This window comes from Euleptes europaea, chromosome 2 (assembly GCF_029931775.1).
Source record: "Euleptes europaea isolate rEulEur1 chromosome 2, rEulEur1.hap1, whole genome shotgun sequence".
Lineage (NCBI taxonomy): Eukaryota > Metazoa > Chordata > Lepidosauria > Squamata > Sphaerodactylidae > Euleptes > Euleptes europaea.
Genome location: NC_079313.1, coordinates 103249021 through 103358807, shown reverse-complemented (window position 1 = coordinate 103358807; position 109787 = coordinate 103249021). Strand labels below are relative to the sequence as shown.

Sequence of the window (109787 nt, the reverse complement as noted above, 5' to 3'; positions counted from 1 at the left end):
ATAATTTACACAGTGTCCTATGCTCTATGGGGTGCTCCCAGTGGCAGTGGATGGATTGCATGAAAGTTTGTACCATGTTTGCCTGGTCAGTAAATGGAAAAACTGCTGCCATTCAGGATTTAATCTGACACATATTACAGAGACCTGACACGTATTACAGAGACCTGGCTGGATGAGGCTGGGGGTGTAAATCTGACCCATATCTGTCCTCTCGATCTCTATATACAGCAGCAGATTAGGCCAGGCTGGTGCTGGTGCTGGTCAGGGTGGTCAACCATAATTCCATCCATCTATCAAGGTGCCACGTCCAGCAATCTACCAGTATTGAGTGTGTGCTGCTGAAGGTGGGTGACCGAGACAGGGTAGGGGTTTTGCTGGTATACCATCCACCCCGCTGCCCAGCTGTCTCTCTTCCTGAGCTAGCTGATCTGGTTTCGGACGTGCTAATGGAGACCCTGAGACTGGTGGTCCTGGGTGACTTTAACATCCATGCCAAGGCCAGGCTGTCAGGACTGGCACGAGATTTCATGGCCTCCATGATGATCATGGACCTGTCCCAAGTGATTATTGGTCCCAGACATTTAGCAGGGCACACACTGAATTTGGTCTATTACACTTCTGAGGTGGGTGATCCGGAGGTGGGGGAGTTAAAATTTATTCGCTTGTCCGGGACAGTTCATTTTACCTGATAGAGTTCAGATTTCCTGCTTCCTCTTTTTTTTGACATCATAGCCCCAAGGATTTGGACTCTGACCACACAATTGCCTGCTGTGATCAATTTGCCACCTATGTTGTAGACAAAATCGCTCAGATCCACTGTGGGTTGAATGAATGTCCTGAGTGGATGAATGTCCAAATGATCTACCTTTGGCATCTACTTGTCTGATTTATATTGATGCTGTACAGCTTGTAGATCCTGAGAATGTGGACAAGATCCTTGGACAGGTGAGACCTACCACCTGTGTTCTCAACCCTTCCTGGCTGATAAAAATTACCAGAGGGGGACTGGCTGAGTGGGTAAATGGAATGGTGAATATTTTCTTGAGAGTGGGAGTTGTGCTTCTCATGCTCAAGGAGGGCAGTGATTAGATTTGTTTGGGGGGAGAGGGGAGTCTTTAAGCCCTACTATGTTAGAAAATTTCTGGCCAGTCTCAAATCTTCCATTCTTGGGCAAGATGGAAGAGCAGATTGTTCCCTTCCAGCTCCAGGGGTTCTGGAAAGAGACTGCTTTCTGGAACCGTTTCAGCCTAGCTTCAGGCCAGGATTTGGAATGGAAACTGCTTTGATCACCTTGGTTGATGACCTCTATCAGGAACTAGACAGGGGAAAGTGAAATGCTAGTTCTGCTGGATCTCTCAGCAGCCTTTGATACTACCAACCATAGTATCCTACTGAGCTGCCTTCAGCACTGGGACTAAGGGGCACCATTTTATGGTGGGTTGAGTCCTATCTGGGGGATAGGTCTCAGAAGATACTGTTGGGGATTTCTGCTCTACCCCATGGCCACAGGGTTCCATCTTATCCCTCATGCTATTTAATACCTATATGAAGCCAATATGCCTATGATACCCAGCTCTACCTTTCTTTCCCACCTAATTCCAAGGATGCTGTTGATGTTCTGAACCAGTGCTTGGAGTCAGTAATGGGTTAGATGAAGGTGAACAAGCTGAAACTTAATCCTGGCAAAACACAAGTTCTCTGGGTTAGTAGAAAGGCAGACCAGGGACTTCAGATCTCCCCTGTCTTTGATGGGTTTATACTCCCCTTAAAAAGCCAGGTTCACAGCTTGGGAGTGCTGCTTGACACAGCAGTCACTTTAGAAAACCAGGTGGCTGCTGCGGCTCAGAGTGCATTTGCCCAGCTCTGGCTGGTGCGTCAACTGCATTCATTCCTAGTTCAGTCAGATCTAGCCACTGACATCCATGCCTTAGTCACATCTAGTCTGCACTAATGCAATGCGCTCTATACTTGGGGCTACCCTTGAGTGTTCGGAAGCTGCAGCTAGTGCGGAATGCTGCAGCTCAACTGCTGGTTGGGGCCAGCTACCAGGAGCATATGTCGCCGACACGAGAGCAATTCCTCTGGTTACTTATCCAATCCCAAGCAAATTCAAGGTGTTGGTTTTGTCCTTTAAAGCTCCGCATGGCTTGGGACCAGGGTATCTGAAGGCCCATCTTCTCCCATACATCCTTTCTGGGAATTAAGATCATGGGGAGATACCCCCCTGACTCATTTGGTGGGTACATACGAGGGCCTTTTCCGTGGCAGCCCCACAGTTATGGAACAACCTCTCCAGGAGGTGAACCTGCCACCCTCATTGTCAGTCTCTAGGAGGCAGCTGAAGACAGTTTTATTTAGGATTGATTGATTTAGCTTTTATTATCAGCCGTCCTAATTGGAGTTTGTAACCTGTGAGTTTTATGATAGCGTTTTTATTTTGTTTTGTTTATATTGTAAGCCGCCTTGAGTTCTGCAAGGGAGAAACACAGCTAATAAATAAAAGAAGACATAAATACTTTTAGATGGTTGGCTTCAACAGAAATCTCACATTGGCCTTCTTCCTGATCATTGCTCCTCCACTTTCATTATTGGTGAATTTCTTTTTTTTAAAATGCTGAATTTGCACTGGCGCACCTGTTCATGCAGACATTTGGTAATTTCATATTTTAATAGAAGCTGGATTATGTCGATTTCCCCCACCTTTTCTTTTAATCAAATAAATTAAGGATATATGGGTATGCAGGTGCAGGCTTAGGAAACGAATTAAAATTGAAGGCAGCAATTTCAAATTTATTAATTTTATTTAGAAAATTTTATGCCGCCTCTCCAGGCACTTGCTTGAGGCTGCTTACAATTAAGACAAAAAAAGCCATTAAAAACAAGGCAATGCCATTAAAGCGACCCAACATCTCCAGATAAAGGGAAGTATGCATGCATCAGAAATGTATGAAGTACAAAGACAGTGAAGGAGATCCCCAACATAATGAAATGTGGCAAGGCTTAGCCTTTGCTCTAGGAGCAGCTACCAGTCAATTTTCTTTGTACAAAAAAAATCAATTTGTTAGTGTTTTCCAAAATAAACTTCCTCAGTTTAACTTGTTATAAAATGAGTCATATAAAGAAACCTTATATGTGTTGAGGTATACTCCACTTCTATGAAAACATTACAAACCAAACAGTTTTTTCTCAGTTTATTTAAGATGCTTTTGTTGCAAGCTGAGCTAAAGAGAAAAACCTCTTATGTGTGAAGTATTATGCAGTGTGTGTGTGAGAGATAATAACACCTTGTAATTCATTACAGCTGTGTTATATTTACATAAAAGCAGGCTCCGCTGTGTAGGAATTTGCTGATTAATTTATTTTTAATGGGAGTGAAGTATACCCAGGACCAAAATAAACTTTACTATGTGTATCTTGCTGCTCCTGGAATAGATGGAAAAAGTAATGGTAGATATTTTGGCACAAAGCTACATGCATTAATTCATATTCACAATGCTCATTTAAACATTAACACACACACGTATCCAGCACTGCCTCATCACCCTGCAGTGTCAGAGAGACAGCCCTGTTGATCAACCAAGAGTAGGCCTGGGATAAACCAGTACAAAAAGTCTCTGGGCATTAGACACGTGAAACCTGCCGTCTAGAGTCCTTGAAGTCTCTCTGCTATGCCAGGGGACCATGTGGAGCCCAGAGGACCCTGATCGCTGCATTTTAAATACTATCCAGTTTTGAATGTCTGTACAAATTGCAGCACCTTCCTTAATAAACAAAGTAGGAAGCTCTGGATCCGTTAAAAAAACAAACCATAATCTGCCCCCAGAATGAACTAGATTACAAACAGTCTAGAAGAGAATTACTTACTGGATTATATCTTTTATCTCAGTGTAGTTAGGGTCAAAAACAGGAGATTACATGTTGGAATGGTGATAGAACTGGATGGATTTTAAGGTGAGCCTCAAACCTGTCGCTGATAGTGCCCTGTGGCTGAAGTAAGAGTGCGTTCACGGTTGCAATAATCGAACCAATGTAGAGTTCCTGCTGGACTGCAAGCACATGGAATTTTCCCAGTGTAGAAAGTGTGTGGCAGTGGTCAGGCAAGAACCCACATGAAGCTGCCTTATACAGAATCCAGCAAGGTCATTTTAAATTTAATTTTTTTCTTCTAAGATCTGTTGCATTCTATCCCGGCTTCCTGAGTGGTTATTAAAATGCTCTAATGGTCTCTGACTTGGCCTCATCAGGTTTGTTCTGCATGTGGAAAACTGGATGTTTTCCCAGTGTATGGTACACATAGAGAACACCCAAGGACAAAATAGTCTTTCCATAGAACCCAGTTGTTTCCCCCCTGCCAAGGCCCCATACCCTTAGATCCAGGATCTACATAATGAAGCCTGTCATATCCTCTTTCTGACTGGCTGAGACTTATCCCCTACCCCACCACTTATCCCCTATCCCACCACCTGCCCCCAGCCTCTCTGCAGCTTCAGAATGGTGTATGATACTATCTGGTGGCCGGGGGGACCTGGCAACCCTAGATATGGCATGGGAGACAGTGTGGGTTGGATCCAGCACAACATTTTCACTTGCATTAGAGATCTTGCACAAGCGGAAATGCTTGAAGATGACTGTAGTAGCCACTTGCACTTCGAATCCCCACTCTGCCATGGAAACTTGCTGGGGGACCTTGGGCCAGTCACACACTCTCAGCCTTGGCCCTGGCAAGTATTTGAATGGGAGACTTCTAAGGAATACCAGGGTTGTGACTCAGAGGCAGCCAATGGCAAACCACCTCTGAACGTCTACTGTCTTGAAAACCCTATGGGGTCACCATAAGTCAGCTGTGACTTGGCAGCCAAAAAAAGCCACTCGCATTAAGTCAAACTTACGGTAATCCCCACTTTGCATTTCTGCTTGCACAAGATCTTATGCAACCCAATTCTAGACGCTATAATAAATAGGGAGGGTTTGTGTGGTTGTGGTTTTAGATTTCAGAACTAGATATATGTGATAATTTTATTATCTGCAAATAGTATTTTACTGGTAGGTGTATCTTTGGAGATCTCTGATTTACATTTTACTGTCTGTATTGTATATAATTTAATTTCTGCATTGGGTGAACAACTGCGAAAGTGTAACAAGCTGTGGGGCTTTACGGACTTTTTATTGAGAAAGGAAGACTGGATAGGGAGGAAAGTGCTAGGTGTTGCATGAGATCTTGCACAAGCAGAACTGTGCTTATGTTTCTGCCAGCCGGATCCCAGCCTGTGGCTTCAGAAGTGAACCAATGACACACTTGTGTGAGAGAGGACCCCGCTGCTTCTTGTGAACAGGATCTTTGCATCAAAGCTCAAATTTTAAAAGATGCTTGTCTCCTCCTCAAACCACAGAGGAGTAGATGACTGCACCACAGCGTGTGCTAGTTCTGGCTCTTCAGCCCTTGAGGGCAAGTCCCAGCTCAGCTGTGAATTTGTTCAGGCGAACCTCTGTGCCAGTTTGAATAGAGAATAGAACGGTCTCGGTAGAATAAATTAATGGGAGGAGTTCACAGAAAGGACAAGGGAAGTAGAAGTCATAAACAATATCTTCAACGAGCTATATGTGTTATAAATGATTAACAACTCCCTTCCTTCTGCACAACAGTTATGATCTAGTATGAAAAGATATCTGTTGAAACATGCCTTCAGAGTGAACATGGTGTTAACTATAGTGTTCAGGAGAGAGTAAGTTCAACAGCACCTCCCATTCTGATCGTAGAAGTACGTTCCGTTAAACTTTTCAGGTATGTGAAACCTGAGTGAACAGCTTCTGCATAAAGCATTTCTTCCTGGGATTATACAGTCTCTGTACTTTTGGAAATGTGAACTAGACCTGGGTGGGGAATACCTACATGTCACAATTACTACAAGTTCCTTGCTGTTGTGGGAGAAATAGTGAATGTTTTTAGTCAGCAGTTGTGTATCTGTAGCATGTTTGTAGCATATTTACCAAACAGCAGTACTTTTCATAGTGAATCAGAGGGTGTTTGAATTTTGTTCACAAAGCTCTTATGAAGCGCTTACCAGAAATTTAATAACCTTGACTCATGGGATGGATCCTACTGGCTTTTCTGCTGATAAAAAAGGGAGGATGGGTCCCCTTTGACCAGCCAAAAGGCTATGCTGAGGATTATGGGTCTTATTACAGCTCCCGCCCCGCATAGAAGAAGAAGAGTTGGTTTTTATATGCCGACTTTCTCTACCACTTAAGGGAGACTCAAACCGGCTTACAATCACCTTCCCTTCCCCTCCCCACAACAGACACCCTCTGAGGTAGATGGGGCGGAGAGAGCTCTTAAAAGAACTGTAACTTGCCCAAGGTCACCCAGCTGGCTTTGTGTGTAGGAGTGGGGAAACAAACCCAGTTCTCCAGATTAGAGTCCCCCGCTCAAAGCCACAGCTCTTAACCGCTACACCACTGGATCCGACTACTTAATGGGTACTTCATGATCTTTACTGTTACAAAGGTACACCCGTTTGAGGTAGATTGTTTGCAGGTAGGGGCTGAAAATTAATTCAGCTGAGACGTGAAAAGTTAATGTGTAGCAAGCATCCCTATGATTATGGTTGCCAACCTCCAGGTATTAGCTGGAGATCTCCTGCTATTACCACTGATCTTCAGCCAATAGAGATCCGTTCGCCTGGAGAAAATGGCTGCTTTGGCAATTGGACTCTCTGGCATTGAAGTCCCTCCCTAAACCCCGCCCTCCTCAGGCTCTGCCCCGAAAACCTCCTGCTGATGGCGAAGAGGGACCTGGCAACCCTACTATGGATCTTCCTGACCCATAAAGCATGACCGTAACTACAGTTGCCACCTCCTGATAGCTGTTAATGTGAAACTGAAAACTTTCCCCCACCACCACGCTTGTACAAATCACCATTTGTACTAGCACTACCCCATAATCCTGGGCTACTCATTGTGAGTGTTCAAAAGTCTGAGCGTGTTAGCGGTGGCTTGCCCAAGGCTGCACGAAGAGTCCATGTCAGGTCCAGCAAGACTGGACCGTGTTTTCCCTCATATCAAGGAACATAACTTTTTTTGGAAATCTACAGAATAGCAGCAAGATGCATTCACCAACTGACCCGCACTAGACGTTAGAAGCCTGAGGAGATGGTCAGTTTAGTAAGGCTCAGTCTCCTCAACCTTAATTGGCACACGAACACTTGTTGCTATACCATCAAATACCTCAGAAGCAAAGGAAGAAGCTATGGGGGCTTTCAGGAAAGGGAAAGAGAAAATAGCGGGGTAGGGGGAAATTAGATGCCTCCTGGAAGTCCTTGTGGGTTCCCACTTGTATAATCTAATTGCGAAGTCAGCCAAATCTGAGGATACTTAAATCCTGTGATTGGAGCTGTGAACGAACAAGGCAGATCTTTCTACAAACCTGAAAAACGCCCCAGGGTTACAGGAAAACCTGAAGCCTAAAAAACAAACGAACATTGGGAGTTTAAAAAAACCCAAATCAACAAAAGGAGTGCCTGTGTATATTTTTTTAAAGAAAGCACCCAATGGGAGTTGCTAGGTAACCACAGCATTCTACACCTAATTTCTGTCAGTAAAAGGCAGGGGGAGGGGGCAGAGTTCTTTCCAGGGCTGTTTTGGCCTTTGAAGGAGGACTCATTCGGGCCAGGGGCCAGGCCTGGCAGCAGCCACTGGGGGGCTTAATACCACCCAATGGCAAGACTCACCTAGGCCTTACTGCTTCCTACCCTTCAACAGCAGCCACCCTATGAAAGCTATTAGAGCTTCAGAGTAGGGTCTGGGAGACCCAGGTTTAAATCACCAGTCAGCCATGGAAGTTCACTAGGTGACGTTGGGCCAGTTCATACTTGCAGCCTAACTTACCTCACGGGGTTGATGTGAGGATAAAAAGGAGTAGAGAGAAATAAAATAAGCTGAAGTAAATAAATAATTAATATAGCTGAAGATGCAAGGCAGGCAAAAAGGTAAGTTGGTGAATGGCTGGGAAGGAGAGAATAAGGCAGGGGAAGGGGAGAGGATATGGGGGTTGCCAGGAGGAGGGAAAGAAATAGTGGGGGGTAGAGGGAAATGTGAGGTGCCCCCCACAAGTCCTTGAAGGTTCCCTACCATGCAAATAGGCCTGGCTCGGTGGATCGCATCACACAGCTGAGCCACAGTTTTCCTAGGTAGAGGCTGATGGCAGGGACAGAGGGAAATTTGAAGACAAAGGAGTAGCTAAATGTAGGTCTGGTGAGAAGGAGAGAAGCAAGCAGGAAAAAGAGAGAGGCTATGGGGGCTTTCAAGAAAGGGAAAGAAGAAATAGTGGGGGAGAGGGAAATAAGATGCCTCCCACAAGTATTCGCAGGTTCCATCTTGTTCTAAAATAATCTGGAAATCGCAGCTGGACACACGCTGGTACATGTAGATCTGGCCTGCAGAATTTATTACCCATAACACTAAAGCACTCCCTACCGGTGCATAGTGTAGCCTTCTGGCTGTTTGGCAACCTTCCTGTTTTTATAGGCGTAAAAGGCTGTATTTGCAGAAGGTTCATTGCGCCACTGTTGGGCCACCACATGTGGCTGCTGGACTACATTCAACTTGGTGGGTCATAAAGTATGAGGATTCCAAGTAATAGAGCCTGCCCAGTAACAGGGCTGGTAGGACAAAGTAACATATGTCTGAAGCTACCAGAAACAAACTGAGGCTAGCTAAATTTGACAAAATACAAAATTAAAGAAACAGGCTCTTTGGTATTCAAAAAGCAGTTTCAAAGCTAAATCTTGGAGAAAATGCACCTGTAGAGCATTTGCAAATAATCCTAGGACTACAGGAATAGGACAATCTCACCTTGTTTTGAACAAATAGGCCTTTGCTCAGTGGGAATAGTGTTCAAATAGGCAGTTTATTTGTCTGTTTGATTTTTAACCCACCCTTTCCTAACCACGTTCGGGCTCAGGGTGGCTTACATCAGAATAAAATTCAGTACCTTCGCAATAAATATCATTAAAACCAATAAATATATCCACACAATTAACAACTAAACCAAGAGTACAATGATGCCATTTAAAATTGGTACTGGTAGTGTCCCAGCCAGGTGGAAGGTAGAGGTTGATCGATGCAAGGTGCAGAAAATGGCTGGCGGCACAGCAGGCACAGGGAGGCCGGTCATGATGGAACTGTTGCTGCCCTCAACCATGAGCCTGGCAGGACAACTCTGTCTTACAAGCCCTGCGGAATTAAGTCCTGCAGGGCCCAGGTGTCACTCGACAGAGGGTTCCACCAGGCCGGGGCCAGACCCAAAAAAGCCCTGGTCCTGGTTGAGGACAGCCAGATTTCTCTTGGGCTGGGGATCTCCAGTAGGTTATTTGAAGAGCATAGTGCTCTTTGAGCGGTATAACAGGAGAAGCAGTCTTGTAGGTATGAAGGTCCCAGATCTTTAGGACCTTAAAGGTCAATACCAGAACCTTATACCTGACCCAGTATTCAACCTGGAGCCAGTGCAGCTGGCAGAGCACTGGTTGGATACGGGGTCTCCATTAGGATCCTCGCAGCTGCATTCTGGACCAGTTGGAGTTTCCAGAGCAGTCTCAAGGGTAGCTCTATGTAGAGCGAATTGCAGTAATCCAGCCTGGAGGTGACCATTGCATGAATCACTGTGGCTAGGTTGGGGCAGGACAAGTAGGTCATCAGCTGTTTAGCCTGGCAGAGATGGAAGAATGCCGCCCTGGCTATATGAGCCACCTGGACTTCCAGCGACACGAAGGCATCCAGCATCACACCTAGACTCTTAACGGTCGGTGCAATGCTAGTTGTACCTCGTCAAGAGCTGGGAGCAGATGTCCCACTTCTGACGCTCCCCAGCCCAGCCACAGAACCTCCATCTTCAATGGATTTAGTTTCAGCTAACTTTGCTTTAACTATATCGCCACAGCCTCCAGTCATCTGGCTAATGTATCTGGTACGGTATCAGGCCATCCATCCATCAACAGATACAGCTGGGTGTCATCAGCATACTGGTGACAGCCCAGCCTGAAACTCCAGACAAGCTGGGCAAGAGGACGCATGTAGATGTTAAACAGCATCGGGGAGAGAATTGCCCCCTGAAGAACCCCACACACCAATGGTTGTATTGGTGAAACTCTCTCCCCTAGCACCACCTTCTGTCCCCGATCTTGGAGAAATGAGTGCAACTATTGAAGGGCAGTCTCATGTATTTCAATATCAGCGAGGCAGTGGGTCAACAGATCATAATCAACCGTGTCAAACTTTGATGTAAGATCTAACAATAACAGCAGCGTCAATACGCCTTGATCCAGCTGCCTGCGGAGATCATCTGTGAGGGCAACCAAAGCCATATCTGCCCCATGGCCAGGCCAGTAGTAGGAATGAAATGGGTCCAGAGCCAATGTGTCCTCCAGGAAAGCCTGGACCTGCTCCACTACTGCTCTCTCAACTACCTTCCCCAGAAATGACAAGTTGGACACTGGGTGGTAGCTGATCATTGGGATCCAAAGACGTTTTTTTCAAGAGCTGTCTCACCACTGCCTCCTTAAACCTCCCTGGGAAGACCCCTGTACTTAGGGACAGATTGGTAATTTCCATCGGGCAGCCCACACTGCATCACCGCAAGCTTTAACCAGCCATGAAGGGCACGGGTCTAAGTGGCAAGTAGTGGGGTTCACAGCACCCAGGATCCTGTCAACATCGGTCCAGGAAGGTCGGCTGAATTGGTCCAGCACCGGACCAGAAGACGGCCAAAGGGCCTCCAGTTAATTAACTGCATCAACATTGGCAGGGAGGCCTTGTCAGAGCGACAAGATTTTATCCGCAAAATAGCTCGCAAAAGCCTCACAGCTGATGGATGAATTAGTAACATTTTGGGATCCCTCCAAAAGGGATGTAAGCTACCTAATTACCCTAAATAATTGTGCTGGGCATGAGCTAGCAGACTCAATGGAGGTTGCATAGAAACTCTTCTTTGCAGCCTTTACTGCCATCTCATAGGGTTTCATAAACGTCCTCTAGGATATTGTCGAAGGCTTTCACGGTCAGAGTTCATTGGTTCTTGTAGGTTATCTGGGCTCTGTGACCGTGGTCTTGGTATTTTCTTTCCTGACGTTTCGCCAGCAGCTGTGGCAGGCATATTCAGAGGAGTAACACTGAAGTCAGGAAAGAAAATACCAAGATCACGGTCATACAGCCCGGATAACCGACAAGAACCAATGTCCTCTAGGATGTTCTTGCAGCTTTGTCCCAAGTTCGATGCCAAACCTGCTCTAGCTGTCTAAGCTCCCGCTTTTATTGCCGCAGCTCCACAGCATACTGCGCAGCTTGGTTTGAGCAGGGGCGAAGAGAGTGTTGAGGAGTGATTTCATTGATGGCTTTGGACAGACGGCCATGCCAATTGTCCACCAGCTCATCTAATTAATCACCAAGGGGTATCATATCCCGCAGAGCATTCTGGAAATCAATTGAATCCATAAGTCTGCGTGGGCAAGCATAAATCCACTCGCTGCCTAAGCAGGAAGGGGTTGGGATACCCAGCCTAGCCTTCAAGGCAAAATGATCTGACCATGGCACTTTATCAACAGACATCAGACTCACATCTATCCTCATATGAAAGATCAGATCTAGTGTGTGGCCTGCTTGATGTGTGGGACCTGATACAATCTGGGAAAGTCCCAGTGTTGCCATGGAAGATACTAGGTCTGTAGCCTGAGATGAGGAGGCCACATCGGCATGGACATTGAAATCCTCCAAGACTGTCAGTCTGGGGAACTCCAAGACCCAACCCAATATCACCTCCAACAGGCTTGGCAGGGTATCTGTTGGTGTGCTAGGCAGCCAGTACACCAGGCAGATAGCCAGACTCTCCTCAGAATAGCACAATCTAAGCCAGACATCTTTGGGATAGGGAGTGCCCTGAAGGAGAAAAACTCCCAGATGAGCATCGCGAGCCCCACCCACTGTCCAGGACTGATGAAGGACCAAAAAACCTGGGGGAGGCAGTTCTTTCAGGGCAACCATTTCGCCCTCTCTTGCCCAGGTTTTGGTCATACATACCAAGTTCATGTCATGCATTGCAAAATAATTTTGCAGCATGGCAGTCTTATTATTAATGGGCCTGGCATTACGCAACATCAGTTTTGGAGGTGGGTTTGAATTCCTAACCCCATCACTTTCATGCCTCGGGATGGGATGCAGGTTGGAAGGGGACCAAGCATGTCCATATCTCTGTCTCCTTCCCCTGTAATACCTGCCCCCACTGCCATACATCCCATGCCCCTCAATCACCAGGATCTTACATTATCAGACCTCTAATAATTGTAGATTAAAACTTTTGCTTTCTCAGTCTAAATAAATTGGGGAAAGGGGGGGTCAATTTCTTTTCTGTAAATGGACATTATGACTTTTGCTGACTTCTGCAATATTAGTGAATTGAGGTGGTTGGGCAGGAAGGAAAGTCAGGAAAAGAGGAGTGAAGCTGGAGTGGAAGTAGGGGGAAGGGAAGCAGGGAAAGGGGAGAAAGTACAAATGGGAGGAAGGGAAGGAAGGGCTTGAAAGTTAAAGAGTCAGATGGGGGGAGTGGAGGAGGCCCCCAACCTGTCACTATACCAAATAGTGGCTAAAAGCAGGAGGGCCCATATCAATAATGCAAGCAGCACACCTAGGCCACATGTAGGCAAAGCTGCTGTCTTTGCATACTCATGGAAGTCCCAGGTATATACAAAAACCTTTGTATATTCACTAAAGTAAAAAAAGACCCTTCTGGGGCGTAAGTGGCTCCATGAGGAGTGAATGTTGAAGTATAACATGCTGAGAGCATTTGAGTCAAAGGGAGAAAGGGAACGAGAATTTGCCTGCCCCAGACCCTGAAAGCTTATAGAATCCTGCAAGGGGGATCTTGAGGTGGGTAAATGAGGGAGTGGCATATCTGAATCGTTCCCCATATTAGTCCAGGGTTGGATGGTTGTGTGTGTGTGTTTTTTTTTCTATTGCATTTTCTGTCATCTATTCCAGAACATTTAATGTATTGTAATCTTAAAGGACTGACTGGCAGGATAAAAGATGTTTAGCATATTTAAATGAATAGTCTAATAAGGAAATCATTATGACTTTGTTCAGGGCCACCCAGAGAGTTATGTGATGCAAGAGTGATTTGGATGTCATAAATAATTGCTAATTGCTATTATTATAGTTATTATCATTATTATTTTCTAACGTGCAACCAGAGAAACAACTACACACTCCCAGTTGTTTGTGGGCAATGTCTAATAACATTATGTATAATGTACGTTTGTGATTCACATTGGGCACTGCATATGCAGGAATTGAGGAAAACCTGCAGTTCACACATGACTGTTACACAGGATACAAGATGGGGACCTCCGGACCCAACCTGCGTACTCCAATAATGCGTAAATGGCCAAACTGGATGTTACTTCTTTTAACAAGTTGGGGTTTCTGCAACCCGATTCTCATTCTAATGGAAGCTGCTGGGAACTAATTTCCCAAGTGCCACAGGGGCCCTATTTGGATTGGGCTTTCAGCCTTCCTCCCCGCACCATTTCTCTGACCTGAAACAGCCCAGGGAGGGAAGCATTTTTCCTGTTGTGGGAATGCATGCCTCAGAGCCCTCCTTTCTGTCTATGGCCTGTTGATGAAGGCTATAGCTGGAATGAAGTGCTGAAGGATCAGAAGGTGGAGGGATGGACCCTGCCAGTATCCCCATTCTGCTGTCTTTCTTCCTGCAGGTCACACCTGTCTCCATGACTGAGGTGACGGGCATGGGTGGCGCTGGCTCGCAAACCTTGGTGTCGTGTCATCCTAATTTGTAAGCCTGCTGTCAGAGCCAGCTATTGGAGTGGGAAGACTGTGAATGGGAAATTAAGGGGAGAACATTTCTCGTAACTTCCCTCCCAGCAGTTCTTTATCTTCAAAGTTATTTGCTGTGGCTCACCCAGAGTAGATCTGGGAGGGTTACAGAGAATGACTGTAATCTTGGCAGCAGTCATCTGAAGAAATTTCTCTCCCCAGTATGTCGACATGTGCCAATTAAGGCCCTAAGGGTTGCCAGCCTCCAGGTGGGGGCTGGAGATCTCCCAGAACTATAACTGATCTCCAGACCACAGAGATCAGTTCCCCTGGGGGGAAAAAGGCTGCTTTGGAAGGTAGTGTGGCGCGAAAACCTTAGTTCCAAACTCATTTAATATAAACTAATATATTTAATATGAACTAATGTTCAATACAAAAAAATTATCGCGACAGGTAGACTCTAGCAGGGGTGTCAAACATAAGGCCCGTGGGCCGGATCCAGCCCTTTGAGAGCTCTTATCTGGCCTGCGAGCCAATCGAGGCAGCCACTCCACCCCACCCTCACTCTCGATCTGGGCTGGTGAGGCATGGCCCGGCTCAACCAAGTGATATTTATGTCATATCCAGCCCTCATAACAATGGAGTTTGACACCCCTGCTCTACGCCCATTGAATTGCAGACTGAATAATGCATAAGTCTAAATCTCTAACCATTATCAGGATGTATAAATTCCTGCATCTCCAATGATTGTCTGCAACTAGTACAACCTTTGCAATTGAAATGGCCCCTTCTTCTGGACTGGATGGTACTTACCGGTACTTGGGAGTCAGTATGAAATAAAGTTTTGCAGCTCCGGCCTACACAAAAACCACACGTTTCTGGTGTGATGGGACATTTGTAACTTATTGTTATCTACAAAGATACACTGAGCTTGGAATCTTCACTGGAAAAAGGGCTGAAGTTGAGAGATCTGAGATTAAGAATTTCGTTACAAGCTCCACTCTATTGCAGTAGTATAAAGTTAAATCAAGTCCTCATCTTTCACCTTTTTTATTTAATGATCAGCAGCATTATATTTTTTCATTAAATAATTGAAATATCTGAATCACTAGTAAATTAGATATGCAAATGTTCAACAGATGCTGAACAGTGAGGAAACTGCATGTAATTTGGTGGTGGAAAGCGCTGTCAAGTCACAGCTGACTTACGGCAACCCTGTAGGGGTTTCAAGGCAAGAAATGTTCGGAAGTGGTCTCTGCCATTGCCTGCCTCTGCCTGGGCTGAGAGAGTTCTGACAGAACTGTGACTGGCCCAAGGTTACCCAGCAGGCTTCATGTGGAAGAGTGGGGAACTGAACTCGGTTCTCCAGATTAGAGTCCGCTGCTCTTAACCACTACACCATGCTGGCTCTTAACATGTAATTTAGGGGGACTAAAAAACCCCACTTTTAAATGTTTCAAATAAGGCAAGTAGCTATTGCCTTATGGAGAAGCAAACTGGTTTACAACCAAAAACCACTTTTGAATCTCTAATCAGTGACAATCATATCTCTAGTGGAATCATATCTCTAGTGAGTGCCTGCAAACAGCCAGCTCCAAATGGATTGCCACTGGCTGACGGGAAGCCGTGAACAGTCTTGCCCTGCTCCAGGCGATATGCCCGCTTCCTCCCTTAAGCTCTCCTGAAAGCATTTGGACTAAAAGCTGAAAGAATGCTCGTCTGCTGACATAATTCACACCAAAGCATACGCTTTGTCCCTACTTGCATTCCAACGACATGCTGTGGTATGTTTTTTTTCTTTCAAATTCTGATCTTTCTTTGTCATGCTGGTACTCCTCCTTCCAACTTAGCTAATTGGAGGAAATTTGGAAATGTATGCCCATGAGGCGCAATATTGAAGCATAGAAAAATACATGTTAAAATCATACAATTTTGGAGAAGGGCTGTAGCTCAGTGGTAAAGCATCTGCTTGGTGTGCAGAAGGTCCCAGGTTCAATTCCCGGCATCTCCAGTTAAAGGGACTAGGCAAGTAGGTGATGTGAGAGATCTCTGCCTGAGACCCTGGAGAGCCGCTGCTGGTCTGAGTAGACAATACTGACTTTGATGGATCAAGAGTCTGAGTCAATGTAAGGCAGCTTCATGTGGAATGATATCCCAGGTTTAGCTGCAGTACTGCAGTCAAAAGCTGTGCTCACGACCTGAGTTCGATCCTGACGGAAGTTGGTTTCAGGTAGCCGGCTCAAGGTTGACTCAGCCTTCCATCCTTCCGAGGTCAGTAAAATGAGTACCCAGCTTGCTGGGGGTAAAGGGAAGATGACTGGGGAAGGCACTGGCAAACCACCCCGTAAACAAAGTCTGCCTAGTAAATGTCGAGATGTGACGTCACCCCATGGGTCAGGAATGACCCGGTGCTTGCACAGGGGACCTTTACCTTTACCTTTTTACCACCTCTTTAATCTACTTGAAGAAATGGGAGAAAGATTTATTAATTGTTTTGGGTTTTCAGGAATGGAACTGGATTGGCAAAAATGTCACCTTGAAAATAATCTTAATGTGTTAGAAAGAAAAAAATGTAAATACTTTTGCAGTAGTATCTTACACAGTTAAGAAATTAGTTATTGTGTACAGACATTTATGATATTGATGTTTGGAGATGTAGAGGGCATACAGATTTGACACACGTGTTTGGTAAAGTGATTCATTTTGTTAATGATATGTTATACAATAATATCTCACTGGATCCCCAGGTAATTCTCTTATATAAAAAGGTTGGTACCTTCTTCAGACATTTTGTAGTCTGTTTACTGCTGCTACAATGGTTATAGTGGCCTATTATTTTAAAAAAAGAATACTCTTCTTTAAACAATTGGTCTAGTCATATTAAGTAAATTAACATGCTACCAAAGGATGCAAAGAAATAGTTTAGTAAATGCTTGACAATGTTTATTATGCAATGGAATGAAAAGGTTACAGATAAAGCATACCTTTTGCTTTTTATGAATTGTTGTAAAAACCCTTTTCTCTTTCCCTCCCGCTTTTATTATATTAAGGGTGTGAGTGTGTAAAGTGCCATCAAGTCACAGTCAACTTATGACGACCCCATAGGGTTTTTCAAGGCAAGTGATTAAGCAGAGGTGGTTTGCCACTGCCTTCCTTTGCAATATTATGTTACTGTGTAGTATAATGTATGCAATAATTCCAATAAAAACAATTTTTAAAAATGTGCAAAATGTCTTAATGCAATCTTTTCACAAGTTCTGTAAATTAGTAACATTTATGTAAATGCTGAAACAAATATTAAATGTCTATTTTATTAACAGGGTACCAATGGGGTGTAATGGTTAGAATGTCAGATTGAGATCAGGGGGACCTTGGTTCAAATACACACTTTGCCATAGGGATTGAATCCAACAGTCCTTAAAAAAAGGAGAAGAGTCTCTTTTGACCTACAAAAAGTGAAAGTCGTGTTTGATGGGGTGAAAGTCATGCGTGATAGGGGCTGTGGTAAGGGAGGGGGATTAGGTAAGGCTGCGTGAAAAGGTAACTGGATCCAACCTAGGGTGAGTCACTGGGTTGGCTCCTACCAACTTTTCCACTGACTCAGGAAGGAGGAAGGACAATAAAAAAATTAATGAGAGAAAAGTCATCTCAATTGTACCAACTGCTTTCCTCGTATACAAAAGTAATAGCTTTAAAAATACCCTAAAGTAATATTTATTTATTCAAATGTGTTTAATGTTATGCTTTACATTTTATACTCAGCTCTGTATCTTAGTGGAAGGACAGGATAGCAATATAGTAAATAAATTGTAAAAAAAACTAAATAGAAACAAAATAAGTCTGGAGCAAAACAATCCAAAATGAAGTCTGAAGATGACTTACCGGTAATACAAAATTGTAATAAAATGAGGAACTCAAAACCAAAAGAAGGTGGATTGATAGAAAGAAACTAGATAAAACTACAGTGCAAGCAACCTGCTTATGAGTTATAACTGCCTTAAGAAAAATTAAAAACCTATCTACAAGACAGCTGTAAGAAATTGATATTACAGAAGCATGAGCCATCTAAGTGGCAACCATTGTATAAGCATGATTTCTCTATAGTTGTACAACAGAAAACATAAAAGCCATACCCACTCACCCTTACATTAAATATATGACCAACAGATCTATAGCGACTTAGGACCAATTAACGTAATAAATAGTCTTTGCGACCGCCACAAGGACTGTGCATTACATATGTGCTGGGAGCTCCATACTTCGTAGCAGCATGGGGGGGTCTTTTCTCATTCGCACCATGACGTGCATCGAGAAGGGGTTTCAGCCTTTCCCCCTGAGCTGCTTTCCCAATCAAAAACAGCCCTGGGGAGCCACTGTCTACTCCACTGGGAAACTTACATACATGTGTATGTGGGGGAAAGGATTAAGCTCCTTCTCCATACCTACTATGGTCCCATTATTGGGGCCCTCACGCACCTGGAAAGTATGGAACTCCCAGTGCACAAGCGATTCAAAGTCCTCGTGGCTGCTGCAAGGACTTGGTATTGTGAGAATCAGCCCTTAAGGCAAGACCCAGTGAAAATCAAGAACTTGTATGTCCCGTTTGCTTCAATGGGAATGTTTTAAGCATATACTTAACTCATAGAATCATAGAGTTGGCAGAGACTACCAGGGTCATCTAGTCCAAACCCCTGCAAAATGCAGGAAATTCACAACTACCTCCCTCACACACCCCCAGTAACCCCTACTCCATGCTCAGAAGATGGCCAAGATGCCTTCCCTCTCATCATCTGCATAAGGTCATAGAATCACCATTGTTCACAACTCCTTTGTTGAAATTAGCGGGGCTTTAAAGAATGCATCTTTGCCCTTACATTTTATTTGAAAGCTATTCCTGCTCCCCCTCCAGTAGAAGTAGCGCCAAATTTATAGACACTGTTATATATACCAGGGGTCTCGAACCTTGTTGAGTCTGAGCGCACTGTTGGAAATCGAGAATCAGTGGTGGGTGCCACCACAAAATGACTGCCATGAGTACAACATATAGCTGCCCAGTGTGAGTGAGTGTGTGTGTGGGGGGGGGGGCTGGGACAAATCATAGCATGTTGGAAGGTTACACCTAAAATAACCTAAAATGAAATCAGCTGTTTCTGAATGGATGTTCCTTGTAGACAAAAAGGCAATAAATGCCTCTTGGGTTTTCTGAAAAACTTCCTATTCCAACAAGGTAGAGAAAACCCATAGTGGCTCTTTGCTTTGGGGAAAGAATATTTTGGAGAAAAAAGAGATGACACCAGGAAACACATTGGCAGGCTGTATGGTTCCCTCAGCTACCACTATTAGGGTTGCCAACCTCCAGGTGATAGCTGGAGATCACCTGTTATTACAACTGATCTGCAGCCAATAGAGATCAGTACACCTGGAGAAAATGGCCACTTTGGCAACTGGACTCCATGGCATGGGAGTCCCTCCCCTCCCCAAACCCTGCCTTCCTCAGGCTCCGTCCCCAAAATCTCCAGGTATTTTCCAACCCAGAGCTGGCAACCCTAGCCATTGTGGGGATCGCTGATATACATGTAGGGTTGCCAGGTCCCTCTTCGCCACTGGCGGGAGGTTTTTGGGGCGGCGCCTGAGGAGGATGGGTTTGGGGAGGGGGAGGGACTTCAATGCCATAGAGTGCAACTGCCAAAGTGGCCATTTTCTCCTGGTAAACTGATCTCTATTGGCTGGAGATCAGTTGTAGTAGCAGGAGATCTCCAGCTAGTACCTGGCGGTTGGCAACCCTATATACATGGGTGGTCTTAGTCATTCTGGAACCCCAGAATCTCTTGCGTGGCAGGAGGGAGATCAGCTGTAGGGCAGTCAGATGCCCCCCAACTGCCCTGTGGTACGGTTTGCTCCCTGCATGCTGTCTGAGTCTCAGGCAGTGCAGGAGATCTCTGGCACTGGGAGCTTCAGGGCAGCAGCTGGAGCAGCTGGCAGCAGGGTGAAGGGGCTACCAGTATGGGGCCTGGGGCAGATGCCCCATGGCTAACACTGCCTCCACTAATATTAATTATTTTTGAATAGATAAATTCTATTCTGTATTGGTAGTTACACCAGCAGGATGAATGGATCATGAGGAAATATGAAGTGAAAGTAGCAGCTTTTAACGTTTCCCCCTCCTTAATACAACCTAGACATGGCCAAATATTGACAATGTTGCCTGAAAGCTAATAATCCAGGTTAATTTAAGCACTGTGTAGAAAATAAATTAGGAGCACCGTGGTGCAGAGTGGTAAGCTCCAGTACTGCAGTCCAAGCTCTGCTCACGACCTGAGTTCGATCTCAACGGAAGTTGGTTTCAGGTAGCCGGCTCAAGGTTGACTCAGCCTTCCATCCTTCCGAGGTCGGTAAAATGAGTACCCAGCTTGCTGGGGGTAAAGGGAAAATGACTGGGGAGACACTGGCAAACCACCCTGTAAAATAAAGTCTGCTTAGTAAACGTTGGGATGTGACGTCACCCCATGGGTCAGGAATGACCCGGTGCTTGCACAGGGGACCTTTACCTTTAGAAAATAAGTGCCCAGTATTTAGCATTTCTTTTGCAGCTCAAACAAAATGAGCGCACTAGAGAGCATTAATAGACACTGCCTTGCACTAAATTTCAGCAATTTAAACAACACCTGAGAAAAAAAATGTGTGCCAAGGAATTACAGGCAGACTCCCTCCCCATTTCTAGACTGGCTCAGTGTTATTACAGTGTTGTATCATTTGTGCAGAGTTATAATTATGACATAAATCCACATTGGCCTTAGAACAGGTTTCAACATTCATATCTCCTCTCCAGGCACAAGAACTGACAGAACAGGTTCCAGTGCTTTGACTGTAAGAGAGAAATTTGTTTAGGGTTAGTTAGGGCGGGAACTTAACTGGGTCGCATTGCTGAAGGAAGTATGTCTAAAAGCAGCTACAGAAAACCCTTCTCCTCATTTCCATGAGGAAGGAAACATCGAGATAGGCCCTGAAACCCAGAATTTTCAGCAACCATTCCTACTTCCGCAGAAAAATTGAGAACAGACTTTTCCAGAAACCACTTTTGCCCTGGAATGCCCATATGTTTAGAAGAGACTGAAGACCAAGGAAACATCAGACAAGCAGCTCAAAACGCTGTCTCCTGGGGATCAAACCTGTGGGAGAGCTTGGATAAAAGTCACAGCAAAAAGAACAGTCTTTTACGGGAAAAAAAGAGAGAACACAGGGTGAGAATTTCCCTCAGCAGGGGTAACAGCAACGGTTATCATGTTTGGGTATCCATCAGCAGAGTCAAAGAGCTGGCTCCCCAGGAGCTACGGGAATCCTCAAGGGGCCATCGGACAGCTGAAGAGTCGTTTGGAGGATCTGAAAAAGCCATGGCGGACAGAAATCACTCCTTCAACATTACAGCACAGTGAGACGGCTAGACTGGCTGTGGATGCCTTTCTGGAACAGGGTGAATCTGGCTACCTGCAAGCCATTGTTCAGGAAAAGGAGCTGCCATTTCTTTCCACGTTAGACATGGATTACATACACCAACACAGCCAAAGCATCACAGGTTCTCCCATTAACGGGCATGAGGCAGGGCTCACAAGAGAAGATAGTGCAGACAGGGATTCTCTCCTTTCTGGAGTTACATCTGGGACCTACTTTCCATTTATGTCGGACATCGATCCCCCAGAGTTGGAGCTGGGTTGGCCAGTGGTACCACCCGTCTCATGGTTTGAGAAAACAGAAGTCAATTTGTATTTCCAAAGAGACAAGGCAAACAACATTAAGGAATTATTTCGATCTCTAATAAGCAAGGCCAAGAGAGTAAGTACAGCACTTATTAAAAATCTAAATGGGGAAGATTCTCATTTCAGTGGGACTCTTGAGTAAACACTGGAAGTATATAGATATTGAATTTTTAAAAAACTTTCTAGGCAATTTGTATGTGTGGTATTTTATTAGTGTCAGATTGTTGTATTGTTTTGTATTTTTGTAACTTCTGGAGGCCATATTTTCATCACAAGAAGGCCAGTTTCTGTACTTTTGGGGGCCACTGGATTATCCAGAAAGATGTCTCTGGACCAGAAATATATTTTGCTGCACAGACTAATTCCTTCACATGTAGTAGGCTCTATAATAAAACCAGTGTGACATTCACAGTTATGGAGATGATGCTTGAGCATGTCCTGGGCATTATATACAAAACTAGTTCCATTTTCCAATAGGATCTGCCCTTGTGGGTCTGGCAGTATAGGTACAATAAGTTACTTGTTTGTTCATTGTCCATTATCCGCTTGTATTTTGGATCCAAAATGCATTTTGTTGAAAATAACTCCTCTTAATTTCAATAATTGTCTATGGAATACTTAAAAGGGAGGGAAGCTAGCTCTTCACTCTAACCTATTGCCAAATATCTGGTCATGAAGGGTATTGTCAGAACAAAATGAGATCTTTACTGTACACTTATTGTGAGCATGCCATCTAAAAATAGAATTATGAATGACGTGACAAACCCTCTCTTTTACTTGGAAGGCAAGCGTGTCTCAGTTCTTCTCTGCAAATGCCTCTCTTCGCTGCTGTTAAACATTTCCTCTCTAAGTGGGCTTCCTAATCCATAAGTAAGTCTGGATGAGGGAAAATGAAAGGGGGAACTATTTGCAGGGGAAAATCAGTAGGCACAGCAGGGATTAAGCGCCCTTCTCTCAAGCCCATTGATTTCCACCTATAAATGTCTCTCTCTGCTCACATGAACTCACCAAGGTCCGATTTGGAAACAGTACTCTAGTTCCTTCCCAACAAACTGTTAAACTGATAAAGAAGCCTATCAGAATAGTTGCTTATGCTGAAATAAGTGAACTTGCCAGCTCAAGGCTGCATCAGTCTGTGCTGACACAAGAATTCTGCAAAGAGAGGCCAGTTCCTGTTTAATTGCCTGAGTCCGGCCTCCCTTACAGGAAGGGAAGGAGAGAGCATTCTTGAGTTTGCATGTAAGATATGCCTGTCCATAATGGCAGCATAAAAACTGGTAAGGAAGGAAAGCTCTTTGTTTGCCTGAGAAGGAATTGTGAAGGGTGAAATAGGTACAAAGTCTTGTACAAAGGCTCATCCCTAACTGACATTTATCATTAAGATCAGTAACTTGATTGCTTTGGGGAATGTTGACTTTACTAAATCATCTCAGAAACAGAAGGTTAAATTGAACAGAAGGTGTAGTGCGAAGCATTAAAAAAATTTCCATACGTAAAGGATTACAATATGATGCAACACGGTAACATGTTTAAAACATGACAACGAGAAACAATACGAATTTTTATGCTTCATGCTTTACCATCCTTGGATAGTCCAATAATAATAATAATAAATGTATTTAATACAGTCCAAGACCAATTATAAAATCCATATAATAATTCAGACTTCCGAGACCAATAAAATAAAATCCATATAATAATTCAGACTTCTGGTATCAAATAACTTTTGGGAAAAGAAACATTTTAAAATTATAAATTCACAGAATTATACAATATATTTATAAAAAATATAGCTTAATAGCCTATATATGGCTTACCCAAGGTTTCCTAATCTTATAGGCTATCCATCCAAATCTGGCGACTTTGAAAGTGATCTCTTTATTCTTATCTGCTAGCATAACTGAGAGAAGAATCCTTCTATTTTACCGGGATGGCGGGAAATTATGGTGGTATCCTTGGGTAGTCTGTATGTTTCTCTATTTTCTATGGCTATAAATAGCCTTTACCTACTATTAATAGGGTTTTTTTTAATTATATGTTCTGTATCTGCACCCAAGAGGGCTGAAACCTCTGACTTTCTCATCATTCATTATGTGTAACTTGATTGCCAAAATGACCTTGGAAAAGGGCCCCTCCCTTTCCCTGTCACCCCCCTCCACTGCCACCCCCCATGGAGGGAGGTCTGGCTGTGCTGGTAGCTGTGGGTGACCATCTCCCAGGGTGCAGAGCTGTCGCATGTGCAACTCAGATGGGGCAGGGAGATATGCCCCCCACAGGCCATTAGCCCACTAGGACTTTCCCTTGTGGCATAATGGCCAGTCTGCTTGTTAGTCTTTAAGGTGCCACTTCTGTTTTATTTTGCTGCAACAGACTAACACGGAAAACCCTCTGGGATAGTTTCTGAACAAGGAACAAGATGGTTTACATGCTTCTTTGTTATTGTTAGCTAGTAATTTTTTTTCACCTTCTGGGGGAACTTGTTAATTTATGAGAAAGAAGTACTGGGAAACAATAGGTTTGATGCAACCAGCATTTCTGCTTTAGGAGGATTTATCCCCTGTAAGCCTTGTTTACCATTTTTATCTCAACCCTGTTTTGAATCAGCATATGGTGATGCTTGGTCACACACATCTACACAGTGCACACAAATACTCACAAATTGCTATGGAGTGTGTGTGTGGGGGGTCAAAGCCACTTGGGTGGATTTTAGACCTTGGGCAACAGCAAGTGCATGCACATGTGCCCAGTCAGTCACTGCCTATGTATTTGAATGTGTGTGTTAAGTGCCGCCAAGTCGCTTCCAACTCATGGCAACCCTATGAATCAATGTCCACTAAAACGTCCTATCTTTCACAGCGTTGCTCAGGTCTTGCAAACTGAGGTCTGTGGCTTCCTTTATAGAGTCAATCCATCCCTTGTTGGGTCTTCCTCTTTTTCTGCTGCCTTCAGCTTTTCCTAGCATTATTGTCTTTTCCAGTGACTCTTGTCTTCTCATGACGTGACCAAAATACAATAGCCTCAGTTTAGTCATTTTAGCTTCTAGGGTCAGTTCAGGCTTGATTTGATTTAGAACCCACTGGTTTGTTTGTTTTTTGGCAGTCCACGGAATCCGTAACACTCTCCTCCAACACCACATTTCAAAGGAATCTACTTTCTTCCTATCAGCTTTCTTCATTGTCCAGCTTTCACACCCATACATAGTAATAGGGAATATGATAGCATGAATTAACTTAATCTTGGTGGCCAGTGACACATCCTTACACTTCAGAATCTTTTCTAGCTCCTTCATGGCTGCCCTTCCCAGTCTCAATCGCCTTCTGATTTCTTGGCTGCAGTCTCCCTTTTGGTTGATGATGGAACCAAGGAACAGAAAATATTGAACAATTTCAGTTTTCTAATTGTCAGCCTTAAAATTGAATAATTCTCCTGTAGTCATTACTTTTGTCTTCTTGATGTTCAGCTTTGGCGCTTTCTCTTTTAACTTTCAGCAGTAGTTTCAAGTCTTCGCTATTCTGCCAGTAATGTAGTATCATCGGCATATTTCAAAATGTTAATGTTCCTCCCCCCAATTTTCACTCCACCTTTATCTAAATCTAATCCAGCTTTCCTAATGATATGTTCTGCATACAGATTGAAGAGATAGGGAGATAAAATACATTGTATTTGAATAGTGGAAATGAAAGCAACCAGTCTGAGCCAAGTCCAATAAAAGATTTTTGGACTCAACCATCAGATTCTAAATCAGAAGCCAGTATTTTTCACAGATTTTATGGGCCAAAAAAGTAAATCTAAATAGAATATTTTAACCTACTAGATATCCTAAGTTAGTCAATTATTCTTCAGTTAGCCAGGGTTTTAAAATCATTTTATTATGGAAAATCTGAAAACCACACATTGCAACAATAGTAGTATCTAGTCACAGAATGATCACAGAAAAGATGAAGAGCAATTGTTGATGATGGTGCCTTTCCATCCAATCCAATATAGATAGCCTCCAGCTGAAAAGCTGCACCTTTTCTTTGGACTATCAAATGACCAGAAACCCCCCACCTATGGCCTAACTTCCTGACATGCTTTAATATCGGATTGAGGTGCAGAAATCAGCATGTGAATTTTTCATGGCATGGAGATCTGCATTATTGTTAATTGGCAATGATTGCAAATTGACCTGCTGGAAAGGTGTGGTAAACTGGGCCCCACAGGCCCCTCATTCTATCACTGGGATGTAGATGTTACTCCACCAGCCCATGTCTCAAGCTGCTAGAATTCTTCAGGTTTATCCAACCACCTCCCAAGTACATTTACAGCCCATTCCTGAAAGGTGCAGCAGGGCCTCCAACGAGGTTTCACGGCCGCTGCAAGGGCAAAAAAGGGTTTTTTATTTTTTAAAAATCCGAAAATGTGGGGAAAGGCCCCATAGCGAACAGTGATGCTGTGCCACCAAAAAGGTGGCACGGTAATATCATTGCGTTGGGGGGGGGGGTCCCCAGGCCGAAAGGGGTCAGGAAGCTGCCTAATGGCAGCTCTGCCCCCCAAAACACCCCAGAAATGCCTCCCGGGATGCCGATGTGGAAACATGCACTGGGAGAATGCTGGTGAGAGGCCCCGCCAGTGTCCGAGCCCTGTGCTGCCGCTGTGGTCCAGGGGGGCCGGCATAAGTGGCACTATACTGGCTTCCATGCCAGTTTGCTTGGCACAAGCGGCACGGACACCAGCATAGGGGTCATGCTGCCTCCTCATAAGACCATTAGGCCTCCCCCCTTCAGTAATGCACTGATAGGATTCCTTCTTGCTGCCATCAGGGAAACTCTGGGGAGCAGGGCATAGGAAAAAGGATGTTATTGATGTGTCGACATCCCTTGCTGCTAAAACCCGTAAGTGACATCACAGGTACTCTAAGATTCACCAATGTCTATGGCAAAAAACCTTAGAGATTTGTGAAATCCTAGAGCACCTGGGATTCCAGGTTTTAGCTGCAAGTGATGTTAACACATCAACAACACACTCACACCATTTTCTCCCACCACTCATTTGAGCACCAGTGGGAAACAGGGATGCTTCAGTAAGGGTTTGCCCACTGAAAGCAGGCAAATGGCACTTCTCTTGGCACCACCAGGTTGTGAGTTATGGGTATATTTCCCTTGTAATCTGGACCTCAGATCCTTTTAAGAGGCTCCTTCCTAAATAAATTTTTTTTCTTCTACTTGAAACCACCATGGAGATAGCAAAAACCTTGGAGTTCTCATTTGTTAAGGTTATTCACACCCAGGCAAACATCTCCCTATCTTCTCTTGGTATTTTGATTAGCATGCGTGTATGTGGGCACAGAGACCAATCATAACACCAGTTTCAGGGTGGGGGAATTATCTTTAGTTGTATAAACAGTCATTGGTTACAAAAAGAAAATGCATACAAGTGAGTAACAACACCTGAGCAAAGAAAAATAAAATATGCTATCCTCTCTCATTCTATCTAAACCTTACTCCTATGATAGTAAAAGTTCTGGTACTACTCTCAGGCAAGAAACAAGAATATTGTTTTCTGGCTACTTCTATTAATGTATGAATTCCATTCTCCTACCTTGGCAGGTAGGAAGATGACAGGAATTTGCTGGGGGGGGGGAAGGGGGAAACAGGTTCTCCAACCTTCTGGCTACCTGAGAGTAGTTTTAGCTTAGCCTCCAAACATTCACAGAGTGCAAATTCAACATTAACTGTACAGAACTGTAAATGTTTACCAAGATCTCAGGTGAACTGTCATTTCGCCACAAAAGGCACAGTAGAAAAGTTTCTAGCCCTACATTTTCTGTTTATGATTGTCTGTTGTCATTAAAAAGAGATCAGGGTGGTTTTATTAACGGCTAAAATGCAGTCAGGTCTCTAGTTGACAGATGATGCAGAAAGTAAGTTATCCAATGTAGTACTATTTCTACTTTGATTCAGCTTCATCAATCTCTTAATTATTATTCTATTAGCTTAAAAACGTTTCTGCATCTGAAATTTTACTCACATGAAAAGGCCCTAATAATAATAAATTATAACCAAACCACAATTTTCACCTTCTTTACAAATATAAATATAGGGCACAATCCAGGTGAAGGAAGTTCTGTTGTTGAGTCTTCCATGCACCCAGAGAGATCTGAATTCAGATATGTTATCCTTGAGCTTGTGCCCCTTGGCAACACCATGCCAAGGCTAAGTTCTGGAAACCGTGATGAAGAATTATGAAGTGAGGGGCGCTGAGCATGTGCGGAGTGCTTTTTCCTCACAGCCTGCTCCCATGTATCTGTGATTAGGAAAGAAAATTCACAAATTTTCACAAATTTGCTAAAGCGCTCTTGTATTGTTTCATTTAAACAATGTATTTAACTCAGTTGCTATAGTTTGGAAATTGTGTTGTAACAATCTACTGCCAGTTCTTTAAAAATGTCTCTTGTGTTTTTTCCATCTACTCCACACAGGTGATTGCGATTGTGATGGACATCTTCACAGATATGGAGATACTCAGTGACCTGATGGAAGCTTCAGGCAAACGACACATCCCTGTTTACTTGATCCTTGACGAAAAGAACTTGGATCACTTTGCAGAGATGTGCAGTAAAATGGATCTCGCCATGGATGACTTCCCAGTATACTACCGTTTATTTTAATTTAAGGCAATGTTAAAAGAACATGGGATGAAACATGAGAAATGAAGGGAGGAAGGAAAAAAATATTTACATATATTTTCTTACACTTCCTCTTCCCATGCTGATGTGTTGAAAAGCCATCTCAGCTAATGGTCACCATCACATCTTGAAAAATGAATTGCACAAGTCAGTTATGCATTTGTGAAACAGTATTGTCCTAGTCTCTTTGGGTCCCCACTGGGAAGAAAGGCAGGATAATAATAATAATAATAAATGTATTGCAGTCATAGACCAGGAAATATCAAGGTACAAATTCTGTGCTACTAATGTAATTACCTAAAACCTTATGTTTTCAAAAATTACTAGCAAATAGATAAAATTATATATAAAACAATATAAAACCATATAAAGCATAGATCTGTAGTTGCTATGAATCTTTATCATTACCAGAAACCCTTTTCTTGTTTCAAGCTTTGACCACATAAGCACAAAATTTGGCTACTTGCTTCGAAATAATGGGATCTTCATCAATTAATAGCTTTTCTAACCATACCCGCTCTGAGTATTCTGAGAGTTTAGCTAGTAAAGGGGAAACAAACTTAGCCCTCAATCCACTGTAGTACGGACATCGAAAAAAGACATGTACCATCGTCTCCACCTCACCCATTGTACATGGGCAGAGTCTCTCTAAGTATGTTTTTTTTAATATTTGCCTTCAAGTACAGCTGAGGGCATAGCCTCACATCTGGCCAGAGTGAGAGCTTTTCTAGTTTGATGGGCATCAAACTGTGAGAGATAACGAGCTGGGGCCATGATATATAGGGTTGCCAGGTCCCTCTTTGCCAATGGCGGGAGGTTTTTGGGGCGGAGCCTGAGGAGGGTGGGGTTTGGGGAGGGGAGGGACTTCAATGCCATAGAGTCCATTTGCCAAAGTGGCCATTTTCTCCAGGTGAACTGATCTCTATTGGCTGGAGATCAGTTGTAATAGCAGGATATCTCCAGCTAGTCCCTGGAGGTTGGCAACCCTAATGATATACCTGTATTTCCTAGGAGACCTAAAACATGGTGACTTGTTAAGATCATGTTGTCGCTCTACATCCACTATCCTCTAACTAAGCCTTTTGCCTGTTCATAAACCAGCTTTAGGAGAGCACTCGGAGAAAGATCCACTCTCCCTATGTTATTCCTAACCACCTGTATCTACTTGGGCTAACAGCTGAAGTAGGCCTCTTCCATTTATATTTATCCTAAGCCATTGATAGCCAGATAGACGAAAAACCCTAGCCTCAATTGGCATAATGCCCAACTCAAGTCAAATTAGAGTGTTAGATATACAAGGGGGCACCTGCAAAATAGCACAAAGGAATTTAGACTGTACCTTTTCTAGAGAAGATAGGCAGGAATAGAAGGACCTAGATAGATACCATAGAGCAATTGGGGCAAGATTTTAATTTGATACAGCTTTAAGGCCTCTGGCACAAAGAAACCTCCCTTGCAGTGATAAAACTTTAAAATAGAGTGTACTGATCTTTCCGCTCGTTCATACAAGAAATTACAGTGTGCTGTAGTTGACCTTGTGTCCTGAATAACTATACCCAGATATTTATATTTATTAACTTGCTCTATTCCCTCATTACCCAATTTCTAATTTTTGGATACGAGCCAAAAGCCAATACTTTGGTTTTATCAAAATTAATTACAAGATGTTCTTTTTTGCAAAACGTTTCAAAGGTATCCAGTGTTCTTCGCAGCCTAAACAGTGTTCTGGATAACAGTACAGCATCATCTGCATACAGCAGTATTGGTAAAGGACGGCCTGCCAATTTGGGTGGGTGTAAGTTAGCCTCTCTCATGATCTTTACTGTGTAATTGATGTAATAGTTAAATAACAAGGGTGCTAAGAGACATCCCTGACTAACGCCCCTAAGTTTTCATTTGATCAGTAAACTGGCCTCTTGGGCTGCATCTCACTATAAATGATGAATGTCAATGTAGAGCTCGAATTAAGAAAAAAGTCGTCTGTCTATATTGGATGCTTCCAATTTCTGCCAGAGGTTGGGCCTTGAATTGGAATCAAAAGCTGCTTTTAAATCTATAAAGGCAGCAAATAAGGAAGTTGGGCCCTTTGCTGCATACTTTTCAATCATAAGCTGTAATATCAGGTAATGCTCTGTTGTAGATCTTCCCTCTCTGAATCCTGCTTGCTTGAGTACAATTTGATTTTCTTGTTCTAGCCAACTTGCAAATTTATCAAATAGATGTCTTGAATATAATTTACTTATAATATTTAAGAGGCTTATTGGCCTGTAACTTGCTGGGTCCCTTTTGTTGCCTTTTTTATACATTGGTATTTTTATCGAAGTCCCCCACAGTCTTTAGGGTTACGCCCAGTTGAATCAATGAACGTGAACAGGAAAGCCAGAAACGATGCCCACCAATTTATACTTCCTTTTCGGATTTCGGGTGAAATACCATCTGTGCCAGGTGCTTTACTGTTCTTTAGCCTGGAGATGTGAGACTTTATCTCTTGTGGGTTAACCTGGGGCCATGGATGTAAATTTTCTATCTTTAGTAGTGTAACATCCTGACCAAAGTCATCATATAATCTCTGAAAATAAGTTATCCATTTATCAGAGAGAATGCACATATCTAGTAAAAAGGAGGGTTTATGATCCTGCCCTCGGGTTGCCAACCTCAAGGTAATGCCTGGAGATCTCCTGCTATTCCAGCTGATCTCCCACCAATACAGATCAGTTCACCTGGAGAAAAATGGCCGCTTTGGCAATTGGACTCTATGGCACTGAAGTCCCTCCCCTCCCCAAACTCTACCCTCCTCAGGCTCCGCCTCAAAAACCTCCCGCCATTGGCAAAGAGGGACCTGACAACCCTATCCTGCCTTGATATGAGCCTCCAAAAAAGGACAGAGTTATTTTGTTTTACAACTGTGTAAGATTCTCCCATTATTTTAAAGTATGTGCCTTTGGAAAGAAAGGCATAGTACAAATGAAGTAAAAAAAATTTTTTTGTCCTAAACATTCTACAAATTGTCTTTTTTGAGTGACACCACAGATTAGGTGAGGGTGTGAAAAAGGTCTATATACTTTCTCCATACCTTTCATAATTTTATGAATTCCTCTCCTTCAGTCATCTTCCTCACCCATATTTAAACCCTCCTGCAAAAGCATTGAGTTGCTATATAACACCTATATAGCACCACATGTATCCTAAGCCAAGCCCAGATGTGTTGATTGCCTGCCCCCAGAGCAGAACTTTAACATTACTAGGACACCAGGTGATGTCTCAACAAGTACGTTTCACCTGTGCATGTGTCACGTCTGCTTTTTTCCCCCAGAGGACTTATCACAGGCTCCTTACTTTGCTGCCAAACCAGCAAATCATCTATTAGATTTAAATGCAGACTGGTCAATTCAATTAGGCTTAAAAGCCAACACCACTGGATGGGGGTGGGGAGTACCAAAGGAAAGGGATTTTTAGAAACGATTGCTCTTTTGGTTGCTCTTTTGGGTATGCTGACTCTGCTGATCCTGTATCGGGTCTGCCATTTGAACAGGCAGGAATCAACACGGACCTTCTCCATTACTACGACTGACAGGCAAAAACATACATATCTGAAATAGGGTTGCCAACCTCCAGGTAGTAGCTGGAGATCTCCTGCTATTACAACTGATCTCCAGCCGATAAGAGATGAGTTCACCTGGAGAAAATGGCTGCTTTGGCAATTGGACTCTATAGCACTGAAGTCCCTCCTCTTCCCAAACCCTGGCCTCCTCAGGCTCTGCCCCAAAGAAGGACCTGGCAACCCTAGTCTGAAAGTATCCTCTGGTATTTAGCCAGAGACTAATATCTCAAAGTCATGTTATATGTTAAAATGCAAAATGGTCTTTTCCACTCCTTTGAGATCTGTGCCTTAAATGACTAGACACATCCCAACACTCATTTATTTTCTACTTTCCCCCTTAAGCGCCTCACTGAATGGAAAAGTGAGATGTCTTGGCTGTGTTTTATTTCTAATGTGCCTTCCCCTCCCCCCATTCCAGAACATGCGCATACGTTGTGTGAGCGGAGACACATACTACAGTAAGTCTGGCAAGAAGCTTGCAGGACAAGCTCTTGAGAAATTCATGATGACAGACTGTGAACAAGTCCTTGCTGGGACCTACAGGTGAGAACTATGGAGAATTAGATCATTTTCACACATAATTCTAAGAATGCTCTTTTACCTGTAAATGTGGTTTGCTTTGAATCCTGAGAAAATGATTACTGCACCGTATATTTCAGGAAGTAATCATTTTAAGTCTGAATGATATTCCATGTGGCTATATAATTCAGGTGATTTGAATGTTGCCCATTTGTGTTCAAAGCAGGATTAAATTAAATTAAATGTATTATCCATTGTCAATAGAAAAGTGTAATATCTGGGTTCTCCTCCTGAATTCATGGCCTTTTTTGAACAAAGAGATGGTGGTGTTGAATTTCTAACTGCGTAACAATGTTAAAATGTAGAAACTCATAATGTGAGTTGGCATTACATCATTATGCAAATGTAGGAAATACAAACCATTAACTAAGCGTCTCCTTGAAAAGGAATATAAGGCTGCAATCTTATGGGTACATACCTAGGAATAAATCTGGCAGAACTCAGTTGAACTTGTTTACGAGGATAAATGCATAAAATCACACCTGCCCCAAACATTAATGTAAAAAAATTGCACAAAGACTGCTACACCTTTTTTTCACTTCCTGCCTGCTTTCCACAGCTATAAGTTGAGTATTGCTCATCCAGATTGCTTGGGACCAGAAGTAGTCTGTATTTTGGATCTTTCCATATATTGGAATTTTTTGGAATTTTTGCATATACATAATGATATATCTTGGGGATGGGACCCAAATTCATTTATGTTTTATATACACTTTATACACATAGCCTGAAGGTAATTTTAAACAATAATTTTAATAATTGTATATACATTGAACCATCAGAAAGCAAAGTTGTGACTGGAATACCTGTATCAGCTGTTAAACAAGAGCAACAACAAACAACAAACTAACAACGGCAAGCTTTCAGTCCACCTATGATACAGTGTACACTGTATTTTATTTTTTTAGGTGAGAGGAAACATTGAAAGCAGGCAGCACTCTACCTGTACCATGTTGCTTTCCATCTTAATTGCAGCATCAGTAATCACAGGAGTGGCTTCCTCTTTACATCCATGAGCCTTTTGCTAGGCTATTCCATGGCTCTCCTTTGACGAAACTGCCCTTCTTTATTTTAATTTCCACGAACCCTTCTTCCTTGACTGATACTGTTATACTCTATGCATGTAGCTCTCCTGTCTCCACATCTGATTTCTGTGCATTTGTGAAGTCATGAAGGCTTTAATAGTAACCTCACCTTTACTTACAGGAATCCTGCCTACTCTATGGAATTTTTCCAGCTTATAAAACCATCTCAGTGCATACCAGAGCTCCATTCCAAAATGCATTTTTTGTATAACTTGTAATAGGACAGCTTATTAACCTCTGACTTCAGATCCACACTTGGCAGTCAGATTCGCTACTGTCAAGGCCAATTAGAAATAGAATTACAGTGCCAATCTAAGCAGGTTTAGTAAATCCTGTTGGAACTAGATGAGGTATTTTCCAGCTCATGAAACGTATCAATGAAATTCCCAAATGGCTGCACCAGCTGTCTTTCAGTTTGTTCCTCATTTTTATTACCAGGCAATGATCTATAACCATTTCTTTGTATTAGCTAACTCACAGGTTCAAGTCCTAGTTTTTCCTATCTATCAACCTTTAATGGCATAGGAATTACAGTTGCAATTATTAAAAATAGTTGTATCCAGATAAAATACAGTTTATATGATAATGAAATCAATCAATCATAACAACAATCAAAGAGGTATCGCTTTACCCTGCTCTGGTTAGACTTCACCTAGAGTACTGTGTTCAGTTTTGGGCACCGCAATTTAAGAAGGATGTAGACAAGCTGGAATGTGTCCAGAGGAGGGCAATGAAGATGGTGAGGGGTCTGGAGACCAAGTCTTATGAGGAAAGGTAGAAGGAGCTGAAGAGGAGAAGACTGAGAGGGGATATGATAACCGTCTTCAAGTACTTGAAGGGCTGTCATATAGAGGATGGTGCCTAGTTGCCCCAGAAGGTTGGACCAGAACCAACAGGTTGAAATTAAATCAAAAGAGTTTCCATCTAGACATTAGGAAAAAGTTTCTAACAGAGCGGTTCCTCGGTGGAACATGCTTCCTCGGGAGGTGGTAAGTGCTCCTTCCCTGGAGGTTTTTAAGCAGAGGCTAGATGGCCATCTGTCAGCAATGCTGATTCTATGACCTTAGGCTGATCATGAGAGGGAGGGCATCTTGGCCATCTTCTGGGCATGGAGTAGGGGTCACCGGGGGTGTGGGAGGGAGGTAGTTGTGAATTTCCTGCCTTGTGCAGGGGGTTGGATTAGATGACCCTGGTGGTCCCTTCCAACTCTATGATTCTAGGTTTACACTTGGTTCCTTGAATCTTCATAGCAGCTAAAAGAAACTTTGCTACTTCCTCTGTAATACAGGGGTGCTGATCAGCCAGGAGGAAAGCCACTTTGTCCTTTGCAGGGAGATAGACAATATCCTGCATCAGCAGATCAATGTAGGTTACCCGTAAGGGCACATAGAAAGCACAATGAAGCAACACATGAGCCACTGTTTCTGGTTAGTTTTGCAAGCATGGGCAGGTCCAATTACAGACAGGGATGTTCTTAAATCTGCCCCAAAGAATTTCAGTCGGGAGGATGTTCAGGTGAGCTAACATAAAAACCCGAAGAAGTTGTGGAGATGTTAAGCAAGAAAAATAAGTTGGTAAAGCTCTGAAAGTAGGGTAAATACCCAGTCCCAGCGGGGAGCAGACCCTGCAAGCTAATGAGAACATGGTTTGCCTCTCTATTGCATGGTGGTTTGGAGCGGTGGATTCTGATCTGGAGAACCGGGTTTGATTCCCCACTCCTCCACATGAACAGCGGAGACTAATCTGGTGAACTGGATTTGTTTCCCCACTCCTCCACACGAAGTCAGCTGGGTGACCTTGGGCAAGTTACAGCTCTGTTAGAGCTCTCTCAGCCTCACCTACCTCACAGGGTGTTTGTTGTGGGGAGGGGAAGGGAAGGTGATTGTAAGCTGGTTTGAGTCTCCCTTAACTGGTAGAGAAAGTTGGCATATAATAACCAACTCTTCTGCTATGTCTAGTATTCTTTGTTTCAACAGCCTATAGGCTTGCTGTTCGTCAGATGTGAAGAGAGCATCTAATGGGACTCATCTAATGAGTTTGAGAGTGATCTGTTTGGACCATTGTGATTGGTGTGTGTGTGTGTTAAGTGCCGTCAAGTCGCTTCCAACTCATGGCGACCCTGTGAATGAAAGTCCTCCAAAATGTCCCATCTTTGACAGCCTTGCTCAGATCTTGCAAATTGAAGGCTGTGGCTTCCTTTATTGAGTCAATCCATCTCTTGTTGGGTCTTCCTCTTTTCCTGCTGCCCTCAACTTTTCCTAGCATTACTGTCTTTTCCAGTGACTCTTGTCGTCTCATGACGTGACCAAAATATGACAGCCTTAGTTTAATCATTTTAGCTTCTAGGGTCAGTTCAGGCTTGATTTGATCTATAACCCACTGATTTGTTTTTTTGGCAGTCCACGGAATCCGTAACACTCTCCTCCAACACCACATTTCAAAGGAGTCTATTTTCTTCCTATCAGCTTTCTTCACTGTCCAGCTTTCACACCCATACATAGTAATAGGGAATACGATGGCATGAATTAATCTAGTCTTGGTGGCCAGTGACACATCCTTACACTTCAAAATATTTTCTAGCTCCTTCATGGCTGCCCTTCCCAGTCTCAATCTCCTTCTGATTTCTTGGCTGCAGTCTCTCTTTTGGTTGATGGTGGAGCCAAGGAATAGAAAGTCTTGAACAATTTCAATTTCCTCATTGTCAACCTTAAAGTTGTGTAATTCTCCTGTGCGTGTGTGTGTTAAGTGCCGTCAAGTCTTTTCCGACTCATGGCGACCCTATGAATGAAAGTCCTCCGAAATGTCCTATCTTTGACAGCCTTGCTCAGATCTTGCAAATTGAAGGCTGTGGCTTCCTTTATTGAGTCAATCCATCTCTTGTTGGGTCTTCCTCTTTTCCTGCTGCCCTCAACTTTTCCTAGCATTACTGTCTTTTCCAGTGACTCTTGTTGTCTCATGACGTGACCAAAATACGATAGCCGCAGTTTAGTCATTTTAGCTTCTAGGGTCAGTTCAGGCTTGATTTGATCTATAACCCACTGATTTGGTTTTTTGGCAGTCCACAGAATCCGTAACACTCTTCTCCAACACCACATTTCAAAGGAATCTATTTTATTCCTATCAGCTTTCTTCACTGTCCAGCTTTCACACCCATAGGGAATTCTCCTGTAGTCATTACTTTTGTTTTCTTGATGTTCAGCTGTAGTCCTGCTTTGGCACTTTCTCTTTTAACTTTCAGCAGTAGTCATTTCAAATCTTCACTATTTTCTGCCAATAATGTAGTGTCATCAGCATATCTCAAATTATTAATGTTCCTCCCTCCAATTTTCACTCCACCTTCATCTATTGTGATTGGTAATGGTCAGTTAACATTGACCAAACCAGGCTGGAGGGGTTGGATCTGAAGAATATGCAGAGCCAAAATTTGATTGTTACTAGCTTCAGTTATAGCCTAATGAAGATAGCTTCTGTGAACTTATTCTCAGTCACTGATCCACTCATTGGTGTGGGTCCTAGAGCTATCCTACCGTACCACTAAGCAAAGTGTGACGCCTTCCTCCAGCCTAAGACTGGATCTGTGCTATTAGTTTCCATGGCACATTGCCAGCAAAACACTAACAATGGTGCTAGTGATATGTCTAACCAACTTCAATTTTTAACGTTTATTTATTATTGACTCACAAGCTTTTCCACAGTTACTCCATTTATATATCACATTCAGAATGCAGATCAAAAGTTTGCTCAGTGGAGCCAGGTGCAGAAGGGGTAAATACTTCTATAAATCTGGGTGAATCCTCAAGATTGCAGAAAAAAATTACATTAAAATAAATGGAAGGATAAAAAAACACCAACATTTTTACAATGCTGAAATCTTGCAAGATTAACTCATGCCATTTCAATAGCCATTCTGGATTGCTTAGGCAACTGTGGTTTCCTGGGTGATTCAAAATGGCTGCTGCAAAGTAGAGGTGGTGGGAGGAAATAAGAAAAGGATAGACAGAAACAACAAGATTGCAGGTGGAAGCAAAGCTAGAGTGGAGGGAAGATAGGGGTGCCAACCTCCAAGTACTAGATGGAGATCTCCTGCTGTTACAACTGATCTCCAGCCGATAGAGATCAGTTCACCTGGAGAAAATGGACGCTTTGGCAATTGGACTCTATAGCATTGAAGTCCCTTCCCTCCCCAAACTCCACCCTCCTCAGGCTCCGCCCCAAAAACCTCCTGCCAGTGGCAACCCTAAGGGAAAAAGAAAAGAAAAATGGGGGAATGAAGACCGGAGGGAACAATGGAGAAAAAGAAGCTGCAAGGGAGAAAGAAGAAAGGACTGGAGCGAAAGTGGAAGAACTGAGAAAAGTGGGAGGGTAGGAAGGAAGTGGGGAAAGTGGAGAAGCTGCAAGGGCTATGAAGGAGAAGGACCAGCTGAGGGAGATGAGATTCCTCTCCCCCAGTGCATTCTTGTAGTATCTTAAGACAGAAAATGTTTGGAATTTAGCGTGATATTGACTTGCGTTATCTCTGGGTTTTTTCTTTTCAGTTTTACGTGGCTGTGCAGCCAAGTCCACACCTGCATAGTGACACAGTTCAGAGGAAAACTTGTTGAGGACTTTGACAGAGAGTTCCGATGCATATATGCTGAATCGAGATCTGTGAATAACCTCAGTGCCTCCAGTGCTGAAAGATCCACTTCCTCCCCTCTTAGAAACTTGCCGAAAATGGAGCCAGTTTTAAAGTGTTTACAAATGAATGAGAGTGACACCTCAAGCCCTTCGAGTAGCTCCTCCAACTCCAGCATAGTAAGCATAAAAAGATCGCCATATCGAAACCAAGAGACCTCCACTGTACCCTCTGAGAAGAAAGAACTGGCTCCTGGTGAGTCAAGAAAAGATGCACTTGGCTTCCTGAGGCTTTGTGACTTGAAACACCAGCCCACAGAGCACCCAAACTCGAACTACAGCACACCGGCAAAATTAAATTCTCCATTTGATGATGCATCTAATCTTCTAAGATTTAAGACATCTTTGCTATCGGTATCTTCACCAATGTTAGACACCAAAGCAAGATACGGGCATGATTTGCAGTTTGGGACTGAGGATATTGGAATAAACAACAAGTTCCTCTATGCTGCTCAGCCTATAGAAAATGTAAACAAAATACAGAAGGATGAGAAACCAATCATGCACAGATACACCAAACTAGATCTCCTTAACAAGCCTATTCATCCACTAAATAGTGACATCAGATATACAGTTCCCTGCCCTTCTGGCCTCTGTGATGATGTGCCAATGGAAAACAAAAGCCATATACTGAGGAGTGAGAAAAGGATGACTCTTGGTCACAGTAAACTGGATCTGATTACTAACTATAACAAATCGAAACCAAAGCAGATTCACAGTCGATTTGAGCTGTAATCTGTATTCTGGGGTTTTAGCAAGTGGGTAACGAGTGTAGGCATGACACCTATAATAATAAAAATATGGACTTTCAACAACCCACATTTTTTATTGTTCTAGCTTTCAGATTTGGCTGAACAAAAGCTGAGGCGGCATCCTAACAAGTATAAAAAAACAACTCTGCGAGAGAAACAGGATGAGCTGTCCTTTGATACTGGAGGTTCCTATTATTAATTAAAATATAATGAATTATGAAAGCTTTTAAAAAAATGGGTGTCCGTGGACTTCTTTGGATGGTTCTGACTTACAGGCATAACAAATGGTTCTTGAAACTAATGGAAGGGCATTTCACATTTCCTGGTAGAGCCTGTAGATGAGGAACATAAGTCATACATACTAAACGACAGCCACAGAAGTTGCACTTAATCCTGCCTTTTGGCAGGTCCAGACCTCTCACTTTGTGTATTAAGGACAATCCTGCAAGGCTCCCTATTCGGAGCTAATACAGATAGCAGTAGTGGGGATATGCAGATCTGGGCTTTTAAAGGTGTGTGCCCTGCTCCCCTCTCCTATGCTACTCCTTCCTCACTTCTCTTCCCTTCTCTCCCTGGTGTGGTACACAGGTATTAATCTGCAATATGCAACCCACAAGATATATTTTCAAAAAAGAAATAAATCAATGTGGGATCCTGCTGCAGGTGCAGAAACTTGAAATTGCATGAAACCACTCTTTAAATCCCTGTGCCATGTCAATCACAGCCTCCATTCCTGCAACAAAATGTTTTCTTAAAAAGAACACATTGGTTTGGTTAGATGATAATCTCTTTAAATAGCTTGTGAATCCTGCAGTGGAACATTGCATTGGTAGGGCCAAAATGGTTGACTCTTGTTTTAATGTTTAATAAACTCTTTCACTCTTTCAGTTGCACAATAAACACTTAATTAGGTGGTTCTCTGGGCGCATTTATGTCAGGTATGTAGTCCAAAGGGTGGATGCAGATGTCTGAAAATCAGCAGCCTGTGCAACCTGAATCTTGCCCTTGGTTCTGTGCACATTATGGTGCACTCTTTAATTACGTGGACATATATTTATCCAAAACAGATGATGAACCAGATTTCAAAAACAGATGTGCACAATCCTAGCCCTGTTTTTGCCACCTGAATCACTGAAAAAGAATTAGGACACAGTTGAACCCAAGTTAGGCCCTTTAAAGTCCCACTGGTTTCACTGGGAGTATTAAGCATATGAGTAAATAAATGTCACTCAAATCAGTGGGAGTTAGAATTAATTTTGAAATGGTTGTCTCCTTACTCTACAGGAGGAGCAGGATGTCACTCTTGATGACTGCTGGGACAACTGGAGAGGGGGGCGGGGCACAGAGTAGTTCTGTTCCTTCCTGGAAGGAAAGTCCCAGAAGGTGGTGCTGAAGGGCTACTGCTGTACCTCATGGACATTGGCTTGTGGATTCTGCAAGGGACCACTTTTTCTTCTTTGTTGTTGAATATAAAACTACTGGAAGATGTCATCAAGTTGGGTGAATTGTCATCAGGATGTTTATGATGTCCGACCTTTTTTCTCTTTTCCATCCAAAGTCCAGGAAGGCAGTGAAGAGTCTAAACCAGAGTCTGGAATAAATGACAGGCAGTCATTTGCTGTTCTTGCTGAAACTAAATTTATGCAAGGCAGCTGGTATGTGCAGTTGGGAAAATTAAGTGTCTGGAGGGGGTTGTACTTCCCCCTGAAAAATTAAGCTCCCCATTTCAGTGTGGTTCTGAACTCCTTGCTGTTTAGGTGGTGAAGGTAGCAAGGAGCACTTTATACCAGCACAAGTTAGCCTGGAGAAAGCAGATCTTAGCACTGTCATACATACCTAGGTAACATCAAAGTTAGACTACTGCAATTTGCTCTATATGAGGCTGTCTTTGAAGGCTCTCTGGAAACCTCAACTGGTACAAAATATGGCAGCTATGATGTTAACTGGAATCTGTAACAACAAAACCCACTGCTTTGCCAGCTGTGCTGGCTCCCAATTTATTCCCAGACCCAATTAAAAATGTCGGTTTGATTTATAGTGTCCCAGAACAGGATTCTGGATTAAAAAACCCAAAGGATTGTCTCCACTCATGTGAATTCGTCCAGGCCCTGAGGTCAGATGGGCCCTGCAGAAGGAACCTGCATTGAGAGATGTAAGGGAGACAGGTACTTGCAAGAGCCTTTGATGTTGCTGCTCCAAGTCTCAAGAGCTTCCTATCTCTGGAGGTTAATGGCTTTCCAACAGAGCTTAATCACTTTTGGAATTGTTTGCTTATTTTATGGATGGATGCAGAGATTGCGAGACGAAGATGATTGTGGAACTTATTTTGTTGCTGCTGCTTCCATTTTTTAATCTTTATTGTGTATTGCCGTTTTTATATTGGTGAATTTTTGTTTAGGTCATATTCCGTTTTGTGGACTGGTATTTTTATAGGCCACTTTAGTATTCTTTTTAATAGAGAGGGTTTTACCAAATAAGTAAATAATACTTTTTGTTTTGTACTTCGAGGGCATACAATCTGACCAGTAGCATTTTTTATTGTCTCAGGGCTAGGACTTGCCTTTTTATTTATTTTATTCTCTGAAGCACCATATGAATTGATGGTGCTATTTAAATAAATACTTGATCAGCAAGCTTGCCTTTTTTCTATTCAATAAATGAGAGGATATGACCTGAATGATATAGTCTGATTTATTGCAATGTTGAATTTCTGTAGTGGTGGTTGTGTTTAATAGTGTGCGTATGTGTTATCCCTTTAGAATTTGTATTAGTGTGGGAGGAGGAACATTTTCGTCTGCCATTAGGAGAAAGTACATAAAAACTATATTTATTATTATGTATTACTATTATTATTATTAAAACATTTATATCCCACCTTTCCTCATGGCTCAAGGTGACTTAAAATAATAGTTTAAAACATTTTCAGTTTAAAAGCAAAAATAAAATAACAAAATAAACAAATCTTGTAAGCAACCAATAACTTTTGCTTCAATACTTGGCAATAGTTGTTCAGAAAACCAATGAACTCCTATGGTAATTCAGAAGGCATTCCAGTAGTCATCCTCTGCCTTTTCTTTAGAATGTCCCACTCCTGCTGTTACCAATTGGTAAGCCATACAGTTCATTGCTTGGTGTAGTTTGAGACCAAATTAACCACACACATGGTGAAAAGGCATAGCAGAATTTATTTTGTGGCCACAAAACAGGCATGAGGGGAAAACAGCTTCCAAATCAATTGTAAATAAATAACAAAAGTACATGACTTTTTATATCTGATCAGTTTGCATGCTGATTGGTGCAGAATACAATTCTGTCTCAGCCAGACCCTACTTCTAACCCACGCCGTTATCCAAAATTGGTCAGTGTCCGCTGACACCTACTCAGACAGCTGTAAATTCTCCAATTGGCTTTATCTGGTCTTGTTGGCATCTTCCTTTGTTCTTCTGTTACAAGCATTTGGCTTTCACAATCCTCTGTTCCAGCTTTTCTCAAACTCAAGGCCAAACCACAATGTTTCACAGGGGCCCTTTATACCAACAAAACTAGAAGCTAACAGCTTTCTATGCAGTGCTTAGCACAAAATATGCCAATGAAACAATTATTAGTTTTTAATAATCCCAACATAAATTTATTAAAATCAATTAAAATAATACACTATCACTGCTGCCTCAGAAAAGCAAACAGTTCAAGAGCGAGCTGGTGATAGCTGTTGAACCTCAAACATTCATACTAATAAGTACATTCAGACCACACAAAAATTTATGTAAATGGAAGTGATAAAGCACCCGTTTCCCCAAAGATAAGACTCCTCTGTTATCCTGTTCTATGGACAACTGATACGTCTGTCTTATTATATCAATACCCAATAACAATAAAATAGTAGGAAGTTGAAGATTCAAAGCAGTTTGTTTTATTGGCCAATACACAAAATGCCTGGTGAAAATTGCCCAAAGCGCAGGACAATTCATACACATATCAAAGGATTGCAAGCACGAATATAGACATCGATAACGGGTGGTTACAGAGGCGTAATACACACTTAAGGACCCAAATGCCCAATACTTGGGACCCCCAAATTAGCATACCCTATTACAGAATTGAAGGCGGTTACAGAGAAAGTGATGATCTCATGCTCACTAATGAGCAAGAAGACCCTACAGTGTCAGGTGCTGCTCTGTTTGATCCTAAGTCACTACCTTCTTATCTTGGACCTTGATTTCTGCCAAGGCTAACTACGGAGGTTCCTAGCTGGTTCTTATCTGTGGAAAACCAGCTTATGAGAGCATACTAAGATCGTCTATAGCATCTCTAATTAACTTCTAACTAGAGGGTAAAACATGGCCCCTTTAGGTTTGAGGCCTGCTAACATCTATAGGTGTTTGGTGTGACTTTATAATAGATGCCAACTCTTATATGCTGAGTCTGGCGTGTTTATAAGTGCAGATATACTTTATTGCATACAAAGAATATATTTCAAATAAAATAATGCATTTCCCACAGCATATAATGATTTCAGGCATTTCACAACGTTGGCATCGTTATTGTACACAAACAAATACTCCTCTCCAATCCACTGCTTGCTTTTGAGTCTTCCTAAAACCATCCACGTGGATTGCCCCTCTGAATTGTGTGGATGCGTCCAGGAGGTATGACCTCTCCAGCTGCCTCCTTGAGCTCCAGGAAACCCTGGCATCGTCGTAGTGCCTCTCAAATGAGCATCCGAGTGAGTCTGCTGGAGCGATAATAAACAGCAGTCGTGTGACAGTTTAAAGACTAACATTTTATCCCAGGATAACCCTTGGTGGACCAGAGCCCCCCGTCTTTGGACTAGAACTAGAATGCAAAAGGTAATCTTTAAGGTGCCACAAAGACTCCTGTTTATTGCGGAACCTTGCAAACACCCGTGAGAAGTAGTTGTGTACACGACAAGAAGCCACTCACTAATTTTGTTTTCCCCTATGAAGCGAGGCAAGGGGACTTCCGCCGAGCCCCCCTCCCCCAGTAGGGTCTCCGTTATTCGTTCCAGCCCAATTCCCTGGTATCCCCCAGAAAGTTGGAAGTCATTTCCGAACGAGGGGTGGGGATTACACACGGTCGCTGTCGTGATCCCCACTTTCGGTATGAAACCGAATCGGTTTTCCGCTTGTTTTCCAACGCGCGTGAGATTCACTGTAGAGCCGTCACAGCCTAGAGCGGCGCGGCTCCGCGTCTCACTCCAGAAACGTCATCGGCCGCCACCAACGGCTTTCAACGGTTACCGGAAGTGCCGGCTGCGCGGCCTTCTCTGCTTCTAACCCGTTTGAGGGATTCAGGAAGCGGAAGTGACGTTTCCTGTGTTTCCGGGCAACGGGCTAGGGCCTGTCCGCGTGGCCAGGGAGCAGCTTAGCGCGCTCTCGTTTCCCTGTCGCGGTCTCCGCCGGTTCTTTTTCGGCCATGGCGGTGCGGGCCAGCTTCGAGAACAACAACGAGGTCGGGTGCTTCGCCAAGCTCACCAACGCCTACTGCCTGGTTGCCATCGGGGGCTCGGAGGGTTTCTACAGGTGACTGGAGAAACCGGGCTCTGCCCTCAGCACCCCTGCCTCTGGTCGTGCTCTTGTTGCTGAAGGGGCTGGGCCGCAGAAACCCCACCGTTCCTTGCCCGAGCCCTGAAGCGGCGGCGGCGGCTTTCGCTTGGGCAGGCCTTTCCGAGGTCGCCTCAGCCGCTTCCCTCTAGCTTCCCCTTGACGTTTTGTGGTCTTTGCAAGGCTGTTGGTTTCGCAGGAGAGCTCCGTGAAAGAGGGCTTTCCTTGGCAGTGGTACTGCCAGAGGTTCTGATAAGGGTTTTCATGCTTCTGACCTGGACGTAACAATTCTTCAACCACAGCAAAACCTCAAAGGGAAGCTAGAGGGAAATTGGTTAAGAGGCTTTTCGTGCGCCCCCACCTCGCCTACGAAGCAAAACCCGAGGCTTCCCGCTCGGCCACAGGGTTAACTTACTTTGCATGGCTAATGCATGGTCGTTTTATTTGAATTCGATGTGATTAATTTTCCCTGTGTTCTTACCTTGACCTTGCTGTTTGACGATTTTTACCCCCATGATCGATTTAGTGGACTGTAGTTCATTGAATACTGGAATAAAACTTTTGTTAAGTCTTTTAGCCACAAGGCTGTTTTTGCTGCAGCAGGTTAGTCCAGCTACTCCTCTGGAATTAGTGGTTTGTATGTGTGCTTTAATGATAAACTGTTTAAAGGAAACATCAAAAATTGTGTTTTACTTTAAAATTCACTGTACTATGTACTCAGGTGTTTCCTGAAGTCAGTCCTTGGCTCTGCGGTTGATGTAATTTGGGTGTGTAAATATCCAAACCAGCAGTTACTGTACTGATGGTAATTTTGATGGGGAATGTGCCCAGCCTGCAATGTATCCCCATTTTACTAGATAATATTTGTATAGCACTTGCTCTTAAGTACTCGGGATGGTGTGTGTGTGTGTGTAAAACTTGCAAGGACTGCCATGTAAAGTAGGCCAAAATGATTAATTTCCTGTTACCCAAGAAGCTGCCTTATACAGAACCAGACCCTTGGACCATCAAAGTCAGTATTGTCTACTCAGACCAGCAGCAGCTGTTCCAGGGTCTCAGGCAGGGGTCTTTCACATCACCTACCTGCCTAGTCCCTTTAACTGGAGATGCTGAGGATTGAACCTGGGACCTTCTGCATGCCAAGCAGATGCTCTACCACTGAGCTACAGTCCCTCTACCACTGAGCGACAGTCTAATGCCGAGGGAGTTTGCAGGTGGGTAGCCAAGTTAGTCTATAGCAGTAGAGCAAAATTCAAGCCCAGTAGCACCTTGAAGAACAGCATTTTCCAGGATATAAGTTTTCATGAGTGAAAGTTCACTTTATCAGATAATGCTGAGAGAAATTGTTGTGGCTGCTTGGTAAATTTGTAACTGAGGTGAGATTATATAACCATTGGACAACAGTAGCTCTTCAGTGCAGTGACAACTATTTCTATTCCCTTCTGGTAGTTTTTACAAAAATCTTTTGCCTTTTTTACCATTTTTGTACCAATTTCAATGGTATTTTAATAATTTGTACCACTGAGGAAGGCCCTGCAGCTAAAACACATTTGGTTTTAATGGAATTTTTAATTATTATTTGTAATGTATTAACGCTTTGTTAATGTAACATATTGTAACCCATTAAAAATTTTTCCTATTAGGCTTTTTTCAACCTTTTGAGTGTCTGAATGGCTATACTCCTGCATTTGTCTGACCTTTTTCTTTAACTGCATCTTCTGTTGATTTGTTCAAAGCACTATTGGTAAACTTGAATCCATTAACCATTATGCTATGCAGATTTCATCTGCTGGCAGAGGCATAGAAACCAACATGGCTACCTTACCACTTTTTTTTGCTGTGTTTTTTAATTTTATTTTAGTGTGTTTGAAGGGGAGCTTTCTGATACCATCCCTGTAGTCCATGCTTCTATTGCTGGGTGTCGGATCATTGGCAGAATGTGTGTGGGTAAGTGATTTCTTCAGACTGACAATTTCCAGAGTCTTTTAAACTAAACTTCTTAGAACATACCTTTAATCCTCCTTACAATCCCATACCTCATTGTGGTCTTTCCTGATTTGTCAAAGGAGGAGGATAAATAGCACTCATCTCTTAGGAGAACAGTTTCTTCCTGACATAAACACTTGCACAATGAATGCATCAGATGTTCATTCACTGCAAAGTTTAATGAGTTTTTTCTAATAAGCATTTCTTACAGTTTTTCTCACTATTGGGCTTGGACGAAAAACCTTTTAAAAATTGTGCTGTGGGCACTAGGTTGTTCTATAAGTACACTGCATTTATTCCACTGAATTTTACATCTGTAGGTGGTAATAGGATGGTCTTATCCTTTTGTGGAGGAGGAGTAGAGAGTTGCCTTTCATCTGCTTGCTAGATGACTTTGTTCTGTGGTTACATTTCTGTAATTTATGAACACTGGTTGTGATACACTGTGATCTAAATTACGTGGGTTGGGTGGCAGGGTTGAGTTATACATGCTTGTTCAATCCTTCTAGCCCAAGGGTGGATAAAAATCAATGATTTTTAAAAAGATTGGATTTTTTAAATAAAATGTTTTTTGAGGAAAACTATCTAAAGGTAGTTTACATAGTTTTCTGTTTAAAATACATTATAGTCCAAAGGTTATTCATCATGAAATAAGGATTAGTTTTTATTTATGTAGCATGTGACTGTATATTCATGCAATGTTTAAATTTTTTAGTAAATGAATTCTGTTAAACCATTCGCGATGCCATACTCTTCCAGAGGCTTCTTGAAGATTATTTTGGGCAATTTTTCCATCTAGAAGCTATTATCGCAGATGCTTGGTTTTGCAGTTCTCAAAACTGTGCATTTCTGTTTGCAGAGATATGCCTCTTCAAGGCAAAAATGTTATAAACATACAGAGTTGAGAAAAAGACCTTGATCCCATTGTTCCTTTACAAATCTATGTACACAGAATCAACCCCTTAAGTGCTAAGTTTCAAGAAGTTCAGTGAATAGAAGATTGTTAGGAGTTGAATAGATCTGCACAAGGAGTGAAGTGTGAGGAGAGGGGGCAGGCAGCGAAAATGAAAGGGAAACCTTTTGAGGTGACTACTCCATAAATCGGGATTTTTGTGTGTATAGCCTGAGGTTTATCATATTATTCTCTCCCTGGAGGACAAAATTATAATGGCAGCATGCCATAAAGGAGACCTTGTTTGGGAATATTTTTATGAAGTTTCTCTACCTATGGGTGAGGCAGGCATGCATGCAAAATGCAAACACTGCAACAGTGAAATGCAAGGCCTAGTGGCCCGAATGAAACTGGAGATAGTTCACCTCGCGATAATTTTGTAATTATCTATCTATGTACTGTATTTCTAATAGTATTACCAAACCAGTGATTTTAATAAAACTGTAAAACTAATCTGAAAAGTTATTATTCTAAAAATGAAATCTTCATCTGGTTGTAAATATTCAGATTATACCATCAAGAATGAGTCTTTGTGTAGAAAGCCATGATTTAAATGAAGTCTTACTGACTAGTGATTTAAATCGATTTGATTTAAATTGATTTGATTTAAATCAAATCCACCCTGTCTGGCTCTGTGATTGTATGATTTGTTTGTTTTTTAGCATGGGGGGGGGTCTGGGGGAGGAAGACTTAAAGCAGGGGCTGACCCCCTTTTACCCTCATATTAAAAGCAGTCTTTTTCTTTGTTTCTAGGAAACAGGCACGGGTTGTTAGTCCCAAACAATACCACAGACCAGGAGCTTCAGCATATCCGAAACAGCCTTCCAGATTCAGTGCGAATCCAGCGAGTGGAAGAGCGCCTTTCAGCCCTGGGCAATGTCATTACATGCAATGACTATGTAGCCCTTGTTCATCCAGACATTGACAGAGTAAAGGACTTGTTTTATTTGATTTGTTTTCCAGACTCTAACACTACTTTCATTAGATAAATAATGTTGGCTTGCTCTTGGAGACTTCTGGCTCCTACTGGTTTCCAGAATGTTCAGAGGGATTTTGAGAACCTTACTGCAACTCATTCGAGGCTTCAGTGGGGCCCTGGAATTCCAGGCTCCTTATTTAACGTTGCATCTAGATATCCTCTCCCTTCTGCTCAAAGGACCTCAGTTCCTTGGTTTACTGAGAGAATAGAAGAGGCTGTGGAGAAATCTAGAGCATCGATGATGAATCAGCACACGCCATAGGACTCTCTACTAGTAAATGAGCCACCAAGCTACAGACCAAGGTTAAACCTGCATTCTTTTGGGAATGTAATTGAGTGTAGTTGTGGCTAAGCAGCTCGAATTATACGTGGATGGCACTTCTGCCCTTGACCTGTTTCAGTCTGGCTTCAGGCTAGGTTTGGGGACTGAAATGGCATTAATAGCTCTGGTAGGCAATTTCTGTTTACAAATGGATAGGGAAAATGTGTTGATCCTTGATCTAGCAGCAGCATTTGACTCAGTTGATCATGCCCTCTTATTATACAGCCTGGAATGTCAGGCAGGTAATGTGGCTTTAGAATGGTTTCAGTCTTTCCTAAGTATCAAATACTTAGTAAAGAGAGATTCGGTGTCAGTCCCCTGTGGTGTTGATATGGGGTGGCTCAACTCCTGTTCTTTTTCTGTGCCTGCTGTCAAGTCACAGCTGACTTATGGTGACCCCATAGGGCTTTCAAGGCAAGAGACATTCAGAGGTGATTTGCCATTGCCTGCCTCTTCATGGGCTGAGAGAGTTCTGAGAGAACTGTGACTGGCCTAAGGTCACCCAGCAGGCTTCATGTGGAGGAGTGGGGAATCAAACCCAGTTCTCCAGATTAGAGTCTGCTGCTTTTAACCACTGCAACACGTTGGCTCTCTTTTCTCTTTCTAGTGTTGGTTAATCTTTATGTAAGACCACTCAGTGAGACTATCTGTAGCTTTGGAATTGGGTATCATCAATACGCTGATGACACCCAGCTGTATGTATTATCTATATATCTATTTCCCAAGTGTAGCCCCCATCTGCTGATACCTAAATCCACAGAATGGGGCCACACTTACCCAAAATTCCCCCCAAATTAAATAAAGCATTGTCTGTGCATGCACAGATGACACACTTACCATTTGGAAGCTGGAGATGGGCAGTGGCAGACACTGGGAGCTGCCCTTGACTCTGCCATGGGGGAAACCAGGAGCTGCTCCGAGCCTGGTTGCAGTGGCGGAGGGTGCTGGGAGCTGTTCTGGGCTCGGAGCATCTCCCAGTCACTGACACCACTGCAGCCAGTCTCCAAGGTGAGTTGTGCCAGTCAGTGATGGGGTGGGGGGGAATGGGATTCCTTCCATGAGTTTCGCAGACCCCCACTTGTATATTCTAATAGCCAAGTCAGCCAAATCTGAGGATACTTAAATCTGGTGACTGGAGCTGTGAGTAGGCTGAACAAATCTTTTTACAAACTGGAAAGTATCCCAGGTTTGCAGAAAAATGTGAAATCTAAAAATAAAAACATTGAGGGAGGGTTTAAAAAACCCAAAATTATAAACGGTGGGCCTGTATCTTTAAGCAATGGATTCCCTCAGTGTTCGTTGCTAGGCAACCACAGATTCCAGGCTTGGTTCTGTCAATAGAAGTCAGGGAGAGGGGGTTAGGGTCCTTTCCAGGCCTACTTTAGCCTTTGAGGAAGGACTCATTGGGCTAGGCCTGGGGTTGGGTTGCCAGCTCCAAGTTGGGAAATTCTGTGGTGGAATTTGAAGAGGGCAGGGTTTGGGGACGGGAGAGGCCTCAGCTGGATATAATACCCTCCAGAGCAGCCATTTTCTCCTGGGGGGCAGATCTATATACTCTGGCAGTCAATTGTAATTCTGGGAAATCCCCAGGTCCCGCCTGGAGGTTGGCAAACCTGTGCCTGGCAGCAGCATCTGGATGACTTAATACCACTAGACTTGCATGACACATCAGGTCTGGCTACTTGTTACTGCTGAACAGCAGCCACCTTATGAATGCCAGGGTGGTGTAGCAGTTAGAGCTTCAGAGCAGGGTCTGTGGGGTCTTGCTGTGAAAGCTCCCTTGGTGATTTTGGACCAGTCACATACTACCAGCCTAAGATACCTCACAGGGTGGTTGTGCGGATAAAAAGGAGGAGAGGAGAATAATGTGAGCTGCTGTGGTTCCTACTGTGGGGAAAGGTGGAATAAAAATGAAATGAAGGTGGGTAAAATATGGGTTGGTGAATGGCTAAGACGAGAATGAGGCAGGGGAAGGGGAAAGGATATGGGGGTTGTCAGAGGGAAAGAAGAAATAGTTTGGGGAGGAAATGGAGGAGAAAGTGAGATGCCACCCCACAAGTCTGTGAGGGTTCCCTGCCATGCAAGAGGGACTGGCTCAGTAGCTGGCACCACAAAACAGCCACAGTTTCTCTAGGTAGAGGTTGCTGGTGGGGGGATGGGGCAGAGGAAAAGCTTAAGACAGAGGGGCTGGTAAAGGTATGTTGGGTGGATAGGACTACCAGCTCTAGGTTAGGAAATACCTGGAGCTTTGGGAGGATGGAGCTTTGGAAGGGTGGTGTTTAAGGAGGAGAGGGGCTTCAGAAGTGCCGATTGTTTTATTAATATTGAATGGTGCACCTTTGAGGTTGGCCTCAAGAGCCACGGGGTATTCCAGGACTCGGCCTTGAGGTTACAGAAGCGAGTTGGTGTTATTTCTAGGAATGCCTTTTTTAGTTAGAGCTGAGTTGGAAGTTGCAGTCTCGCTTGGCTTAAGCTGATCTGGCCATGTTCATTTAAGTTGATCTGGCCATGTTCATCTATGCTTTTGTAAAATAAAGTACTGCAAGATATGAAGACAGCTCAGACTTCAGTTAGCAGATGTAGGTCTGGTCATATTCGGGAAATTTTAAAACATTTGCACAGCTGCCACTATGCTGTTTTTGACCTTTAAAGCACTCTGTTGCCTAAGATCCACATTCAGAGAGAACTAAAGGAAGCTTCTTGGGCTGCAATCTGGAGCGCAGGCTGCTTAAATCCGATTGAAATGAATTGCTTTCTAGAACTGCTTGTTGCACTGCTAAATGCCTCAGCATCTTTGATATCTTGCCTCGGTTTAGTTGGCGTAGAAACCACATGGCTGATGTCCAGGAGAAACATAAGGATGGGGAATTGGAGCAGTCTGATCAGAGTACTGAGAGTAACCAGATAATTGCTAACGAGGATGAATGGGTCCTTGTTTATGCTGATGGCTGCTACTCTTGGGCTTCTTTGAGGCAAACCAGAGGCAGAAGTGGCCAGGTATGCATGTCTGCAAGGCAGCTGAGAGCATGTTCTCATGTGACCATGTGTGTATGTGGGCTGCTAAGGATGTCCTTAATTTGCCACATAAATGTGTGGTGTCTGAAGTCAAGGTAGTGCTGTAAAATGGCTAGGAGTGTGGAAGAAAGAGCTGGCCGACAAGAACTGAGATCAAGAAGAAGAAACTGAGAAGATGGAAACTCTCAGTAGCCCATGAGGAGATTTTAAAGTACAGGCTAGCTAACATGGTGTAGGAATGTAAGATTTGAGTCTGAGGTCAGAGAACTTAAAAGGTGTAAAGATTTCATTTTACCTTCTGGAGGTGTTTGGTTTTCTGGCTTTGGTAGCCAGACTACATTTAGTTCTGTGGTATTGGTGGTTCAGTAAATACTATTGTGGTTGAGAAAGAGTTTGCCAGGCATCCACATACAATTTCCAGCTGGTGAGAGTCTGGGATCTTTTCCTTCAAATTTTAGATTTGGAAGATGGGTTTGCAAGCTTGGCTGTACAATCAACTGAAGTTCTAACAACAAACTACAATTTCTCTTTTCTCTCTCCCCCTCCCTAGTTAATGGGCAAAGCAGTGCTTTAAAGAGCCGTTGGCGGGCAAGCTGCACAGTAAATTTGGTGAAAAATGCCCAAGCTGCATATGCCTGGAAGAACTCAGGAACGTTGAAATCCAATTCTAAATCATTCCATTTAGTTCAAAAAACTCATAGAAGTGCTTTTAAACTGCCATTCCGTTTTCCTTATGTGCATACCAGCAGTGAGAGAAGAACAGAAACGTACTTCACATGGCACATGAGAATTTAGTCTGAGATTGCTTTTGCAGATAATGTGTTGCATTTCAGGGTCAGCCAATGATGGCTTTTCTTTTGGGAATTAGAATCATAGGCTAGATGTACTATTGATTCTTTCTCTTCTGTGAATCTATGATCAGAGATAACTACAGCTGACAGTGCTCAGTAGAAATTGATACAGGTGTTTCTAAATTCTGGTCTTCCTTCCATGTAGTAGGTTTTGCTTATTAAATGGCAAGTTCAAGCAGCAAAAAGGCCCTTATAGTAATGTTTTATTAACACAAACATTTGTTAAATTAATTGGTATGTGGACAGCTAAACGCAGAAAATAAATTAAGCACAGTTTCTTGATGTTGACAGTTCTAATTTTAAACATTCCCCATGTTTTTACAGGAAACAGAGGAGATTTTAGCTGATGTACTGAAAGTAGAAGTATTCAGACAGACTGTAGCAGATCAAGTGCTGGTGGGAAGTTATTGTGCATTCAGTAATCAAGGAGGATTGGTGCATCCAAAGACTTCTATTGAAGACCAAGATGAACTCTCCTCACTGCTACAAGTCCCACTTGTGGTTAGTATTCTTTCCGTTCAGCTTTTTAAGTACTCAGTTTCCTTATACTGTGAAGCACATGACAGGTTGATTCAGATAATGTTCTGACATCAGGGTTTGTGTGGGCAGGCACTACATATCAGTTACCACCCATCTGTGTCTTGATGTCCTTCACAATAGCCACACCTCAGTTAATTTGTATCAGAAACGTACATTTCTAATTGTTCCCAATTTTCTCACTACAGCTACTACTTGGTTCTGCTGCCTTGTGTATGGCATTGGGCAGAGTTCAGAGGCAGTAAAACAGAAAATATGTAATACTGGTAAGAAAATTCTAAGAGTGGTGAGAGAAGAAATAACACAGAGTGAATATGCACAGCAGAAGGAGGGTACATGAGTCAATTTAATGGTACATGAGATGAGACATACAAGGCACATTGGTCAGAGCATGCTGGGCGCAGGGATGGTGAGGAGTCTTGCAGATGTGCTCTGCAGATAACACTGGCCTTTCCCTGAGCATTAAATGAAAGATGGCAGTGTCAAAGGTATGCCATGCAGTATGTGTTACTTTACATTGTATTTTGTTGTATTCACACATTTTGGCTTCATTCATGTTCTGGAGAGGTATGAGTGAGCTCAAGGTAGCCTTACTGATGTTTCTTTGCCAATTCAGGTGATACTATTTCATTTCAGAAGGGTCAGTTGAGTGGAGAAACAATGACTTTGATATAAGATTAGGGAAATGTTCCATTAAGAGCTTGATTTAAACAAAGAAAACTTTTCATGCTGATTATCCTGGAGTCCTGTGTAGGGACTCTTAGACTTAGTCTTTTATTTTAACTGTTTGGTCACCTTTTCTCATTTGTCTGCGTTTTAATTCAAACACTGAAAGTAGAACCCAATTCAGTTTATTTTATGGTGCATGTGACTTCGGTTGATATGCATTGGCAGGAGGCCAAGGCAGTTTTGTGGCCTCAGTGCAGCAGTGCTTTATGCAAATCATTAGTTCAAAGGTTGCCAGTTAAACTTGTGCTTCTGCAAGTCCTGATTCAAAGACAGTAGTGCAGTCCAGTCCTTATGGTAGCCTTGCCACATATAGGATAGCATACGGGGTTGCCAGTCTCCTTCCCAGCTGACTTGTCCTAAACCTGAAGTCCATATCAGTTCAGTAGTAAAATAATTGTGACATTTGTGCAAAAACATTGCATTCCACACGGTTATAATCTTGTTAACTGGAGTAATATCAGACTCTAACTCAAGATATGAGGCATTCCATGATCCTCCTTGCATTTTAAAAAATCCCAAGTAGCCTTTGTTAGGCTGCATCTATGCAGGATAGGTGTTGACAGACTGCTTAAACTTGTCTCCTGTCAGTCCTTTTTTTAGCCAGTCCCCCCCCCACACACACACAGCTGCTTTTTCATCTGCAAGTGGAAAGATCATGGAGAAGAAAAAGGAGAGTTGGTTTTTATACCCTGCTTCTCTCTACCTTAAGGAGTCAGTGCAGCTTACAATCACAATCTCTTCCTCTCCGCACAACAGGCACCTTCTGAGGTAGGTCGGGCTGAGAGAGTTCTGAGAGAACTGTGACTAGCCCAAGGTCACCCAGCAGGCTTCATGTGGAAGAGGGGAGAATCATACCTGGTTCTCCAGATTAGAGTCTGCTGCTCTTAACCATGATACCTCGCTGGCTGTCATACCTGGGAAACCCATATCTTTCCTGCACAGGTAAAAATGCAGCTTGCAGGGATGATCTTGAACTAACAAGCACACATAGCTTTAAAAGGGTCAGATTCACGGAGGAGGGGTCCATCAGTGGCTGCTAGCTGTGGTGATTGAAGAGAGCCTCCATATCCAGAGGCAGCACACTTGGGAGGTGGCAGCAGAGGAGGGCCTCGGCCTCCGTGATCTGTTTGTTTGGTCCTCTAGGGCAACTGGTTTGTTCCATGCAGTGGCTGTATGCAGCCTCTTCCCAACTGTCTTTTTCCCCTTCTGTGTGGAAGAATTTCCATGAATTGGCTCCCTTTCCTGGAGACCCTGGCTCATCTAGTATGTTTAAATACTTCATATAAAATATTTGTATTGACTTTGCACTCTTAAATATCTCCAAGTGGCTATAAAAAACAGTTCTATACAGTAGAAATGCCTCAAGGGATTTTTGTAAAAAATCTTGTAATGTTGGATGGCATAAATTTATAATTTAATACTGAATTGTTTATTATTACACTGGTAAGCATGAGAGATCATTTCAACAAACTTTCTCTTTTCATGATAAGTGCCTCTAGCTATCTCTTTTTGCTTAGGCTGGGACTGTTAACCGTGGCAGTGAGGTGATTGCAGCTGGAATGGTTGTGAATGACTGGTGTGCCTTTTGTGGTCTGGACACAACCAGCACTGAGTTATCCGTTATTGAGAGTGTCTTTAAGCTAAATGAAGCACAGCCAAGTGCTGTTGCCACTAATATGAGGGAGTCTTTGATTGACAGGTAGGTAAAACATTACTTCCAAATCAAACTAATAACTCAAAAGGGGCTGGAGATGGGACTGTTACTTTGCAAAATGCATTTTTCCTGCTTCTTGTTGGAGTGGTTATCAATTAAAATGTGTTAATACAGGGTTAGCTTTTCTTCAGTTGGCTTGACACAACACTTCATCTTTGTGTCACTTCCTTGGAAACTGACTCTTCTGGAAGTGATAGCACCATTTTCATAATTTATAAAAGCAAAACCATTTCTGTGTATTCCACCCCCATTTTTATACACTTTTTGTAGAGAAAGTACCATTGGACAGAAGTTTCAAAATGGCTGGTTTTGAAAGTTTTTAAAACTTCTTAGCCCTACATAGATATGAGGCTGTTTATGGTGCCATTCTTGATCTTCCAGGATAAGCACACTGTATATGCTCTGGTTTCTAAAATGATGAAAAGGAAGACTGAATACACTGAAATGCTGTTGGTCCATTTATATTTAAATAGTGTGCTTACCTTGAGAATTGCTACTGATGTAAACAGAATGCTGCTGTCCATTTTTGTTTTGGCTCCAGTTATGGCTGATTATGCTGTATGCATCCAGTTGGTATCCTTTGGTGTTAATTTCAGTTAATGTGATGAGCTTAGAGTTTTCTATTGGACCTTCCTTAATTTTTAGAGGACAAAGCTGAAAATAAGGCAGCCTTGCTGGAGCCCTTAAGTATTTTTGGCTAACCTTCATTTCTGTTCCCTTTTATAGCTTGACATGATGTGTTCCCTGACCACCATGGAAGCTCTGAAGGAGTGAAATGCCTGATTATGATCTTGACAGCTCACTAAATTATATACTGCATACCTGGAACAGAGGGGCTGAACAACTGTTTCAAAATTGTATTCTTTTTATAATTTCCCTCTAGCAAACAATATTGAATGAGATCTCTCATACCCCTTTTGCTGCTTTTGTTTCTTTTTTCTGTAAACAGTGTTCTGTTGCTTTCATTTATTTGTGAGATGATGAATCTTTACAGCTCGTGAGAGTACATTGAAAAGCCAGCTGTCATTACTGTAGTACATACAGTAACTGTTTCAACAAAAGGACAGTCTATCTCCTGTACTTCTCAGCATGCATTCTGAATAGCCATCCTTTAAAAAGCTCCTTTGAAACAAAGGATGCCATCTCCAGTAAAGGAGTTTCTACTAATCAGCAGACCAGATTAACATAGGGAGACTCTATGGCATTACTTATTGTCTTGCATTCATTCAGTAGCGAAGAGCTGTTTCTTTAAAGGCATGTGGAGTTCCAGTGAAGCCAGGAAATTGTGCAAAATCAGTTGTAACAGCCAATGTGCTGTATAACAGTGACTGTGATAGACTGGCCTCAGAGGCACTGTTTAGGGTTCTGTTCCATCTGAAGTCACTAAGAAGCCATAGGTTGCACAGTGATTAAAACCTGGTCCTGGGGAGAAATGGCTGAGTAATTCTGTTATCAGATGCATGCGCGTGGTGGAATCATTCTAATATTTCACTCCGTTAACAAATCTGGTGAGCATTGCTCTGCTTTTCTGTTGTGGCACAGGGCTAGAAGGAATCCTTGAAACTAGATTGAATTCTAAAGGCAATCTCAGTGAGAAAAAGATAATGCTTTATCAAACCTTAAAGCCAGAAATATTATGAACAGTGAACTTGGATTTTTGCATGTGGGGCAGAGCTGTGTCAAGTTTAGGATTTTGATAATCTAATGTTTGTTATAAACACCTGTCTCCATTTAATAACTTTAATTAGCAAAGCACATTAGTCTATTACTGGCTTAGGCTTTGCTTCAGTAGCTACTTATTTATAGACCCTCTTTGCCTCTGCCCCACAATTACTGCCTGTAGCGGGGAGGGGGGGAGTTTAGCAGCAGATGGTTTTTCCTTTCAGTCTTGCTTTGTAACAAAATAGGAAAGGCAGGTGTCAAAAACAACTCAAATGAAATTATTCCAGGTTTTGATTTAGGACCAGCATGTATCTGTAAGCCACCCACAAGAGACCACTGGCTATGTGAAGTGGTGCAAGCTATACTGGGAAAGTTATGTCTTGCATACTCAGTACAAATAAAGTGGCACGTTGATCAGATACTGCATTCAAAAAGTCATAGCTGTACGTGAATTCTGAACTAACCAATCATTAACTTGGAAGGCTAAACTGATTGTTCCAAGCAATTAACGGGCAGAGTATTTAAGATTTGGGAGAGTAAGGGAATTAGGCAACTGAATTAAAGACATCTTAATCAATTGTATAGGTTTTAATTAAACTGCATGAATCTGTGCATAAAACAGTAGTTTTGAGGGGGGAAATGCTTCTGTTTTCAGATGGTGCATGTGTCCACCACAGCAGGCGTCATCTTAGAAAAGATGGTCCCTCGTGAAACAAGAACTCCTCTAAATGACAGATAAAATGGAACTCATCGGCTATTAAGATAAAAACCTTTTTAAAGTGTTGCCTAATGAGTTGGGATAACATGTTGATCAAAAAGTCATCTATTAACAGATTAAATGTTGCCTAATTCATTAAATGAGCCCCGTGGCAGAGTGGTAAGCTGCAGTACTGCAGTCCAAGCTCTGCTCATGACTTGAGTTCAATCCCAATGGGAGTCAGTTTCAGGCAGCCGGCTCAAGGTTGAGTCAGCCTTCCATCCTTCTGAGGTCGGTAAAATGAGCACCCAGCTTGCTGGCGGTAAAGGGAAGATGACTGGGGAAGGCACTGGCAAACCACCCTGTAAACAAAGTCTGCCTAGTAAACATCGGGATGTGACGTCACCCCATGGGTCAGGAATGACCCGGTGCTTGCACAGGGGGCCTTTACCTTTAATTCATTAAAAAATCCATTTTGAAAATTGGTATAAAATACTTGCCTTTTAAAAAAATACAGTATCTGTTCTGCTAACGTTGGGTTTTCTTAATTGACAAAGTTCAGTAGCCATGGTAGGCCCAATGCACAGCCACAGAACTGTACTGAAAGAGGGTGAAAGTATGTGGGCTAAGCCTGAGCACACAAAAAAACATTGCCTGACAGCTTCATATTTCATAGCTAAGTCCCAAGCTTGCAGAAGTTTTGGCATTTGACTGTCCTTTTACAGCTCAACTCTCCGAAGCCTTAGCAGTGATGCAGTAAATTACCGAAACATATTGAAAAAGTGCAACTTGTGCATGCACACGCTGAAAAGGAAATCTCATAACCACTTCACATACCATCAACTCGTAATTTCACTACCTTGCCAGCATCAAGCAAGGGCCTGTTTTCATACTTTTTCAGTTTGTGACTTTGATGCACGGACATACTCCTTCTCCAACACACACTGCAATGAATTACACATTTGAAACACAAAAGTAGCAGAGCATGGCTAGTGTCAACACAGCCTAAATACTAAAGCTGTCATTTCGAAAGTATTGGTGAATGCAGAATCTGTTTTGTTGCTGCCAGTTTGGGTGCGCCTTTAATTGTAGACACTAAATGGCTTGTTAAAGCACGAGTTTTTGAGGCAACCACCTATTTTATCTAATGTATGGACTGTATCAGTTTTGAAAGTTTATGTGGCTTTGCTCTTATAGAATCCAAATTATCTAGTTTAAACTCAACTTCAGCCTTCAGCTAAAGAACATACAGTAATACAAATGAAACATTATCTGCTAATTCCTCTACTGTATCCGGAAACTGAGGTAGAGCTAGGTATTATGTGAGAAATCTGGAGTTCCCAACACCAGGTTTCCCTCATAACATTCATGCAGAAAATGGGAGCACTTGCAGGAGGAAACTGGCAGCATGGTTCTTAAACCCTTCTTCCTGGCTTCTGCCCTTCAAATGTCCCATAAGTTTTTTTGAAATTTTTTTTCCAGCAGCCTGGCCCCAAAAACAGGCAAAGGGATGACATTTGCAGAGGAGAATAAGCATGCATGTGATCAGTCATACCTCTCTGCAACCACACACAATTGATTCTCCTCTGCAAATGACTCCCACCCTTGCATTTTAGCAAAAGGAGAGTGGGAATTTGAGTGAACTCCTTGACAACTGTAGCATCTTCCTAGTATGATTTAAGCCCATTAAGGTTACTGCACATAATGATATTCACAAAAGCCTTTTAAAGATTCCCACAGGGGAAGCTATAGAGTTAAAAATTATACACCAACAACCTGTTTGTCTCCAAATACTTTCTTTCCCTTACTGAAGGGCCTGTAGAACAGCAGCAAATACAACAACTATAAAAGAGGCATATCTGGCCGGTAAAATGACAAGAGTCTGGAAAGAAACTACCAGTTTTTGTAACCCTTGAAGATATCTGAAAAATAATACCTTTGATACTTATACCTATATGGAAAACCTGGTTTAACAGTTACTCATAAACATTACAACAGGCAAATATAATCCACTGCACTGTTCTAAAAAGCAAATGCGCATAATTTTGTCTTCAAGAAGCATGTATTATATCACTTTATGGTGTATATGAATCATCAAAATACTGATTTTCTAAAATATATGTACCTTCCACATTTTGGGGTGTTTTCCAAACATTCTTAGATGTGATATTAAGTTTACTTTCAAATTAGATTCTTAGATGCTACAGAAAAGTTATTTTTCATTAATGCCAGACTAAATTTCCAAAGTATAAATTGAGGATAACTTCAAACACAATTTCTTCATTTGTTTCTCCTCTCCCTTGCATTAGATATTTCATATTCCCCAACCAAACCTTTCATTGCAATCTTGGTGAAAAATGTCTGTAATCTTGATGCACATAACACTTCCCTAATTATAAAGGTATAAAAATATCACAGAATTTATAGTTAATCATATAATGGTAACAATTTATTGTTGCCAACTTAAAATAGTGGTAATATGACATTTAAATATTCATTACATGACATTCTTAAAAACAAGAGCATTGAGGGCTGCATTCACATCACTCGTGGTTGAACCCAATTGCTTAGTCTTGCAGACTATATTTGAATTAAGAAATTTCTGTTCCCTGTGCTGTTATGGTTTGATCTGGCTTTAGAGCTGTTTGAAGTTGTGGTCTACACAGAATTACCTCCTAAGAGCTCTTTATATGTATGTATCTGCATTGGCAGAGTGGGAGCATCAACTAATTACCATGAATGTACAAAACATCTGACCAGCAGGTATTGGAAAAAACAGTATCCAGGTAATTGCCTGGTTCCTGTAATAAATTAAAATCTTTCAGAATGACTCAGCCTCAGAATGTCTTCTTCAGAAGGTACTTAAGTGTTCCCTTTGTGTCCCACAGAATTACCTTTTTTGATGAGACAAGTGTAGAAAAAACAGGACTGTTGAGAGGTGGTTGGCTACACTGGCAAATGCTGGGTTTAAAAGAGGGCACTGAAGAAGATTGCTTGGGTGAGTTGAAAAAAAGTTGAAGCAAACTCTTCTTGAGGTCTCCGACATTCACTGAGTGGGTCAGTGAAAAATGTCACACCGAGACACACACGGCACTGAGGCTGTCAGAAGGAAAGCGGCTCCACCGTGCAAGGCCACCTGGGTATATTTGATTTTTGTCCTCTGTTCTCTCAGTCCCAGAATTCTGTCTGACTCAAACAAGTCTCTTCAAGAGTTTTTTATTTGTGTGTGTGTGTGTTTGGCAGGCTATCCTTTGATCCCCCTTTTTACTGTCCGAAGCCTGTCATCATCACGTCAGTCTGAATGAACTGCTGAGCCTGTCATACCCATTCTTGGACAGGTCGTCTGTAGTAGGTCACAGTTTGTTGGACTTCTTTGTTCTTGAACTGGAAGATTGTGTATACCAGGACAAGGATACACAGAGATAAAATGCAGGGGATCACAACTGCAATTGCATTGACGGTGCTAGGCACATCGTTGATAGTCACCATAATATCCACATCGTCATGAGAGAGGCGTCTGTCTTTGCTCCGTTCAACCTCCTTTTGGTTGCAACCCATCCAGTCCTTGAGGATTGACCTGGGGTATCCTGGTTCCACAGTCAGCCTCTGGTTATCAAACTTCCAGTACTCCTTACCTTTATAAAAGTAGGTATAAACTGGAAGAGAAAGCAAAGATTACTCCATTCTGTACCATTCATAGTTTACAAAGACAAGCAGATTAAAGGAATTCTATACATGGTCAGAACAGTTGACTTGGTCAGCACTGAGGGCCACACTGGAAACAGCTATAGTATTTGATTGGCAGAAAAAGATGTCTGTTACTTTACTTAAGTCTTCCTTTGCATTGGAAGTTACTTTTGCTTTCCTGCCTGCATGAATATGAATTTGGAGAATAGGGATAAGAAACAATGAAAGTGAGGGTGGGGGAACTTGAAGCTGGAACCCATTGATTATCCATTAGGAATAATTCTGTACACTGTGATACACATCGGCTCCCATGATGTGCGGCCGGGAAACCATCCATAACTATACTTTGAGGGTATGAGCTTTTGAGAGTCAAAGCCCCCTTCGTAATTCCAGAAATATCTGTTGTAGATCCCGCAAGTGCAAATCTCTGTCAGAGAGGTCAGAACAGATGTGGCTGTAGCATAGAATTACAATACCTGTCTGATGTAGTAAAGAAACATCAACAAAACCAGAATGATACCAAGGATTAACCTGCTACAAGATAGGCCTAAACAAAACAACTACAGAACACCACTGGTGGTCACATACAGCTCTCAGCTCAAACCGGTTGAACACATCATTAAAGACCTACAACTGTGCTAGACAATGATACCCCTCACAGGCATTGGGAGGCAAACCACAGACAGCCTCCTAACTTGAAACAACTTCTCATCCACAATAATGCCCTTCCTAACAAGCACACAGACTCTGGGACCAGGGCCTGCAATAAACCAAGCTGCCAACTCTTCCCCATATTAACTCTGACAACATAAACACTAGAACTACAACACCAGCCATACCATCTCAGGTTCATTCGTCTGTTCATCTTCCACCATTATATATACCATCAAGTGTTATATATATACCATGCCTTTCCATACTACATCGGACAAATAGGTCAGTCCCGACACAAAAGAATAAATGGACATAAATCTGACATAAAAAATCACAACATTAAAAAAACAGTGGTAGAACACTTTAATCTTCCAGGACATTCCATTGCTAAGCTAAGACCGGCAGTCCTAAAACAGACACGCTTCAAGGGGAGATTACAATGTTTAGAATAATGGACACACACACCCCAGGCTGATTAGGGGCTTAGGATTCTTATCTCACTACAGATGCTAATTATATGCCCTTAAGCATTTCTCCTTGCTTTAATCAAACTTACATTTTGCATTGTACCTCTACATTCTGACACCTGTCTCTGCTACACCCCTCCCACCTTAACACTGGGATATAAGGACTCGTGGATCTCAATTCCTACTGGTATTGGATGCAGGGAGCTTTGAATCTCTAAAGCCCCTCCCCCCATCTTGTTGGACTCTAAAGTGCTACTAGACAGGAATCTAGCTGCTCTACTTCAGACCAACACAGCTACTCTCTAAAACTGTCCATAACTATATGCATCTGCACAGGTGTGGATATTCAGGCTTCAATCCAATCCAAACACAAAGTTCAAAAACAAAAGAAAAACTTAACAACAAAAAACGGGATATTTTAAATGCTATTCAGTGAATAAACACATAACATGGTTAATACTCACAGCCTTCTTTGCTAACAAATGCTCCTTGTGGGGCCTGTGGGATCCCTTTCCATACAGTAATGGGTTTGGGGTAGCCCGGATCTGTCGCTCTCTTGTCCTCATTATACCTCCAATACCGGTCTCCTTTGAAGAAGTAGGTTTTGCCTACAGGTTCCCATCGCAAAGCTGTGTCAATCCCTTCACGAGGAAGACAGCTGCCCAGCTCCACCAGGCTGTGTGGGTACCCTGGCTCTGCTGTCACCTCCTTAAAAACCCAGTATTTATCTCCTAAGCATGAGAGAGAGAGAAAATGCATATTTACCAAGAGCCGATTCAATAAATCTGAAAGGTTTCTAATGATGCAGCTTGAGACTAAAAAGTGAGAGGAAGCATAGCCAAGATTAACATTTGCCTAACAAACTGATATAAAAGGTGGTTCACAGACCTTACTTTCTTAACTGCACCTTGTCGGCAGTTTTCAAGTTTTCTTGTACAACAAATATATTTATTCAAAAGGATGTGGAGCACATCCAAATGTTAGGAGTTCTTTTTATATTTTATGTAGGAATTTACTTTATAACGAGTTTGAGTTAAACAAAAATTTGGATCTGAGAAATACAGTTATTTAGCCAAATCAGGGTTGATAATTCCTTGCTTTATTTCCCTTCCCTGCTACTACCTCCTGCTTTTGAAGGGATATGGGATAGAGAAGCATAGGAAACTGGGGATTAAATTCCCACAAGGAAACATCTCATTTGTGCAGCTAATTAACAGGAAAATTAACGTAGGGTGCTAGGTAGGCCTGCTCTAGAGGTGATTACACATCTATCATTGTACTGTTATTACATCTTTGCATTTTGCTGTAGCATCAGAAGCTAGATATAGATAGAAGATAAGGAAGGTTCTGTAGCATAATATTTTTGCTAAGAAAGATCCTTGTTACCCTATTTTGAAGTTCTTTGGCTTGGTATAATGAAGTGGAATTACATATATTCTCATCCGCTGTTATCTGAAAATTGGATGAAAAGTGTCAAATACAGACCTATAAAACAGTACAAGTTTAATGTTTTGGTTGAGTGTGTGCCAGGTTGATGGTCAAAGAATAAATAAGACCTTAACTAGTATCCCCTCTGCTATTCTATGTGCATTATGTTTCACACTGCAAATAGCACAATACACCAAAAAGTAAATCCCACTCTTTTTTTGTTTTTAACAAGAACTGTTAAAATTGCTTAATTTCACTCAACTATTGACTGCATCTCCAGTGACAGGAAATGAAAGAGATCCTGCGATTCCTTCCCCTGTTCATCATACAAACAGGATCCCAACCTTCATCCAACTAGTGTTCTAAATCCTTAAAAACATCTCAAGGCACAATTCCCAGGATGCCCTTATCGGTCCTCACAAACTGCTTTTTCCTCTTCACCGTTTGTGACTTTCTTCAATAAGCAAACCTCTTTCCTCTCAGATGAGACCCACCCTGCACCTGAACACCTCACTACCTACCAGTAATTAAGAACACTGTCATAGATTTCCTCCACTCCAAGATGGCAAAGCTTTCTAAATAGTACCCCCACCCTCCATGCCATGACGTGTTCCTCAGATCCTAAATTCAGCAGACTTCTCACTCTCTGGATTCTCCTTATGGATCTTTGTCTTTATAACCCACAACAATAATTTGGGGGTGATTCTAGCAGGAAAGAGTGTGGGGGAAAGGATTAACCTAGTCCAGCATCATGACCTGGATTGAATTTGGGAGCCCCTACAGAAGTATTAGTCTAAAATAAAACTTCAGGAGATCCAATCTCTGATAATGTATAGCTTGACCCTCACTGGGAGAGGGAGGAATTCTTCCTTCTCATCTTGCCATTTGCAGCCCTGTTACAGGAAAAACCTTTAAAGGGCAAGCAAGTTAACCAGAAAAACATCATTTGTGGCAAACTGAGGATTACCGTATTTTGGACACTGCTTGATACCAGAGAGCAAGCCAACAGCCCCCACAAGCTGTTTAACAAAAGTTGCCCACCTTTCCATCCTAGTTAAATTACTCACTATTAAGTTTTACTTCTTCAGATTCAAAGAGATAACCAATTACAAAGTTTCTTTTGCAGAACTCAATAAAACAATTACTCATTTTTGAAATCTAAATGAAAAACAACACAGAAACACAGTCTACTTGTGAAGATGAAATTATAACTCTTCACATAAGTACATATTTCTTTATAAAGTTTTTAATTTAATTTTGTAATTATTATCCCATAGGTATTGTTTGTCGTAGACCAGAAAATAAAATAGATTACACAACAGAAAGGCTTTCTTTTTATTCTGACAAAATTAAATTTCATAAAAATAATCATAATAACCACCTTTGCTGCTCAGATAGAGACACATTATAGCAGAATTGTGCATATAAAGTTAATATCAAAGAAAATATTTACCCTTAAAGAACACAAATTTTCCATCAGATCTTTCATAAGCAGCATCAATCTTTGCAGGCAACCCTTTCCAGAACTGTTCGATCTGCATGGGGTAACCTTCTTGCACACGATTGTTCCGGAGACGCCAAAACCAGCGATCCTAGAAAAAAGGGAAAGAGGATTTCCTAAGACTCCAATACAACTGATAACAATGCAAAAAGCCAAGATCTACAGAGTTACCTTTAAAAGACCTCAGTTTTCCTATTACGAGTCTCAAAGAGCCTCTCTTCATAAAAATTACCTTGAAATCTGCTTTTTTGCCCTAAAAAGGTAAAGGTACCCATGTGCAAGCACTGGGTCATTCCTGACCCATGGGGTGACGTCATATCCTGATGTTTACTAGGCAGACTTTGTTTGCGGGGTAGTTTGCCAGTGCCTTTCCTAGTCATCTTCCCTTTACCCCCAGCAAGCTGGGTAGTCGTTTAACCGACCTCGGAAGGATGGACGGTTGAGTCAACCTCGAGCTGGCTACCTGAAACCGACTTCCGTCGGGATCGAACTCAGGTCGTGAGCAGAGTTTTTGACTTCAGTACTGCAGATTACCACTCTGCGCCCTACTGATCTTCTAAAACTAAAATTGTTTGAAGCGGCTCTTCTTTGCTCTTCTACACACCCTGCTACCCCCCCCCTTCCTCATTCCTGTCCTATCTATTTCATATTATACTCCAAAAGCCATTTTCTCTTCCTTGCTTTCCATTTTGACATTTTTGTTTTGTTTTAACTGTTCTCCTCATCATCCTGAATCTTCCTGCCAAAAAATGTCAAGTTGACATTACTACCAATGTCATGCAATGGTTAGAGTGTCAGACTAGAATTGGGGAGACCTGTGTTGAAATCACCACTCTTTCATTAAGCCCATTGCTCTCTCTCAGCCTATTCTACCTCACAAAGTTGTTGTAAGAATAAAATGGGAAGAGTGAAGGCTGCTCTAACTCTTTGGAGGAAGAGTAGGATACAAATATAATAGTGCTTGACTCCTGGTTTCCGTGTGTCACCCCTCCCCCCCATTTCCTGAATTATGTTATTTCCACATTTAAATCATCCAAATCATTTCCCTTGCTTCTTCCCTCCAATGATCCTCACATTTGAATCAAGTCTCATACATGTCTAGCCCCACAGTATGAACAGAGATCTTCCGCACATGACGCTGCCCTAGACTGAATCAGAAGATTGGTATATCAAGGTCAGTATCATCTAGTCTGACTGTTAGTGGGTTTCTAGGGTTTTGAGCAGATGTCCTTCATATCACTCGCTACTTAATAATTTTGACTAAAGATGCCGGTAACCGAACCTGGGACCTTCTGTGCACAAACCAGGTGCTCCACCACAGAGCCATGGCCCTCCCCAAAGTACATTTCAGATCCCCCTGTCTCCCACTTCAAGGCTTGGTCCCTTTGCAGCTTCCCATTTGCTGATACCATCTTTTCTTCTATCTTCAGATCCTTCTCACTCTCTCTCATACTGTTATTAGTGACACAACAGAACATTCCCTCCATTTTATTATCGTATCCTTGATACCAGTCATAAGAACAGTCTTACTGACCAATACCTATCTCCTCCAAAAATTCCAAAAAATTAACATTCAATCCTTCTTTCACCAAATAATTTCTCCAGGCCAAATACCACTTCTCATTCACAGGTTCCTCCAGCTTAAATAAAATTCAGCAGCAGGGCCAGATTAACTCATAATAGATGTTAGGCAAGACTGATCTACACATGAAGAGACAGGAGATGTTCAAAATACATTTGCAGTTTGAAGTGGTAAAGTCCAAAATTTAACAGGCTTACCATCTTATTCTGCATAATGTGTAGACCAGCTCTTACCCTTGCTACTGGTATTCTAAATTCCTGCCCCACTACCTGGATAGCCACTTCTGCCCACTTTTAATGTGAGAACAGCTACTATATTTTGAGATACAGGAAATTTTTAAAGAAGCAGCAGTCAGTTTCATTTTCCAGAGTTAAAGGCCAGAAGGGCCCCCAATTAGACTCGGCAGCTTACTCAGCATAATGGTCGATCCAGCCCTGCTCAGCAGCTTTTCATGTTCTACATGATGAAACAGCGTACCATGGTTTGTGCTAAACAGCAAGTCAGTAAGAAAGCAATCCTAAAACGGTCTACTCAGAATCCTACTGAGGTTTATTCATTGGCTCTCACTTCCAGGAAAGTGTTCTTAGGATTGCACTGTAGCTGACTCAGAGTGTACAAGACAGCACGAAACTGTGTAAGAATAGGGCTGTGTAAGCATAGGGCTCATTCATGTAGCATCAAACTGTGATTTGGTGTTATGTCCGAACCATGGTGTTGCGTTACATAACTGCAGAGATTAAAACAATGCTGATTCTTCTCACGTACATATGACAAAAAGAAACAGTTCTAACAGAACACAGTTTTACTACCTTAAAAACAAACATTTCTCCTCTAAACAGTGCCACTGTATTGAAGTTTCCATCACATATATTGGGTTTACTGCCTGGGGTGGACGGCCTATCTCCTAATGGGGGTCTGGGAGGTCTTGAATGTCTGTCATGCTTTCTTTCTGAAGTGGAATGGATTCTATGGACAGGAAGGGTTGGTAAAGGTCTGGTGGGTTCCAGTGGCTCAGCAGGAGGACCTAAACAAAAAGGAAAGGGGGGAAAAAGCACTAATTAATAGCCAGAACACTGAGTCCCAAGGTTTTTCCAGAACTCTTTTGCTTCCTACCCAGATTTGAACACAATCCTCTACTTCCTACACAAACGCAAGTCCGACTAGCTCTCTGGCGGTATACCAGTGGTTCTCTTATTTTTTTTTAGTAAACAGTATTTGATTCTTGCTGTGGGTAGGATAACCATGCTGAGTGGAACAGGTCTCCTTTTCACTGCTTTCTCCTTTTTTATTGCTGTTCTCTTCAAAGCTGTTATTTTGTGGGGAGGGGGGAGATGTCAGTAAAGATGTGCGCTCTAGTATTGAAACAGAAACAAAAAAATGGAGGAAAAGGATCAAGAAATGCACTGCTGTTACAAAAGACTTGGGTGTAGTACTATAAAAGGATTAATTTCAATTTAATGTCAGCACTTGAAAAAGATGCAGGGGGAACAAGATCGCGTGGTGCCACTGCGCGGTGAGCCCTCGCGGCGATTTTTTAAATGGCTAAATTCTCCTCTAAAATGGCGGCAGGAGCCATGGGTTGTCCAAAAGTGTAGTTTGGCTCTCAGGCAACTATATTTTACTTGATTATTATGTATGCACTGACTGTGCTTGTTGAGGGGATGGACACTGCACATTACTAGGAACAACATACAGTGTTTTAAGTACTGGGGAAACCATATAAGTCGCTTTGGGTCCCCACTGGGGAGAAAGACCAGGTACAATGAAGTAAATAAAGGATCATCATGTGGAAAGACCCTAGGATGCCATGACAGCAGTTTCCTGAGAGTACCCTCTGTTTGAATATTAAGACGGAGGGCATGTAGAAAGGCATTCATGTTGGCTGCACTTCAGCCCTAGATGCCTTTTTTTAGTGGAAATCTGTCAAACCTAAAGTCTGAGCATTTTCAAAAATCTAAACAGAAGTTTGGTAGTGAAAAATAAATGAGGTTACTTGCACTTTTTTGGCATAGTTAGGTTTTTTTATGCACATTTAAGCCATAACCACCTCTCCCTACACACACCTTGTGTCAGTAGATTTCAGCACCCTAAGCTGCCTTGAGCCTAAAGGATAGGATAGATAATTTAAATAAAGTCGACACTGCCTCACCATAAATCTTTTGAATTCCTTGAAGGTCATCCAGTGGCAGCTTGAAGTTGTGCGTTTCCATGTACTGGTAGAAAGGAGCCATGATCGCACTGGGCTCATTGGAGTGCTCCAGGCCTAGTGCATGGCCAAGTTCATGCACTGCAACAAGAAAGAGATCGTTTCCTAGAAAGAAAAGGCATCACAATAGAATGAGATCATAACGGTTAGTATTACATCAGTATGATAACAGTATCCATCACAAGCTCTGGAAAACATAACCACTTTAATCAGCACTTACAGATGCTCAGCAGCTACACCTTTTAAAAAGAGGCTTTGCTGGCACTGGAAGACACCTGACTTTATTTTGCCCATATATTGCAACTCTTACATATTGTTTTAATAATAACACATATCATTTTTCTAGTACTTTTTGGTTGTTCAAATCGTTTAACATTTGTTTGTTTGTTTGTTTATGTGATTTATATCCCACCCCTCCCCAGCAATACCGTGCTTGGGACGGCTCACAACATATTACAACACATTAAAACATACGTTTCTGGTCAAAAATTTCAATATCTTAAAAGTTTCTAATGGTGCCCTAAATAATTCCAGTGGCTTAGGGTTGCCAACAGCCTGGCGGAAAAAATCCCATGATCCTTTAATAGAGGCTTAATGGAATGTTATTTACCAGGTGATTTTCGGGGACCACCTCTCCTGGTGTACCCCCCGAAGATCTTTACGGTCATCTGATAACAACTTACTGGTGGTCCCTGGCCCTAAAAGTGCAGCTGTCCTTGACGAGAGCCAGGGCCTTTTTGGCCCTGGCGCCGGCCTGGCGGAAGAGTTCCGCAGGGCCTGCATGACAGAGCTATTCCGCCAGGCCTATGGCTGCGGACAGCCGCAAATATCATCTGCTGGCCTTCCTATTACCCCTCCTTCTTGTTATATTATTAATGTCAACGGAGGGGTAACCTGCTGCAAATATCCAGCACTATGAGTGTGATTAGGCGCCACTCGAAATTTTGTAATTTTGTGTTTTAAGTTTTAATTGGGATTTTATTATTTTAAATTTAGATTTTTATATTGATGTAGTAATGCTTTTATATGATGTTACCCGCTCTGAGTCAGCTTCGGTCGGGAAGGGCGGGTTATAAATCACAAAATAAAAAAATAAAAATAAAAAAATAAAAATTAACCTCCATGCCATAAAATGCTTCAGCTTTCCATTTCCACATTTTTATTTGCCATCAAATCACATCTGACTTATGGCAGCCCAGCAGGGTTTTCAAGGCAAGAGATGTTCAGAGGTGGTTTGCCATTGCCTGTTTCCATATCACGACCCTGGTATTCCTCGGAGGTCTCCCATCCAAACACTTGCCAGGGACAAGGCTGAGTGTGTGTGACTGGCCCAAGGTCACCCAGAAAGTTTCCATGGCAGAGTGGGGATTTGAATCTGGGTTTCTCAGATCCTAGTCCAACACCTTTAACCACTACACCATGCTGTCTCTTTCCCACACATTAAGCCTCCATGAAAGGGACAGAGTTTTTTCCTCCAGGCAATTGGCAATCCTACTGAACCTACATGGCCTCAGTAGACCTTACAACTTGCAAAGTACATCATAATTATTATCTCCACATTAGAAAAAGGAAAAGAGCTGAGATATATAGTGCCTTGCCTAATGCCATCTGGTGACTTTATGCCATGGTTGAGATTTGGACGGGATTCCTAATGGAAACACTTGGGCCAAATAACATGGGGAAATCTTCAAGATGTAATTTTAAAAATTTAAAACCAGCTGTGGAGGTCTGCAATCTAGATCAGGGCTGTGGTGCTGGGGAGGGGGAGTAGTTACCCCTTTGCCATCACAGCATTTTCCTGTTCTCAGTCATGGTCCCAGATATGTATATTTTCCCCTGTGGGTCAAATATCAGCACAAGGGGAGGGGAGGACAGCAATCTACACTGAGAAAATTGTGCAGAGGGGAAAAGGTAAAGTCCCGTCCCCTGTACCATGCCAAACAAAAAAACTGAGAGAGAGTCTAATCACAGTTTTCCTGGGTCACATCTCACAGGTGATGGATCTGATGAAGTAGATTCTAGCTATGAAAACTCATGCTACAACAAAATTATTAGGATTTAAGATACCAAAAGCCTCTTTGTTGTTTTTAAATAATATGGTGCATGGTGACGACAATTGGACGTTTCTGACAACATGTGATTAAACTATGCAAATGAAATGGTGGCTGAATCACTCTGCGAAAATGGAGATTGTTTCAGAAAGAAAAAACATGAGACCCTAGTCCACAGAAATATGACTTAAATACAAATAGCTGTTTGACACTTTAAAAGCATAAACACCTCATGAAGGAAAAGAAGAAAGAACAGCAGCTGTCAGATTTCAGACTGAATAGAAACCCAGTGCACTGTAACTCAATGCAATGAAAGTAAGAACAGCTAACCTACTTTATAGATATGGCTTTGGTTGTTCCAAAATAGTTCATCTGCTTTGGTAAATCACACCAAGTCAAGGGCAGTAACAAAGACTTTGGAAATGTTTATAGTTACAGATCTTGGAATCTTCTTTTTCTGTCTAAGAACTATGGCATTTCAAAATCCAACTTAAAAAATAATGATTTTTTTTCCAGCTTTCATTCCAGGAGAAGTAAGGTAGTAGTTGCTACTATTGTGGGTGAAAAGCTTGAAACCTTGAGCACAGTTATCGGTTAAAAATTAAGAAGCAAAGAATGTCTTCACTCACTCTGTTCCTTTACTATTCCATATTCTCCTTGACGTCTATCCCAAAAGCACTACTTGGCACCCACATATTTTATAAGACCTCTTCCCTTTCCAGGGCTCAGCCCTAGGTGATAGTATGCTTGGTAAAAGGTGCGGTGCCAGGTTAATGTATGAGAAATGCAAAATAGCAATTTATTGTACTCCTTTGCCCAGATAAATCAATATGCTACCTTCATTGTTACTTTGTATTTTAATTTAAAAAACTGTACCATTCTGCAAGCTTAAAAAGTTGGAGGATGTTTGCTGTATTTCCAATAAGTGACCTGTGGTCATGGACATATGCGTCAAAGCAAATCTCCTTCTGTGGCAGGGAGTCATAAAGAAATTCTAATCATCCTTGCATATGAATCATAAATAAGAATGCTTGAACTGAGCTAATCCTTAGCAAACAGAAGACTTAAAACCGCAGTGGGAAAGCTGACCTTTCCACCAGACAACAGGAACGAGAAGATTTTTTAACAGACATGTTTGTCTTTCACCAATTACTATTTATTTTTAGCAGTGACTTTCTCAAATTTACTGGTGTTTGTAAAATTTAAAAATATTTTAATTGCTATTAAGAGGTGTAGCTAATGCTTATTTTCTGCCAGTAGATGGCGGTTTTAGTTGATTCCTTCCTCCCATTGCAAGCCCTTTCATGGCACCCAGCTCTATGCCTGGGAAAAGGGTTTAGGGGGTGCGGTGAGCTGCTGCAAGAATGGGGATCAACTAAAATTCAGTCCCACAAGCGGGGGTGGGGGGAGAGGAGGAGGAAGAAGAGGAAGAAGAGTTGGTTTTTATATGCCGACTTAAGGGAGACTCAAACCGGCTTACAATCACCTTCCCTTCCCCTCCCCACAAGACAACCTTTAAGGTAGGTGAGGCTGAGAGAGTGTGACTAGCCCAAGGTCACCTAGCTGGCTTCATGTGTGTAGGAGTGGGGAAACAAACCCAGTTCACCAGATTAGCCTCCGGCACTCATGTGTAGGAGTGGGGAATCAAACCCGGTTCTCCAGATCAGACTCCGCTGCTCCAAACCACCGCTCTTAACCACTACACCACGCTGGTAACTAGAATGCAAGGATTTATATGCTTTTAATATATGTATCTGTTCACTTATGTGAGCTTCATAGGGTTGCCAAGTCGGGGTTGGGAAATTCCTGGGCATTTCAGAGTGGGGAGGGTGGGAACAGGTTTGGGGAGGGACCTCAGCAGGGTATAACGCCATAGGGCCCACCCTCCAAAGCAGCCATTTTCTCCAGGGGAACTGATCTCTGTAGTCTAGGGATCAGTTGTAATTAAGGATGCCAGCCTCCAGGTGGGACCTGGGGATCCCCCAGAATTACAGCTCATCTCCAGATTACAGAGATCAATTCTCCTGGAGAAAATGGATACTCTGGAGGGTGGACTCTATGGCATCGTATCCCACCGAGGTCCCTGTACTCCCCATGCTCCATCTTCAAATCTCCAGGAGTTTCTCAATCTGGATCTGGCAACCCTACCAACCCGCATCCCGTCGGTGGCCAGTGAGGACCTGGCAACCCTAGTTGTAATTCTGGGAGATCTCTAGGCACCACCTGGAGGTTGGTAACCCTAGGTCCATATCAGTTATAGAGGCCCAATATCAGAATGTGAGAAATTTTTTTTGATATGCTTTGCCATAATCCAGAGGCTCCTTTCATGCTAGGAAACTGTTGAGCAAAACAGTACAAGGGCTTCCTTAATCTCTCCTATTTGCTTCTGTTGTATTTTGGAAAACAGTCTATTTACAGAGCAATCCTGAACAGAGGTATGCTATTCTAAGCCTATCGACTTCAGCGGCCTTAGAGTGTAAGTCTGTTTAGGGTTGTCTATTAATTTATTAAAACATTTATACCCCACCTTTCCTTGTGGTTCAAGGTGGCTTGTTATTTTATACTTGTAACAGTTTCTGATACACTTCTACATGTGCAACGAATAAACACCTGTGATCATGGAAAACCCCATTCTTGGTAGGAGTTCAAGGTTCGAGTCCTGTAGCATCTTAAAGACCAACAAGATTTCCAGGGAACAAGCTTTAGAGAGTCAAAGCTCCCTTTGTCAGAGTTGTGTGTACACAGAATCTCTGGATAAGAGCAAATAAATTCAAACCATAAGTTACTAATAGAGTTGACAAATGAGTTTTATCATCTCGGAAACAAGGCTGATTAAAGTGTTGGAGAGTGTGCGGAGTAGTGAGTGGTCTGAACAGGAGTAATATAGTGAAGAAAAAATAAAAAAAAGGCAGTGGGCCATAAAATTAACCTCGTTTGTGGTCAGAAACAATGGCAACAAAAACAAATTGTGTTATATAAAATAAAATCTAGGTAACCTCTCTTTATTAAACAGCATTATATTTTGCTAGCAAAGCAAAAACATAATGATAGAGAAGTTTCCATGTATTTGAACCTTGTAAATGGAAAATGAAAGACGGGAGAGTCTAGCTCATTGGCACTGTGCTGGAAAGTCAGAGAGAATAAACAAAAATGGGGGGGGGAGGGGGAAGCAAGAACAGTACAAGATAGGCTTAATAGGACATACACAGACATCAGATGCAAAAAGCAAATGTATGGCAAGTTACAGTGAAGAGAGAGAAGGTTCAAAATAGAGAAAAGAAAAACAAGAGTGGAAATTATTTTATTGCGCCCAGCTGGTTTTCTGTTGCAATAACCATCTCTGCAGAAAGACCTCAGATAGTTAAATGATAACACCATTAATTTTTCTGTTTTTATTTAAAGCAACTTGATAAATCAATAGTTCTTAAGGAACTGCAGAGCCACTGAAGAGTTTTCTGATGCAGATACCTGAAGATACATGCCTAATGCAAACTTAACTTCAGGGACTAAGCATTTTGTCACTAATTACTCTCCTTTTTTAGTTTTGGCAGCCTTTGAGTTTCAGTAAGTAGGTCACCCACCTGAATGCAGAGAACGGTTGCAAAAGTTTTAACAGCCTAAGTAGAAAGCTGGCAACGTTCAACCGGCATCTTTCCATCTGATCAAGTCTTCCTGAGATGCCTACAGTCCAGATAATTACTTATTTGTATGATGGCCAAATGTTGTTACATAGGTGCTGCTTCTATTACTTTTAAGGAGGGTTAACTCCACCCCCACCCCATTTTTAGATTCTGGGTTTTTCTGCAAACCTAGGGCTTTTCACAAGTCTGTAGAAATATATGTCTGGTCTGCTCATGCCCCCAATCTCCAGATTTAAGTATCCACAGATGGGATCATGTGGGAAATTATATGTATTATTGACAAGTGGGGGTCCTGCAAGGACTTGCAGGGAACACCTCATTTCCTCTCTCCTGCTATTTCCTCTCCCTTTCCTGAAAGTCCTCATAGTCTCTCCCCTTTTCCTTCTGACCTTCCCATCTACCAACCAACCTTTATCTGCCTCTCACATCTTCAGCTTTTCTTCCTTTCCCCTCCCTCCCGGTAAAACTTTGTGTAGTTCCCGCTATCAGGCTGGGCAGTTGTGCAGTGGAGAACCTGCAAGGGCTTGCAAGGGGCACCTCATTTTGTCCTGACTCCTCCTCCCCACACTAGTTCCTCTTCCCCCCTCCTGGTAGCCCCATATCCTCATCATTCTATTCTTCCCACCCACCTTTTATCTACCTCCATCTTCAGCTATATTTATTATTTCCTTCATCAATACCCTGCCTTTCTCCAAAATGGGGAACCCAAGGCAGCTGACATTGTTCTGCTCTCCTTCATTATATCATCATAACAATGCTGTGAGGTAGGATTGGCTGGGTGTGTGACTGGCCCAAGATCACCCAGTGAGCACCTTTGCAGAGTGTGAATTTGAACCTGGGCCTTCCATATCCTTGTCTGAAATTCTAATCACTATACCACACTGGCTTTTGTGTGGTGGCTGCTGTTAACAGTAGCAAGCATCTGGACCTAGGTTAGTAATGCAAATCATGTGATATCATGCCACGCCTAACCCCATTGAGTCCAAAATGGCCTTGGAAGGAGGCCTGCCCCTCCCCTTGCATTTTACTGGTAGAAAACAAGGCTTAAAGGCTGGCAATTCTGTTGTGGTTTCCTAGCAACAGCCATTGACAGCATTTGTTTCTTAAAACGACAGGCAACACTTCTATTATTTGGGGTTTTTTAAACACCCCAATGCATGTTTTAAAAAGATTTCGGTCTTTTCTGTAAACCTGGGGCTTTTCCATCAATCATTTAATACATGGTTTATATATAGAAAGGTTTCCAAAACCACAGTTGGTTTATATACTGAAAACAGCCAGTACTATTTTCAGTTTTAGCATCCTGTCATCTATTATGTAATAAAGTAAGAATATAAGACTTCCATGTTCTATGAGAAAAAGGTCCATTGGCCAAAATCAGTTCCATAACCCTGTGTGTCTGTGTAAAGTGCTGTCAAGTCGCAGCCAACTTATGGTGACCCAGTAGGGTTTTCACGGCAAGAGACTAACAGGTGGGTTGACATTGCCTTCCTCTGCATGGCGACCCTGGTATTCCCTTCCAAGTGCTAACCAGGGCCAACCCTGCTTCTAAGATATGACAAGATTAGGCTAACCTGGGCCATTCAGGCCAGGGATACCATAACCTTAACCTAAATTAAATTTAAAGGCACAATCTTCTGTATATGCAGTGTTCAGAAAAGAAAAAAGCAGATCAGCTCAATCTATTTTAAATTGTGAATGGTAGATTTTTCCTTACAATATTCCCTTTCATGCACCAGGAAGCACAACAAAGTGTTTTTGGAAACAGATCTGCTACCAGACATTTGGAACAACCAGTATGGGAGGCAATAGTCACAGCAAGACAGTTACCAAGAAATCAGCTAATACAGAGAAATAACTTTAATCCTTTACCTCGAAAGAAAACCTACTAAAACTAGAATTTAAAAGAAAATAAATCCCCAAAGATGGAACAACATCCCCAATGGAGGACAGATCACAAATCACTTTGAGTGGTTTAGCAGAAAGGTAATATGAACATGTAGCGAATAAGTAAGAAAGAGAGATTAAATATATAGGTGAAAATTGGACTGCAAGTATTTAAAATCACTCAAGGGTGAAAACACATGGGAGGTTTTGCCTTGGATTTGCCACTTTCTAGATGCACATTTTTCCCATCTGAATTCTCAAAACTCTGTAGTGGGGCTTATTTTGGAGTTTTGAGCATTCAGATGGGGAAAGTGTGCATTTAGAGAGTGGCAAATCCAAGGCAAAACCTCCCATGCGTTTTTGCCCAAAGTTTGTTCTTGAAATATCATCATCTATATACTAATAGCCAAGTTGGCTGAATCTGAGGATACTTAAATCTGGTGATCTGAGCTGCAAATGGGCAAGACAGAATCATTCTACAAATCTGAAAAATGCCCCATGCTTGCAGAAAAATCTAAAATATAATAATTAAAATCTTTTAAAAAGCAAAACATTAGGTTTTTTTTAACCCAAAATGATGAGTGCCTGTAGCTTTAAGCAATGGATTCCCACAGTGACCATTGCTAGGTAACCATAGATTCTAGGCTTGGTTCTGTCAATAAAAAGCAGGGGGAAGGAGGCAGGCCTATTTTGGTTTTTGAGGGAGGACTCATTGTAGCCAGGCCTGGCTAGGGCTGCCAACTCTAGGTTGGGAAATTCCTGGAAATTTTGTGTTGGAATCTGAGGAGGGCAGAGTTTAGGGAGGGGAGAGGCCTCAGCTGGATATAATGACATGGAGTCCACCCTCCAAAGCAGCCATGTTCTCTAGTGGGACAGATCTCTGTACTCTGGAGTTCAGTTGTAATTCCAGGAGATCACCAGGTTGGCAACCTCTAGGCCTGGCAGTAGCCTCTGGGTGACTTAATACCACCTGACTTGCATGACTCAACTAGGCCTGGCTGCTTGCTACTGTTCAACAGCAGCCACCCTATGAAAGCCAGGGTGGTGTAGCAGTTAGAGCTTCAGAATAGGGTCTGGGAGACCCAGGTTCGAATTCTCATCCTGGGGCAAAATCTCACTCAGTGATTTTGGACCAGTCACATACGTTCAGCCTAACCTACCTCACAGGGTTGTCGTCCAGATAAAAAGGAGGAGAGGAAAATAATGTAAGCTGCTTTGGTCCCACTGTGGAGAAAGGTGGGGTATAAATGAAGTAAATAAATAATAAATATAGTTGAAGATGGGAGGCAGATAAAAGGTAGGTGGGTGAATGGCTGAGAAGAATGAGGCAGGAATAGGGAGAGGATATGGGGGTTGCCAGGGGGAGGGAAAGAGGAAATAATGTGAGGAGGGGGATACAGGGGAAAGTGAGGTGCCCCCCCCTCAAGTCCTTGAGGGTTCCCTACCATGCAAGTGGGTCTGGCCCAGTGGTTGGTACCACACAACTGGGCCACAGTTTTCCTAGGTAGAGGCTGCCGGGGGGGGTGAGAGTGAAGGTTTAAGACAGGAGAGTGAAGGCTTAAGACAGGTAGGTTGGCTGTTGGGTGGGAAGGGAAGAAGGAAGCAGGAAAAGGGGAGAGGTTATGGGAACTTTCAGGAAAGAGAAAGCGGAATTAGTGGGGGAGGGGAAATGAGATGCCTCCTGAAAGTCCTTGTGGGTTCCCACTTGTTTAATATATTTACAACTAATTTAATGTTTAATCCAGTGAGGTCTTTTGCATAAGAGATCTGGGTCTGGGAGACCTGGGGTAAAATCCCCAGATTGCCATGAAACTCACTGGGTGACCCTCAGCAAGTCACCCTTTCTCAGTCTAAACTATCTCACAGGATAAAACAGAGACGAAAAAAACATATGCACCACTCCAAAATCACTGAAGGAAGGATGGAGTAAAAATGTACTGGATACTGAACATCTGGGCCATTTAGCATTACATTTTAATTCTGCTGTGAGCTCAAAGAGATTGACTCAGATTGATGTGCCAATGGTTTCCATTACTTTGGAAGCAAGCCTGTTTGCTTTTTCTTAAAGCTAGATTGTCTATAGAGTGCTCAGTTCTCCAGTCTAGATTACACTCTCAGATCTCAACAAATGCATTTATGTATAGGTGTGCAGCTTCTGACTTTGTGAAACACAATGAATCTGCTACAAAATTTGAACCATCTTTACATACGAAAAGGTTCCATGAAACCAACGCTTCCTCTTTTGAAAGTTTAGTGTTGAATGAGAAGTTCGCTTAAAATCTTACCATCGTGATTAGAATTTCCCAGTGTCCATGGCTCATCTGAGTCAAAATGAGTATCACCTCCTATTCCTGGTCCAGGAAAATAAGCATGGGCTAGGAATCCACCCTCTCCATCAAAAGGAGAACTGTCACCATGGAAACCAGAAGCAAAAAATATCATGATATCTGCCTCTTTCCTGTCACTTTTAATTTCATGATAAGGAACTTCTTCAAAAGTGAGTGGAGTCACACGCTGCCAAACATCAAATGCTTGCCGGATGGCTTTTCTGGTATCAAGCTCTCCAACCTTCGGGGTGTAGTTGTGTACACTGTAAGAAGAGAGGAAATATACTGAAAGGGACTTTCTAATACAGATTATTAATGTTTTAAAGCATATTTCAGATCTCAGATTAGTAAAACGAGAATACTTATTTTGGGCCCTTTTATATTTTTGAGAGATTTTCAGGTTACTTATTATCAGGTTTACAAACTTTTCCTCCATAAGAATTATTATTTATTGGGGGTGGGGATATGACTTTCCACAAATAGAACATAACCCCACCAATAGTAGAAGTCATTTTTCCCCAAGACAGATCCCTTAGAATGAAATATAAATACAGTATGATGTGATCTCAACACAAGCTACCCCATTCTTCCCCCTTCCCATAGATAAAAAAGGGAGAGTCTGTGACTCAGTGGTAGAGAATCTGGTTGGTATGCAGAAGGTCCCAGGTTCAATCCCCAGCATCTCCAATTAAAGGGACTAGGCAGGTAGGTGATCTGAAAGACCCCTGCCTGAGACTCTGGAAAGCCGCTGCCGGTCTGAGTAGACAATACTGACTTTGATGGACCAAGCGTCTGATTCAGTAGAAGGCAGCTTCATGTGTTCATATGATTTATATAATCTAGACTTTCAGATGGCAGACAACAAAAAAAGGAATACAATTAAAGATTAGCTCAGATAGCAGCTTTCTGAGCTCTCAGCTGGGTGCTAAAGTTCGCTTTGGAAAGCACAGAAAGTGTTTCAAGTAGTCAGTAACTTTGTTCACCTTAGAAGTTCCTGCGGTGAGTCTGAAGAGTGAGGCATGAAGACGGTACTGGCCCCATCAGCTGTATAGACTGGCAGGAATTGACACACCCAGCCCTTCTGGGCAACAGAAGCGCTGAAATTCCTCCCTGGAGTTTCATTGGTGACACCAGCTATTTTTCTGGTGTAGATCCACTGCAGCATAAAAGGGCATTCCCAAGCCAAAAGGGGTTTGGAGGCTGACTAATGTCAGCTCTGCCCCTGGGAACGCCCCCTTGAATGCTGGCACAGCCTCTTACGTTGGGACAATGCCACCAGGGAGGCAGCACTGGCTCCCAAGGCCCACCCCAGTGTAAGTCATCCTGCATCTACGTCCATGCCACTTTGCATGGCGCAAGTGGCACGGATGCCAGCATAGGGGTCACGGCGGCAGCTATGTGGCTCCGCCCCCCCCTTAGGATTGCACGGTTAGAGGATTATTTGATGGGATTCATTCCCATGTGTTCTGAAGAATCTGGCAGCATCACTAATTCCTTATGTGGATGAAGGTGTGACTATCTCAGAAACCTTAGATGACTCTGTACCTCTAGTCAAAGAAAGCTTGTTGTCATGGCTAATGAGTGGGATGGAAAGCATATGAATACAACTGTACAAATCAATGAAACTGCCTTCTTCTGGAACAGCGTGATCAACATAGGTGACTCAACCACACACAGGATACTGCAGAATCAAAGTAACGTCAGTAGGTAAGGGGGGGGGGAAGAGCACAATCAAAACTGTCTTGTTTATAAAAAGATCAATATGAACTACTGTAATAAAAACAAACAAAATAACTTATAGTTGGATACAAATGTTCTCAACACAACCTCACTCCAAATTTAAAGTAAGGCACACTTAATTATGAGAGTCAGACACAATATGAAAGCCACAATATGAGGATTAAACCCATTCAAATTGCCTCAAGTAAACAAGCCCTTCTTGATTCTGGCACCATGCCAATTAAATTTCCATAACCACAATATCTTTTGCAGCCTGTTATATCCAGAATAGAAACCCTTGTCTCATCAACATGAACAACATTATTTGGAATAGATTTATGAGTGTGAAATGACAAGGATCAACTATATCACATTTATTATACTCAGTTTAATTCATCTGAAATATTTCTTCTAGATCATCAATTAAAATATTATTAATGCTTAAAGATTTACGTTGAGCATGTTCTTGACAGCATTCTCTCTTCATATGTTCTCCATGTGATGTGAGTCCGCATTCTGAGAATCTTCAGTAACATGCTTGTAGTACCATGACAGACATTCAGAGATATACCAGGAAACAAATCAACATGCAAAGTATTCCTTGAAGACTTAAAAAAAATTCTTTAGGTTAACAACTGGCGCAAACAATGCCCCCCCCTTGCTATCAAATCACAGCCAATTTATGGCAACCCCATAGGGTTTTCAAGACATGAGTTGTTCAGAGGTGGTTTGCCATTACCTGCCTCTGCATAGCAATCCTAGATTTGCTTGGTGGTCTTTCATCCAAGCACTAACCAGCTGACTCTGCTTAGCTTACATGAGATTGGGCTATCCTGGGCTATCCTACTCAGGGCTGGTGGAAAATGCCATCAAGTTCATCACCCAAAAAACTGATTGTGGTCACTAGCAACTGATTGTGGTCACTAGAGGGAAGATTGACCACACATTATGTTTGGACTGGATATTTGGCCAAGGAGGCACAATATTCAGAATGCATGCAAACCTTGTGCCCTAAGATTTAACACCTGTAGCTACCAAAATTTTAGTTACAATGGTGAAATTGTGGACTCTTACATAGTATTGTCAACGAGGAAAAATACTGAGAAGCTTTTTTCCATATAAAGCTGTAGGACATGCGATAATCCTTTAAAATAATGATAAATAAAATAAATTGACATTAAGAGTTATTTTTACTGCGCTATTCACTCACAAAACACCTTTCATAATAACGGGTCCCAGTTTTGGCTTATCAAAAATAGCCTGTATGATGAAATTTCCCCCTGGCCAGCAGTCCCCTGAAAGCCGGGGGTCTCCAGTGCCCTATTCCAACCTATAGGTTCTGCCTGAGGCTTTATTTAAATATATTTTAAAATGTTTTTTAAAATGAAGTAATAAAAAGTAAAATAGGAAACTCGGAGAGGACAAAGTAGTACATATAAATAATGTTAGATTAAGGAAAACACTGTGAATTCCATATATTATAGTGACATTTACCATGCTAGTACATAGCAAACAGTCACACTTTTCTGTGAAACAATTCTGTAGTGATTGTTCGTTCTTCTCTGATCTTTACTTAATGGCTCAATTAAATCATGGTGGCTACATCACAGATTCCATAAACCCAATCTGAGCCTTATGGTGCACTCTTCCTTTTCTTAAAGGAAGGAAATTGATACTTTAGCCCCTGTCATAATTTTCAAACTAAATCTCCTGGATATCCAAATAATATATGCAGAACGTATTTAAGAACCCCAAAGCTCTGGCTGTTGCTTTAGCACTACCACTGCAGTGAACACTATGCAATAGCTGCATTTCCTGTTCCGACCTAGCCCCCTGCCTGCCTACCTGGAGAGCCAGCGTGGTATAGTGGTTAAGAGCGGTGGTTTGGAGTAGTGGAGTCTGATCTGGAGAACCGGGTTTGATTCCCCACTCCTCCACATGAGTGGCGGATGCTAATCTGGCAAACTGGATTTGTTTCCCCACTCCTACACATGAAGCCAGCTGGGTGACCTTGGGCTAGTCACAGCTTTCTCAGAGCTCTCTCAGCCCCACCTACCTCACAGGGTGTCTGTTGTAGGGAGGGGAAGGGAAGGGGATTGTAAGCCAGTTTGATTCTTCTTTAAGTGGTAGAGAAAGTCGGCATATAAAAACCAACTCTTCTTTTTCTTCTTCTACCTTTCCCCCTAACTTGCTGTACCAAGCAGGATTCCATTTGTCCAACTAGCAAAAGATGGGTGAAGCAAATTCCTATTCTGCTTCAGAGCTTTTAAAGACACAGGGAGTGTTTCCTAATGAGAACTGTCTGATTTATTAGGGATTTCCCATTGCCTTCTTCTATACAAAGAAATACATGCCGGGATTATCTGAAGCCTGCACTCATGGCTATACTTACCAGGAATCCTGGTTTAAAGCTTGATTTTAACATTTTAAGTATTGTAAGAGTTCAACAAAGGAGTATACACTGCAATAAAAATACACAAATATCCTTCAAAACCCATAACTTTAGCAGATAGAAAAACAGAATTCTCCATGAAAGCAGTTTGGTAATAATTTTTATTTTACCACTTTGGAATAAAGTAAGAGACAAAATAAGTACAGAAATCTTCTTCTGAGCTATATTTAGAAGGAGCAAAGTGTCAGACATTAGATCAAAGATAGCAAAAATGAGAGACTAAAGGAGACTTTAAAAAAAAGAGGTCATGTTGTGTTTTGAACAAGAAAGGTGAAAGGCTCTTTTTCTTCTGCTTTTACAAATTAGCTCGTTTGTAGCACAACACACCCCAGGCAATCTGAGTTGTTGTAACTAAAAAAGACAATGGTTATCAATAATATAAGGGAAATAATGTGTATCATATTCATGGCGTGACTTTAGAATGGGAATGGGAAAGGCAATAGGCAAATAAGCCTATTATTTGTTTTCTAATTTCAAAATACATAGGATTTAAATATATTAATTAAGCAACAGGGAACTGCCATCATTCCCCAAATGGTTTCATTTTATCCTCTCTTTCAATTTCTACAATTTTCAAAACTAAAGAAACAGATTTTAAGAACTGCTCCAACAGCCATTGGTTCTTACAAAGGAAAGGAATGTAGGTGAGATTAATGAAATTGATGTCAAATGTCAATAGGTATGTGTTATTGTAATTAACATTCAAGAAGAAGAAATAGAAGAAGAGTTGGCTTTTATATGCTGACTTTCTCTACCACTTAAGGAAGAATCAAATTGGCTTACAATCACCTTCCCTTCCCCTCCCCACAACAGACACCCTGTGAGGTAGGTGGGGCTGAGAGAGTTCTGAGAGAGATGTGACTAGCCCAAGGTCACCTAGCTGGTTTAGGGTTGCCAACCTCCAGGTAATAACAGAAGATCTCCTGCTATTACAACTGATCTCCAGCCGATAGAGATCAGTTCACCTGGAGAAAATGGCCACTTTGGCAATTGGACTCTATGGCATTGAAGTCCCTCCCCTCCCCAAATCCCGGCCTTCTTCAGGTTCTGCCCAAAAAACCTCCCGCCGATGCTGAAGAGGGACCTGGCAACCCTAAGCTGGCTTCATGTGTAGGAGTGGGGAAACCAACCCGGTTCACCAGATTAGCGTCCACCACTCATGTGGAGGACTGGGGAATCAAACCCAGTTCTCCAGATTAGAGTCCGCTGCTCCAAACCACCATTGTTAACCACTATACCACGCTGGCTCTCAAAGCCATTTTGTTTGGTTGGCTGTTATTTTCGTTCCACATATGGGGAGCTGAGAGTATGAGATAATTACTTGCCCCAACACAAACACATCCTAATTCACCAGCCTGATCAGGAATTGCAGCACAAATATCCTAAATTCGATGACTCTCAGAACTGGAAAGGAGGTCTGCTTTACCACTCATAATGCAAAACTAGAATGGTAAGAAGGGTAAGCCAAGTCTCATTAAATCAGTTTATACTGTTGTGTACTATAAATAAAGCAAATATCATTTATTATCTGTTAACCAAACCATGATTTGTTATTATTTACTTTAAATATTTATATCATGCCTTTTCGCCACTTTGGTCTTCAAGAAAGATTACAGATATGTTTCAATAAAGTTGTTCTGAATCATAACAGTGGTGGACTTCCAAATGTAAATCTTCCACTCTAAAATAAATTAGCAGACTCTCTTGCACTGCCACCAGAGGGCTAATATCTCCCAGCATTGCCCTCCAGATGCCCACTAAGGCAACTCAATTCATCCCATAGACGTCTGGCTAGATAGCAATTAAAATCTTAAAGAAGTGGGTGAGATGGATCTGAGCTTATCCCTTGTTGATTTCAGTGGTCACAGACTAATTCAGGAGAGCTGATAACAGTCGCAGGCTAGAGGATCAGAGCCACACAGTTCTTCCCAGCAACAGCTACCTTGTGAAACAGAACCGTCACAGGAGGTGCTAAACTGAACTGCCTTCCTCCTTTGCTGATATCAGTAGCAGTTCTAGCCAACTTGACCTCAATAGTGGTGGCAGAGCAATGGCTGAATCCTTCCTGGAAGCTTCTGCCTCTGGACCAATAGGACAGCATAGCAGAATACAAAATCTAGGTCTGTGTGTCAAGATAACTCCTGCTATACAATTCTTCCCATAGAAAACTCATATTCACTATGTATAGTTACTCCACTAGTGCTGAATTATTTTGTGACTTATCCAGAGGCTCCTGCAGTGGCTAATATAAGCATGGAAAACTCTTAAAACACTTAAGAGTCTCACTGGAAATTGTTTGGGAAAGGGCTACAACACCGCATATTTATTTGCATTTGAACAACAAGACTGGAATGAATGCAGATTGTATAAACCAACTTCTCAAAGTACGTATATGACATTTATTTAGTTTTCCTTGGTGGAGGGCAGAAACCTCTTGCTACCACTTGCAAATGATGAAACCTGAACCAGCAGAGCTAATTTGGGCTTCTTTACTCAATATACACTGTGAACATAAGCTTGACCTCCTTCTGCAGCCATGAGAGCTTGACTGATCCCTGCCATAAATTGTCTATCCTTGGGTATGAGTTACAATTGAGGCTGTATCCACAAGGTGAGACTATCAAACAAATGCCCAAATTTGGGGTGCTTGCTGGTTGATGCTAAATAAGAGTGGATACCCAGACAGATAACATTTTTTCATGGCGAAACTCAACGGAATATCTATATATCATATTTAAAAATGGCAAGAATGGCACTTCTGTTTCAACTCTGCTGTTTTATTGCTGTTTTACCATTTCTGCTGGTTCATTATTATTTTTTCATTATTTTACCATCTAATTATTTTATTGCTGGTAGATACCATTTGAATGTTAAATTATGCTGTTGCTGAGTTTTATAGACCTGGTTTATTGTGCTCTGAAGCTGCAGACTATTGTTGCTGTAAACTGCGTTCGGAATTTTTAATTGAAAAGTTGTGATACAGACATGCATTAATTGAATAAATATAAATAGTGGGTGATACCTGTACGTGATATGCTTCTGTCTCCATTTTTGTCCAGTTAGCGCATATCGCTTACTCCTCCGTCTATGGCTTAAATGAGGATGATCAGGAACACCACAGCGGGGCTTCTTCATCCACCTGAAAAGCAAAATATTCCTGAGTCCAGAAAACAATAAGCTTTGCTGTCCTGTTTGGTCTCTTAGACACTAATGATGACAGCCTATTGTTTTCAGCTGAGCATTTTTAGTTGTGACTCTCCAATTATGGAATGCCCTCTACTCATCTACCTGCCTCACAGAACCTAAGCTTCCAGCATAGGTGAAGGCGTTATTTATTTACCCAAGCATTTTGGTGCCTTTGTACTGTTTGTTCTGATTTGAAGATATTATTGGTTTATTTATGGAGAGGAGGGAGCGTTTGTATACAATTCTTTGTGGTTTGTAAACTTCCATGAGAGCCTGCATTTGTTGAGGAATGCAGGACATGAATTTTCAAAATCAGTTAATTAAAAATACAGTTCTCCTTGAAGGACATATGCCAAAGCAGAAAATAAAAAGGCAGCTTCAAATCTAGCGAAGAGGGAGAAAAAAAAACCCAGGTCATTTATCTTTAATGGCTGTTTTTCAAGTGGTTATCTTTGCAGGCACACTATTGAGATTCAACACCTGTGCAGAGCTTCAGTTTTGAAGGAGCTAGGTGTAAAATCTTCCCATTTCAAGCCAGCATAGCATTGTGCATGCTCAAGGGGAAGGAACTGTGGCTTCCAGCTTAGGTCTTTAATAACGCTACAGCAAGTTAAGAGCACATGTTATGGCAAAGGAGAATGGGTTGTGTGACTGCATAGATGACAAGTCAAAGACAATACGTTACAGGTAAGCAACCTGTTTTTCTTCTTCGTGGTCTCTATGCATTCACACCAATGGGAAAAGATTAACAAGCTGAACTACTTGTGCTGGACACAGGTATAGTAATATAAGGAGAGACAGAGCATAGCTATGCCAAAGAAGGCATCCATGTCTGTTCTAATGTCCAAGACACAGTGTTTCACAGAGCTGGAACTTTGAGACTAGGCAGCCACCCGGCAGAGTTCTGGTATAGGGATTCCTCTGATGAAGGTTGTGAATGTCACTATGGTTCTTTTAGAATGTGATCACACCGCTCCTGGAAGCAACTTGAGTGCCAACTCATAGTACAGTTTAATGGTGGTTAATACACAGTAGCTGAAGTATGTGAAAAGACTCTCTGTCCCTAGTCAGGGCTGGAGAAACTAAAAATAAAATGGCAGGAGTTTTCCTCAAAAAGGCTGTCTTGTTTAGGTTGAAAACCTAAAACCTTTGTTTTTCAAGCAAACAAAGAGAAAAGGGTTCTCTCTGTCTCTGAAGATGGGCTGTGGGGAAAAAAGTAGGGATAACCAATTCCAGATTGAGGAGGAATCCAGAAACCACTGTTGGTAAGGAGAATTGTCTAGTCATAGCAAGGCCTTGTCCCTATACAAATGCAGGTGGGGGGAGTCAGAATGCAAAGCACACAGTTCCCTTGACCACCTAGCAGACCATGTGGCCGCCAAAGCAACTACATTAATAGAAAATAAGTGAAGTTGCAAGTGGACAGACTCAAAGGGCTTTTTCATTAATTGATAAAGCAAACCCTACAGGTCCCGTGATGAAATAGGGGACAAAATAAGTGGATAAAGCTTATTGAAGCTTTTGAAAAATGTCTTCCTTAACAGGCTAGATGGAGAAAGGAGCAGCCTTCTTCTATATGTGGCCTCAGAGCTAAAATGGTATTTATATGCACTGTAGGGTTGTGCAAAAAAAAGGGGGGAAAAGGTAAATTTCTGGTTTAGGTTTATTGGGCCCGATTTTTTCCCAGTAAACCCAGAATAAGCCGAATACCCATACAGTAAATTTGTATTTTGGGTTTATTTCTGGGTTTACTGAAAAATTCAGGCCCATTATAGTCTATGGGGATTTTTTTTTCTAAGCTCCTGTGGGGGCATTTTTGGAGGTAGTGTTCCCATATTTTCAGGGTAGCTTCAAGGGACTCTCCTTGCATGAACCCTGAAGTTCAGTGAAGATTGGGTCAGGGGTTCTGATTTTATGGGGTCTGGAAGGGGTCACCCCCCAACCTCCATGCATGGTAAAGTTTACAATGTTTTTCTACGGGGAATGGGGTCTACCCCTTCCAGACCCCATAAAATCAGACCCCGTCCCAAACTTTACCAAACTTTGGGGTTCATGCAAGGAGAGCCCCTTGCAGCTATGCTGCGAATTCGGTGACTACCTCAAAAATGCCCCCCAGGAGAATTTTACAATTATTTACCTTTTCACAGCCAGTAATGGCGCCTGCTTGAATATTCAATCTCCCATGAATCATTGCAATGGGCATGCGCAATTGTGCAGGACCATTGCAATGATTCATGGGAGACTGAGTTTTCAAGCAGGCGGCCATTACCGACTGTGAAAAGGTAAGTAATTTTAAAATTCTCCCAGGGGGCATTTTTCAAGGTGGAATCACCAAATTCCCAGTGTAGCTGCAAGGGATTCCCTTTGCATGAACCCCAAAGTTTGGTAAAGTTTGGGGCAGGAGGTCCAATTTTATGGGGTCCTGAAGGGGTAGCTTCCATTCCCCATAGAAAAACATTGTAAACTTTACCATGCATGGAGGAGGGGGGCGACCCCTTCCAGACCCCATAAAATCAGACCCCCCCGGACCCAATCTTCACCAAGCGTCAGGGTTCATGCAAGGAGAGTCCCTTAAAACTATCCTGAAAATTTGGGTACTCTACCTCCAAAAATGCGCCCCCCAGCTCATTTTAAAAATTCCCATAGTGAAAAGCCTGGGGAAAGCAAAAGCCAAAAAGAGCCAAATACCTATTTGGCTGATTCGGTGATCGGCTATTCAGCTTTATTCCCAGGTTTTGGTATCTGGTAAAACTGAAACCCGAATATTGCCAAAACAGCTAATTTCGGGTGTATTTTCAGTTCAGATTTATCGATATGCACAACCCTAATGCAGTGTCAGTGAAGAGTGACCCAGCCTTTGAGAACATAGAGTAAATATTCAAGGACAGAGGTGACAAAACAGATGATTCCCATCCCTGAGCAGAAGCAAACAGGCAGAAACATTTCCATTGTCTACAACAAGAGTGTCTGGTAGAAGCGTATATTCTCCATCAGTCAAAAAGGGGTGTTTCCAGGGATTAAATGCCTTCTGAAGCCACCATGGGCAACCTTGGAGTTGCCTGTCCCTCCCATAGGGCAAGCATCCTTCTCATGGCTAATGAGTGGAGAAGGCAGTTTCTTGCATATTCTACATCAAAGTCACTGAAGGCATACTCTTGAAGCATTCTCTCATGCAACCAGATTCAGCTTGGGCATGCCCAGATGTAGAATTTTGCTGCAATTCTGTGACACGAGGTTGTCAGTCTTGAGGAGGTATACCAGATGAACCTAGGCATGACATAGAAAATTGAGAAGAAGGGAATGATCAGGATATATTTAATGGCCTTTCTGGCAACTTTTGTGATGAGTGGAACAGGTAGAAAGATGTAAGAGATGGTGTCTCCAATGGATCTGTAAGGCATTGTCTAGGGAATAATGTTCTGTTACTGCTCCTCTGCAGTAATTGGGCCACTTGTTGTCTAGAGAGACAGATTGACCTCTGCTGTGCTCCATCTGAGGAAAATGGGTTGCAGGTAAGAAGTCTGAAGAGATCACTCAAGGCCAGCTATCGCTCGGTGACTGGCAATGAATATGACTACAGGTATGATGTGACACCTGATGTTTCTCTCCCAGAAGCTGCAGGTAAGAAAGCATCATGGAGACAATTGTTGATAGGTTTGGTGGCCATGCTGTTGGTGACCATCTGCACTATCTTGCCATGCAGCTTCAGGAGAAAGGCTTGGAGTGACTTGGAGATCACCCTGGAGCTCCAAATGGTTGATGTGGAGCAGTCTTTCTCTTTGCTCTACCTTGGGCAATTGGTTCCAATACACTGAAGGAGTACATGGGTGAGCCTTTTCATTCTATCCAGGATTGGTATCTGGTGGCTAGAGAAAAGTGCATTGGGGTGGCTATCCCTGGTGACATCAAGATTATGACTGAGGAACAGACCTCTGTTCATTGGACTTGGCTGATGCTTGTCCTTCCAATTCTTATTCTTAGGCTTGGAAGGAAATACAGGCTTACATTGAATGTAGCAGACATTCAATCAGCTTCATTGACTCTGAATCAGCCTGTGCAAGTTCAGTATTGGTGGTGTCAGAACTGAGGCTGATGATTTTGAGAGTGACTTACTCAGAAGTGAAGTTGTGGGAGCCATCACTGAGACCAAAGGAGCTTCTGCAATCACATCCAACACCAAGAAAAGGCTTGTTCCCACGGCATGGCTCAAAAATGGGAGGAACAGTTCCATCTAGTTTGCTCTGTGAATGTCTGACAGTGGGTGCAAGTCTCAATGTCCTGCCTAGGGTTGCCATCCTCCAGGTGGGGCCTGGAGATCTCCTAGAATTGCAATTGCTCTCCAGATTGCAGAGATCAGTTCCTCTGGAAAAAATGGCTGCTTGGAGGGTGGATTCTACGGCATCAATACTCCGCTAAGGTCCCTCCCCTCCCCAAATCCAGCCCTCCCCAGGCTCCACCCCCAAATCTCCAGGAACTGCCCAACCCTAGTTGGCAACCCTAGTCCTGCCCCTCTCCAAGGCAGAAAAGGCATTCATTGTGCCCCTTTGTTTGTGCATCTTCACTGCCAAAAATGCTTTAAAAATGGTTCATTCAGCTACACACAAAAGAACTGGGCTGATTCCAAATAAGGGTCCCTCCATAGTACTCATGTTGCCACCAGTGCAACTGTTGCTCAACCAAGTCCACTTGGCACCAGGTAGTCCAGTTTCTCACCCTTGTTAGCTGTAGTTTCCCTTTCACACCAGATGTGGAATGCATTCCTCCACTCTGGCTGTTGTTATGTCACTATCACAATTCTCTGGCCACCTTTAAAAAACATTTTTGCTGCATGCAAAAATCCTGCTCAAGAAAAAAAAAGTGCTGCTCCAGAGTAACACAATATTTGAATCCTTCCATAATGTTAATTAATGCTATGTGTTAGCCATCCTGCTATGGTTGTCAACATTGAAAAGACTAACTGCCCCCAAAAAACTACTTGGGGGAAGGGGACAGAACAGGAACTTAGACACTTGCTACTTGTACTGTCATAATACAGTAACAGCATTCAACCACCTGGAAAATCAGTGGTAAATTGTGCATGCGGAAAAGCCCTATGTCAATGCCCTGACCCAACCTTTCCCCCACAAAAAAATTCCTCAGTTTTGCTGGTATCATCAAGGACACCAAGGCAGTTCACTGTGAAAATGCAGAGGAAGGGGGCATTTATTTAAGTCAAGCAGAAGGTGTGCCTTCCCTTCTGTACACATGAAAAAGACTGTCCCTATAACACTATGCTGGGAAAGACTGGTTATTAATGACTGGTTATTATTAAAAATGGGCTGTTTATGATTGGAATAGTAATGGAAGACATTACATGGAAACAACAACAACAACAAAAGGGCACACAACTAGATTTGCTGAAAGAGAGAGAAAAACCTGTGTGTGGAATCAGCCCTGAAGAAAAAAAAATCTTCAAAATCCTTCAAAAATGAAGAACTAAGTTGTCAAAGAGAGAAATAGAAGGAGGGGAAAGAACTGAAGAGAAAGAAAGAAGAAGACAGGGAATGATTTTGAAGATACTAACTCACAGAGACTTCTCTGAGGAGAATATACCTAATCAATGCTGCTACTGCATCAAAAGAGAACGGAGTGGAAAGCTCCAACTCCTAATGTAGGGCATGTGGGCTCAAAAGAGGAAAAGATTTTATGCCTAAAAGCCTAGCACTAGAATATTTCAACTGTATGTTCTACTTATATGCATGCACATTGTAGTTCTTTGTTTTTTTAGAACTAGCTAGCAAGAAGCAGACTTTAGTGATGCTCTAAGATTAGAAAGTGGCCATGCCATAAGAATACAAGAAAAGTCATGCTGGATCAGACCAAGGCCCATCAACTTCAGCAGTCTGTTCACACAGTTCACACAGGTGCCTCTAGGAAGCCCACAAACAAGATGACTGCAGCAGCACCATCCTGCCTGTGTTTCGCAGCACCTAATATAATAGGCATGCTACTCTGATACTGGAGAGAACAGGTATGCATCATGACTAGTTTTCATTTTTACTAGTAGCCATGAATAGCCCTATCCTCCATGAATATTCCCATTCCCCTCTTAAAGCCTTCCAAGTTGGCAGCCATCACCACATCCTGGGGCAGGGAGTTCCACAATTTAACAATGCATTGTGTGAAAAAATACTTCCTTTTATCTGCTTTGAATCTCTCACCCTCCAGGTTCAGCAGATGACCCTGCGTTCCAGTATTATGACAGAGGGAGAAAATCCTCCAGGAGATTTCCCAAAATTACAACTGCTCTCCAAATTGCAGCGATCAGTTCCCCTGGAGAAAATGGCTGCTTTGGGAGGTGCATTTACCTGCTCAACCCGTAAATTTGTAAACAGTTTTTTCTCCTCCCTGGTGAACTGCAAAGGCCACCCTTTTGGAACCTCACTCAGGAAAGTAGGGAATATGAAGCAATAGTGTGATACCTAGTTACTAAATAGCTATCAACACTTTGGTTCCTAAGTGTTCCAATGCATTTTCAAGTCAGTGCATTTACATTCTGGATTGTATGTTAGAGGCAAAAAGGGCTGTACTCTGGCATAATTAAAGTAGTGAAAGAACTGTTCACACACAAACCTAGAACAATTTATTTCACTTCAATACGTTAAGCAGACCATTAAGATTAGACTAAGGCTACCCTCAGGATAAAGCATATGGGCTGAAAAAAAATCTTCGGAGTATGTAGAATGGTTTAAGAGCTATAAAACTGCAACTCCCCTATGCCGATAATACCTTAGATTGAATTTAAACAAACACATGAAACACCCTCAAGATGGTGATATTGTGTACTGCATACTAAGACTGTGCATCTTTCTATACAGTCATTGTGATGCACTAAGATTATGCTTGTTTAAACCAATTTAGTTAAACCAGTGTAAATCTCTAAATGAATACTCTTATTTTGGATTTAACATGGATTATTTCAGTTTATCAGCCATTTCTAGTTAACTTTCTTTACTATTTGTCCCATATCTCAGGTGAATGTCCTTTTCCAAAGTGCTGGAATTCATAAATGCAGGTTAATTTAGGACTGTCTGTAAACAGACTATCACAGCAGTGGGAGGACTTTGAAGCTCTACTCCTCATTCCAAACCAGATTTTCTATCCACCCGATCATACTGGCCCTTTGCACCTCACTTCTCTACTTGGAAGCAGAGCAAATTATTACAGATGTGGAAAGTCTCTCTCTCAAGTGATCAGTTTTAAGCAATCCATCAACTGAAGGTAAATCATTGATAATTTAGGGAAAGACAATGCTTTCAAGTATTTGCAAAAGAAACTCTTACTCAATAGTGGTCTGATCCAACATTCCTGTTACTGGGATGCCATAAAACTGCTGCATAGTGGAAACTGCAGACTGCATAACTTTTCCTGAGTGCAGAGCAGACATTCGTGTGTCAGAAGGAAGTAGATAACCGTAGGTTTTTAACCAGCTCTGAAAAAATATGGTAAAACAAAGCTAAACTTACAACACTTTATGGTTTGACAGCACATATAAGAACATTAGTTTTGTTATTTAAAGAATGGTATACGCTGTTAGCTTTAATGTAAGTTGCGAACGAAAGCAGATTGCTGTAATTTCCATGCTTACTCGTTTCACTTGATTTGTCTGAATGCAAGGAATTTGAGAGATAACACTATGACAACATGTACAAAAGCAGATTACAGTAAGTGGTGCTTTGCCTGCTAACTTCCCAAAGGTAGTTGAATTACTTGTGGTGTGGAAATTTAGCTCTTCTGTCTGCACACTGATCATTAGTATACAGATCTCAGCTTCACTTGATATTCTCTTTTTAAAAGTATATGCCAGATAGTTTGAGAAAAGAATGACCAGTTCCACATCATTCTCTTTGGTCTAAACCAGTGGTTCCCAAAGTGGGCAGTACCACCCCCTGGGGGGCAGTGGGATTACCTAGGGGGGCACTAAGAGGCAAGGAGGCAGCAGGAGGCGCTAGAGGTGGACCCCTTCAACTGTGTTGTTGGATAGAGTAGGGGGCACTGGGGTTAAGTTTGTGGAACCAAGGGGGCAGTGGCCAGAAAAGTTTCGGAACCACTGGTCTAAACCCTGTTCAGGAGGGCATTAGTCCACATTATTGAAAGAGAAGCAGGCTAAGTACAATTCTGGAAGGAATCAAATTAGGGTGTAACAAAAAAAACAATATTTATGTTTTAAATGCTATGAAAAATTATTCAAATGAATTTTAGACAGCTTAAAACCACACGACGGCAGCAATGGACAGGGACCAATTTTAAAGAATGTAGGTGGGGAAAGCTGAATCCTGCCACCTCCTGTGCCTTACCCTCCTCCAGAACTCTCTCCTCCTTGCCATTGACTCTGATACCACAAGTGAACCCAGTGGTAAGAAAAGTGCCTGCTGTGGCTGACATCTTACAGAATGGCCTGCATGAGGAGGTCAGGAAGGCTCTCACCCTCCTGGCTTTTCTGCAAACTATGCAAAATGATCCCAACTCAAGTCGGTTTCAGGTAGCTGGCTCAAGACTGACTTAGCCTTCCATCTTTCCGAGGTTGGTAAAATGAGTACCCAGATTGCTGGGGGTAAAGTATAGACGACTGGGGAAGGCAATGGCAAACCACCCTCCAAACATAGTCTGCCTAGTCAACATTGTGATGACATGTCACCCCATGGGTCAGTAATGACCCGGTGCTTGAACAGGGCACTACCTTTAGCTTTAAATAGGAATGTAATGTAATGAAATGATTATAAGAAAGTTGCATCAGTAAAGGGAAAGCAACTGTTGCCTACACTACTGTACTGTTTAAATTATTATGGATTGTTTCATGTTTGTTTTGGCTTGATTTTAGAGTTCTCCTTCTATCTGGGATGGTTGTCCTCTTCCACTGAATGCACAGCTTCGGGAGGGACGTACATGGAGCGGTGAGGGAGGGAGGTGACACCCGCCTAGCCAGCCAGCTCAGCCAAATCAACCCTGGCGATCAATGGGGTGACAGATGTCGCAGCCAGATCACCCTCACATCCGATTTTAGAGTTCTGTTTGTTTTCATATTTCTGTAATCCAAACCCCATTATACTGTCCATTGGAAGTCTCATCCTGTTGATTGAACTTGACTTACACTATGTAATCCACCTTGAGTCTCAGCAAGAAAGGCAGACTATAAATGACCCAAATAAATAAATTTGGGAGGAACAGCAGGGACGTAAGCAGTGGAGGGGAATGGTTGCGACTCCCCTTACAGATGCATCCTCATTGCTCTTAAATTTAGCACCCCTCAGCTCACTTCATATATGACTGAGAAAGACAGAGATTTAAACTAAGAGGTTTGCTGCTGTTGTATGTAGTCAAGCCTTTGAGTTTAAGGATATTTATATAGAAAAATTCAAAACATATTTATAATGATTAGTACATATTTTGTAAGTGGAATGTTACAGCTGCTAGTTAAATAGTTTACATCTTAGTCTACAGTTAGATTGAAAAAGTGTTAGTTCTGCCTCAAGAGCAAGACAAAAAGCAACCTTAAACTAGGGTTGCTACCTATGCATCCCACAATAGGCTCTGTCACCATAGTGCACATGGAGGCTACAAATTCTGACAGCAAAAGGCGCTTGTGAACCTGTCAAGTATTGAGCAAAAAAACACAAGTTAAATAAATGCAACTTTTCAGTGCAATAGAGACTGCAACAAAAAGAACCTTATTATTCAAATGTTACAAAACATTTTATTCCAAATAATCCATATATCACATATTTACGGCCAAGATTGAATCCTCTCATCCCAACCACAATGTTCCTCCAATAGTATTTGCCAAATCTGATGTAAATAATAACAGTAATAATAGCTTCATACATATTATCACAGTAATCCTTACAAAAGCCATGTCAATCAGTATTATTATCCCCATACTGCAGATGGGGAGGAGTGATTGAGGCTGAGAAAGGATACCCAATTTCCAAGAGAACTATATACCCACTGGCTTAACTATATGATTTGCTCACCTAACTATTCAAACAGAAGTATATTTTTGGAAAGGTATTTGGTTTCTATTTGGGGGAAAACCAAACCAGCAATAGCAATTATCTCTAATTCTTGAATATTGGGGAGTGTATTAATGGCTTTTCAATACAAACTTTTAAACTGGCAGCAAAGTAATTCTGCTCTGGTTCATATGTCAGTGACAGCGGCGACTCAGCATGCCCTTTAATGAACACCTGAGATAGGTCTTAACATGAAGGTCTCACATCACACATCCTTTAAAGTATTCGGGAGAAGGCACATCTGCCCACCCCACCATATCTGAATTGCGGCCACTGTCAAGCATCTGTTTGGCACTACAGCCTAATTTTTCCCCCTTCCTGCCTAGAAACAAGCCCTTTGACCAAAATTTCTTAGGCTGAGTCTGCATAGCTGCCTTTTCCTGGGACAGCGAACACCAGACTTGTCTCCATCTATCACCCTTTTATAACAATTTACAATGTGTAACAGCAGCAACATGCCGCTATGCCAGAGGATTCACATGGCAAGTTGGCAGGATCATATGCAATATCATGCACTCTGGATCTGTGAAGTTGTAGAAACTATGTGGGTTACCGCACTTTGTATTCCCAGTGATGTATTAAGAGTTTGAAAATGTTATAAAAAACATCGCTTTAAAAGGGTTTTTGGATACCACGGCTTATAAATGGTTGGAAAACATCTTCACAGCTAAAGGGGCCAAACTAAGTGCGAACAGTATTTTTTGTAACATTTTCAAACTCTTAATACATCGCTGGGAATATAAGTGCAGTAACACCCTTTGTCAGTACTGGATTTATCTGTGCTACAACCTCCATTGTTTTCACCATATGCAGTATTACAGGCTTCCTCTCAATTTCCAGTTGCTTAAGAGACACAAAGTAATTTCCCTAAATAAAGTATCAATCCAAAATATGTGCTGTGTGATCAGAACACCTGCTTACTGTTTAGCTAAAAAAGATTTTAAACGTGATTCCTGGGTGAGGTATCTCCTGACTTGGGGTCACCTGCTGATTTCAGATGTATATCATTTAAAGGCAAGGTCATCTTCTTCATTACTATATCAGTCAATGTGAATCCTCAAAGTTAAAACATTACCTTATATGTCTTGCTTAGTATCTAGAATCAAAAAGCAATAGAAATGTCACAAAGTAGTAAGCAAGCTTCGGAGTTCCCTATAATTATTTTTCAGACTGTATGTTAAACGACACACAAAACAAGCCAACATAAAAAGCAGGGGGGGAAAGAGATGCTGTCGGTCATGATGCAAAGCCTGCATATTGGACGAAGATGGAGCAGAAGTGGTGTGATGCAAAGTTAATTAGATTAGATCATGCAAAAGAGATCTTAGGTTTCACCAAAGGCTAGTGGGACAAAGACACAATGGTTGCAATTGCAGCAATCCTCTCTAACTTCAGAATCTGTGAACTGACATTCAGAACCCAACACTAGACCAAGAATTTCTGACATCATTTCCTGCAGTTTAGTCAAACGTTTCTCACTCCCAAATGGCCAATATAGGATTCCTACAGCACTGAAGAAAATGAGCTTACATTTGTGTGTTTTTTGCCTAGTTTTCTAAAGCTTGCTTCTTTCCCCTTAAGTCACAAAACGTTCTTAGAAAATACATGTATTTATGTTTAACCCCATATCTGAGAGTTTTACAGTACAGAGTTTGGGACAGAAGACATTTGTACATATAAAGCCTGACATACGAAAGCAAAGTTTTGCACCAAAGCAGATTTTCTTCCTTTCCAGACACTTTTAATTGGATATAGTTCTCATAAACAAATATATGAAAACAGGAGTATTCATATGCATGTATTTTGTTACTGATGTTGCTAAAACTTGGTCAGATAATGTACTCAGTTGACATGTTAAAACAGCAGAAAATCACGGATAATCTCAGATACAACAGACTATCTGTTTAAATACCAGGCGATTTCCCAGTGGACTGGTGTTCTGGAAAGCTACCCAGAGACAATCCAGGCTCTCCAGGAAGAGATGGCTGTTGTGGTTGCACCTGGAGCAGCATCTCTGTGAGAAGGCACTCCTCCTCATGAGAATATGACTCAGGCATGAGCGTAAACAGGGTGCCTTTGCCTTTTAGGGTTGCCAGCTCTGAGTTAGGAAATGCCTGGAGATTTTGGGGGTGGAGCCTGAGGAAGGCAGGGTTTGGAAAGTGGAGGGACCTCAGCAGGGTATAATGCCACACAGTCCACCTTCCAAACCAGCCATTTTTTCCATGGACTTGTAGACTGGAGATCAGTTGTAATTCTGGGAGATTCCTAGGCCCCACCTGGAGGTTATGCTAAAGAAAAGACAGCACGCAGCTATGTATGCAAATGTATCAAAACAGTGTATTACAATAAAGTGAAGACAATAGTGAAGTGCAAACAGAAACTTAACCACAACTAAACATTAATTCTATATACACACAATTCTATACACACACAATATTGGTAACTCTTCTTAGTGAGTCCAGTGGGCTGCCCAACTTGTGGTGCCTATGAACTTCATTATTACAGGCTGAAGAAGCGGAACCCTGCAAAAAATGTTTACAAATTCTGGAAGACGTTTCAATCTCATCTATAACATCGAACATACTATCAAAAAACCCGGGATTTTTTTCCTTCTGAAAGCGCCAAGAGGCAACTCACGACTTTTCAGACATTTGTTAAGGCCTTCTTATGTGTAACCTTTAAAAGTCTTTGTTTGGACTCACTAAGAAGAGTTACCAATATTGTGTGTATATAGAATTAATGTTTAGTTGTGGTTAAGTTTCTGTTTGCACTTCACTACTGTCTTCACTTTATTGTAATACACTGTTTTGATACATTTGCATACAGAGCTACGTGCTGTCTTTTCTTTAGCATTACTTACCATACAGTACAGGTGATTATTGTATTCATCCCTCCTGGAGCTTGGCAACCTGGTCAGGGGTGTACTACCCAACTCACAGTCAGATGTCCATCAGGGAGCTCACCTTAAACAGAGCCCATTCACTCGGCACTGTGAGGGAGAAGGAACTTCTGGTTTCCTTCCTACCTTGCATTTGCCGGGGGGAGGCACTTTATGCCCTTTTTTTCTGGTTCTATGTATCCTTCCTATGGCGTGGAGCCAGGGAAAAAGAGGAAGAAGCCTCACTACCACCATTCAAGCTGGCAAACGTCGGGTAGGCGGGAAACCAGAAGCTCCTTCTCCCTCCTCACAGTGCAGAGTGAAGAGTGCTGTTTAAGGGGCGTTTTCCATCATGTATGTCTGACTGTGAGCCAGTTACTTCACCTTTGATCTGGCATGTCAGGTATTTTGTCCAAAACACCACCATGTTTGTGATGAGAAGGCAGCAAGCAAATGGAGGGTACGGGGGCTGCCTCATACCAGCAACTGCTTTCTCGGCACACCCTCACTCAGGCACAATCATCTACCTGGCAAGTTTACAAAACTTGGCTGAAAGTGACATATGCAATGTAGGCTAGAAGTAATGTGTCATGTGGACGGGCCTTTTTCCAGGGCCATTTTAACTTCCCAGTCCTCCACTGAATAATCCAAATGCCTACAAGAAACATATCACTGAATTCTGCCCTGTAACTGCACAATAACTAATAATGATGGATAAGAAAGAGACCGTCTTTTGTAAAAGCTAGTCTCTATGAAGGAAACTGAGACAGATGGAATTTTAGCTATCTCTTTTGAATGAAGCCAAAAAGTCCCTTGCTATCAGTGGAAAGTGTTTTGGCTTTTTTTTGTATACATTTTCTAGCATTAACTTCCAATCACTGAAGGTTTTTACATCTTTGTCTACTGTATTAAATACTTTCCTAATATTACAAACAGTTTTGTAGGTAAATTGAATACAGTATAGGTTGGTTTTCTCAGACTTTGGATTAGTTATCTAAGCATTTTTAACATGTAAAGTACCTCTTTAAAGCTGGGAATACCAGGAGCAGTCACTATTCTAGAAGCTTCACTTCTACAAAAATAATGTTTTCATTATGACCTCTTAGAAAAAGAAAGATAACAGTTAAAAAAAAACCTGATTCAGCACCTGAAAAGTCACCGTTTATTGGCAGGTCCTTAATATAGAATTTTTTTTAAATTGCACAACTTGTGCAGTTATTAAAAATCTGCCATTGTTAATGTATGAATACATATTCAGGAAATGCCCCCAAATAAGTAGAAGTCCCTAGCTTGTCTGAGGGTGGCTCCACTTGGCTGCTTTAATGATCAGCACAGGGGCCAGCCACTTTACTGTTCGACTTAGTGGTAATAATATTTAGCATTCATACAGTACATGTCAAGACTTCAAAGGACTTCAACAAACGTTATATTAGTAATCTACAATAGCCCTGTTAGGCATGCTAGTATTATTATGAGACTGAGAGAACTGACACTTCCTCAAGGACATCTTATGAATTTGATCTTGCTATTAAATATGAACCAGGACTTTCCTGGCTTATCGCTCTGAAGTAACTACAGCAAATGTATGTAAAAATTAAAATAATCACATAAAAAAAGTTCCCAAGCTACCTAAATAACTTTTTAAAACCTTTCTAGTCCCATACAGGCAACACCTGACACAAGAACAGACTGGTAGGATGAGCTTGACATCCACTGTTGTTCTGTAGTACATTCAAGTTCACAGTGATTATAATAAATTAAAATATCCTGCAGGAGAATTTATATTATGGACATAATAATGTTTTATACTCATGACCCCTCAAGAAAGGCTTCACTGGTGATCCTCAAATGACTAACAGCAAGTCGTAAGACTTGCTGCACCAGCAAACAATTATTTTGGATGGAACATACTGACTGCTGAGCCAGCATACTGACACAAAAGAAGATATTACGCTTAGATTGCAGACAGATATGTCAATGCAAATAATCAACTTGTCTACAAACTTATCTTTATCTAAACTGGCATCAGTTCAAATCCTCATTTAATTTATAGGACGGATTATGGTGCAATTTTATTTGAAGATTTTTGTTCTTGCTATAAAGATTTTGGTGGAAATTAAAGGAGGAATCCGATATCTAGAAATGTAACAACATTATACACTCACATAACAAAAAATCTCCTACTAAAATGGCAATAAAAGTATATTAAATTTGTCATTTGTAATTATACGACTTTTTAGTATTGAGTCTTTTAAAACATTTTACATGACCTTCTGTCTAGTTAAATGTTAACTGAGAAATTAGCTGAATTTTATACAGCCACGGCTTGCTCAAATAATAGACAATTCTATTTTCCTTGCAAAATATTATCTAAGCAATTAAAAAAATTAATTACAAAGTGCTAGACCCTATGATTTGTTCTGTTTGATCAAGGGCACTCACATGACAATTTTGCAGTTTTCCACCTCTCAGTGCAGAACACTCTTCCCTACGCTGTACCCAAGCGACCAGTAACCCCCAGGAAGAATATCTGGGTGCATAGCAAGCTATAGCAGGTAATGGGAATTGGAAAGTTCTATTCTGCAAGCCCAACTGTGTTTGTGGTGCATAGGATTCAACCCATTTCTAACATCCCCTTGCCTAATGTTGTAGAACTATGAATATGTATGAAACTGAATGTCTGAATTCAGTACCTGTTCTACTATGGTATCTGAAAGTCAACATCCCATCCCCCCCAAATACAAAGAAAGTTGCAGGATTCCACACATGGAAGGGGGGCATTTTTCACCAACTCCACTCCCCCTACTGCAAACTTCTGACTCCCTTCTGTCATTCCTGCAGAGGTCCCGTGTCCCCCAGGAGCATTTTGGACTACAGTGGGAGGGAGGAAGCAAGGCAGTTGTGCTCAACCAGTGCCATTGCTCTAACTTATGACATTCTTAACTAGGGTTGCCAGGTCCCTCTTCACCACCAGTGGGAGGTTTTGGGGGCGGAGCCTGAGGAAGGGAGGGTTTGGGGAGGGGAGGGACTTCAATGCCATAGAATCCAATTGCCAAAGCGGCCATTTTCTCCAGGTAAACTGATCTCTATCAGCTGGAAATCAGTTGTAATAGGAGGAGATCTCCAGTCACTACCTGGAGGTTGGCAACCCTATTCTTAACCCACCTCCACCTAAATTATTGGAGAAAGCACGAAGTATACAGGGCTGATTCCTATCATGTCACTATTAATCTATCAATTTACTAGTAATGTTTCAAACTCTTCACTGACATGTCCCAATATAGATTTTTTTTTAATGCCAAAAAACTAAGTAAGGGCCTCCTTTATTCTTCCAAAAGAGTTGGGGGAAATGTTTAAGAGGCACTTGTTTTTCATTTCTACGCCTCTATGTCTTGTTTGTAAGGCTTTGCTGCCTCTACAATACAAGAAGAGTATGGGCGCTTTCACACATGCTGAACAATGCACTTTCAATCCACTTTCAATGCACTTTAATTATGGTTTGCAAGTGGATCTTGCCATTTCATACAGTAAAATCCAGCTACAAACTGCATTGAAAGTACATTAATCGGCATGTGTAAAAGTGCCCTATGGATCAATTTTACATGGGGTTTGGGGTACAGAAAGGATGAAATTTTCTGGAATTCTGGGGAGAACTTTTTCCTATTTTGTTTCTAAAGCTACGGAAATATTGGAGGAAATTTAAATATATGAAAGATTTACTTTAATATCAAACCTGAACTTATTTTACTGCTTCAACAACACAAAATGCATAATTTATAAGTTGCCGTATAAAATTTGTACTATTTCGTATTTTAATACGAAAAACTGCAAATATACTCAAATACTCCCACTACCAGGAAGAAAGAGAGAGAGAGAGTGTTACAAACTGTGGCAACCTATACTACCTAAGCACATATATATTCATTTTAAAGGGTCACGACTCAGGAAAAGAAGGAAAGCAGCAGTTGATGTTCCTATTGTATGCAGTGTACACATGAATGATTAATCTCTAATGATGCAGATGGTCTTACATAAAAACCTTCATACTGTTCATTTTGACGGAGTCTGGGTCTTCACATCTCTAGATTCTACACCCCAATAAGGAACAAAATAAAATGTTTGCCCAATTACTCATCCAAATACTATTACTGCTTTCTAGCAAACATGGTGTTACTAACACTTGAATTAAAGAATGGTAGGTGCTTTCTAGAATTTATGACTAACAGTGCTACCTTAAGAACAGACCTGCTCCCTGACGATGCAGTTAAAACCCATTAACTTCAATGGATTTAGAAGGGCATAACTCTGCTGAGGATTGCACTGTAAAGCACAGAAATGTTCAGGGTTTGAACAAGAACATCAGTCACTTAGTTCCCTCAAAAAAGCACTTAAAAACATATCTACTTAATTATGCCATGCCTGTGAAAAATATAAATTACCATTTACATATTTTTCTTTGTGGATAAATGCCTTTTCCTTTGAAGGTTTGGACTATCCAAAACCTTCCCTTTGAGTTTTAAAAAGTTTTTCTGCCTCTTGGCAGAGAACATGCAGGAGGGTGGGAAGTCAAGACTCACCCAGCCAGACTATAGAAATGCTAATAGCTTCCTGGATGGGAGATAATGTTCTGGCTGGAAGCTGATGCTCAGAAGGGAAGAGAGGTTTGAGAGGTCTAAGATAGAAGATAGAGCCAGCTTGGTGTAGTAGTTAAGAGCAGCAGACTCTAATCTGGAGAACCGGGTACGATTCCATACTCCTCCGCATGAAGCCTGCTGGGTGGGTGACCTTGGGCCAGTCACAGTTCTCTCAGAACTCTCTGAGCCCATGCAGAGGCAGGCAACAACAAACCACCTCCAAATGTCTCTGCCTTGAAAACCTTAAGGGCTCACCATGAATCAGTTGTGACTTGATGGTACTTTCCATCACCAAGATAGAAGGTATCTTCCTGGATATATAGTCGGAGGCTTTCACAGTCAGAGTTCATTGGTTCTCGTAGGTTATCCGGGCTGTGTAACCGTGGTCTTGGTATTTTCTTTCCTGACGTTTCGCCAGCAGCTGTGGTCGGCATCTTCAGAGGAGTAACACTGTCCTTCAGTGTTACTCCTCTGAAGATGCCGGCCACAGCTGCTGGCGAAACGTCAGGAAAGAAAATACCAAGACCACGGTTACACAGCCCAGATAACCTACGAGAACCAATACCTTCCTGGAGATTTCACGAAAGGCTTCCTTGACCACAGGGGGTGGGCAAACAGAGATAATAAAACCCCTTGGCACAGAATGGAGGCTTTTTTTTGCTGATTCCATGTAGGACAAAGGAGCTCTTACACCTGGGCTCCTGCTTGCCACCATAGCTATGTGGAGGCCTGCCAGCCTGGAAAAGACTCCAAGGTAACAGGTAGCTTTTAAAACACTGTTTTACGTTAAAGAGCCTGCCTTAGAATAAGATCAGCTAGGGCATGTGCGGAGTGAGAAACTGTGTACCGGTATTTACATTTTTCTTTTGGATTCTTTGCTCAATCAGTTACTGTGCTGAGAGTATGTGTGAGGACATTTTATTTTAAATAAATGTTTTATAATTTTTAATGCTGGCATTGTTCTTTGTACCACATCAATCTCCAATGTTCAAACACACTATTTAAAATGGGCACCAGAAGAAGGGGGCCAGTCAATTTGTTGGCCAGCTGATGATTCCCTGGAGGTGCACAAGTGCAAGGAGCTGTCCCTCTGGTAACCAGATGCTGGGTAGTGGGAGATGCAGGCACAAGGTGAGGCCTTACAAGAACACAGGAAAGGGAAGCTGGGAGCCCTGGCGCTTTCAGTGGGTAATTTCTACAAAGGCCAGGTGGTGGCAGTGGGTGAACTGAAAGATGGAGAGGAAAACCCTTCAAGGGTCAGGAAAGCCAGGAAGGTGGTACATGGCCAGGCAGATACTTGGACATCCACTGGTACCCAGACACTCTCGGAGGGCAGGACAGAACAGTACTCATGGGTCAGTGGGACTGTTCTGCCACATCCCTCTTCTGCATTTGACTCCATTTTATTCTGGTTTCTCCACCCTCCCCCAAAGATACCATAAATGTGAAGCTCTAGATTTTTAGTGCATTAGAATGAAGAATGTAGATTTATTGCATTGTATGGAAATTATCAAGTTACCTCTAAGGACAGAAGAAGTTAATATTGTGTCTATTTACACAGACAGTTTTACTTGGTACTACCAGCCTAGAATGATGGGGGGGGGTATTTCTCTCACAGTAATTACAAAACACAGAAGGCTTAGAAGTTGTATGATTATAAGTTAGATCATAACACAAGTTTGTGTTGGGGAAAACAGGAACGGGTGGTCACTTTGATCAACAAAAAGGCTACGCTGGGAATCATAGGACCTGCATGAATAAAAGTCATGGGGGCAATAAGGAGGCGAATTAGGCAAAACTGAGAAAAAAAGCTGGCTGGTTCCAACCCTGTATCTATGGTTTCCGCACTGAATTACACCATGGAACTAAATACACCCATTTCTTCCAGAATCATACCATGAGCCAAAGAAAGTTGTATTTCTCCCCTTGATATCAATAGGAACACTCAAGTTAACTTCTCTCATTGATTTTGATGGTACTGAAGGATGACTATGGCCCCAATCCAGAAAAAGCTAGAGTGTATTAAAGGTCACCCAATCCAGCCACTAAATCTTATTAAGATCAACAAGGCTGACCTTACAGCTTGCTTCACGTTGCCTAATTTTTTCGTTCGCCGGTCTGCCTAAAACAAAGTATATGTTGTTCATATCCCAGAAACACAGAGGCTGGTGCTTAATCAGCGATGAAAGGCACTCTGCACATGGTCAGAGATTACAACTAAATGTTCATGAATGAAAGTAGGTTTATACTAAGCTCTAGTGAGCCCAACTCAAATTACACCCTTATTTGCCCATAACTGAAATAATTAGTTGCTTCAATGTTTGGAATATAAATCATTTGGTCTTTTGTTGTTGTTTTTAAAGTGCATGTTACAAGAAACAAGTGTTTCCTGATATTTTAAAAGCTCTGATTATTTGTTCTAGTTTTTGGCAATGGGTGTTGGTATGTTCCCCTTTAAAAATCCCTATATTTAATAAGTTTTGCCATATTGAGACACATATTTATCTGGACACCGTACCTTCTCATATGAAGTGCTATTCCTTTATTCATTATGCTGAAGAGAACAGCCAGTGTTTCTCATTAGGGAGAATATACTACTCTGCACATGCTTAAAGGTGTTCTTCTTTTAAACATGCTGTGTGAGTCCTAATGCTGTGAAGAGACGGGGGTTAAAATTGCAGCCCCACCAACTCAAAAAGTCATCAGCCACCACTGCTAATGAGTCAGTGTTATGAAACAGACTGGCCATGCATCAAGAGTTTTATGCGTAGGTTAGTTGGCCCGGCTGTCACTGCTCCTTGAACATTTTTTAGCTGCAGAGTTAACCCTATGGCATAGTGAGGCTGTAATGTTTGGGAAACCCAAACAAGAATATAAGTTGAGCAGAATTACTGACACTCTTGAAATGAGCTTTTCTTATCTGCTGCCCATTCACATAGCACCCATCTCATTATTGCAATCTTCAAAATCACTATATTAAAAATTAGTACAGTCAGTAAAGTTCAGCTTTGTTCTCCTAGCAAAAAAATTTGAATATCTCTTATCTGGCCAGTGATATTTCTTTCTACTACCCTGAGGGGGGGGGAGATCATCAACAATGCAGATCTTCAAGTCATGAAAAGTTGAATATTGTATCAATTTATCTATGGTTTTGATATTTGTTAATGAAAATACCATCCTTTAATTAAAGGAAATGTCAAGGAAATATAATAATACTTAATGTTGATTAAAGCTGTTAATGCTAAAAAGCATCTCACAATACCATAAAAGCTTGCAAAAAGTGCAGTTAAGGAATTTAATTGCACACTGACATCAACAGCAAAAACAGTAAGCACACACTAAGCTACAGTACTCTTTGTTTGACGCTCATCAAAAAGACAACACATGCTTTTCAGTAACACATGTGTACATTTCTCTATTGTCCAAAATTTCTGAATTCTGAAAACATCCTTGGGGGATATACAGGACATTCTTTGTTCAGTTTGGCCGGACAGAGAGGGGGGATCATATGTCCCCCTCCCTTAAATCAACATATCCCAGTATACTTTTTCATTTCCTCTCTGGGTTCTTCTATGGAACCCCCCCACAAAAAAAAAAAAAACCCCCGACACCCAGTCCATGACTCAGTCACCTTGGCCCCATATTCCCTGCAGGGAGACAGTAGCCCTTCCCCTCCCTGTTCTGCTCCACTCCAGTGATGCAGTAAACCAGAGGTTCGTGGGGGAGACCCGAGACCGTTGTTTTGCAAGAAAACAGTCATTTATTCGGAGCAGCTGCTACCCAGAGCACTCTACCGAGTAAAAATCTCTGAGCTATTCCCTGGCTGTCCTCATACATTTCAATACATTTTACAGAAAGGAAAAGAGATTATTGCAAATTGCAAAATCAGTGGATCTTCCATAGTCAGGGGAAGTCTGCCCTGCTGTCTCACCAGCAAGGCTGTGAAGCCGCCCTGGCTGCCTCCATCCAGGCTCGTGGTACCCAAACAAATCTTCCACGCCTCAGCACATCCTGGGCAGGAGTCTTTCCCTCACTTCCTCTCCCTCAGCCTCACAAAAGATAGGGCCAGGCATGCTCGCTCTAGCACACACACGAAAGAGAAACAAGGCACCCAGCGCCTTCTTCCTTTTAATTTAATTTAATAAAACACCATGGGGGGGGGGGGAGGCACGCCATCCTAGCCAGCCCCTCCCTGCCAACCTGACAGGGCGAAGGCGAATTCGCCCCGTCCCCTCTCCCATCCCTGGAGGTGACTCCGCCTGCCCTGCCCTCCGCCTCAGCCACCTTGGCCGGCGGGCAGTTGGCGCGGGCCAGGCTGCCCCCCCCCCGCGGCGGGCTGAGGGGCCTGGGAGCGGAAGGCGCCCCCCCCCCGCGCGTCCCCTCCGCCCCTCACCGGACCCACCAAGGCTGGCGGGCGGGCGGCCGCTCCCCCCTTCCCTACCGGGCCGACGCGGGGCTCCCCCGAAGCGCAGAGCAGGGCGCTGAGGAAGGGCAGCAGGCGGCGGCAGCAGCCCCAGGCCGGGGCCCCTCCGCGCCATCCCCGCCGCCCGCGCTCCATGGCGGGGCCCATCCCTGCACCCGCTCGGGCAGGGCGAGCAGGGCCTGGCCGACCGCGCATGCGCCGTGGCCGGAGAGGCGGGAGCGGGGGACGCGAGGCGGCCTCGAGGGGACGATCGCGAGCCCCGCCTCGCCGGCCTCTCGGCGGCCCGCCGCTACGCTTCTCATCGGCAGGCGCGGGCGTCGGGCGGTTACGAGACCGCGTCCCTTGGGGAGGAGGGGAAGGGGAACTTTGGCTGACGGCGATGACGAGGAGGACGCCGAAAGGCCCCGAGGGCTCAGGGGGAGCTCCGCCGGCGGCGGCGAGGAGCGTCGCGCTTCTGCTCGCTGGTCCGAACCGCCCCCCTTCCCTCCCCTTTTCCGAGGAGGGGGAGGCTTCTGCCTGGCAGGTGGTCAAGAGACAGCACCAAAGTTTCCGAGAAAAGTACAGCGGGTACGCAAAAGCGCTGGCTTTTTGTTTCGCTGGATTAATCCGAAACAAATCACCAGCGGATGCGTCTGACCCACCCCACGCCACCCCACCCCGTGCATTAAATGGAACCCATACGCTCCTTATCGGTGAACTTGCTTCATAGGGTGAGACAGCAAGGTAGACTTCCCCTGACTATGGAAGATCCACCGGTTTTGCAATTTGTAATAATCTATTGTCGAAGGCTTTCACGGTCAGAGTTTATTGGTTCTCGTGGGTTATCCGGGCTGTGTGACTGTGGTCTTGGTATTTTCTTTCCTGACGTTTCGCCAGCAGCTGTGGCCGGCATCTTCAGAGGAGTAACACGGAAGGACAGTGTCTCTCAGTGTCAGGTGTGTAGGAAGAGTAATATATAGTCAGAAAGGGGTTGGGTTTGAGCTGAATCATTGCCCTGCAAAAAGTATCAAAGGTAATGTGCTAATCATTGTCCTGTAAGTATTGTCCATAATAGTCATGTAGATTAGCTTTGGATTCACA

General features: G+C 42.3%; 3 protein-coding genes across 3 annotated transcripts; 2 read left to right on the top strand and 1 right to left on the bottom strand.

Annotated features, from left to right (window-relative positions):
- The first annotated feature begins 20733 nt into the window (after positions 1 to 20733).
- FAM83C (family with sequence similarity 83 member C) lies at positions 20734 to 39063 on the top strand. The gene is made up of 4 exons (XM_056845527.1): positions 20734 to 21648; positions 28033 to 28200; positions 32259 to 32383; positions 38040 to 39063. Exons 1-4 carry the CDS (start codon positions 21100 to 21102, stop codon positions 38911 to 38913), a joined length of 1716 nt encoding a protein of 571 aa, XP_056701505.1. The 5' UTR covers positions 20734 to 21099; the 3' UTR covers positions 38914 to 39063.
- A 5288-nt stretch (positions 39064 to 44351) lies between these two features.
- Positions 44352 to 56390, top strand: EIF6 (eukaryotic translation initiation factor 6). Its single transcript, XM_056845532.1, has 6 exons — positions 44352 to 44470; positions 46353 to 46438; positions 48183 to 48358; positions 52921 to 53097; positions 55380 to 55561; positions 56303 to 56390. Exons 1-6 carry the CDS (start codon positions 44364 to 44366, stop codon positions 56310 to 56312), a joined length of 738 nt encoding a protein of 245 aa, XP_056701510.1. The 5' UTR covers positions 44352 to 44363; the 3' UTR covers positions 56313 to 56390.
- Positions 56391 to 60398: 4008 nt separating this feature from the next.
- MMP24 (matrix metallopeptidase 24) lies at positions 60399 to 108854 on the bottom strand. The gene is made up of 9 exons (XM_056867495.1): positions 108726 to 108854; positions 94046 to 94194; positions 86560 to 86676; positions 79325 to 79629; positions 69404 to 69565; positions 68064 to 68278; positions 65625 to 65763; positions 63208 to 63474; positions 60399 to 61591 (listed from the first exon to the last, which is right to left on the bottom strand). Exons 1-9 carry the CDS (start codon positions 108852 to 108854, stop codon positions 61254 to 61256), a joined length of 1821 nt encoding a protein of 606 aa, XP_056723473.1. The 3' UTR covers positions 60399 to 61253.
- Between the last annotated feature and the right edge of the window lie 933 nt (positions 108855 to 109787).

Excerpts from the sequence above, each read along its gene's own strand:
- FAM83C (XM_056845527.1), top strand. The coding sequence starts at position 21,100 with ATGTTTGGGTATCCATCAGCAGAGTCAAAGAGCTGGCTCCCCAGGAGC. Across the intron at positions 28,201-32,258 it reads TCGCCATGGATGACTTCCCA|AACATGCGCATACGTTGTGT; the intron begins GTATACTACCGT and ends CCCCCATTCCAG. Across the intron at positions 32,384-38,039 it reads GTCCTTGCTGGGACCTACAG|TTTTACGTGGCTGTGCAGCC; the intron begins GTGAGAACTATG and ends TTTTCTTTTCAG.
- EIF6 (XM_056845532.1), top strand. The coding sequence starts at position 44,364 with ATGGCGGTGCGGGCCAGCTTCGAGAACAACAACGAGGTCGGGTGCTTC. Across the intron at positions 46,439-48,182 it reads CATTGGCAGAATGTGTGTGG|GAAACAGGCACGGGTTGTTA; the intron begins GTAAGTGATTTC and ends CTTTGTTTCTAG. Across the intron at positions 53,098-55,379 it reads TGCTACAAGTCCCACTTGTG|GCTGGGACTGTTAACCGTGG; the intron begins GTTAGTATTCTT and ends CTTTTTGCTTAG.
- MMP24 (XM_056867495.1), bottom strand. The coding sequence starts at position 108,854 with ATGGGCCCCGCCATGGAGCGCGGGCGGCGGGGATGGCGCGGAGGGGCC. Across the intron at positions 69,566-79,324 it reads GGGAAATTCTAATCACGATG|GAAACGATCTCTTTCTTGTT; the intron begins GTAAGATTTTAA and ends TTTTCTTTCTAG. Across the intron at positions 65,764-68,063 it reads GAGAAATGTTTGTTTTTAAG|GATCGCTGGTTTTGGCGTCT; the intron begins GTAGTAAAACTG and ends CCTTTTTTCTAG.